The 124,367-nt window shown below is 28.8% G+C and overlaps 4 protein-coding genes and 1 long non-coding RNA gene across 5 annotated transcripts; 2 read left to right on the forward strand and 3 right to left on the reverse strand.

Moving 5' to 3' along the window:
• Positions 1 to 4,298: 4,298 nt before the first annotated feature.
• LOC105844042 (uncharacterized) lies at positions 4,299 to 6,297 on the reverse strand. Its single transcript, XM_065801287.1, has 2 exons — positions 6,224 to 6,297; positions 4,299 to 5,180 (listed from the first exon to the last, which is right to left on the reverse strand). The coding sequence occupies exon 2, from the start codon at positions 5,166 to 5,168 to the stop codon at positions 4,395 to 4,397; it is 774 nt and encodes a 257-aa protein (XP_065657359.1). The 5' UTR covers positions 5,169 to 5,180; positions 6,224 to 6,297; the 3' UTR covers positions 4,299 to 4,394.
• A 3,106-nt stretch (positions 6,298 to 9,403) lies between these two features.
• Positions 9,404 to 9,721, reverse strand: LOC136082608 (uncharacterized). Its single transcript, XM_065802023.1, has one exon. The coding sequence runs from the start codon at positions 9,719 to 9,721 to the stop codon at positions 9,404 to 9,406; it is 318 nt and encodes a 105-aa protein (XP_065658095.1).
• Positions 9,722 to 21,497: 11,776 nt separating this feature from the next.
• On the forward strand, positions 21,498 to 25,221 carry LOC136082609 (uncharacterized). Its single transcript, XM_065802024.1, has 3 exons — positions 21,498 to 22,559; positions 22,646 to 23,201; positions 25,130 to 25,221. The coding sequence occupies exons 1-3, from the start codon at positions 21,498 to 21,500 to the stop codon at positions 25,219 to 25,221; spliced, it is 1,710 nt and encodes a 569-aa protein (XP_065658096.1).
• Positions 25,222 to 57,287: 32,066 nt separating this feature from the next.
• On the forward strand, positions 57,288 to 96,614 carry LOC100192294 (uncharacterized). The gene is made up of 20 exons (XM_065801288.1): positions 57,288 to 58,091; positions 66,217 to 66,305; positions 69,744 to 69,860; positions 71,449 to 71,533; positions 72,910 to 72,998; positions 78,587 to 78,730; positions 80,730 to 80,844; positions 82,982 to 83,070; positions 83,485 to 83,702; positions 84,308 to 84,394; positions 85,037 to 85,227; positions 87,895 to 88,020; positions 88,193 to 88,483; positions 89,176 to 89,222; positions 89,317 to 89,579; positions 89,988 to 90,087; positions 90,202 to 90,293; positions 95,272 to 95,450; positions 95,529 to 95,658; positions 96,163 to 96,614. The coding sequence occupies exons 1-20, from the start codon at positions 57,939 to 57,941 to the stop codon at positions 96,228 to 96,230; spliced, it is 2,673 nt and encodes an 890-aa protein (XP_065657360.1). The 5' UTR covers positions 57,288 to 57,938; the 3' UTR covers positions 96,231 to 96,614.
• On the reverse strand, positions 82,146 to 111,567 carry LOC136082336 (uncharacterized). Its single transcript, XR_010639606.1, has 3 exons — positions 111,437 to 111,567; positions 84,864 to 84,923; positions 82,146 to 82,261 (listed from the first exon to the last, which is right to left on the reverse strand). It is a non-coding gene; the product is annotated as an uncharacterized LOC136082336 (long non-coding RNA).
• Between the last annotated feature and the right edge of the window lie 12,800 nt (positions 111,568 to 124,367).

A 124,367-nucleotide genomic window follows, 5' to 3' on the forward strand; every position in this document is an offset into this window, starting at 1 on the left:
AAAGACTAATCAAACCAAGACTATTAAAATCACTAAGAGTATAGTTGATTACAACAGCAAAAAAAAACTAAATCGTTAACTGCAAAAACATATCATATCAAAGAATTGTCAAAATTTGTAATTAAAAATGTTTTAAAGTATTTCATATTGTCCATATCATAGTTATGGTTTCATTTCTACACCCTTTAAAGTTGTAATTAAGAAAAGTAAGATGCAATTGAGAAAGTGAAAGTTGTAATTAAGAAACGTTACATGTAGTTGAGAAGATAAATGTTGTAATTAAGAAAGGTAAAATGTAATTGAGAAGATAAAAGTTGCGATTAAGAAACGTCAGATGTAATTGAGAAAATGAAAGTTGTAAATAAGAAATCGTAAAATGTAATTGAGATGATGGTTGCAGTTAAGAAAAGTATAAAGAATACAAAGTTCTTTGTATTTTGAATTTTGTAGTTCTAAAATACTTTGTAATTTAAGGCTGGAAATAATAGTATAATATCAATAAAATATAAAAAGTCATGAAAAAGGCATTTGAGGTTTAGGCGGTAACTGGAAAAATCCTATTGGGTGTCAATTAAAACTTTCTTGAGATTTCAGATGAATAATAATTAAAACACAAATAGTTTATTTACATAAAAATATAGAACTTAAAGAAGGTCATTAAAAATCATTGCAATTTTCAATTAAGCACTGACTTAGATGTCTTCTATATTTAAAATCGTTGCGTAATGCGTGGTTGTATGTTGTATAGCGCGTGTATCACCTCCCATTACTGTATTTTTGGCCGCAATAACAATTCTTTCTAAATACTGCATTCGTTGTTTCATAATCCCAGCACCGAATACAGGTGGAATGCAAATCACATTTTAAGCATTAACTTTTATTTTGGACCAGATAGTTTCCACTGTATTTAACATTGGACTTTAGGGTCCTAATCGTAACAACTGAACCGGTAAATTTTCAAACACCCTTTCCAAACGAGCGTGACATGGAGCATTGTATGTAATGACGACCAATTCCTCTAAAAGATTCCCGCATGTAGCCCACTGGTTAAACATAGCCAACATCCACTTGTCACAAGAATCTGCTTTAAATGATCCTCTGAGAGTTTCCATAATGAGACACTTGTTGTTGATATAGCTGCAATCAAATGTATGTTTGCACCTTTTGAAGAAGGTATTTTCATTATTGATCTTTTTTTCTGTTTGGCACGTCCTTGCGTTTTTCTACAAAAAGGATAAAATTTTGTTTCATCCGACCAAACTATCGTATGACCATTTGTGATGTGTTCGTTGATGTTCCTAACATATACAGCTCTATTTTGTTTGTTCTCATCACTATTCATTGTAGTAAGCTCCTTGCGCACTTTTTAAATGAAAATAGGCTGCCTTCGAGGCAATTGGTAATTGTGGTTGTGCTGACGCTAATATTAAATTGTCTTAATATCCTTGTTTTAATAGCCACCAATGTCAACTAACAGTTACTTTCAATCCATGTTAGTGTTTCTTCGATTTGATTATCAGGTAATTTTTTTGGTTTAAAGCCACCTCTTCCAATGAAATTTAAATTTCTGCTGCGAACTCAATTGTATGCTGTCTTATATTTGACACCTAAAGTTTGCGCCAGAGTCACCCGACAATCGTCGTTTTGCTCAGCACATTCAATAACTCTTCTTCTATAATTCGATGAAGATAAAACGTAATGTTTTCTTTCAACTTGTTCAGTTGTATGTATTTCATATGTAAAAATTAGACAAAATGTTTCTGGTTGTTCCAGAAGTGGATGTAAGTTTGGTTAAATAAACGCTTACACGGATTCAATTTAATAGCAGACTTTCCGTTCATAGTGTATTGACAAATAACACAACGATCTTTCAATTCCATTACTGTATTACAGTATTGCAGGTGCATACAAATGCTAAATTTGATATTATTAACTTATTAAAATACATGTCCAAGAAGATTTTTTATAAGGACCTTTAAGCTTACATTATGAATTCGCAATTACAAATAATGTAATCTCATTTATATATTACGATTTCTTAATTACAACTTTTGTTTTTCTAGTTACATATTGCGATTTCTTATTTACAAGTTGGGTTGGTGTAGCGGAATAGTGTCGCAAAATTTTTAATTGTCGCAAATTTTTATTGTTGAAAATGTGAAAAAGGAATAGTGGTGCAAATTGTCGCATGATTAATTGTCGAATAACAGAATAAGAAATAGTATCGCAAAAAAAAAAAAACGGAATAGTGTCGCAAATGAGTTTAAGGAATAGTGTCGAAAACAAAAAAACAGAATCAAAGTTACCTTTATATATATATATATATATATATATATATATATATATATATATATATATATATATATATATATATATATATATATATATGCTTTTATTTGCTTCATATATATATATATGAAGCAAAAATGTTGACAATGTTTTGACAACATCATGCTCAACGCCGTTAATGCATGTACTGGAAAATACAAGAATTTTGCGTTTTTTATAAAAAGGTTATGTTTCACTGCATTTTTTTATCCCGAATAATTTATTTTTTTTAATCTTTTTTATCTCCTAGCGCTTTAGCTTGTCTAAAATCAAACAAGTTAAATTTTTTTTAAATTACTTAAGTTTAAAATTTTGCTTTATAGTTAATAAACCATATTTTGGTATAAAATGGTGCTGCTCTCAATGAAGATAAAACATTAAATTGAAAAAACAACTTTTTCAAAAAAGTTTTTAGTTATATGTTTAATTTCTAACCAGTCATATGTCTGCAAACATATTAAAGGTCGAAAAAAATTAGTTAGTTCAAGTTTAAAATCTGTTTTTTCCATTTTATATGAAAGTTTTCATTAATATGAGTGAGAAGAACACATAAATTGACATACGACTAGTTAGACTTTTAAAGTTAAATCTCTTGAGGTTTATTTAAAAGTCTAAGCTCAAAATTTAATTATTACTGTGATGTGAACCACCCCTATTTTATAATGCCATAAAACTATTCAATTAAAATTCCGGTTTTTAAATTACCATAGATTAATATATATATTTTATTTGAATATATACATATATTTTTTTTTTTTTTGTAGAAAATATGTATACATATTTTCTTATTCCATCGCAAAAGATATGTTGAGTTTTAAACAATATATATAGATATTGTTTAAACTTAACATATCTTTTAAAACTTAACATATCATTTTGTTTATAAACAAATGGTCCAGACCGGAAAAAAAAATACGTTTGCTATCACCGAGAACAAACAAGACAAAAAAGTTTGAGAACTTACATTAACGGCGTTGAGTGACAAAACGTTTATCGCAGCAAAAACGTCAAATGGAACTTTTACACTTTTAAACGTGGATAATTTTTCAATTAACTGCTTATAAGTCATAGTTCTTATATAAATATTGATCAAGATAAAATTTTCTATCCAACCGTATAAAGTTTATAGAACTTTAGAGGTGTAAAAATGGACCCTTTTTTGCCCCTAAAATTGCCCCAAAAGAGATACTACTGTAGCGCAATCAATTGGGTTTTTTTTACGCCCACTGAAAGACTGTGCACTTTCTCTCTGCCAAATTTCAGCATTATACTATTTTTGTCTGGGTTTGACCCTTTTTTTTGTTGCTAATTCTCTCCGACCACAATTCCGTTTTTACTATTTGCGACACTATTCTGTTTACAGTGTTTGCAACACCATTCTGTTTTTACTATTTGCGACACTATTCCTTTTTTTTGTTTTCGACACTATTCATTAAATTCATTTGCGACACTATTCCTTTTTTTTTTGCGACATATTATATCGATATTATTCCGAAATTCATTTTTCGACATTATTCCTGTCACCCGTTGGGTTTCTCGATTACATTTTAAAATTTTCTAACTACATTGTGTTTCTTAATTACATATTGCGATTTCTAAATTGCATGTTGCATTTCTCAGTTACATCTCACTTTTCTTAATTACAACTTTCAAGTTCTCAATTTCATCTTGAAAACGAAGGAGTTGAATTTTTGCCATTGTTGGACGCAGCTTTTTTTTTATTAATAGTAAAAATTTGAATCTTTTTTAATAAAACTTTAATTTTATTTAAAAAAAACATAATAGCGTAAAAATAATATTGCAAACGCATTTAAATACATATAAATACATTCGAGTTTTAAAAAACGCAAACTTTTCCCTCCATTTTTCCACTCTAGAATTTCATTACATCATTCTGCTATCTTAAGTTCTTAGCGGTTTATTATTTTATAGAAAAATCATTTGTTTAAGCAAAAAGATCTTTTAAAATTAAGTTATATAAGTACATAAACTCGAAAATAAAATTAAAAAAAGAAAAAGCTTTGTTTCGTACATTTTGTTATACTAAATTGTAAATAGAAAGTTATTTACTCTCCATAAAAAATAAGATCGGAGCGATCATTTTCGTTTTTTTTTAAGAGATATTCATTCATGGCGTTGAATAAAACCCTGTTCAGTCTTTCTAAGAATAATTCATTTCTTTCTTCAGAATCTTTCATTGACATTTTTAATGTCGTAAAATCACAAAGGTACACATTTTTAAGTTTATTGCATTGTTTTTTTATGGAAGTGCCTTTATCTGAAACAACAACAATTGGAATTTCATTACTTTTTCGCAGATATACAATTTCCTTGATCCATTTTTTCACCTTTTGTGAACCTTTCTTTTCTTGCGCAAAATAGAGGATAAAGTCTGCGTTTGTCACTGTTGCCTTGTAAGTAATAGATGCGTTTTTTCTGTAACCAGCATCAATATCAAAAACCTTAAATGAAATAATGTTTGAAACCAGTGAAGGCTTTCGGAAAAAGGATTTAAAGCGTGAAACTCTTTTAGTTGAAAGTAGTTCTCCCGCCGCTCGTTGTATACACTGCGACACTCTTATTTGAGGTTTTGTGGGTCCCGAAATTTTTTCGTTAACATTTTGTTCAATGAAAGCATTATATTCTGGTATCAGATTTCGACGAGGTAACAATTCTTTTTTAACAACTTGTTCTATAAATAAACTTTTTAAACTCTCTGAATCACCAATAACAGTCATGTTTCCAATATCAGAGCTCGTCGGAGTAATCTCACTAACAAATGGGCGTTTAATTGAGTCCGTAAAACTGCGCCATTTTTGTCTTCCTGCATTAGTAGTCATTTTACCTAGTATCTAAAATAAAATTTAAAGTTAGACAAAACATTTTTTTATAACCATGCAAAAATGACCAGTAATAAATCAACTGTTTTGAAATGCTCATAAATAAATACTCGGTAACTTCCGTAAATGAAACTCGGTTTGTCAATTTATTTGCTCTATTAAAAAAAGACCACTTAATTAGCAAACAACACTTCCTCATGACTCGATGAATGAATAAATTGACATGAAGTTGGTAAGTAAAAATATTTTTATACAGTTTTTTTTATAAATTTTGTTATATCATGAATTTTTAAATGTTAAAATTTTTAAATTTTTAAATGTTCAAGTGTTAAAAACCTCTTACTTAGATATTTTTAACACTCTTTTTTTTTAGAGTCTTTTAACTCAAAAGTCAAAGTGTTAAAACGTTTTCAAAATAAACTCCGAATTGAATTTCAGACAAAACTTATTAAATTCACTTTATTTTAAAATATATAAGTTCTAGTGGTAACACAAATCGCAACCAACTTATTAACAATTACTACAAATGCTTTTCACAAAAATAAATGTTATAAATTTGTAACAAACAAAAAATGTTCAAAACAACTCTTTATACTTGGAATTTATATGTGGATATTAAACAATTATAAAAAGGATTAAAACTTACCAAAATTAACGATGTTATGATGTAACAGCAATAAATATATACACAAATGTTGTTTGACAATAACTTACGTTTGAAAGAGTCTAATAGTGCGCTAAAATTATTCAACAAAATAGTTTAATTTTAAAAGCAAAGTTTTGAGGTTGTCGCTTCAAATGCAAAATTGTAAATTACCCACGTGATGCATGTTTGTCTTAAAATTATCATTTTTAATTTATTACATACGTAATTTTCAAACGTAACTGAAAATCGTCGTATTTAAATGTTTTTAGTTGGAATTTGTAAAAAACGTAATTCCATAATACATGACGTAGCTCATGTAATATGGAATTACGCTCGCAAATTTGAAATTAAAATATTTTTGAAATAAAATAAAAAGATTTTGAATAAAAAAAGAGTTACTTTTTCTTACACTCCAACAGACTTGAACTCCAACAGACTTGAACGCCGGTCTCTTTTGACAATAGTGGCGGGAAATCAAACAACCACTAAAGATAAAAACTCTTTAGAAATAAAAAAACAACTATTTGCACAATTTTTCGCGCAACTAATTGCACAATTAATTTATTTAAAATAAAGTGATATAAAATATAATATAAGTTGTGAAAATTTTTGATGTTTTACAACGACTTACATAGCATCTAATTTTAAACGTCTTTTTTATACCCAAGTTCCCTTAAAATTTAGCTTTAATTTTAAGAAATTTCCGTTAATTAAAATTTCTGATTTTTAAAGGAAGTTTAATTATGTAGAGTAAAATGGGATAATTTTGCCACTTTGGAAATTTTGCCACCAATTGGTGTATATCTACTTTTATAACTATAACTTTACTCAGGAATAAGATTTTTTTATAATTCAAATTTCTATTAGAAGAAAAACAAATTTCTTATCGAATTATGTAAAAAAAAATCTTCTTTTTGTGAAAACTTGATAAGAAAATTAATTGACAAAAAGAATCTAAAACAGAAATTTTAAAATTCTCATAAAAATCAAATTATTTATTTCCATTAAAAAAATTTTTCTTTCTAATTTTGTTTGGTTTCAAAATTATTACGGAAATACTAAATGGGGGAATTTCGCCACCTCTTTATATTAAATATAAATGCGCTTTGATTGGATAATTAATATTATTTTCCTTCCTCTTGTTTTGGTAATTAATTTATCAGTTTATGTTGGTCTTATGTGCTTTTGATTAGATAATTTAATTAATATGTCTAATTAAAAAAATTTAGGTAAGCAATTAATAAATAAAGTAAAGAAATAGTTAGTATGCACTTTGATTGGATATTTAATATCATCTTCATCTTCTTGCTTTGATAATTAATATCTCAGGTCATGTCGGTCTTATAATCAATTTAAATTAACTGAAAAAAATCGCATAAAACAAAACGCACAAATAAAGTATCGCATAAAAAAAGACCGCATAAAAAGAGGTTTGAGTGTATATATATATAAATACTGGAAAGTTCAATATTTTAAAGGTTTGAGTTATCAGGAGTTTACTCTGTGTGTGTTTATATATATATATATATATATATATATATATATATATATATATATATATATATATATATATATATATATATATATATATATATATATATATATATATATATATATATATATATATATATATATATATATATATATATAGGAGAACATAGGGCAAGATGACGAACGTTTCGGAAAACGCCTGTATCTTAGTCAATATCTGTCCCAAAAATTAAAACTTGATTTAAAAGTGATAAAAAATCATTCCGCGTCACTTATGTATCAAAAAACCACTCTAAAAGTAGAAAATAGCTAAGGAAAAACTCATTAAACGATGTTAACTCAAATCGTCATCTTGCCCGCATACGGGGCAAGATGACGATTTGAGTTAACAAAGTTTAAAACTTTAAGGAAAGAAAACTCTATGAAGCTAAAAACGCCTCAAAAACCATCATCACAAATTCTTTTTTATTAAAAAAGTAATACAAATAAAGGTGTAACTTTTAAAACTAATAAATTATACATTTATATCGGTCAATGCAAAAAAAAACAGTAACAACCTAGTAATCTGTTTGTAGCAAACTCCAACGCAACAAAATAAAACTATTGTCAAACAAATATTGTATTTCGTAATAAAATAATTACTGAACAATACAAGAATAGCAAACAGTACAAGTAAACTTCCGTTTAGTATAGATTACGGACAAGCCATCTTGCCCCGGTCATCTTGCCCCAGGCTAATACAATCTTTACGATGAATCAGAATCAGTACATAATCAAATTATCATAGCCTAATACTTCTTGTATGGCTTCCAGTTTCATCAAATTAAATAAAAATTTCTCGCTTACCTTTAGCTGGTGATGTAGCGATGTAATAAATCAAGTAAAACGAGGATAAAAAGTTTTTTTCTCAATGTCGGAAAAACTTTTTAATACTTAACTTTCGTCACAAAAATAATGTTTAAAAAGAAACCATTGATAAATCTAGTAAAACTAATCTACTTCCCTTTCAATTAAAGTCAACTGTTATATTTAGTTTTGCTTAAGAGATAACTGTATGTTGTCATCTTGCCCCATTCGTCATCTTACCCCATGTTCCCCTATATATATATATATATATATATATATATATATATATATATATATATATATATATATATATATATATATATATATATATATATATATATATATATATATATATATATATATATATATATATATATATATGGTATAATAAAATAAGTGTTTTTATTGATTTTTGAATAAGACAAGTTTAGTCAACTGCTTCCTAAACTTTTTTCCAGTCAATTTGTTAGTTACTCCTTTGCCTTGGTGATGATAACTTATCTTGGATTAATTTTCTGAAATAACTTTAATTAGTGAAAATAAATGATTATCAGTTATAGCTGAATCAAACATATGATGAGTTAGTTCTGTGAATACTTTTGATAAATCAACTGATATTAAAAAACTTGAAATTGCATTTTTCAACATCTTTTTTCAACATTTTGGAAACATCTTTCAGTTTCTTCGCATGCCAAAACAACATTTTTGCTTGGTTTAACCAAACCTCCCCTGTCTTTAAATTTCAAAAAGCAAGTTTCTTCCAAATGATTAGTTATCAATGCATTCTGACATGTAATACAGATTATTTTATTGGCAGTCATCTTAGCTACATATCTAGAATTACCGCCTTTTTATATTCCAAAATATTACCGCCTTTTTATATTCCAAAAGATTACAAAAATTTGAAATATCTGCATAATCATGATTTATACGCTTGAGTTCTCTCTCTAACAAATCATATTTTTTGATCAACCCAATTTCAGTCATTGATATTTTAGTATCAGCAGCAGTAAAAGAATCATCTAAAATACTTAAAATTTCAGTTTTATCTCTAATGCTATTGTTTCCTTTCCCGCACTGAATGTTACTTCGCAATAAAATGAGTTTATAAGTGGCTGTGAATTGTTGTGCATTTGGATTATTGTTAAACATTTCAGCAGATCCAACTGCACCAAAAAAAAGCTCTAGATGGTCTTGACTGAGCTTATATGTCAGTAGATATTTTAATAGTGAATCTTCTTTTTCCATCCAATCAAGAAAATATGCCTTGTACAGATTTTGTTGCAATCAAAAATCCAATAAAAACAGTCTTTCGACTGGAAGAGATTATTCGATTACCAGTTGCATCTTTAAGAAAAAGAATATAGTTGTTTGCCATATAAAGAAATGGAAACCACATCGGTTTATAACAAACACGTAATGCTGAATGAAATAAATGATCTATTGTTCTAATAAACTTAACAGTAGTATTGCATCCTTTAAACTGTGGCAACTTGAGATTTTGTGAACAATTATGTAAGACATCAGCATCACTTGAACTAAAAATTTGTGATGCTAAGTTTACTTTCATTTTTTATTACCAAAATTCTTTATGTGCTAACTTTAATCTGTTCCCTAATTTAAGTCCTTCTTGTGATTGTTTTATTAAAGTCGGTGAATTAAAATTATTACGTTTAAGTGGTAAAAGTCACGTAGATAAACGTGACTATTGTATTTTTATAGTTATCATGGGAATTATAACTTTGTATTTATATACAAATTTATGTAATAGAAGGAAGGTTGAAAAACGCTCAAATAGTTGTTTTTAATATATATATATAAACCAATGCAAGAAAGCAACAAGCTATTTCGGCTATTATGCCACCAGTATTTGATGGCAACCATCAACAGTTTATCCGTCAATTGCGAACATATATTGCGGCAATATATGTTCGTAGTTGACGGATAAACCGCAGAACATATATTATAAAGCTTTTTAAACCAAAGTCATCTTTAATACTACGCTTTGAATTTGCAACAATTAAGAAAGCAAGTAACGAAAGTGTGACGAAATTTTCACGACGGGTTGCAAGAGCTGCTGAAGGATACAAATTTACGGATAGAGGTGACAGGATGCGCAACCAATTTATTATTGGCTTTAACGATGGAGCTACGATCAAACGGCTATTACTGGAACCTGATGAACCTACATTTGCAAAGGCTGTTGAGGTTGCTATTACTTTAAAACGAGTGACTCAAGAAGCCCGGCGATTGAATGGTTCCGATAATGTGATGGTTGCAGCAATATCGCTACATCCCCAAACAAATGGTTTTGCTGGAACAAATAAAATAACAAGTTTTAATTATGGGAAATTTGGACTTTATGCATGGGACTGCGAGGCAAAATGCAAGAACTGTTCACACAATTATTGAACCAAAGACTGCACCAAATGATAGCAAGGTTTAAAAGGAAAAGGAAGAATTTGGAAATAATGGCATCCAGTATTCTCCCGGAAACGGCGTTGCCATCATTAAAAGTTAAAATAAACGGAATGTTCCGAACAGCATTAATTGATTCTGGATGCTCAATTACCGTGGTTCATGCTGAATCTACACGTGAGCTTGTTTCAAAAAGTCAAAAACTCATCACAACTTTGGGAGGAACTGTACATGTACTACTTGAAATGGTAATCAAATTGGAAATTGATAGATTATACCGGATAGTTAATTCGTTAATTGTTTAAGACAAACCATTCGGGTTTGATTTGATTTTTGGAATGGATGCTATTGAAAAATTCGGATGAGCTGTAATCTATGGTGATAAAAACCGTACTGTCCGAATGCTAGCATGTGACACGGCAAAATATGGTGCAAATAAAATAAGAAGTAAAGAGAACGAAATAAACGAAAAAAACGAAATAAACGAAGAGAAAGAAATAAACGAAGAGAACGAAGTAAAACATCAGGACTTTACGGCAAAGTTCCACGGAAAAAAGTGGACGGCATCGTGGAACTGGAATAAAAAGCCCGCAATTAATATTACGATCCGCGAATACAAGATAAGCGAAGAGCATGAACGTAGTTACTGAAAAGAAATAAATGAATGGATCAATTCTGACATTCTTGTGCCGTATAACGAGCAAGAATAGAGACCACCTAAAGTATTGATACCGCTCATGTGTGTTGTGCAAGAAAATAAAGGTAGAAAGATACGCCCAGTGGGAGACTTCCGAGCTCTCAACGAATTTGTAAATTGTCACAGCAAATGCCGACGTTTGTCAAAAAAAACTGCGTCGTTGGAGGAAAATTAAAAATGCAAAAACTCTTGATCTTAAGAAAGCCTACCTTCAAATTCACATTGACAAAAAACTGTGGCCATATCAAACTGTGATTATAAATGGGGAACGGTATTGTTTCACCAGAATGTGTTTTTGCATCAACGTGGCTCCAACAACAATGACTACAATTCTTCGTCACGTGCTCAATATGAATTCTACCGTAAAGAAAGCATGTGATAATTACATTGATGATATATTCGTCGATGAAAGTGTTGAAACGGCTAAAAATATAGCAAAGCATCTTGATAAATTTGGGTTGCAGTGTAAATATCCAGAAGACCTAGAAAATGGACGTGTTTGTGATGGAGAGTCGAACGAAATAAAAATGGGGAACAGATATGGAAGCGGGAAAATGTAGTACAATTCAAATCTTCAAATGCATTCACACAATCACAGCTTTTTAGCAATTTAGGTAAACTTATTGGACATTACCCGGTGGCAGGAAGTTTGCGTTTACAAGCTTCATACTTCAAACGATTAGCTGGAAATATTCCACCGAATGAGTATGTTTCTGAAAATTGCAAAGAAAAAATGAATGAGTTGCTTCACCGTTTGGAAAAAGAGGACTTGGTTGGTGGGAAATGGCTGGTACCAGTGAATGGAAAAGCTGAGCTTTACTGTGATGCATCATCCATAGGACTTGGTGTAGTTCTTCTAATTGGAGGAGTAGTTATTGAAGATGCAGCATGGCTACGACCGACGAGTGATACGCACCATATTACAGGGTTTATGCAAAATATAAAACATTTTTTAAGAAAATATAAGACATTTTTTAAGAAAATATAAAACATTTAATTAATTAGTTAAATATTTTACATTTAAAATATAAAACATTTAGTTACGTTATTACTGCACAACTTTGGAATTTATGAGGTTTATTCATTGCAAAGAAAAGAACTATAAAAATAAAAAAAAGATGGCGGTATTTAGTTTGTTGACAGTTGTAAGTACCTTAAGAGGAGTCTATAATCAAATTTTTTATCATAATTTAAAGTTTGGAATCAGACTTTTAAATTCCGAATAAAAGTTTTATATTTATAAAATATTTAGATTTAATATAGTGAATAATGCTCGTTATAATTCTATCTTCTAAGTTTATATTAAGTAAAATGAAAAATAGAAAAGTTGCTATATCCATAATAAAAAAATGTTGTTTTTTTATCCAGAGAAAACATTTTAAATGCTTATAATTAAAATATATTATTTAGGCTTTATTTTTGTTGTATTATTTGATAAATAGAAAATAAGAGTGAGAAAAAAAAAACAAAAAAAAAATGCTCATTACAAAGGATATTGTAAGAACCATAGAAAGTCAGTTCTTAAAGAAATGAAGTTAAAAGAAATTGCGGAAGCAGGTAAAATATCAGTTTCTGCAACACGTTCTATTTCTGCTAAAATCAGTTAAGAACTTAGTGATGATGAAATCGCATCAGAAAAAAAATGAAGGCGCAGCTCTTATGACGAGTCACTTAAATCTGAAATTCGATTTTTAATTGAGGATGATTCATCTTACACTTTTGCATCGTTGTAAAACATTCTCGTTGAAAGGAATATTAATGCATATATACCAACGATATCTAAGCATTTAAAGTCAATAGAGCTCACTAGAAAACGGCATACATTAGTACCGAAAGAGAGGAACTCACTGCAAAACGTTGTTTTAAGATAAATTTTTTGCAGGACTATTAATTCGATTCCTGACAATAACTTAGTGTTTCTAGATGAAACAGTCTTTAACTTACATGGTTCTAAGTAATATGGCTATTCTATAAAAAATACAAAATATTTTGTTACAGTGCCAGCAAATTGTGGAAAGAATGGAAGTATAATGGCCGCTATAATAGCTAATGGTATTCTAAGCTTTAAGATCATTTTTGCGATTTTATCACCAACAATTTAAGACTGTATTTCCTAACGAATCCCCATTCTGTACTAGTATTGGATAATTGTTTCATCGTCGAAGAGATGTAATTGATTTGCTCGGCCAATCGAATGTTTGAGTTTACTTTTTGCCACCGTATTCACTGCAATTGAACCCGATCGAGGAATCCTTTAGTTGTCTTAAAGCTAATTATACTTCTATAAGGCCGTTTCTAAAAACTAGTAATGAAGCTAAGGCTACCTTAAATTTGCTTATACCGACATTTGGCGCTGAATTTTGTGGTTGGTATCGTAAAATGAGAATATGGGTTTTGAAAGGTTTAGCAAGGCAAGAGATAATATAACTTGAAATATATTAGTTATACTTACATAAAAAAATACACTTTATTCTTTAGATATTTATAAATAACTTAATATATATCATAAATGCACTATTAAATCAACTAAAATCTTTTATATTTTCTTAAAAACTGTTTTATATATATTTTTAAAAGGTTTTATAATTTTTTAAAATTTGTTTTATATTTTCTCAAAAAATGTTTTATATTTTCTTAAAAAACGTTTTATATTTTCTTAAAAAATGTTTTATATTTCGCATAAACCCTGTAATATAAGTGATCTAGATTTGATACTTCGAGGGCTAAATTTAGCCAGTTAATGTGATATAAAAGAACTCACAGTATACAGCAATAGCAAGAGCACCCTGGGATGGTTAAACGCAGTTTTAAAAGAAGAATATCGCGTAAAGACTCGGGGGAATTTCTCAATTGTTAGCACAAAGATGGCTGAATACGATAAAGGAAATAGTAAATGATATTAAGATTATTGTACAATGGATTCCATCTGAACTAAATTTGACCGATCGACTTTCACGAATCTCTCAAAAATGGTGCAGAACAGTGTGTGCAACCGGATTAACTCAACAGATAAACATATGGAAAATTCATTCAATTGGTCATTTTGGTGTCGCTCGAACATTGCAACTTTGTTTACGAAACAACCAGAATGTATCATGTAAGGAGGTTTCAGCAGCAATTGCAAGTTGTAATCAGTGCAACTCCATCAATCCTTATTCCGTTAAATGAAAGCATGGTCAGTTGAGTGTAAAATAAAATTGGAATCGGGTTGCCCTCGATGTAACGCATGTAAGTGTAGAACTGTACTTATCAATGATTGACTGCGACCCATCACGGTATACGGTGTAGAGTAAACTGGTAACCAAAACAGCGGCTGAAGTTGTCGGAAAGCTTGAAGAAATATTCTCCTTATTTGGCCCGCCAGTTTGCCTTCTAATGGACAATGAATTTCGTTCACACGCATTAACAAGGTTTGCTGAAGAATGGTACGTTAGTTTAGAATATCGAGCAGCCCATCGAGCTCAAGGTAATGGTATAGTTGAACGCATACACAGAACAATTAAAAGAGCAGTCACCCGCTCACGTTGTTTGATCGCTCTGGTAGTCTTTCTATACAATGAGACAATATCATCTAACTGCAGTGAAAGTCCATCGCAGCAATTTAAGCGAAAACCAACTTCTTTTATCTCAGGTGTTGATACACGTAAGAAAGCTGAAAAATATGAAGTAGACAACATATTCAAGGAGGGTGATAATGTTTGGGTAAAACAGGCTCAAGTAACAAAATGTGATCAGTAGTGGATACCAGGTATAGTACGGAAGCAAAATACCTTGTTGTTTGACGTCAAAACCGCAAATAGGGTGTTCCCACGACATATCTCACATTTGCGTCGCCGTATTCCAGACTCTTAGAATATAAATGACTCATCTAACGATGGTCTTGATATACCAAAAGATGAAGTTGAAAACGGTAAAGGAAGATATAACGAAGATGCCGTTCAAGTTCGAAATGATTCTCAAGAATGCAACGAACAAAAGATAACGCGCTCCGGACGAATAATAAGAGCCCCACAACAATTAGACTTATGAGTTAATTCACCAAGAGTTTAAAATTCTATTAAAGTTGATGAATTAAAGTTATTACGTATACGTGGTAAAAGTCACGTAGATAAACGTGATGAAAGTCACGCATTCATATATAATTATTATTTTAATGACTATTGTAGTTTTATAATTGTCATGGGAATTATAACTTTGTATTTGTATACAACTATTGTAAACAATAGTTGTTTTTAATATATATATATATATGTATTTGTATACAACTATTGTAAACAATAGTTGTTTTTAATATATATATATATATATATATATATATATAAAACCCAATGCAAGAATGCAACATTGACAGCAGTTTTTCTAGCACTACAAAGTATTGCCATCTAATTGTATTATTATCACTGTCCAAAATAACGCCAAGATCTGCAAAAGTATTTCTAATCAGTTTCTGCATATGGCATACATCAAAAAATACATGCCTTTTTTCAGTCAAATTACTTGGATGGAGAAACCAGGGCATTAAATTACTTGGCTTTAAACATGCACCAAGCTCCAAAAGTATGGAAAAGTTGTAAGACGGTCCATAACAAGTTAGTGAAATTACTTTTATGCCAACATCAAAAAGTTTTTTTTAAACGATTCCTAACCAAATTTGCTCGCTCCACACCACTTAATCTGTCTATAAAGAAATAACCGCAAGGTACTTTCTAGGTACTGTTTATCGAAACTACCATTAGAACAAGAGCATCTCTTGCTAATTATAAAGAGTCATCATTGTCAATACCATTTCCTAAATCAACAAATCCTCTAAACTTTTTCCCGTCGCATTGTACTTGTTTTCGTAATGTCATCTTATCAAGCATGAGGGAACAGAACATCTGATGACCTGTTTTGTTTGAAGCGCAAACTGCAGCTTGAAGAGCAATAAAAGCATGTTTTGTAAATTCAGGTTCTGTAAATTCAGGTTCTGTTAGTACCTGGATGTACCGATTTTTTATTTGAGATTGATGAGGTAGCGCCAAATGAAATGTCTTACGAACAAACTCATAAGCTTTTAAAGAATAAAATTGCAAAGTCAATGCAAATGAACGTAGTTTATAGGGAAATTTATTTCTGTATAAATGTTGTTTTTTGATGTTAAGAACTCGTTTCATAATTTCAAGAGGGACTCCTGAAAGAGTTGTTTCAAGAATTTCTTCATATCCAGATGAAATTAAGCTTTTATTTTTGAGCAATTGAACTACTGTCTTTAAAGATTTTACTTTAGATTTCAAACGATGATTTTTTTGCTGCTCATTCTTTAATTTTGATTTTAAATTAGATATCTTTTTTTCTTGTGCTTCTAAATATGGTGAAAAGTCTAATTGTCTATCAATTTCTCATTGAATATCTTTATTTTTAAGCAAACTAAATACTAATAGTGGTGGTGGTGGTGCTTTTCTGTTAACCTAGAAGCAACTATAGCAGTTTTGATAAATGATTATAAAATAATGCTAATAATTATTAAGTAAATAATAATACAATTTATAAGAAGCAAAAGTTTAGATTTAAATGCTGTGAACTTGAATGAACCTTTAATTGATCTTTTTGATTTATAAATAGAGTTGGAATAACATCATGCTTCAAACGAATTTTTCGCCCAGTCTTATCAAAATAATATTCTTCAAAATGCTGTGAAAAAATTGTAGTATTTGTAGATGGTTCATAGTTTTCTGCCCAATTTTTCTTTAACCAGTTTTTTTTTATTTTGTTCATCTTTTGGAAATCTTTAATTATGAATAATAACATGTTAATTTTATACGACAAATATTTTTAGATTTTATTTATAATAAAATGTAATAAATTTCACCCACCTGTAAAATAAAAACTTTTCTTTAGAATTGTGATCACTGTTTTTTGATCCAGCTCTATCTTTGCATCCAAAGATGTTGCAACTTAGCATAGTGATAATATAGTATAAACACCTGAATATTTAATAGTGCTGTAATACACACTGGTCTGAAAATGTTATTAGATGTTTTGAGATCAGTGGTTGTAATATAACTGTGTTAAAGAAATTTTTTATTGTAATATTGATTGAGTTAAGTTTGACAGTGACTTTGAGTCTAAGTCATTGAGAGATTATTTTTTACTTTAGAATATAACTATTGCTTTATATTTTCACTAATTAATGAATCTAGAAAGTTCGTGTGTTAAATAATAAAATGACTTTTATAATCCTAGAAGGAACCTCTGAGTTGTGCGTACTGACAGTTAGGGTTGCCAACATATGTATTTTGACCAGAAGAATCCGGGTTTAGCGACGTTTGGCCGGGCTCCAGATTTTCAATAATTTATTCCGGGTTTTTTCAAAATTCAAAATTTATTTTCCGTTAGAATACAATTTGCCATATTTTTAAGATTAATGAATATGTTACTGAATTACGGAACGTATCTAACTGCGCGAGTACCGAAAAAATCTGGATTGCTATTTTTAATGCGGTTGATAATCTAAACGAAATAAGAAAAATAGTCTCCAAGACTATTGTCTGTTTGGAGAAGTGATAGGAACAGAATGCGATTGAATCTTGTAAAAGGCGAACTTGCCATTAGAATTAATTTCGATATGATTTGCGAAGAATTTTTCTTATATTTAAAAGCTCCAGAGCAGAAGTCTTTGGTGCAAGGTGCACAAAGTAATAAAAAGGACAATTTTAGAAAGTAATATAAAACATGTTCATCGTTCTTTATAATTTAATTTGATATCTACTCATTATTTAAGCCAGAATTTTTTTTTTTTATGTTAATTTTTCTTGGGGGACGCCGCATTTTATTTTGAGTAACTTTGAAAAAAAAATTTCATGAGCAATAAAGCATTGCTTTTTGTTAGGGATGTCGAACCCAATTATTTGTTATTCGGGTATTTGGTGTTTTTAGCACTATTTGGGTTAACCCAAATATTTGTATTTTTACTCAAATATTTGTATACAAATAGTGCAAAAATTAAATTATTTTTCAGCATTTTTTAAACAAATAACCGTCATATTTTTAAAAATCTAATTTGTTACGAACCCTTTATTTCAATTTCCAAGTTACGCAATTTCCGTGAATTTTATATCATAATTAATTCACTACTACTGAAATTTTTTAAAATTTATCTTTGTTTAATTGTGAATTTAATCAAGTAACTATTGAAATTATACAAAGAAGTACTATAAATACTACTATCAGGTATGAGTTTCATGCTTTTTTAGGTTACGTTGACTAAACTAAAATTTTATTTAGAAAATGACGAGTGAAGTGTGGAAACATTTCGTAAAAATCAGGCAAAATATCAAGTTGGCAACTGTAATAAAATTTGTACGATTGTTAAATATGGAACAACGAATTTGATGAATCATTTAAAATTGAAACATGGCATGGATATATCTCTTAAAAGAAAGAATACATCAGAATCAACAGAAGGTCCAAGTAATCAAAAAATTCAACGTCCAATAACAAGTTTTACAGTTTGAGAGTCTAGAGAGTTGTTAATATCAAAATGTGCAGCCAAAGATGGATTTTCAATTAATCAAGTAATAAATTCGGATGCTACTAAATCATATTTGTCATCACGCGGTCATAAAATGCCTAAATCAAGATCAACAGTTTGGGAAGACATTAAAAAATGCTACGAAGAAGTTTTTCATGAATTTGTGTTAAAAAGTCAAGAGTCTAAAGTCATGGAAAGAAATTTAGTACAATAATTGATGAGTGTACTGATAATACATTTAAGAGATATTTAAATATCAAAATTCACAACGGCACTGAATCTAAGCAATTTGCATTAACTTTTGTTGGATCAGCTAGTTGTAATGTTGAAAAATTTAAAACAATTGTCAGAAAAAAACTCCAGGTCATCAAACTTGACATTTCAGACTGTCAAGTTTGATTGTCTCAACTACAAACGATGGAGCTTCCGTAATGAAAAAATATGCCACCTTGATGCCATTTGAAAGTCAACTTTGTTACAATCATGGAATAAATTTAGATATTGTTGACTGTTTATATTAAAAAGATCGTGAAGAGATGGATGAATATAATGATAATGTTGAACTTGATGATGAAGATGAAGATTTTGATGAAAATCTAGATTTTGATGAACAAGAAACCTCTTTACCAATGGAAAAATCCTACTTTGATGTTATATCAGTTGTTCGAGGATATGTGAAAAAATTTCGAAAATCTCCATTGAAAATTGCTCGTTTTAAAGACAATGTTCAAGAAACAACAGGAAAAGAGTTAACTCTATTAATTGACTGCAAGACAAGATGGAATTGTGTACTTCCTATGTTGCAGAGATTTTATGAACTGAAAGAAATTGTAAAATCTACAATAATTGAATTTGAAGGTTCTTATGATGCATTGAAACTAAAGTTAAAGACATAATAGGTTGTTTGATTCCCGTTAAAGAAGTTATTAAAAAAATAAACTCTAAATGCTGCAATTTGATGGTGGCAGAAGGATCATTTATCTATTTATTCAACACACTCAACGCACAGGAAAGTGATATTTCGCAAAAAATGCTCGAAAATTTAAAAACTCGAGTTGATTCACGAAGAAATATTGATTTAATATCAACATTGATTTTTCTTCACACTGGTGATCCAAAGGAAAATGATTATTTTAAATATTCGTCAAAATTAACTATTAGAAAAGAAATTAAGGAACTCAATACAAGACTATTTGCAGAATCATTGTTGGAGGAAAATGGTGATAAAAATGATTCAAATACAACATCCAAGCTTGATGACACTATCAACCACTTTGTAAACCATCAAAAAACGGTTAAAACTTCGATCGAAAATGAAATTAAGGCGTTTGAAGGAACAAAAGAACGTACAGATAAACTTCAGATGATCTGTTCAGATGAGCCTTATTAACTGTGCAAGCAATATGAACAGACGTTGAAAGAGTCTTTTCTGTTGCTGGAAACTTCAAGACTAAACTTTGTAATAGAATGAAAGAAGAAAAATTGAATATGGTTGTATTGTTAAAGTATCACTTCTTAAATAAAAGCTAAAGTTTGAATTGAAATCAATTGATTTTTTTCATACATTTTGCTATTTGGTATTTGTACAAATATTTGGGGGGTCACTAATTGGGGTATTTGGTATTTGTACAAATATTGAAAACTTAAATATTTGGCATCCCTATTTTCTGTCTAGTAAAAAATTTTTGAACCAGTTTTGTGCAACACCTTTTATCCCATATTTTTCCATTTTCCTAATTAAGATAGCGTGATCTACTGTGTCAAACGCCTTAGATAAATCAACAAAGACTCCATGGACATGTTTTTTGTTTTCAAGGGAGTCATTTATATTACTTATAAGATCAAAAATTGCGTGTTCGGTTTAATGTTGCTTTTGGAAGCTAAACTGTTTTTAATTTAGGATTTTGTTATTTGTTAGATATTTATACAGTACTGTAAAAATATCTAACAAATATATATTGTATATTACTCTCTCCAAAAGTTTTGATAATACAGGAAGAACTGAGATAGATTTGTAGTTATTTAGTGTAAATAAATCCCCGGTTTTTAATATTGGTATTACCTTAGCTATTTTTAATTTATTCGGTACAGATCCTGTAATAATTAAAGATTTAAATATTTCATAGATTGGTTGTTTTATCACCGGAAACACATTTACAACTATATAAGCTACAAATGTGGTCTACCCCAGGGGCCTTATTTATCTTAAGCGAGTTTTTTGCAATTTCTAGTTCTTCTTGGTTTAGTCCAGAGAAAACATTTAACACTAGAAGCCCCAGGTTTTTTATATACCTAGAAACCCCAAAGTGGATCAATTGATCCAACTTAATATTTATATGCATTTAGACTTATTTTCTTGTTAAAGTTCATGAAACTAACAGTTAAAACTGTTAATTTTGATGTAAATTATATAAAATATATAAATTTCTTTCACCGTACATATATATACATAAGATTTATGCCCAAATTACGGCGCATTTTACTCTAAGTAGAATTTTTGTAGCATGGTTTGCCTAAATCTGGATTACCAGCATATTTATACAGATAATTTAAACCGAACAAAAAAAATGAAAATGTTAGTGAATAAAATAAGATATTGTTTCCACATATTTGGTATAAATATGCTGCCACCACAAGTACACTAGTATTACTGATTTACTGTATGAAACTTACTACTATACTGACTTGTGGTAAAGTATAATAATAGATATTTGTATTATAATGAAACGCTTAAGCTCAGCAAACGCTGAAGGTGCTTCATCATCAAAAACTTCTGTTGCAGCACATCCTCTTTCAATTGACCAATCAGTTACACATCAACGTCCAAAACGTGTGTCGGCGCAACAGTGTTTGTTCATATTACAAGATCTCTCGGAAATTGACAGTGGTGATGAATCAGATTCAACAAAAAAAAGTGACGAAGCAGATGTTGTTGAAGATAATCTTTCTGATGACGATGAAAGTAATACTTTTATTTACAATTCAGAAAGTAGTAGCGATGAAAACGAAGATGAAAATTCATGCGGTGGGAGTAATGATTTAACTGTTAAAACTCGTAGAGATGATGTAAAATGGACTGTTGTGTCAAAAGTTGAGGTAACTGGAAGATTTCAAACTCAGAATGTGTTTACTGCCAAAAGCGGAACAACTTCTTATTGTCGTAATGTTTTGACTCCTATTGATGCATTTAGACTAATTATGGATGAAGGGTTTACAGGCTTTATCAAAAAATGTACTGTTTTATCTGCCAATTTATCAAATGAAGGATGGAATATAAGCGTCATTGAACTTGATGCTTTTATAGGCTTAATATATCTTCGCGGATGCATGAACGCAAGAAATTTTCCGGTTAAATTCCTATGGTCTGAAAAATATGGCAACAAAGCTTTTATAGAAACTATGCCGCGTTCTCGATTTGAAGACATCATGAAAAACATTAGATTTGATATACGTTCAAAACGTAGAGAGCTTATCCAAAGTGATAAATTTGCTTTTATGTCATGGGTGCTGACAAGATTTGTAGAAAACAGTCAAAAATGTTATATACCTGAGGAACCTTTAATAATTGATGAACAGTTGTTCCCAACTAAAGCTCGGTGTCGCTTTACACAGTATATGCCTAATAAACCGGACAAGTTTGGAACCAAATTCTGGATTTTAGCTGATCTAAAGACTAAATATTGTCTCAGTATTAAACCGTATCTAGGTAAAGATGAAAGCCGTGTAGAAAGTTTTGGGTACTCATGTGGTCATGTCACTAATGGAACCTTATTTAGGCCACGGGTATAATGTTACTACAGATAACTTTTTTACAAGTGTTGATCTTGCAACAAAACTTTTGAAAAAGAAAACGTCAATTGTTGGAGCAGTTAAACATAGTAGAAAAAATAGAAATTCCAGCATTTGATCCACTTCCACTTTACGATTTGAGTTTCTACATAAATGGACCGTTGAACTTGATTGTCTATCAAGCAAAGAAGAAGAAAACTGTAATTTTATTATCAACACTTCATAGAGGGGCGATTAAGCAAAGTGATGGGAAGAAGAAACCTGAGGGAATACTTTATTACAATGCAAATAAATGTGGAGTTGATATGTTAGATTCAATGTGTCGACAAATGTCAACAAAATCTGGGTGCCGACGTTGGCCGCTAGCTGTTTTCTTCAATATTTTGGATTTGACTGGTGTAAATGCGTGGATCATTTTTAAAAAAGTTACACAACAAAAAATTTCGAGACGAAAGTTTCTTTACACTTTATCTGAACAGTTAAGAGAAGCTAGTATTACTCACCGAAAATCCCTAGTTGCTGCCAACAGTAATACCACAACAGCTACCAACAGTAGTACACAATTATCAACTCGTTTGAGATGTCAGATAAAAACAAACTGCAAACGTAATCTGACATCAACAGTATGTGAAAATTGTAAGAAACCTGTTTGTGGAAAGTGCATGTCAAATATATGCAAATATTGCAAATAACATTATTTATTTGACTAAAATTGTTATGTATATGCACGTTTTCTATAAGGTGGATCAATTGATCCAGCTTAGGGTTATTAGGTATAAACATTTATAGCCGCATCTCTGAATGTGTTTTTGATTTAGTTTTTTCGCTTTTTAGTAAATAATATCAAAATAATAAAAGTCATAAAATATCATTTTGTCAACATTAAAACTTTAGCTTCAGCAAAGTGTCAAAGTCGTGTTTGGATCAATTGATCCACCTTGGGGCTTCTAGTGTTAAACAGAAAAGTTGGTTTGCGATATAGGTTTCGAAGAAGATATCATGGCATTGAATTTTTGAAGCAATGTTACGGTCTATGCTTGCAAAAAAGACTATTGAAGTTTTCAACGATAGAAATTTTGTCGATATATTCAGTTTCGTTAACGATAATTTTATCGGATAAATTATTTTATTTTGTATGGTTTTTACCTACTATTTCTTTCAATATGTTTCCGGTTTTTTAATATCACTTTTGCTTTTTTGTAGATGTTTTGAATAATATTTTTTTTTTGAATTCTTTCTAATTTTTTAAAATAGGATTTTCTATTCCTTGTATGTAGTTAAGTTAGTTTCGTTTCTGTTTTTTAAATACTTGATATAGAGTTTTTGCTTTGTTTTTGATGATTTTCTGATCCCGTTAGTAAAATATTTATAAATAAATTGTATGCGGAGTTTGTGTGTCCAAGGTTACATTCTTGATACACTTCATCCCAATTTACTATCGATAGCGAGTCTTTAAAATTTTTAATAGAAGTCTGATTGATTTTTCTTTTATAAATTTTGGCTTTAGGATTGTTATAGGTTCTTAAATCTTGAGATAATGAAAAATAAATAGGAAAATGATCTGATATATCGGTTTTGATAATTCCTGCTTTTAAAGAGGTTTCTAGAAATGTACTTGTTAATATATAGTCCTTAGCAGAGACGGAGGTTGGGGTTACCCGGGTAGGTTTTTTAATGATTGGGAGGATACACAATTGAAATGGATTATCAAAAAAGAGTTTAATAATCGCATTTTCTTTGTTGTTTAGACTGTTAATATTTAAATCCCCTATTAAAAAAATATTTTTTCCCTCATTTATTTTGAGAAAGATTTCATTTAAAAAATTTGAAAATTTAATTATATCACCATCTGGAGGTCTATGGAGGTAGTGGAAATTATAATATTTTTTGATTTATAGCCCGTTATCTCAATAGTAAAGACTTCACTATCAGTGTCAGAGATGGAGAGGTCTTGTCTTACTTGATTATTTCGGATAAACGTTGCAATCCCTCCTCCCCTTTTGTTTGTTTTTCTTTCAAAAGATATAAGTTTATAATTTGGAATTTGAAAATTTGAGTTCGTTTGAAATGATTCATCAGAACGCCACGTTTCGGTTATGCAAATCATACTAAATGAGTAATTGCAATCTATTAGAAAGTGTTTTAGTTTATCAAAATTTTTATTAATACTTCTTTTATTTATGTGTATTGCAGTAAAATTATTTTTTAAAGTTTCACGTTCAATTTTAAAAGTTTCTGTTTCAACGTATTTCGAATCAAAATTATTTCTGTGTAGTAAAAATCATTGAGTAAAATATTATTACTATTTTCGAAGACGTTGCAACGCAGCGTTTTAAATTCTTTTGTTTTGTTTTTGTTTTCGTTTGTCATTGGGTAAATTAAAACGTGCTAGCGTAATAAAAAATGTACAGAACTATTTCACAAATCTCGATTAAGTACTTTGTTAAAATTAAAATTATATCTTTAAATCTATGTGATTTTTTTTATGTTACGATTGTTCAAGCGTACAAAATTTTGATTTAATAAAGTTAATTTTTCACATCAATTTTTTGTGTTACCATCAGTTCTTAATGCAAAATGGTGGACAGTGTGCAACTTCGATACAACTCTTTGGTTATATGAAGACTCGCTATATGACTATTATATTGCTATATGACTGTGGTTTAACCATAGAGTTGCACATAGTGCGCTATTTTGCTTTCAGAACTGATGGTACTAGCACAATATTTTTTCCTCTGGGTCAGCAATGTCTTAATGTTGGCAACTCTTCTCACAGTCTTCAGCTAATAGTTCATACAGCATTTGTACAATATTGTTTCTACCTACAAAACTAATGATTGTAAAATTCTTTAAATATTGTAAGTAGACACCATTGCTGCTTACCATACAGTTGTGTTATTAACCTTCTAGCACACAGCATTGGGTAATCAGGAACTAAAAGGTACATTTTAAATGCAGTTTACAAATTGTAAACTGCATTTAAAAAGTGTATACTAGCTAAATATTTTAATAATTAGGAATCAAATAACCTAATTTCGCAATCTTATTTTCCTTAAAATTAGTTTAAAACTACTTTTCTCATTTGGTCAGAATTTATGCACCGCTAACAGTTTTAAACGGCGCCATCTTGGTAAGCCAAAATTGGCTTCAACTTTTTTTACGAAAAACAATAGAATAGGGTACTTACGCTAATTACTGGCCACATTTTTACAATAAACACCTGTTACAGAAAAATACTCAAGTATATGTTACATACCATTTATAAAATTTTAGAGAGTTAAAAGCTTTGGCATTTTAAGTAAAAATTATTGTGATTATAAATAACATAAAATTATATATAATCCAGATATTAAAGGTAAACAATTTTACCAAATACTGTCCATCTTAACCATTTATTGGCCGTTGGCTGTATTTGATTGAATAGGGCATTGTAATTGATTTATTATTATAAAATAAAAATAAAAAGCACACCATAAAATCAAGATAACTTGTTCAATTAAACTATTTATACATTCATTAAGATGAATTAACATGAACAAAAATACCTAAAAAAATGTTTCTTATAAAATATCATTTTTTGTCATTCACCTTAATCACCTTAATCAATTTCTTCAAGTTTGGTATATGATCTAGCATCTTTTTTGCAGAGTTTTCTTATTTTTCTTTCAAAATCTTTTGTTTTTCAACTTTTCTATTTTCACTAGCTACCTTTGAAGCCCTATCTTCAAGCTTTGCATTATAAGCCTCCTCTGAGGTCAGAACAAAAAACTTTAAATTAGAGTTTTTTGAATGTTTTTTTGTTTGTTTAATTTGTGGAGAAGGATATGTAAGAACATCTGAATCTTTGTCTGATGGACAAGATAAATTAGCAAATGGAAATGGAAGATCTGTAAATGTTTTGCAAAAAACTTTTTTTTATCATTTGAATCTAATGTTGATTCAATTACTTCTACTTCTTCAAGACGTATATCAGTATCAATTTTCAAACCCAGAGTATTGTCTTGAACAGAAAAATCAATAAACTCATTGTCCTATACCGGTTTGATTCTTGCATAGCTGTGTCGGCGTCCTATAATTTAACCGAAACGTAAATTTCAATTTAGAACCAAATATGAGAAATTTATTACACAACCAAAAATATTTACGAAAAAAATTAGAACGGAAATAATTTCAATCGAAATTTCGAAAGTCATTATTGTATTTAGAACCGAAAAAATTTCGATCGAATTATCAATCGAAACGTCAAAAATAATTTTAGAACCGAAAAAAGTTTTTAAATTAAGTTAAAATAAAAAAAGAAGGGATTTTGTAATTCGATCAAATTTTTTTGGTTGTAAAATTCGGTCCTAAAACTTTCGGCGCAAGAAAGGATTTTGTAATTCGATCCTGCAATGAAAGTATACTTTTCGGTTCTATACTTTTCGATTGTGAAACATTTCGGTGATATTTTCAATGATAAATATTTTCGGCTCTATCATCACGGCTGTGTCCTGTAACAATATTTGAATATTGCACAGCATTGTCTTGAATTAAAAAATCAATAAACTCATTTTCTTCTACTGGTTTGGTAGAAGACAACAAGTTAACTGCAAAACCGTTTTCTTATAGATCAGACAATAATGGAAGGTTATTTATTATTGAAATGTTGCATACATTTTGACCTGGGACAGCATCTAAAATTTTACTATATAAAATGTTTGGGATGTATGCCTCTTTAGGAATAGCATCTGGATCAAAGGGATTTTCCATAAGCTCTAAATCCTGAGCGTATATTTGTGTCAGTCATAGCATATTTCCACGCTTTTGAAAATAAACCGCAAAAGTTAGAATGCGAAACTACTACACCTGGGTCATTCATCATTGTTTGGCATTCCTTAGAATAGGCAGTTTTCAGTGACTTAAAAACTGTTTTGTCACATGGCTGCAACCAGTTGCTGGTGTGAGCTGGAAGCTCGACAATTTCAATTTGTTTTACGATAGCCAGCTTAATCATTTCAACAAAATTGTGCGACTCATGTCCATCTAGGATTAAAATATGTGGTCTTGCTGAGCCAATATTTAGAAATGTTTTCTCAAACCATAACTCCACATTACCTCGTTTTGCCCAGCCCTTTTCAGACACACTCCATTTGCTCCTTTTGGAGCATTTTCGGTATCAAAACCATAAAGAATTCGTACAGTTTTTCCTTTCCCTATTATATGAGGTGGTATGACTTGACCACCTGCATTTATGCAACATATAGCAGTAATTGTTTTCTTGTTGCCACTTTTTCGACTCTAAATAAATTTTGAGCCTTTCCTGGCAACAACACGTCTAGGTTTATGCTCTAGTTGCATCCCTGTTTCATCTATGTTCCACATACATTCTGGTTTGTCCTGTAAATTCTTACTGTATATCAGAACTTTTAAAGAAGTAAAATATTTGGAAATTTTTATCCTATCCATGCACATGTGTCGTATAGAAGCTGTAGCTTCTGGACAACAAAGACTTACACAACCGTGTCTCTTTTTAAGTAGTTACCACCACTTTTTACTAGGTCGACCATTTTTAAAACTTATGTCATGTTTTTTAGCAAGCTTAGCATCATAAATGATGAAAGTTTTTTTCCAAAAACCGATTCCCATTTGGGCACGATTGCCAGCATAATCAATTAATTTTTCTTCAAGGTCACCTAGTGGTGACTTCCATGGTTTTGCTCCTATTTTAAACTTTCCAGAGATTATGGTTTGCAGAGTCAATCGCGGAACTTTATATGATACACTTGCTTTCCGTTGAGACATATCTTATGCAACTGCATGTACTGCTAGTTTCATGATATTCTCAGTCCACAGTATGCATTTTTTTATTATCCTTGTTGAAATAACTGGTTTCATGGTTTCATATAATATTATTATCTATTAAAAATAAAAAAATTAAAATAAAAAATCATAAAATACTTTTTGGAAAATCATATATTTACTTTAATGGTGTATTTTTATTAAATCATTAAATTATTACATTCATGTCCTGCTGCCTTGTAGGATACGCCTTTTTAGGCAAAGGCTAGGAGATGCCAACTCCGATTTAAAACACCCCCTGCCTTGGGGCTCTTGGTTGAGTAAAGGCTAGAGATGGTGTCTCGATAAAAATACTCATCTTGGGCAGATGTTAAATGCACCCAGCTACTGTCTTGTAGAAGGCCTCCTAGGCAAAGACTTAAGGGGTAAACAGATTCTATCTGTTGACCAGCCTCGCACCCCTTCTTCATCTATTAGGCTGGCGCAGATGTATTTTTAATACATTGTTTCCAGTTTAGGATGTTGAATGCTGGATCTTCTTGACTCAATGCATGGGTTTGCTTGTGTCACTGTTTTTATGACTAGGCAACTCATTCTATTATCTCCTAATGAGGGTACAGCTCTAAAACTCAGTTTTATGGTTCTGAGGCCGGCTGGTAGTCAGGTTTCCCGAACTCTGTGGTAGCTCTCAGAGAGGCTGATTCCATCAACAGCTGAAAAATATCAAAGTATTAACAGTGCCATGTTGCGCATGGATGGTGTCCCTGTTTGTACTTTTGGTGTGCATTGCGGAGGCCACATTTGGAGCCCTTTGTTACGGCTTAGGGTTTATTAGTAGTAATGAGGCAATTGCTTGGGCTATTAAACGGTGTTCTGAGTACTATCTATGCTTTGAGTCAAGTTCTTCAATCTAATTTAAAAATGAATAAAGTACCAAAAACTATAAAACACAAAAAACCATCATCATCACCAAGTTCTCTAAACCTATCATTCACTAATATTCGTGGTCTTCGAAGTAACTTTTCTTCTGTTGAGTCTTATCTCTTGCAAAGTTCACCAGACCTACTTGCTCTTTGTGAGACTAATTTGAGTTCGGCTGTCTCATCTTGTGATCTTAGTGTTGATGGTTATCTTCCTCTGATTCGTAAAGACTCCAATAGTCACATGCTTGGCCTGGGCATTTACATTCGTAAGAATTCACCTGTTTGTCGTGAAACTAGGTTTGAATCCACAGACTATTCTTTCATGTGCTTTCGTTTAGCACCACTTCACTCTATTGCCTTTCTCTTTGTTCTATATCGATCTCCTTCATCTCAAGACTGTACACTTTTTGATGTTATTTCTGATCATATTGACCAAACCCTCTCTCTTTATCCATCAGCTAATATAGTTGTTGTCGGTGACTTTAATGCTCACCACTCTGAATGGCTTGGCTCTAGTGTCAGTGACTCTGCAGGCATTAAAGCCCACAACTTTTGTCTTTCTCAATCCCTAACTCAAATAGTCAACTTTCCAACTCGCTTTCCTGACAACCCGAATCATTTACCTTCTCTACTGGACTTATGTCTTGTTTCTGATCCTAGTCAGTGCTCAGTTTCTCCACATTCACCCTTAGGTGCTTCTGATCACAATTTGATCTCTTTAAAACTAATATCTCATTCTTCTTCATCACCTGAATACCCCTACTATCGAACCTCTTACAACTACAGTAAAGCTGACTGGGATTCTTTCCGTGATTTTCTTCGTGATGGCCCTTGGGTAGAAATCTTTCAACTTCCTGTCGACAAATGTGCTTCTTATATAACTTTGTGGATTCAGGCTGGCATGGAATCTTTTATTCCCTCTCGACGATTCCAGGTCAAGCCTCACTCTCCTCCATGGTTTTCCTCACACTGTGCTGCTGCGATTGCCAATCGAAACCGTTACTTCCATATTTATCAGCAAAACAATTCTCCAGAAAACAGACGTCTGTTCATTACTGCTAGAAACAACTGTAAAAAGGTTTTGTCTAACGCCAAAACCCGCTATTCTCAGGTCATGAAATCTCGTATCTCATCTCAAAAATTAGGCTCTCGTGACTTCTGGAGAATCTTTAATAATATCAATAATAAGGGCAAATCTATAATTCCACCTCTCTTGTATGGTTCAGACTTTGTCACCTCACCTAAAGACAAAGCCGAACTGTTTGCTAAAAACTTTTCATCAATATCATCTCTTGATTCCACTAATTGCATTCTACCTGATATTGCCAACAAACAGGTTGATTCATTGCTTGACATTCATATCACTTCAGCATCTGAATCTAAAGTGATTTCCTGTCTAGACTCTTCTACAGCTTGTGGCCCAGACAACATACCTGTTATTGTCTTGCAGAAGTGTTCTCCAGAGCTGTCATCTATACTCTCAAAACTATTCAACAAGTGCTTATCAGAGTCTTGTTTTCCAGCCTGCTGGAAAGCCGCATCTGTTATCCCTATCTTCAAAAATTCTGGGGAGCAATCTGATTCGTCTAACTACCGTCCCATAAGTCTTCTTCCTATCATAAGCAAGGTTTTTGAATCTTTAATTAACAAACAATTTCTCATCTTGAATCTAATAACTTACTTTCTGACCATCAATATGGATTTCAATCTTCTCGTTCTACAGCTGATTTGCTAACAGTAATAACTGACAGGTTTTATCGTGCATTAGATGAAGGTGGAGAGGTTAAGGCCATCGCTCTTGACATTTCAAAAGCGTTTGATAAAGTTTGGCATGCTGGTCTTCTCCATAAGCTTTCTTCTTATGGTGTATCCGGCAACATCTTTAAGATCATTGAATCCTTCCTTTCCAATCGTAGCATAAAAGTTGTCCTCGATGGACAACACTCTTCTTCTTATTCTGTAACTTCAGGGGTTCCTCAAGGTTCTATCCTTGGCCCTATACTCTTTTTAATTTACATTAACAATCTTCCAGATATTCTCACATCTATGGTGGCATTGTTTGCTGATGATACTACCATTTATTCTTGTCGTGATAAGAAACCAACACCCTCTGATTGCCTGGAGGGGGCATTTGAGCTTGAAAAGGTTCTCACTTATGCTACAGCATGGGGCTCACAGTGGCTGGTGAACTTTAATTCAGATAAAACCCAATTTTTTTCAGCCAATCGTTATCGTAATAATTTAGATCTTCCTATATTTATGAACGGTGATGTACTTGATGAGTCACCTACTCTTCATCTTCTAGGATTAACTCTTACTTCCAATCTTTCTTGGAAACCATATATCAAATCGGTTGCAAAATTAGCATCTGCTAAGGTTGCATCTCTTTATCGAGCTCGCCACTTTCTTACTCTGGATTCTATTCTCTACCTCTATAAATCTCAAATCCGGCCTTGTATGGAATACTGTTGCCATATCTGGGGCGGATCTTCTAATGATGCTCTTTCTCTTTTAGACAAGGTGCAAAAACGCATTGTAAACATAGTTGGACCTGCTCTTGCAGCCAACCTTCAACCATTATCACATCGTCGTAATGTTGCTTCTCTTTCTCTTTTCTACAAATACTATAATGGGCACTGCTCTAAAGAGCTAGCGTCTCTTGTGCCATCTACTAAAATTCATTCTCGTGTTACTCGTCATTCAATTAAGTGTCATCCTTTTTCTGTGACTGTTCCTAAGTGCTCCAAAAACGCTTATTCGTCTAGTTTTTTTCCTCGAACATCAGTTCTTTGGAATTCGCTTCCTTCATCTTGCTTTCCTGATTCATATAATTTGCAATCTTTTAAATCGTCCGTCAATCGTTATCTTGCTCTACAATCTTCATCTTTTCTCTTACAGTAACTTCCAACTTTAATTAGTGGCTGCTTGCAGCCTTGTTGGAAGCGAAGATGTTTAAAAAAAAAAAAATCAACGTTATCATAACATAATTTACTATAACTAACTAAAATTTTCTGAGTTCATTCTACTTTTAAAGTAACTTTAAAAGTAGAATTAACTCAGAAAGTAACTTTTAAAGTAGAATGATCTCAGAAAATCAGAAATTATTTTAAAATGTGGGTGTTGTTAATATCTTAACTTAACTTTTCTCACACATGAATAATAACTTAGTGTGAGAAAATCCTATATTTAAATGTGAAACTAAAAAATTTTATACCTGATACCATTTATTGGCCATGGCCAGTAAATGGATTAATTAAATGGCCAGTAAATGGTTTATTAGAAAAGGATTAATCTAGTTCAGTTAAAACATTATATGTGAAACATCAACCAAATACTTTTGTTTCAAAGTGTACATAAGATATTTATCGTTTTTTTCCTTTCTGAATGGACTGGCACAAATACTTGCAACGCACAAAAAAAAAGACTATAAAGTATGAATTTAAGAAAACAAAGCGTAAAATTGTTACATTTATTAAAATGTTTTTGACATTTAGATTTAGCGACTAAAACCTTCTAGAACTTTCCTGAAATTGCGATATTTACAAAGTTTTAATGAAGTCATTGAGTTTAAATAATAATATAGGACAATTTGTGCCATAGATTTTTATGAGAAAAGCTTTTAAAAGTGACCGAACCGGAACAAACCGGTGTCGCGTTAAATAACGTCGGGGATAGTGCAAATCGTGCGAATCTACTACAGGTAGGGAGCGCGTATCTGCATTGCAGATGGTTTTACAGTAGAAGGTTAAAACTGTATATTTTTTTATTTAAACAGATTTTGGGCTCATTTTGACATAAAGAGTTTAGTTAATTTTCTTTGTAATATCAATAATAGCCATTAGGTGTTTTAGTTAACAATTTAGTCGCTAGAACACTTACGCGGATTTGATTTAAACACAAACTTATCACAATGGTACTCCAGAGAGTAAGTTATGCGGTATTGAAGTCAAACTAGTAATATTATTACGAAATAATAAATATATAATAATCAAATGATAACATGAATTGTGATATCTGTTAAAAGCCTTACATTATACATGTTTAATTAAAAAAGAAAATATATATATATTCCGAAATCTCTTCAAAATATAAACATTGATAGTATAACAATATTTCAATAACAGTTTGCTTTAATCTTACATTTTACTCAGCCTGTACAGCCTTTTTAATTACCTTATTAGGTACAGTAGAGCAAGTTTTAGGAATAATATCTCGAAATAAACTCGTAACAATAAAATAACATCTTCAGCTATCTAACAAAAATATACCTTTATGACTTTAAAAAGAAATCTTTATGATTATAAATTAAGAAAAATGTTACTCATTAACACTAAAATTACAAAAAAACATCAAAAAAGTATAAGAACTATTTCAACTACTCGAAAAAATAACAACTGCCATCGTAGTTATAGTTGAACAGAATAAAAAAAAATTAATCATATTTGTAAGGTAAGTTGTCATAAAAATCATGGCAATCCTTGGGTATAACACTTTTTAACTGTTGTAAATGATCATATTCTGATTTTGAGATTGGCAATCTTTCAGTAAAGAGTTGTGGTGGAGTCACTGATTGAACTCTTTTTGGTCTTTGCGGTAATTGTTTAAATTGTTCATCGTAACTTAGTTTGAAATCTATTGTACCATTGGGATTGTATTTTAGAACTCTGATATCAACCACACATTTTTCTCCAGTACCTCTTCCAGGACGGATTGTATCATAAATAAGGTAGCTTTTAATGTAATCTTTAAAAAATGTATGGTCTACCATTGCAACCTCATATGGAAATAGCTTCTTTGGTAACTAAAGAATATTGACTAGGTAAAAATATTTCAAGGTGTTTTAACTTTCTTTCTATTACCGAATGAACAGAATCTACCTCCATTTGAGTATGACCCTTTTTTAAAAATTTTTGTGTGATGACTACTTTTTTTTGCATTGCCAATTGCAGTAGTGCGTTTGAAACAATGGCATTTCTATTTTGTGATGTACATTCATCAGTAAACATTTTGTCATCTTTTGGGGATTCATCAATGATTTTATTTAAATAATCAACAAAAAATGAAGCGTAAGTTGATGCCTTTAAATCAGTTGTTGTTTCATCAAACCAATAACACTTTACTTTATTAGTGCCAAGATTGTATATTGTAAAATTATGAACCATCAGTTTGGTTTTGAAATACAATGCACTGGCTGTCAAGTATGGACATAATTTCACTGCTTGTAAATCAGCAGTGATATCATGAATTGTTCCATTTTTTGCAGCAATTTTGTCTAAAGCTTTTTCCTTTCTAGCTAAATCTTTCCGTGATACATGTTGTTGATACTCTTGCTCTGTAATATTTCCTGTTTTATATGAACAACATAGATCGCATGCATCTTTCTTTGGTTAAAACAAAGCTATGTTTTCATCTTTCAAGACATCTTCAAATAGTTTTCTGGAAGCCACTTTCTGTCTATTTTTTGTAGCATTTTTAACATAGGTACGATAGAGCTTACGCTTAGACTGTATTATGGGTTCTAGATATAATTTTTTACTTTCCTTTCTGCAGTAGTGAGAAGGCAATTTAGGCATGGCTCTTAAAAATATTTGTACCAACTCTTTCAATGAATGGTATGACCATGCAGTATCATTATGTCTTGTTGTTGTATCCCTATTAAACTTTTCTCCAAGCCAGTACCTAACTGTCCATTCTTTAATACCCAAAGTTCCTAAAAACGTCTTTAAACATATTCTCATTTTGTTGTTATTTAATTTTAAATAATAGACTTTTGTTATACTTCGCCGTGTATTAGCCCTTTCAGTAGTTTTTCTTTTAGTCAATTTTTTATCAACTAAAGATAAAACAAAGATTTTCTTGGCTATCCAGCTCATCTGCCAAAATTTTTTAAAAATATTTAGTCTTACACTTTCTGTAAATTTTTTTAAGTTAATCACATTACTTTTCAAGCATTTGTTTGATTTACAAGCCTCTCCAAGTTTTCGCGCAGGTCTTACAGCGTCTTGTAAAAATTTTTCCTCACCAGTCTTTCTAAAACCTATGTATTCATGACCTAGCATTCTCAAATTCTTATTCCTAAATCTTTTTAAAGACATTTGTTCTGCTTTTTGCTTCCTTTTCCTAAATTCAACTGCTACTTCAGGTTCCAAATTTCTTTCATGAAAAAAATCGTTTTGCTGTCTATTGATTAAATGAAAGCTATCTGTTCAACATTTGTTATTTCAGAGATTGGATTGTTAATTGGATCAGCAACAGAATCATCTTTTTAAAAGTCATAAGTTGGTAATTCATTTGGTGAACTATTGTTTTCAGTATGTACAAACTCTGCAAAAACATATGGTAAATTATCAGTCAATTTCTTAAAAACTTTCAATGTCATAACTTGATGTATTTTATCTTCTCGACAAGAGTTTTTTGTTATTCGCCATTTTAATCTTTAATCTAATAAAAATTAGCAATATAAATACAGAAAAAATATTCATAATGATTTATATACTTAGGTGATACTTTTAAATAAAAAATGCATTTATATAAATTGGCTAACATACAAAATGTTCACCTTACAATATTCAGTCATTACTAATGACTGAATATTGTAATATTTTTTTTAATATTTTTTTGTGCAATACAAATATTATTATTCACTATGACATAAACTGCAATACGGGAATCCATTATTTGCTGAATCTGTGATTCAGTTGCATTACTTTCTGCAATGTAAATATTGTTATCATTAAAATCAGGATCATTATCATTAAGAGCTAAAGATGAAAAAAGTTGTGCCTCCCTGCCAAACATCAAAGAAAATGGAGTAAACTTAGTTGAAGATTGTACGCATGTACGGAGACAATAATACTGGTTCTAATAAAGTATCCCAATGATCTTGGGATCTAATGATCATTAGCTACTTTTAGAAAGAGATTGCTTAATAATCTGATTTGTTCCCTAATCATGTCCATTTGTTTGCGGATGATAAGCAGATGTTATTAAATGCCTAATATTGAAAGTAGAAAATAAAAATTTATTCAAACTATTTACAAATTCTCTACCTTGGTCTGATAGTACTTTTTTTGGGCCAAATTGATAAAACAAAGTAACAAGACACTTAATAAAAAATAGATTTTTCTGGTATTGAAAAGGCTTCAACATACTTACTCCAAAGGTCAGTAACAGTTAAAATGTATTTATTACCTTGTGTTGTAAGCGGAAGGGGACCAATGAGGTCTATACCTAAAAAATTTCACAATCTGTTGACCTTAATTGGTTTAAGTTCCGGAGCACAAGTTTTATTCTTCTCCATGCGCTGGCACTTTTCGTATTCTTTCACCCATTTTGTAATATCACTAACCATACCTAGATAACATTATGCAAACAATATGATAGGCTTTTGTACTGGAAAAATTTACTATTATAATTACAATTACATTAAGTTGGAAAATGAACCATGTTGAAAATCATTTTTAATGCAAAGAAGACAATTATTATATGAGAAAATTTGATAAAAAATATATTCAGTCATTAGTAATGACTGAATATTGTAAGGTGAACATTTTAGTTAATAGCTACTGTTATTAAACTCAGTTCTTTACTTTCAAGCGTTTGTTTTTGTAGCAGTTAACTATAAGTACTTCTACTACGACAAGAGTAATATTTAAAAATATAGTTATGTTATTTTTAATTTTAATGAGATATTTGATGAATTTATTATAGTATATTGTGATAGTTTAGACTATTCTGGCTTGTAAATGGCGTGATTGTTTTAGCATTTTTAACATTCATACATTTCAAAGATTCAAATTTTTCTGGCACAAATTTAGAGTTTATTTTTTAAATAAATTCATTAACATATATTGATCAATGCAGTTGTTAAGTACTTTTCTGGCACAAAAGCAGGTATTTATTATTTAATTTTTTTTTTCACTGTATTTTTATTATACTATTTATGTTATACTATATTCTATATTATATAGACTTGTAATTCCATGTGGAAAAATCGAATTTCTTCCGAAAATGCCCAAGTTTCAACCAAGTTAAATTTTTTCAAAAGGACATAGAAACCATGTTATTTTATTTTGTTATTTATATTGTGTAAGGATTTTTTGATCTTATTTTCAAAAAAAGTTTTAGCATGAAATGTGTCGTTTCTTTAATGTCTTTTTAATTTAAAACATCACATAGTAAGAAATAGTAAATTATTGTGCTATATACTTAACACCGCTAAAATCGTCGAATAACAACCGTCTAGGTTGTTATTCAACAGTAGTTCAATAGTGGTGTAGTGGTAGAACGCTCGCCTCATAATCGAGAAGTTCCGAGTTTGATCACCAGCACGCCTCTAGTAGTACCGCGCTCAACTTGTTTCTCCGCGAAACAGCCCTGTCTGTCATGGCTTGTGTTTCGGTGTTATAGAGTTGAGAGAGGATTGTAACCTCAACTAAAATAGCCTCTTCGACTGTAGTAACTTTCTCGGCCTTGGGAAGGTAAATTAACACACACAAAAAAGCTAGACACTAATTAATAAATCCTCTTCTTTTCTTCTTGCTATGAAAATATCAGAATACTTTCCTTACTATTTATGTGCGTGCGATCAAGTAACAATTACTGTGTGCGATCAAGTAACAATTACTGCGTGCGACCAAGTAACAATTACTGTGTTCGATCAAGTAACAATTACTGCGTGGGACCAAGTAACAATTACTGCGTGCGACCAAGTAACAATTACTTTTAATCGAAAAGCTTAGTTGTTAGTGAGAACTTTTCTTTAATTAAATATTAAATTTGAAATAAATACAGTTGTTAGATAAATAATTTAACGTGAAACATTTTGCTAAAATGCGCAGTTTTTAGTAATTACAGTAAATTTGCTCGTAAGATGACTATTTTATAACTATTTTATTTGATATCATTAAAGTATGTCTTTTACTTTAGTATACTTATCCAGTAAGTGTCCTAAGAAAAGAAAAAAGCTTTTCTTAAAAATATGTTTCTTGCCATACTATACTAAAAAGATATAAATTTCGACTAGAATATACTTCGTGAGTTAAATATTATTAAAAGTAGTAAATTATTACTATAAAAATACATTGAAATAACAATTCGCTTGACTTAAATTCGTTTAACGTAAGTTTTTTTTTAATTTGTTTGTCTGGGTTAACAAAAAAATGGATCGACTGTTCAATTTGTCTACTTATTTAACGGTCTACTTATTTAACGGGACTTGATATGTTAAATAAGTATCCGTGAGCTAACGCATGCGCAGAATATCATTTTGTCTACTTAACGATCTACTTTAACGTGACACCGGTTTCAGTCGTGTTCTCTCTTGCGTCAGTTAAAGACCTGTTTCTGTGGCATTATGCGCTTTTTTATATCGTAGTTTTTATAGCACACAGTTATTTTTATTTTGCGTTAAGTGTTTAAATATTTCATCGCGCGCACCAGGTTAAAACTCACCAAAAGTTAGCAAAATAGAAAACATTTAAGATGTAGTCATTTCCGACATCGAAACTGAGTTTTGACCACTATGATATGGCGCCCTTTATGGTTTGTAGGGTCAACTTACAATATTTTCGCGCCCTATATATCAAAGTATCGGCAAAATACAGACTATATAATCATTTATAATTAATTAATAAATTTAAAAAATCATTTAAATATGGCAATTATAAAAATAACTATTTTAATAGTTGCCATATTTCCGGGTTTAGTAGCATGGTTAGGGAGGGGGAGGACAAAACAAAAAAAAAATCGATGCAGAAATTTTTTATTTTTTGATTATCTTTAATAATATGAGTAATAGGAGTACTAAACTGCTTTTGTAAAAAGTTAAATAAAATGTATGAATAAAAAGAAATTTAATTTATTTCTTACTCTAAAACATCTTTTTTTTTAATTATAACGCTACTTTAAAAACCTAATTTGAACTAAACTTAAGTTTATTGTAATGTCAAAATAAATAAATTTTATGAATAGTCCAGTCTCCGAGTCATGTGACCTTGAAATAGGGTATAATTATATATAATTAATGATTCGATTTCCATTTTATTTACTGAATATCACTTGTCCTTGTTGCAAACTCTATACAGCTCTATAAAATTGAGTTTGATCTGACCTTTACTTCCTTTACTGCTGGGAATAGACATGTATACATGATCAATTACTACCATTTCTTCCACTGAGTTATTTGCTTTTACACTAGGCACCTATCCAATTGCTTTGATGATTACTCAAGTATAACACTAATATAACTTAGTCATTAGTTTCCCTAAGGCTTTTATGTTTTGTATGTGTTCCATAAAATAACTGGACTTATATGTTTAGCTGCAAAGTTATACAAGAATTTTGTTACATAAATCAAGAACAATATTTATTTGGTATTCTAAACTGCCTCATTTTTTAAAAATGACCACCCTACAAAATTTAACAATACGGTCTGATAGGTAATGAGTAATCAAAAAATGTAGAAAAATTGTTGCAAAATAAAAGTTGTTCACATGTTTAAACCATCTAATATGTTACCCAGGTCAATGGTTCCCGATTCCATAATGCTGTAATTTGTTACTCGTTGGCGGTTAAATTATAATAATAACACAGGCCTGCAATGGTTTTCCTCTTTAAAATCTGAGTAACGTTTTTTATAGTTTCTGATGTGCGATGATTACGAGAAAAATAATAAAAAAAATCCATCACGTCAGGATTTTTTGATATGGAATATTTAAGATTTTGCTTTAAAATGTTTGAGCGCCTACCTTTTGAAATGTCTAAAACGTTATTAATTTACTTCAGCTCAATTTTTATTTCATATAATTAGTGTAAGGGAACATAGAAATTAACGCCAATTAGTAATTTGTTAATGACTACATAATAGTTATTAGTAATTCGCATTAAACATGTCAAAAACGGGTCATTTTGGCTTAATTTAGTAATGAGCTCATTATTACATAATGATTTGGTAATATTAACTAATTGTTGTGAATATTATTAGAAAAGGGTGTAATTAAGATAAACCAAAGGATTTTTGTATAAGTACCCGCACTGATTTAGAAATTTAACAGTTGAAGTGCGCATCTTGCAACATAAACTTTAAAATGGCATCGCGAAGTTGTTTAAACTCTCCTAATTGTTTCTGTTATATTTGCGGGAAATTTATGGTGATAAAACAACGAAACAGTATTACAGGCTTTGTAAAAAATATTTATAAAAGTTATTTTGGACTCGTTTTAAGTAACCAAGACAAAACTTGGGCACCTCATAAAATTTGTACGACTTGTTTATTAGAACTTCGCAAGTGGTCAAAAGGACAGAAAAATAGCTTCAAAATCGTTTCGCCTGTGCTATGGAGAGAGCCTAACGACCATGTTAAAGATTGCTATTTTTGTTGTTGTGACATAACTGGATACAATTCAAAAAATAAAAGGGACATAAACTATCCAAACGTGTCATCAGTTACGCCTGCAATATTTGGCGATTCAAAAATGGTGCAGCCCCCGGTTCCAGCTCTACAAATTGAAAATTCTGACTGTGATATAGAGGAAGAGGATGTACACCAATCTGATCCTGAATTTCATGGAGATTCTGACGCTTGTCAGCTCTTTTCACAGTCACATTTAAACGACTTGACAAGAGATTTGAATCTTCCCAAAGATGCAGCGGAACTCCTCGGATCACGATTAAAAGAAAGAAATATGCTGGCACCTGGTACTTCATTTTCATGGTACCGTCACAGAGAAAAAGATTTTCTTCCATTCTTCGCTGAAGATGAAGATTTAGTGTTCTGTAAAGATATTCCAGGCTTGACGAAAATGTACGACATTGAATACGATCCTAACGAGTGGAGATTGTTTATTGACTCCTCAAAAAGAAGTTTGAAAGCAGTTCTTCTGCATAATGGGAATACATATGCCTCGTTACCTGTTGCACATTCTGTCCATTTAAAGGAATGTTATGAAAATTTGGAAAAGCTTTTGACTAATATAGCTTATGAGCAACACGGTTGGATGTTGTGTGGAGATTTGAAAATCATAAGTATGCTACTAGGCCAACAAGGTGGTTATACAAAATACCCGTGCTTTCTTTGTGAGTGGGATAGCCGGGATAAACAACATCATTGAACCAAAAAGGAATGGACTCCAAGAACTGAACTAACCCCAGGATTCAAAAACGTACTTAAACAGAGTTTGGTTCCCAGAGAAAAAGTTTTACTGCCACCATTGCACATCAAATTGGGTATAATGAAGCAATTTGTAAAGGCTTTAAATAAAGAGGGGGAAGGCTTCAAATATCTGCATTCAGTTTTTCCATCTTTATTAGAAGCTAAGATAAAAGAAGGAATTTTCGTCGGCCCTGATATTAGAAAATTAATGTCGGATGAAAAGTTTGATGAAAAACTTAATGATATCGAGTTCCAAGCATGGCAGTCATTTAAGGAAGTGGTGACAAAATTTTTGGGAAACAATAAAAGCTCCGACTATAAAGAAATAGTGGCCAAAATGATTTCCAATTTGGGTGTAATGGGTTGTAATATGAGCATTAAACTTCATTTCTTAAATTCTCATATTGATTACTTCCCAGAAAATCTAGGAGTCGTTAGCGAAGAACAAGGCGAAAGATTTCACCAAGATTTGAAAGAGCTTGAAGTCCGGTATCAAGGAAGATGGAATACCGACATGATGGCGGACTATTGTTGGTTATTGAAGCGCGACGATCCAAACCGGAAATTTAAGCGAAAATCGCACAACCGAAGCTTCCAGGAGAAAAGGACCAGGTTCCACAAATGAAACTTAAATGTTATTTAGACTAGTTTTAAGTTGTTATTATATTTTAGTAGTTTTTTAAGTTAAAAATAAAGTTCTGTTTTAAATATATATTTTTTTATGTGAAATCTTCTGTTTTTTTGCTATTTTCTATCTGTGCCTTTTTTGAAAAATCTGGAGGTGATAGAGAAAAACTAAGTACATATTCGTAATCGGCGCACCAAAATACCCTAGAATCAGCTATCGAATTCCAGAGAGGAAGTTATGACTCTCATTTTGCAGGCCTGTGTAATAAAAAAAATATTTTCACGCGCTTTATGTAGTTAATCAATTAGCTTAAACGTCATCATCTGGTAAAACATTTCAATACCAGTTTAGACAAAGTTTTAAAAAAATCAAAATTTTTACTTTACATAATAAATAATTATTTAATTACAAACATATAATAAATTTTATATCTTAATATTAATACTGTAATTTAATACTAGTAGTGTTGTTTCACTTTCGTTTTTAAAGTAGTTTTAATTAGTTACTTGGCTTCTCTGAACTTGAAAGAGCGCGTTCTCAATATACACGCGGTCATACAAGAACTTTTTACTTTTTGGAATTTAATTACTATTTATCATTTTAGAAATATTAGATAAATTATAATAGCAATATTAAGACCGTTTTATAACAGAGGTAAGTATACAACAGCTTAGAGAATTATATATTACATTTAATATAATCATTTATTAGATAAAAAGTAGAAAGGATCAGCCCTTCTCATTTTTTAAATCGTTTATATTTTGTTTCTTTTCGTTTTATTCTTGGTTTTTTTTTTAGCAGTTTTGTTTTTATTGAGCTTATATTTTATTTTTTTAGAAAGAAACTAGGGTTAAGGTTAAGGCCTAACTATTTTTTATGCACTTTTTTGCACTAAAAGAGTTACTAAAGCTTTATCATAATATTGTTTATTACTACTTTTAAATTTATTTATTTAAAAAAAAAAGTTTTAAGAAGTCCTAAATTGATATAATTCAAATATACATTGAATCTTATCATTTCATACCTTGATTATTTTATTATGTTGGTTATTATTTTATTGATATTTTTGTGATGCTATTACCTTTTTTTTTTCTCTGTTTTAGAAAATTTAGAAAAATAGATTAAAATTTCGAGCCAACACTGACATTTAATTGTTTTTAAAGGTTAAATTTTGTTATAAAATTGCAGTTCTTCTATCTTCTTTTTTGTTCTTTATCAAGTTTTATATGTTTATAGTTTGCATATATGTCTATATTAACTTCAAAGTTAAAAAGTTTTTGATAAACATGTGTATGTGGTAATATGTGTTATATAATTGTTTTATAAATGTGTTTTTATTATAGAACAAAATGTATTTTATATACTGTGTATATAGTTGTTACATGAAATGTTTATATATGTTATATAAAGTTAAATAAATATACTGTGTTTTGTAGTTAGTATATATGTTTATATTATGTTATTTGGGGTCGTCCATAAATTACGTCACGCTTAGGAGGGGGGGGGGGATAGGAGGGGTAGGCGATTTTGTGACGACTTGTTATGAGGGGAAGGGGTCTTAATTTTATGACGCAACATTTTTTTTTTTAGAGAAGACTTTCTTTTAATTAAAAGAGTATCTGACCAAACCAAAACCCTCAGTTGATATATCTAGATGTAACCTGGAACCCTCGGTTTACTAGCCGGAGGCAGAATCCACTCGACCACGCTTACGTTGCTAGATGAAAGAAAATTGTATTCATAAAATCATATTTTTGCATGGATAATATATTATTATTTATTATATATTATATATATAATATTTTGCATGTATTATATATTGGAAGAATAAATTTTTAAAATTGGTATCATGTTTAGGATAGCAATGTTAATTTATATAAATTTACACGGAACTATTGGGGTGAAAAAAAAACACTAAACAGACTGAAAAGTACAAATTAACTCAAAGTTTTACAAAATTGTTGTAAAAGTTTTTTGTTTTTTTTTTGGGGGGGGGGGGGGGTCAATAAAGTGTTGTGGATACGTTATGAGGAGGGAGGGGGGGGGAGAGGGGGAGTAATGTTAAACTGCGTGACGTAATTTATGGACGACCCCTTTCCTTCTTTTTAAAGTGTGTGACTTGGCAAACGTGTAGAGCAAGATTTTTCGTAATGTTGTTACTTATGTTACTAATGTTGTTATGTTTGGCTTACCTGTATGTTGGTGTTTATTGTTAAAAATGATTAATAGGTGGTTTTATTATTGGAACTCACTGCTTTTAATCATTCACTAAAAGCCATTCAAGAAAAATCATTTTACCATATATACATTTTGTTTATATCTCAATTTGAATTTTTAGAACCATGTCGTACCAACATTTATTGTTTTCTAAAAGCTATTATGAAATAACAATATTTAACAACTACTACTCACTTATCATGACATCTTATCTCTATCAGATACATTGATTTTCAATTTAGATATGATGTTTTTCTTTGTATTTACTTATTCGTTACATTTTTTCATTTCAGATTTACCATATGATGGGTTTATGCGATATCGAAGAACAAATAATTGTAAATTTCTATGCATTTTTTAAAAACATTTACTAATAATTAGTATAGTCAACGTCCAAACTTCAATGTTGCATATGTCATTTTTAAGTAGTTTCTAGGCTTTTCTAAATGTGTTTCTTATTCACATGGTTTTACAAGCAAAGACTGTAAGCAAATTAGAGCTAAAAAAATTTTCTTAGCCTTTAAGGAGAATTGATGTTGTTCTTTGTTTAATTTAATTTGTTTAAGTATAGTAGTTTTAATAAATAAATGTTTGTTTGTTCTAGGTTTTTTACTTATCTGTTTTCAGATTCTTAAAAACTAGGCAACTTAGCTAAGCAAGTTTTATTTTTTATTGCAGTTGGAAAGAGCCGGAAGCTATCTTTTAGTGCAATTGGAAAGAACTGAAGTGTTTTTAAGTTACTTCACTCAGTATAACTGGTACTGTTTTGAGGAAGTTTACTATTTTGTTTTGTTTTATATTGGATTTATTTTATATTAGATATATTAGGTATATATTTTATGTATTTAACATGGAAAACTGACTGTAATTTGTTGATCAAATAATTTTACTCAAATAATTTTGTGTATTGTAGTCGAAATTCTTTGTTAAATTAAAAATAATTGATGTAAATCAACTTATGTATGTAAACATATAAAAATGACAAAAGACTTATGTATATAAACATATAAAAAGATATGGTTTTCAATAAATCTTAAGTTTAAATATAGTCTTTGATTAGAAAAAATCACAATTTGTAAGATTCTTTTACGCTCATTTATTCAGTTTTTTTTTCTTTTGTTATTCACCTCCTCAAAGCCGTGAAGGCTACTACAAATGAGGAGGCTTCTTAATAGTGGTTTGACCCTCTTTCAACTCTATAACTCCGAAACACGAACCTTGACCATGGACAGTTGTAACAATAGTAAGATTACTGGTAAACGGTTTAAGTTGTAACAATAATAAGATTACTGGTAAGTATTCTTAATATTGTTGTACAAGTAATAAGTAATATTATTACAGCTAAGTATAAGTAATCTTATTCTAGTATAAGTAATCTTATTACAGTTAAGTATAAGTAATCTTATTACAGTTGTAACAATAATAAGATTACTGGTAATATGTTTAATGATAATAGTGAAATTGAAATGGATAGTATTACGCTCAATGAAGTTATTAATATAAATGCTAATAGAGAACTTGAAAATATTTGTTGTCTAGTGAAAGAGATAGATCTAGGCAAGATGAAATTAATCGTCGTTGAAATGTAAGAAATGCTGCTTGACGAGCAGAAAACTTACTTGCCAGAATTCAGTGTCAAGCAATGTTAATTTCTGTTAATTTGATTTTACTTAAGACACTTTAGAACAAAGCAAAGTATGAATTTTACTATTTATAGTAACAATAATAACAGTTTTAAATTTAATTTAAATTTGAATTTTCTTTTAGTTGCCTTTGTCTTCGCTTGATTAGTTTGTTTACTGTTGTAACATGGTTTTAATTTTGTAAATTTAATATGATGGGAAACTTACTCGATTAATCATTAGTCAACAGTTAGAGAGAAGCTGGAATTTAATTAAGAAATGCTGGAAATTAACTTTTAATCAAGGTAAAAATAATTTTGGTAACTGGTAACATAATAAAACTAGTTACTACTATTTATTGCATGTTTTTTTACTTTTTTTAACATGCTGCTTTGGAAACACTTTCTTTCTATCCATCTCTAGATGAGAGAGAGTATTAATAAAACTTATGTAATTACTGAGCTCTTACGTATTTCTTTATACCTCAATTGGTAATGATCATTTATAAGAAATATTTTACGAGTTGCTTGCTATTTTAAGATATAATTGTTCAAATTATTTAACTATAATTGTCCCTCGATTGTTCAAATATTGTAATAAATACAATCTTTTTAGTTCAAGTATTTTAGTTGATGAAGTATCTTATTAAGTTGTGGTGTTATTTGCCAGTGTTACTACATTGTGTTGTCTAGCCTTTTTATAATCTTTTCATTTTTAATTACTCTGGAGACATAGTAGTGTGTGCTTACAAATATTTTATGCTATATGCTATTGTTACTGTGTTTTGTGTTGATAGACCTAGGCTGTTATAGCTATTTTTTTATTCTTTATATTTTCTGTTATTGTTATCCTAATTCTACTAAAAATAAAATGCAAATAATACTTTTGTAATTAGAAATTGTAATCTTTTTTTTCATTTCTTTTTTTTTTTAGGCATTTGCAGGCTTTACTTGCTTTCCTTTTCTGGTATCTGTGTTGTAACAGATTTCAAAAAGAACTCAACTGATGTTAATGCGGTCTTTATGTCGTTAATTATAAGCAATGACATTGCTGATAGGGAGTTAAAGTTAAAATATTATTTATAAACAAATTTGTATTTAATTTGTTTAGATTTATCATGTTATTAATGTGCTTCTATTATATTAATGATTTAATTACACATAACTAGGCCTGTAAATCGAGCCGAACGAGCCAAGTTTGCCAGGGCTCGGCTTGGCTTGTTTACATATTAAGAGTGTTCAGGCTCGGCTTGAGCTCGTTTCGAATATGAGATTCTTTGTTCGAGCTCGGCTCGTTAAGGATTAGTATTGTTTCGGCTCGGCTCGTTTTACATGTTGCTCGAGCTCGACTGGTTTAAAACTCGAAATAATTATTGTAACCTGTTAGTTTAAAGCTCGTTTAGTAAAAAAAAATTGTTCGTTAAAGGCTCGTCTGTAGATAATGCAAGTCCAAATCAACAAACAAGCTAAAAAATCCTGCAGTCTATTAATCATGCAAATAAACAAAATAATGAAATAAGATCCCACAAATCTAATAGTTCAAAATAAAAGTTAAATCTAATAGTTCAATGTTCAAACTTAATGTTCAAAGTTCAAATATAATGTAAAATCTCACAAACATAATAATTCCTATTAAACACTGCACTCTAATAGTTCAAATTACATTTTCACAAAAATAAATGTTGTGCTCTCATTGCATTGGATGAAACAAGATAAAAAGCCTTCCTCTAATTCTCTTGAAGTTGAACCTCAAAAGTGCGCTGAAAATCTGAAATTTTACAACAAACTTGCATGAGAATGAATCTAGATAATTAAATATAAAAAATAATTGGAATTTGAAAGGAGATATCATGCTACATAAAAACATAATTAGAACCTTAATTGTTTACCTTTTCATATAGTAGAATTAAGAACCGTTGAAATAACAACATTCAATTTTCCTTCTTCAAGATCAACCTACAAAATTAGTTGATATTAAAACTTGAATTAAAAAAGATATCATAAAAATGACTAAGAGAATAACATTACCTTTTTCTCTTGACTATCATCTTTCAACCAACTTGCACAACAAACCAAAGCTTCCACTGTTTCAGGTGATAATGAACTTCTAAATGATTTCTATATATTTACTTTTCTGTTTTGCATAATTTGTGCACTCTTAAATCCATTAAAAATGGTCTAAAACATATTGGGCCTGATGGCAAATGACAATAGTCAATAGCAGCCTCACGTAATTAAATTGTTTATATTAATCAATTATTTAGTGTAATAAGAGTTATATGGGTCATATCTCATATGGTTACTCTAACACTATATTTTTATTATATACTAATATATATAATATCACAATTTTATTTATTACATATATATTATTATAATCTAAATAAATATATATATATATATATATACATACATATATATATATATATATATATATATATATATATATATATATATATATATATATATATATATATACATATATATATATATATATATATATATATATATATATATATATATATATATATATATATATGTATATATATATATATATATATATATATATATATATATATATATATATATATATATATATATATATATATATATTTGAGCTTTAATCGAGCCTATATGAGCCTTTAATGAACCTATATGAATTATATATATATATACAGTATTGGACAAAACATTTGCAACCAACATCGAACAATGCTAAAAAGTGTTCCTAATTTTACATGTCTTAAAAACGAAACGAACTATACTACCACAGCAAACAGTTCAGGAGTCTGGAGTCATAGCATGCCATGACATGAGCAATCAGCTGACAGGTGACAGCACACAGGCAGAATTGCGTTGATAAGTGTCATTTTGCAGCGGACAAAACAAGTGCAACTTTTTTGGTTTGTTTCATTTTCTTAAGTCTGGTCCGTGTCAACGTCACGGAAGTTTTTTAATAATTAAAGGAAGTACCCAGAAGTTTCCAGAAGCATGCAGAAGCTTCCAGAAGTTTCCAGAAGAAGCATCCAGTAGCATCCAGAAATATCCAGAAACATTCAGAATCATCGAAAAGAAACATCTCGAATCTTACAGAACAGGTTCACACAGGTTCATTTTACTATACAGGAGACATGTAAATCGACATATAATTCAGTCAGTATATGGAAGTCAATCAGTCAGTATTATCAAGACAGTTTATCGAAGTGAGTTTTATCAAAGTGTTTTATCGAAAAACATCAATACAAGAAGTGAAATACAACAAGTGTTTCATTACATCAATACAGTCCACATCCAACCAAGACGTTGTGTTCCACAAATGTAACACGGTATGCCTTGAGAAGCGTGATTATTTATTTTTATTATGTTTATGACTTCAAGTGCATAAATGGCTCCCGACAGTCTTGGATTAGAACTAAGAAAGAAAATTATTGGCGATTACGTAAGTGGAATGTCACAAAAAAGTATTTGTGATAAATATCGCGTGAAAAAATGGACTGTATCAAGACTATGTTCCAAATATCGTTCTACGGGGAAGTTGGCAGCAGATAACAAAGGTGGAAGACCGCGTTCCACCACTTCTAGAGAGGATTCTATGATCGTCAGATCTGTCAAGAAGGATCCCTGGATATCATCAGTCGAGATACAAAAGCAATTAGAGCTGCCTGTATCGGACCCAACAATCAGACAACGTGCTGTTGAAGCTGGATTGTTTTCTCAACGCCCTGCAAAGAAACCGCTGATTTCACTAAAAAACCAGAAGAAAAGACTCCTGTTTGCTACATCTCATATTGACTGGAATGTGCAGAAATGGCGAACTGTCCTGTTCAGTGATGAATCGAAGTTCAACATCATTGGGAGCGATGGCATTTGCCGTGTACGTCGACCGGCCGGGAAACGCCTCGATTTACGTTACTGCCATAAGACCGTGAACCATGGTGGAGGCAATGTAATGGTCTGGGGATGTTTTTCTGCTAACGGTCTAGGTCCAATACATCGAAACGATGGAATAATGGACCGTTTCATGTATAAAAATATCCTGAAAGATGTTATGTGACCTCGTGCTGAATGGAATATGCAAATAAAATGGGTTTTTCAGCAATACAACGATCCGAAACACACTGCGAAAGTATTCAAGCAATGGTTTCAAGACAACCACCTATCGGTGATGAATTGGCCGCCTCAATCTCCGGATCTCAAGCCTATCGAGAACCTGTGGGAGATCGTCAACCGCAGAATTGATCGTGAAGGTGTTCGTAATAAGGATCAACTGTTGGAACAAATCCAAAAGGCCTGGGCAGCGATTCCACAAAATTTCATTGATCACTTGATCGAATCTATGCCTCGAAGATGCAAGGCTGTGATCGACAACAAAGGATTCGCCACGAAATATTGATAGCGAAATACAGCTTGGTCAACATTTTGTCGAATTGCACTTGTTTTGTCCAGAAGGAAATCAACTTTTTTTAATACTTTTGATTAATTTATTAATTTTTGTGTACAAATAATGAACTTTGTGATGAATAAAACTTGAAGAACTTTGTCTCTAAACAGTTACATAGTTATTTCTCTAAATTGAAAAAATGCAGCACTTTTATATAAAGAAACTAAATTAGCATTATTTGGTTGCACTCGTTTTGTCCGATACTGTATATATATTATATATATATATATATATATATATATATATATATATATATATATATATATATATATATATATATATATATATATATATATATATATATATTTGAGCTTTAATCGAGCCTATATGAACGATCCTATGATGTTCAAGCCCGGCTCGTTTACCATTCGAGCCGAACATGAACGAGCTCTTGTCGAGCCGATCACCGAGCCGTTCACGAACACGAGCTAGGATTTACAGCCCTACGCATAACTAGTAATTGTAACTGTTTTTTGTCACAGCAATACAATAACAATAAATGATGTTTTAGTTAGATCTCTGGTATTACAATACAATATTATTGTATTGTAATGTGTTATTGTATTGTATTGAATTTTTACAATTACAATTACAACAGTCCGAACCCTAGCTACAGCCAAAATTTCAATAGAAATAATGCTACTCTACTTGACGCAGTAGGTGAATTGATATTCACGATTTGGCGTAAACAAATAATTTTGTTGCTAACAAACGCTTCAATCTGTGCCGCAAAGAATTGAAAAAGCAGAAATATCAATTTAATTGGCATACTAAAATTTTTAGTCAACCTGTTCACTTATAATCACAAAATAAATTTCAATTCAAAATTAGTCTTATCCCCCAAACATGCATTAAAAACAGAAGCGAAAAAAATCTATACCATGTTATACATTGCGGATGCTAGTATCAATTTAGCAAATAATGTAATAGTCAACAAGAGTCATCATAATATCTCAACCAGTTGACGCTACGTTGTTAGACAAAACGAGTAAAAAGAAAACTTATAAAAGAAATAATATTTTTAAGGAAACTAGAAAGCGTAACGAAAGTTTAGACATATACATATTATAAAATATACTCAGCATTAATTGCCATCAATCTGCCATCATATATGAGGAAGTTTCTTTCTTGATTTAGTGATTAGTAGATTTAGTCTCGATTTACCAATTGGTTGTTTATGCTTTTTAAGACAATTTTTATTTCAAAAAAAATTAGATTTGTGTTCTAATACAAGTATATGCTGGAAAGGCCCGTCTTTAGCTTATCTTAGCCCCGTAGCGAAACGATTGTGGGCTCTTAATCCACTCTCAATCCTTCCCCCCTCCGAAAAAAAGTACTTCAATACGATTTTTTTATATATCTTACTTAAAAAATATTTTATACTGCATTATCATTACTTAATAAATAGTACATACTGCATTATTATTATTATTAATAAATATTTCAATACTCCATTAGACCAAAAACTGACAAGTAAATGTGATTATAATAAATTAATCCAAAGACAAAGCAAGGGACAATCAGATCTTTGTATTTTACATATATTTAAAACGATTCAGTGGTGTAAAACGAAACATAGACATTTATAAATATTACATCATTTTCATCTAGATTTCATTATTACATTATTACGTAAATGAATTTTTTTTAAATCTTATGGCGGCTTTTTAAAGAAAAATGATCCGTCACACCTTTAACGGTTATTTCTTTTAGAAAAGCATTTTCAATTTGAATGGCAAGAACTTACAGGCTTTTCTGTCCACTTCTAGACATATAGCCTTTTTTAAAGTTGAAAAATTTAGAAAATTGTAGATCCAAGTTTTATTAATTGAATAACCAATAGTCAATCCAGATGGTTTGGCTTGTACCAATTGTAATCAAAGTGGGAACGAAGAAGTTGAAATGCAGGCATTCAATTTTAAAATAAATGCAAACTTATAAAAGTGTTTGGGCGTGCAATGTGATTGCAACAAAATCTATTATTAGAAGACGGACGAGGAATTTAAAACGAGAGAGAAGTAAAACTTAAACTTGCCTTCGCTTTTCAAGTTTAGCTAAAAGTCCTCCAACAGTGAAGCCTGATTCCTCAATAAACGACAATTATTCTTGTTGGCGTTTGCGCACTCTTTTTTGTTGTTAGTCAACAGAGTACTTTTGGGTTCCCACTAATATCACAGCTTTTTTTTCAATTTTTTCAAAATTTAATATATCCTTCTGTCCAAAAATAGATAAAGAACTATACAGCTCATTTGCCACTTTAAAATCAACGGCTTGAAGCGGCTTGTTCACTTTGTTTAACTGTGCTTCAGATGACTATCATGTCAGATGTTTCCAGCTAACCCATTTTTTGAGAAGTCTACTGGCTTCTACAATCATGTTCCGTTCGTGCGTTCCCTCATTATTCAGCTATTTCAAGACTATCTTGAAATTAACCTCATAGGTCATATATACAAATATATAAACACTATTGACAACAAGGAACTTAGAAAAACATATTTCTTAAACAATGCAGCAGACGAATTTTATTTCTTCGACATGCATACAAAAAAAGTTTATTGTAATGCTTTTGTATTTTTTTTATTCTAAAAAAATAGATTCAAGATATAAAAATTGAATATTCTGCTTTTTTTAAAATTTTTATAATTTATTTAAAAAATTATTTTCATTTAATTAAAAAAACCTTAGCGCCACAGCGGCTGTCTATGTTGGATATGCGTAAAAACGGGGCGGTGCACTGTGGAAAATAGTACTGCAAAAACGTACCATAAATGTTTTTGCTCAAATTTCAATTTCACGGCAGAAATTATACTTTAGTTTTTTAAATAGTTTAATAGTTAATATTTACTACAATGAAGAGAATTCAGCTAATTTTATGTAAAAAGATAATTTTTGAAGCCCTACTGTTTCATATTTTTGTAAATGTTCAATTGAGACTTATTTGCTTCATCGCTTTAAAAGTTATTTTCTATATAACTTTTTATGAATAAGTATAGTGTCATACATTTTTGAAAGCATCATGTTATGAAGATTTTAGAGCAAATTCATATTTTTGATTATACGGCTTTGTTTACTAATAATTAACTGCACTATAAAATGAGATAAAAAATTAAAAATCTTAAAGTTCACCGATGTTTTTAGTAGTCAGCCACGCTTCCCCGTTCTTCATTTTTGTAATTGATTTTTAGCTTCGGTGTCTATAAAATTGATTTATTAAAAATCAGGTGCGGATACGTGCGGTTTCCAAAATTATAGATAAAAAAGTGTTAAAAGCCAGAAATCAAAAAACCCTTTTTATCATGGTTTCAGACTATATCTGTTTATAACAATAGTTTTGCGTAAGTTATTTTGCCAATTTTTTACTGAGAATTAATTTTGATGGACATGCATTCTATTATTGGTATTATTATTGATTATTTTAGATAAAATAAATAGCCAAATATACTCTTCACGGCCATCTAAGTTAACAAATTTTGTAAAGGAATACGAGTGAAACATAAACTTTTTTTAACCATGACAGATGGAAAAGTGGCTCAGGTATTTACGGATACGCCTTATGCGTTTACATGTACAATATGTGGAGCTACTCCACGACAAATGAACGATTTGACTAAAGTATCTGCTCGACCTGAAAATGAAAGTTCGTATTAATATGGACTGTCCGCATTACATGCCTGGATTCGGTGTATGAAAATCATATTATATATTTCCTTCAACCTGTCTTTCCAAACATGGTCAGCTAAAAGTAAAGAAAAAAAATGATAAAAGAAAAAAAGAAGACCTCGATATAGAAACGTTTTTGTGAGCAGTTAGGGTTAATCATCGACAAACCGAAACAAGTAAGTGGTAATACCAATGATGGTAATAATACTTGGAGATTTTTTTTACAATCCAAGCTGCTCTTCAGAAATCACTGGAATAAATGAAAATTTGATTGAGCGACTTTACATAATTCTACAAGCTCTCTCCTAAGGTGTTATGATAAATGCTGAAAGTTCTGGTACATATGCTACAGAAACTGCCTACATTTATGTGAGTAATTAAAGCTGGTACTATATGCCGTCTTCAGTACACAAAATTTTACTTCACTGAGAAAATATTATAAAACATTTTACAGTACTGCCTATTGTTCGACTTTCAAAAGATGCGCAAGAATCCCGTAATTAATATTATAAAAAATTTCGCCTTCATCATGCCAGAAAATGTTCAAGATTAGCTACAAATGAGGACGTATTTCATACTCTTCTGTACACTTCCGATCCATACATCACCAACATTGGAAAACCGTACAGAAAAAATTTCTATGAACTTGATGAAGATACTATGCAGCTTTTGAAAGTTGACCTATAATTTATTCCATTAAATTTCACTGTTTAAAGATTGTTGTTAATAAACAATCCTGAATATTTCTATAATAAGCATTTTATAAACTTTTGAAAATATTCATGTAAGAGTTGAAATATATGCAAATTAATTAATTTCACGCAACAATTAAAAAATCAAGTTAATAAAGCAATTATAATTTTAACCGTTTGTGTCAATGATATTTTATAAAATATCTTTGACGCAAAGCCTGTTAAAATTTATTCTTAAATTTAAGAATAACTTATTAATATAATTAAGTTATTCTTAATATATGACTGGTTAACGAAAGCAAAAAAAAAAATAAAAAAAATTACAATTTTTGTCTTTATAAAAAGTTATTAGAAAATAATAATATATAGCTCAACAATGCTAAGTTTCTATATTTTTTATGTTATTGCCGATTTTCATTGTAACTTTTCTCATGTTTTTTTTATTTAATGTTGTTTGAGCCTAATATAATAATAGCCTAATATAAGGAAAGTTAAAAAGTTTAGGAAAGATTTTTGGTCAAGAGTTTAGCCGAAAGCTCGTATAAATGTTTTTTTATAAAAATAAATTTAATATGAATATATTTTTCAATTAAATAAGCATTTTATGCATTTTTTGCTGTTCCGAATACTTCCAAAGTTTTTTCATATAGTCAAAAAGAACATGTTTAGTTAAAAATAAAATGAAAAATGACTAATTTGAATTTTTTGATTTTTATTTACAAATTTTATATTAAAATTTTTTTTTATAAAAAATTACGTCCTAAGAAGCGTCATATACTACAAGGCCGAAGACAACTTTTTTTGATGTTTGAGCTAAGCAACTTTGAAACATAAATAAAACTCCATATTTAAGTATGTTGATATATATGGGGAATGAGGATGCTATCCAAAAAGTTGCGGTGATTGAAGACTGGGAACAACAAAATCCAAAAACGTAGCCCCCCAGCCCCAAATAGGAAGGCAATGAGCCAAGTTTTTTTTTTTTTTCAATTTTAAACTTAATTTAAAATCAACGACGAATTTCAAATTTGATTCAATAATCTCTTGTTGTTCGGCTTTATGACCTTATAAAGTTTACACCCCCTCAAATTGAGGGGGCTGTAAACTTTATGAGGTCATAAAAGCCGATTAGCAAAAGATTATTGAATCAAATTTGAAATTTGTCGATGAATATAAATTAAGTTTAAGATTTAAAAAAAAAATTACAAATTTGACTAATTGCCCTCTTTTTGGAGCTGGGCGATAACGTTGTGGGGTTTTTGTTGTTCCCAGTCTCCAATCACCGCAATTTTTTGCATAGCACCCTCATTCCTCTTATGCAAAATTTCAACACCTAATCTTTAGTAACAAAAAAGTTATTTACTTTTGATCCAAAACAGACCTTTATTTTCCACAGTGCGGTGCTGGAATTCTTGAAAAGCGTGTTTTTAATGCAATTCTAAAAACCAAGAAAACACCGCAGAATATTCTGTGGTGTTCCGTAAAGTTCCGATTTGTTTATGATTTATATAAGATTTATTATAAAATGACTCATATTAGGTTTATATAATTTATTATAAAATAACTTATATAATTTATTATAAAATGACTTATATAAGGTTTTAAATTTATTAATAATTATGCCTGCAAGTATTACCAAATTATATTCTAATAATGTTATTTACCAGTTCTTTTTAACTATAAATGTCAAAAAGTATCCGATTGGTTCAAATTCAAAAAGCTAACTTTATATAAATACAAAAAACAATGATCTTTTTTGTTTACTTGCCAAAAGCCGTTCAAAATTGAAAGTGGTTGGGTGTATTGGTAAAGTTAAAATAGAAAGTGGTTTGGTGACGAAGTATTTTTTTGTACTAAAGTTTCTAAAAGCATTAAAATCTTATATAAAGCCAGAATTTATTAAAATAAAATAACAATTAACGCAGCTCTACTCCTTATTTATCCACAATTATACATTTTGTAGTTATGGAAAAATGTAAAAGAATACCTTTTCTAAACTATTATTACTTAATAAAAACTTTTACAACTTTTATATATTGAAAAAGTTCTTCTTAATAAAAACAATAACAACAACAAAACAAACTTTCAGTTTCCACTCGGCTTCTTGTTTTTATATAGAGCTTTTTAAATTTCAAGCGTGGGTAACTTAATTTGCAAAGCATGGCAATTTGCGTAGGGTATGAATTCTGAACTGCGTTGCAATATTATCTTCGTTATTTGATTAAATTTTTTCTTAAAATAAAATTTATTTGCTTGGTAATTGCGTTGTAAAGAAAATAAAATATGCAATTTAAAGTCAATATTGTTTTAGTTTAATTGAATAAAAATTTTCTCGATTTCGATAATTGGCAATGTGTTATGTTTGTATTTTATTTTTATTAATACTTTGATTTAAATTGTTAAAAATCCTAAATTTCCAAACTTGTAAGGTCTTGAAACTGTGTAAATAAAAACGTTTGTAATACATACAGTAAAAAGAGAATCTGGTATGTTTAAAATAAGTATGTTTACAAATAAAATCTTAATCTTAGTTTGTATAAATATATATAAATATATACACGCTAATATTTATACAAATAAAGTCTTAAAAAAAAACAGATTAAAATATCACAGTCTTTATTTTAGAAAATGGCCGCTAGACATTTAAATTAGGGAGGTTTCTGCTTAAGCAGAGTCATACAAGAGCTTTGGTAAGCAATTTTAATCGCAAAACTTTATTAGTTGATTGGTGAAGAAATATAAATACACAAGTAAAACTGCAAAATCTGTTGGGTTAAAGAGAAAGCTTACAATTTCAAAAAGGAAGAAAACTTCAGTCTCGACAGTAAAAAAGGCTTGCAAAATCATATTTTGTTTAATACTAAATCTAGAGTCGTCAAAATATCTAATATTAGACAATACATTGTTGTATAAAAACATCAAATGAATTTTTTACTGGATAGCAAATAAAAAAATCTTTATCAGTGAAAGATTTTGCACAAAGTGTTGCATTGAGCATAAGGCTAGGAAATGTGAACATTAAACTGTGATAATGGGGAGATAATTTAAAATAAGGCAGAGGTGTACTCGAATCACAGGTAATTTAACAATGATTTATATTAGCCAATTTTTAAATAAACTCAGACCCCTTTGAATCAAGTACAGCTCTGCCAAGTGTGTGTGTGTGTGTTTATATAGTATACATCTTTTTCAATTATATTTTTAATTCAGTTTATAATTCTTATAAATTTTATTGCTATTATAGCTTATTAGCATAGATAAAATGTTTGCAGCCTTAAAAGCAGGAGCTGCTATTTCAAAACTGCCACAATCAGTAGAGAAGCCTGTATATGAAAAAAATGAAATTAATAATAACACAGGAAATAGAAGAGGACCACAAGTTAAAGTGTTTAATATTCCAGATGGATCTGATTCAGTAAGTTTTTCAATAGGGCAAAAGTTTCTGTTATTTATTACAATTAATAATGATAGTTTTTTTTGTTGCTTTTATTATGATTTATAATAGTTTGAATTTCCACAAAAAGTTTTACTAAAATAAAATAGTAAAAACTAAAAAATATAAATTTTTTAAAGCAAAAGACATTAGTTTTTTAAAGCAAAATAAATACCATGTAAATTAAATCACATCATACTCTTGCAGGAAGCAGCAACAAACTATTGAATATAATTTTTTTTATTTATTTTATTTGTACAACATCTTAGAAGCAATGTCTAAAAGACAGATATAAGTTTAGTCAGTAGGCTACTTGATTGGATAAAAATTCTGAAAAAACATGTCAACAAACAAACCATATTTTGGAAAATAAAAAAAAATAATTAAAATATGTTTTTAATTTCAATGACTATGGCTTGAACTAGAGTTTAATGGGTTAATTTTGTTTCAGTTTAATGAAATTAAAAATTACCCAAGTTTTGTAAACACACTTTTTCTTGGATTTTTTATTTTGATTACAAAGTTTATGTAAAATGTGCTTATGTTGAGTGCTTTTGAATAATTATAATTATTATTATTAATTGTGATATCTGGAAATATTTCTGGTCATCAAATTCTCAGTTTATTAAAAACCATGAACACTATTATTTAAGAAACAGTCAATTTATCGTATTGTAAAATTAATGAAACACAAAACAATAAATTTACTACTGAAAAATAATAAATAACAGTTAAAACATACATATTTTAAATTATTTTTTTGTTTTAACACCAGGTAATTTAAGGATTATAAATAAATAAAAATTTTAAAGGAAAAAAAAAATTTGCTAAAAGTCTAAAAAATTTGCGCAGTAATTTAAAAATCAACCAATAAAAAATTATACTTTTTTATTGGTTGATTTTTTATTGATATATAATTTTTATTTTGTTTTAAAATAACTATAAAAAGTTTAAATTATTTTTAAATATATTTTAAAACTCCTGTGTATTTAATTTTGTATACATATCTGCTAAAGAGTTTTTAATTTATAAGAAAATGCTAAACAAGATTTAAATGAGATATAAAAGTGTTTTATTTTTTGTTTGACGATTTCTTTTATTTAAAATATTTAAAGGGATCCCAAAGTGCCAAGACACGTTGTGTTCTTATCAAAGAGAATGATAAAAAAATGTTTGGGTTGAATTTTTTTTAGTAAAACAAAATAATAAATGTATACTAAGAAAAACTAACTTTGTTGTTTTACTTGAAGCTTGCTGTCTCCATGTTAGCCAGTTGCTTTAAGTCTTTAAAATATACGTTGCAATCTACAGACTATAATTTATCAAGGGTTGAATTACGTGATTGCGATTTGCAATATCGGAAAAATATCTGGTCTTCAAAATTTAAATTTATGCAAAACCGTGTACTTTTTTTCTTAGGTGCAAATTTGGTTAGCGAAAAAGTTGTAAAAAAAAAAGACAAACTTACAACTACAAAAGTAATAGTACTTTAGTCACTAACTGCATTTTAAAAGTAATAACACTATAATAGTGTTATTACTTTTATAATGCACTTATAACTTCTATGATTCATTCTTTGTTCAAACAACATAAGTAATCCCAAATTTTAACTGAAGTAGAAAAGCATCTAGAAAAAATAGAGTAGATACTCAAATAATATTAAAAACTTTACTAACTTAAACTAATATGTACTTTATAAGAAGTTTATCATTTCAAAAAGTGTTACTAATGGTCCTAAAAATGCATCTAAATTTTAAAATCAACCAATCAAAATTTTTTATTTGTTGATTTTAAAATTAACGCGTGTTTTTATGGACCATTAGTAACATTTGTTTAAGCTCTCAAGGTATTTAGTATTATTTAAATATCCACTCTATTTCTAGATGCTTTTCTACTTTAATTAAAATTTGGGATTACTTTGTTGCTTAAACAAACAATAAATTATAAAAGTTATAAGTGTGTTATAAAAGAAATAACACTATTATAGTGTTATTACTTTTATACTGCAGTTAGTGAGTGTTAGTATAAAGTATAAGTTAGTGAGTGTTGGTATAGAGTATAATGCAGAGTGTTCTTACTTCCAGATTTTTCAAATCGCGATTGCTTAATTCAACCCTTATTTATTCAAGCACATTTAATTCCAAAGAGTTTTAGTATGACATTGAAGAATTTCGATAAGAAATCTAAAAAAAATTTTTTTTTTCTATCAAATTATAGAACATTTTGTTTCATTACTAAAGAATATTTAGTAATATTTTTAAATAAATTAGACAGTTATGTTAAAATATTGCTTGAGCATTAGCTTTAATTTTAATAAAATTAAGAATATTTATTATTCAGAATTAAATTATATATATTTTAAATCAAAATTAAATTATATATATTTTTATCAGAATAAAATTAAATATTTTTATCAAATTAGTATTGAATTATATATTTTTATCAGTATTATAAATTATTATTATGATCTTTGCTTTGAGTTTAAAATATTAGCATTTTTCAAGTGAAAAAATCAATCATTCAAATTAACTTTTTTTAAGTATTAATTTATTTTTTTATTATTGAATAGAAATATGAATTCTATTTAATAATAAAAAAATACATTAATGATAGATATGAAGATAATTAATGTTAAATTTATTTTAATTTAATAATGTTAAATTTAATAATGTTAATTTAATAATGTTAAATTTAAATTAATTAAATAATTAAATACATTAATGATAGATATGAAAATAAGTAAAAAACTTTTATAGCAATCAAAAGTTGTATAAATATTCTTATGCTCGCTGGTATTACCAGGTAAAAGGTAACTGGTAAGTAACAAGGGTAAGCAGAATAGTATAAAAAAAAGTTGCTAGAAAAATGGATTAATATCAAAAGATTTTTGATCAAATTGTTTTTTTTTGGCATTAATATTGAAAATTAATTTTAAGGGATCCTAAAGTGCAGAGACAAGTTGTGTTCATTTTAAAGAGAATGATAAAAAAATGTTTGGGCAGAATTTTTAAAGTAAAACAAAATAATAAATGTATACCAAGAAAAAAAAACTTTATTGTTTTACTCAAAGCTCACCGTCTCCATGTTAGCCAATCTCTCAAAGTCTTTAAAATATGCGCCACAATCTACAGACTTTATTCAAGCGCGTTTAATTCCAAAGTGTTTTTTTAAAATTTTTTAGTAAATTTAAGTTTTTATTTAAATTTAAATTTAATTTAAAGTTTTAGTAAATGACTTTTTATTAATTAAAACAATAATTAATGATTTATGGCAATAATTCAAGACAGATCGCGATTAAAATTGTCGACGTGTTGCAGCGCGCATTGAAAAACATATTATATTTAATACTTCCCAATTTATGTCGTCTCTTAAAATTACTAATCAAAAGACTACCAAAATTGACAATAAAAAGTTTTTCATTAAACAATTTCAATTTTAAAATTTACTTGATAATGCTACATTTTTTTGCAATCTTGACCAATAATTGTTCAATCTGAAAAATAATATAAAATAAGCAAAACTTGTTTTGCTTATTTTATATTATTTTTTATTTATTATTAATTTCGAAAATACTTGTACCCGATGAAAAGTTTAGCAAATAAATGCTGTTAATTAAACTTTCTTAAGGTTAACTCTTTTGCTACCAGCCGTTTTTACAAAAATCTTTATGCTGCGACCACACATTTTTTTGAATAAAATTTGGATGGCATATTATTGACAACTAATTAAAATTCGAATAGTAAATCTCTTTAAAAGCATAACAGACTATATATCAATAAAAAGCTAAATAAATGAACTTTTTAATTAAATAAGTTTTAAACACGCATCATTAAACAATAAGATATGCAAAGTGCTTAAAACCATTGTTTTATAATTAGTAATTAAAATATTAAGTCCAAAACAAAACTCATTTAATAAATAAAAAGATTTTTCGAGATAAAAAAATGGCATTTTTAATTACTTAGCTATATACTTATACACTTCTACAAGTTAAATTTTACAGTGTTAATGCTGCTTTATTTTGGAACTAGATTTAAAGTTTTTTTATAAAGGATTTCAAGGGTTTTTGTCAAGTGATAATTTTTATAATAACACAATATGGCTCTTATTTGTTCTTGATTATGTAGAGAATTAATTAAATCTTTAGAACAAACAGATTATATGTGTCTAGAGTGAAAATTTATCTACAAAACAAGATAAATTGTTAAGCATACTTGACCGGAGGCTTGCGATCAAAATTTGAAAAAATCAAAAGCTGTTGTCAGCAGCTTGCGGTAGTGTTAAATAATATAAAATAGTTTTTTTAACAGAATCTTAATTAGAATAATAATCATTTAATAACAATAAACACAAAAAATAGTTTATAGCTATAGACAAGCTTAAAATATCTGAAATATTTTATTTATATTTTTAATGCGAACTTTGCAAAATTTAGAAAATAAAATAACTACAGTCGAAGAAATTCTACAGTAATTTATGATGAAAAAAAAACTTTTATATAAAAAAGTAACTAAACAAATTCTTTAGTAATCTATAATAATGAATAAAAAAAATTCTATAATTTGATTAAAAAAAAAAAGAATTTTCAGATTTCTTATCCAAATTCAACAATGATGTAATTTACTGAAACTCTTTGGAATTAAACGCACTTGAATAAATTATAAAGTCTGTAGATTGCGACCTATATTTTAAAGACTTTGAGAGATTGGCTAACATGGAGACAGCAAGCTTTGAGTAAAACAACAACATTTGTTTTTCTTGGTTTTGAAAAGGATCTCACTTCTGCTACAGCATGGGGCTCACAGTGGCTGGTGAACTTAAATTCAGATAAAACCCAATTTTTTCAGCCAATTGTTATCGCAATAATTTAGATCTTCCTGTATTTATGAACAGTAATGTACACAATAAGTCATCTAGCCTTCATCTTCTAGAATTAACTCTTATTTCCAATCTTTCTTGGAACCCATATATCAAATCTGTTACAAAATTACCATCTGGTAATGTTTCTTTCCTGATTCATATAATATGCAATCTTTTAAGTTGTCTGTCAATCGTTATCTTGCTCTGTGATCTTCATCTTTTCTCTTCCAGTAACTTCCAACTATAATTAGTTGTTACTTGCAGCCTTGTTGGAAGCAAAGATGTTTAAAAAAAAAGTTCAGAGTGGTTTTTATTTTCGGCAACAAAATTGGATAAGGTAAAGCAAAAAAAAAGAAATAGTTTTGAGTCAACATTAAAAAGAATAAGTTTTCCTATTTTTATTGCACTTTTATGCATAACTTTTTTAATTGTATAAATATATTTATTTGCTCTGATGTATACGCACGTTTAGCTTATTTGGATAAGGTGTTTACTTCATATACGGAATATCTTTGGTTTGAAACCCACTACTGTCTGTCTTTTTTTAATTGTTTTACTATTAAACACTGCTGTTCATATATTTGCTTTGTAACCATTTATCTTTTCTTTTTCGTATATAAAAAATCTTTTTGCTGTTTGTTTATAAATGATACGCACCTCTTCACATTCAGATTTTTTATACCATTTAAACCTTTCAGCGTACTTTCTAAGTAAGGCTCGCATATGTATATATAGTATATATAGTCAATTAGGCCATGCTGTCTACACATTTTCCACATGGCCTTAATTGTTTTGTATTACCTTTCTGTTCCTGTATGTTCTTTATCCTCAATCTTTTAGCGCTTTGTAATTTTGGATACTTTTTGCTTTTTAACATTCGGCTCTGTGTGCTCAGTTCTACCTACCCCTTCTATTTGGTCTACTATGTTTATTGGTGAACAATTAATAATAATAATTAGTAATAATTGTTAATAATTGTTTACGTATATTTCACCAATAACATAATAGACTAAAAGGGATGGGAAATTAAAAGCAAAAATAATTTTAGAAGAGGTAGTGTTCGAATTGCAGATATTCTGTATATGAAGTAAACGCCTCATCCAAATAAGCTAAATGTGTGTATAATTCTGAACAAATAAATATAATTATATAATAAAAAAAGTTATTCATAAAAGTGTAATGCGTATGCATTACTTAGACGTTTTCATATAGGGACAATATATACTTGTTACTTGTTAAAGCAATATAACTCATGCAATGTCTTTGTTTATATTAAAAATAGTTTGATTTTAAAAAAAAAAAAAAATTATAAAAATAATATTTTATAATAGTTACATCAGCTTTATATAATTAGCAGATTGTGCGATATCAAAAAAGTGAAAACAGAAATTTCTTTATAACTTATAACAAATTTTGATTAAAAAAGTTATTTAAATTCCTTGTAAACATGTTATAACACTGCATCAAAAATGTTTATAAAGCGTACTTATAACTTTTTTGTTGTAAGACAAGTGAAAGTGCAACAGTATATATTTTATGGAAACTTAAATCTTTGTTTGTCACAAAAAAAAGTGCTGGTAAAGTTATTAACTTGAGTTTTTTTTTTTGTTGCAACAAGTAATATTTTTTGTTTGTAATATTTTTTATTTTTGTTCAACTTTTTAAAAGTGAAAAATTATTATTTGCAAAGCCACAATTTTAAGTTTTTTAATATTTGCATAGTTTATATAACTATGTATAAGATAAAAATATACGTTTTTTAAGCAGTTTTGATTGAAGCCAAAAAATTTTATTTTTTATTGTACTTATGTGATCTGCAAATAGAACTGAGTTTAAAATGTTTAAAAACTTATGGAAATTGTTTACATAAATAAGAAATTATAATTTAAGTATTTTTATTGTAGTGCAATAAATTCCTACTAGTGTTTTGATGTTTTTAGAAATTTAAGGCTTTTTTTAAAAATTCTCTCCCTTTTGTTTGTTATAGTATATAATATCTTTATATATGTTATATATATAATATTTATAAAACTTCAAAAGTGTTTTATTTTGTATTTTCATAGGTGTTTTTATATTTGCATTTTGTATTAAAGGTGTATTGTCTGATAAAAGTTTTAACACTATTTTATAGACAGAAGACTTTATAAAATGGCAAATAAGCTTTTTAAAAAATTTTCTCCCTTTCATTGTGTCATCTTTATTTATGGTTATGTATATAATAACTACAGAACTTAAAAAAGTTGATATCTTAACAAATTGAAAAAGTTTGAAAAAAATATTTTTGCAAGCCTGAGGAGGATTTAAATCACATTGAATCAGTTCAGAAATTTGACAAACTAACCATTTTGCCTACTATGGCGTATTGTCCAATAAAAGTTTTAACACTATTTAATAAAGAAAAAAATTGGCAAATAAATGCTATAAATCAAAATTAAGGATGTTGCTGCAATGCAAGTTTCAAGTAAAAGTAAGTAGCAGCAACACTGTAAAACTTGACATAATTTTTAATATTACATAATTTTAAGTTTACATAAGTTAGACATTTGCATCATTGTTCACATTTTCTTCAAAAAAAAGCGCTGGGACTCTCTCTTTTATTAACTTGGGTGTAATGGCTACCATGTCTTGTGTCAAACACTCACAATTGGGTAACCACAGCATTATATTCATTATTAATATATTATAGGATAAAGAGAAAAGAAAGAAACTAATTTATGTTTAATGATAATAAAAAATGTAATATTAAATTTATTTAATATAAAAAAAAATTCATACAAAATAGACATTCCACAGTATGTATATTTACAAAATAACACTTTTGTTTTTCTTTGTTAGTAAATTAAACTTATTTTATAATAATTTATTTTATTTCGGTAGTTTAAAAAAAGGTAATGCCCGCATATAAATAAAAAATAATAATTTTATGACAACAAAATTACAGCTAATGTGATAAATGTTTTTTAATTAATGATAATTTTAAGCTAATGTGCATAAATGTTTTTATATAAAACGAGGCCTGAAGTATATTCTAAGTATTTGGTCAGTATTGGGCTTGTGGTATCAAATATCATATTTACAATTTTATCAGTGGATGTTTATATAGTTTTTTCTCTTAGTTTTTCCCTTTTTTTTAATTACTTTTATGTTGCTTTAAAATAAATATAAACATTTAGTTTAATTACAGTTGTTTTATAGTTTATTTATTATTATTAATTATTGTTTGTGATAAATTTTTATTTCAATTTAGAGTGATTTGAAAGCTTTTTTTTCATCTGCTGGAGACGTAAGAAATGTAAAAATTTTACCAGTTCGTGATGGAAAGACAACAACTCTTGGGTAAGGTTATAACTCTTTGGTAAGGGTAAAGTTTGACCAGTTTGTAATAAAAAGAAAACAATTTTTGAGTAATTTATTAATAATTAGAAGTAACTTACAATTTTTAAAAATATTTCATTTCATTTGTATAGTTAAAAACCAAAAATAATCATATTATCATTAGCAAAAAGAATTAAACTTTGATTAATTATGATTTAAGTATTATGGGCTGATGTCTTTTCCCTTTCAGCTGAAAAATGCGCCTCATGTACCCTTCTGGATTCAGGCAGGAATGGATGCTTTTATTCCTTCTCAACGGTTCCAAGTCAAGCCTCTTTCTATTTAATGGTTTTCACCCGCTTGTGCAGCTGCTATATCTAATTGTAATCATTTTTTTGATCTTTTTCAAAAGAACAACTCTCTTGAGAACAAACAGCTATTTATTATTGCAAGAAATTGATATATAAAGGTACTTTCAGATCCCAAGCTCCATTATTCTCAGTTCACTATATCGTATCTTATTTCAGAAGTTAAGCTCTAGAGACTTTTAGAAAATTTTCAACACTGTTGTTAACAAAGGAAGGTCTAACATTCCATCTCTCATTCATGGGACTGATCTTATTACCTCTCCCAATGATAAGGCTGAGCTATTTGCAAAGAACTTTTTTTCTAATTCGACTCTTGAATCTTATGGCCATTTTCTTCCTTCCATTCCAATTAAACAGGTTAACCCATTGTTAGACATTCAAATCACTCCAGCTTCCGTTGCTAAAGGCATATTTCGATTAAACTCTTCTATGGCTTGTGGTCCAGACAACATTCCTGTCACATTTTTACAAAATTGTTCTCCAGAACTCTCTTTAATTTTCTCTGAACTATTTAATAAGTGCTTGACTGAGTCTTGTTTTACTGCCTGCTGAAAAATGGCATTTATGGTTCCAATTTTCAAAAACTCTTGTTAACATTCTGACCCCTCAAATTATCGTCCAATCAGTTTTCTTTCTGTTATTAGCAAATATAAACACTCAAACAAAAACATATACACTATTAAGTTTAAAGCCAAAACAAGCATTAGAGTCAATTAAATATCAAGGTCTAGTTAAATCATTGAATTAGTAGAGTAGTCAATTTTGTTAATGAGTAGTACTGTTATATAACCATCACTATAAAAAGTTTGATTCAAATCTATTCATTAATCAGTCTTTAAAATTAGGGTCAGAATTTGCAGACCTCGGTTCTTTGTTTTATGGTAACCCCTTTTGGTCAATTTTTTTTTTTGCCAATCTCTAACAGTTTAAGGTCAGCAAATTATTGCTGACCTCATTTTTTCCTAATTCCGAGATTAATTGAAATCTTTTCCGTTTCACTGAAGTAGTTTTAATAATTGAATTAAGTTTAACTGTTGAATCTTCATTCTTTTCTGTTTTATACTTGACAGGGCTCAAATCAAGCGTATCGAGCTAGCTTTTCAGACTTTCGCAATTAGTTGCTTTTTTTTTAAAAAAAAATATTTTAGCGGTTCGATTTTTTTTCCTTTTTTTTTTTAAATTTTATTTTTGTCTAAGTTTTTTATTAGGGGTCATTTTTTTCTTTTATCTTTTGAATATAAGTATGATCATTTGCTCTCTTGCACATAGGTTTCTATTCAACATAAAGTGTTTTTGAATTTAAAGTACTTTAATTCTCTGCGTGGAAGCTAATAATATTTCAAAGTTATATTTAGTTTGACTGAATGGATAAAGTACGTTGCAGTAAATTTACCTTTAAACTAAGTCAAAACAACCAGTTAAGTTACTACCGTAACTTACTGTTACTCGACTATTAAATTTATCTAATATACTCAAAGACTCGCTAAAGTTAGCCATACAAATGTTACTATTTGCATTTTATATGTTGTTTACACATAATATAAGGTTCTAACTAAAAATTATTATAACAAGAAATCTTGAATAGAATATGAAAAACACAATACCTTTTTTTTGAATTTTCATTTTAAAACGCAATCAAGATTAAACATTTTCTATGAATATGTTGTTTTTAGGAATTTTCTTTTAAAAAGAAGTTTATTCAAACAAAACATTTCAGTCTGCTAAAATTCAAATAATTTTGTGATTGAAATTTGAAATTAAAAAAAATTGGAAAAATTTAAAATATTTTTAATGCTCAATAATTTAATTGCAATGGCTTCCGTAATACACAATGGCATAGCAAGGATCATTCCTGAAAGTTAACAGTATCTCTAGCTACAGTAGCAATAACAGATTTAAAACAGTGCAAGTGAGGAAGAAAGTTTTATTTAAATTTTAAACATTTTAAATTGTTAATTATTTTTTGTTTCTTGAAAATATTTTTTAAAGTGGAATTCTATTGCAAACATAAAGCCAGTAATTATTGCAAACTTTAAACCAAAAATTAAACTATAAAAAATTAAAGTTTAAAAAAAAATTCATTATTTAACTTTTGTTTAAAAGATTTTTTTCTAAAAAAAAATGATTTAAGCATGTATTTAAACTTAAGGAAATATAATTCGATTTATTAGACCAAAATATTTTCTTTCAATTTGATTGCAAAACAATTTGAATGAAAAAATTGAATGAAAACATCAACTTAAAAACCATTTGAATGAAAAAATTAATTATATTTAAACTTTTAATGGTTCGCTAGATCAAGAAACGATAAATTACAAAAAATGTGGTATTTAATGCCTTTTTTTGTTTGATCTTACTCATTTCAAATGTGTGAATGAAAAAAAAGTGATTTTAATATTTCTATTTATTAATTCTATTTATTTACTTTGTTTTATTTTAATTGTGTTTTATTTATGTTATAAAACTGTATAAAACAGCGTCACAAAGTCGTTTAACATTAACACAAGCTCCTTTTCAAAATTGTCAAAACTTTGCAGTTAGTTTTTTGTTTTGGTTTTACAGTTTTTTACAACAACACGTGTTTTCAAATAGTTTTCTAAAACTAATTAAAGTGGTTTAAATATTGTAATATTTGCGTTTTTACTTTTATTTTTTTAAGTATCATGTTAAGTGAGAACAATTATTAAAAATAATATCATAATAAATACGTTACTTGCTCATTACAATTAACATTTTTTTAACTGATTTTTAATTATAACAAAAGCTGTAAATTATAAAAGTATAACATAACTTCTTTCTCAAATAGCGTAAATACTTACGCTACTCAAGAAAATTGTAAGAAAATATTTAAATATGAAAGAAGTTATGTTAAAAAAATAACAATTATGAACTAATATAAAAATTATATAAAAAAGAGAAAAGTTTTTTTAAACAAAAACTTAAAGCAAAAAAAATTATAGCATCTAAGCTCTTGTTTGGACATTTTATGCTAACAAAATCATGCTAATTCCAAATAAAAGAATTCCAATAATTTATAAACTGCCTTAACTACACCAAATAAGAAGTGTTTAAAATAATAATTTTTTTTAAGCTTTGTTGAGTTTGCCTCAGAAGGTGAATGTCAAAATGCTATTCAACAGAAAAATGAACAAGACTTCAATGGAAGCATACTTCGCGTTGTATCAAATAATGAAACGGCACCAAAAAGGTTAGAGATAAAATTTTCTAGTTATTTTGTTGAAAAATTATTGTTCTAGTTTGTTTGTGATTTACATTTATTTTTTCAAAAGGGTAGTGTTTTTGTCAGTTTGTTCATGCGATTTCAAGAGATAGTGTTTTTATTCATGCCATTTTAAGGATGATGTTTTTGTCAGTTTGTGGTTTATGTCATTTTAAGAAAAATAATGTCAGGAATGATTAAATTTAACAAATTTTTTACAAATTTAAGTTTTTATCTCAAAAACAAGTGTCGTCATATAACGGGTCCGCCAAATAACTTTTTTTTTTTGAAAATGCTATAAAAAAAACTACTGAATATTTTCTCAAATGTCTTTATTTATTTGAAAGTACAATCCTTCCGGTTAATAGTGGAAAATAATTTCATTCAAATGGCTGCCTCAGCTGGCCATGCAGTAGCTTACACGATCGGTCCAATTTTACAGCACATTATCGATTGTGTGCAGCTGTATTTCACCAATGGCTTCACGAATATTGTCCTTTAAAGCGTCAATTGTCTCTGGCTTGTCGGCGTAACACTTATCTTTGAGGGCACCCCACAAATAATAGTCCAACGGTGTCAAATCGCAGCACCGAGGTGGCCAAACGACATCAGCTCTGCGGCTGATAATGTGATCTTCAAAAACAGGGCGCAAAACATCAAGTGTAGCTTCGGCTGTGTGGCAGGTAGCGCCGTCCTGTTGAAACCAAATGTTGCCAATATCCTCCTCTTTAATTTTTGTGAACAAAAATTCGGTCAACATGGCTGATAAGGATCGCCATTGACTGTAACGGCCACTCCTTGCTCATTTTCGGAAAAAAAATGGCCCAATTATGCCTCTATACCAAAATCCGCACCAAACAGTGACTCGTTTTGGGTGCATCGGCTTTTCAATGTATGCGTGCGGGTTTTCTGTGCCCCAAATGCGACAATTTTGCTTGTTTACATACCCGTCAAGATCAAAATGAGCTTCATCTGAAAAGATGATTTTTTGGCAAAGCGAAAACCCATTGGATGGTCAGTTGGCTTCAACTCCTGAACCAATTGGACTTTGTATGGCATCATACCAAGGTCTTTATGTAAAATTTGTCTCAATGATGTATCCGAAATGTTCAATTGTTGAGAACGACGGTGAATTGATGTTGATGGCGCTTCAAGCACACTTTCTGCCACAGCAGCAATATTCTCGGGTATACGCACTGTTTTTGGCTTTTCACGCTTTGGTTTATCGATGAGGATGCCAGTTTCTTTCACTTTTTTCACAAGATAACGAACATACGGAGCTGACGGTGCTTCTCTTCTTCCAAAATCCGTACGCAATTTTCGCACACATTCTGCAACATTACCATGATTTTCAAAGTAATGTTGCAATATTTCCCAGCGTTGTTCAAGCGTATACACAACCATATTCGTTCAGCAGAAGGATAAAACTAATTATCTGTCAAATCAGACATGAGCTAAGTGTTACCATTCACGAAATAAGCACTAGTTGAAAAAAAAAAAGTTAGATGGCGGACCCGTTATTTGTTATAAGTTTTGTTATAACATTTGTTATAGTTTTAATTTTTACTGTTTTCAGTGATTTCAGTCAGTCAAGCAGTGGCTCTAAATATGGCAATCGATTTCAAGTAAAAGTTTACAATATTCCAAGTGGAACCGATAGTGTTAGTTGCTTATTATACTATTTTTTCAAATATATATAAAAATACAAAGGTTGAATTAGGCGATCACAAAACGCGATCTCTGGAAAAATATCTGGTCTTCAAAAATTTTGTTTATGCAAAACTGCGTACTTTGTTTTTATAGAGCAAATTAGCTTATATTAGCAAATAAATTATAAAAACAAAACAATGCAATAAACTCATGACTACCAAAGTAATAATACTCTAGTCACTAACAGCATTATAAAAGTAATATCGCTATAAAAGTGTTATTACTTTTATAACGCACTTATAACTTTTATAATTCATTGTTTGTTCAAACAACATAAGTAATCCCAAATTTTATTTGCAGTATAAAAGCATTTAGAAAAAATAAAGTGGATATTTAAATATTATTAAAAACTTCAAGAACTTATACAAATATATACTTTATAAGAAATGGTTTGAATTTCTAAAACGTTACTAATGGTTCGTAAAAGCACTCGTTAATTTTAAAATTGACCAATAAGAAGTTTTTATGAGTTAATTTTAAAATTAACGCGCATTTTTACAGGCCATTAGTAATGCTTTTCGAGATGCAAAACTTTTTATAAAGTTTGAATTAGTTTAAGTTTCTAAAGTTTTTAATATTATTTGAATATCTACTCAATTTTTTCCAGATGCTTTTCTACTTTAATTAAAATTTGGGATAACTTATGTTGTTTAAACCAAGAATGAAGTATAAGTGTAATAAGTGCATTATAAAAGTAATGACATATTTCCAGATATCACATTTTGCGATTGCTTCTTTAAGTCTTAAAAATATCAAAAAAGTTAATAAAAGTTTAATAAATTATCAGCTAAATTAAAAAACTGTTTTTGAACAATTTTCTTGTTTTCAATAAAAAAAAAACATTATTTTATTTAAAAATTTAATATATAATTTTTTTTTTAATTTTTTTTTTTTTTTTTTTGCAAATATATTTTTTGTATTTTAATAATAATTATTGTTTCAATTGTTTATAACATTTGTTTATTTTTACATATTATATTACAACATTTATGTATTTATACTTTAATATTAAATTTTGCCAAAAAATAAAAAAGCATATAGTTTTTAGTTTTGCAAGGTTAAAATATTTTGGTATTTATGTTTTTGGAATTACAAAATGTTTTTTTTTTTAAAAAGAATTGTTTTAAAATTGTTTCAAAAAAGAATTGTTTAATGTCCATGATTTCTGGATAATCCTATTTTTCATATTAGGACTGAATGTTTTATTACTTGAGGATTACAATCTGAGGTTTAAAAACTTATTTTTAGCCACAACCACTGCATCACGGCTGCTATGTTTGTGTTTTATCTGGTCACTATGTAAACTTATATTTATTTTTAATTTTAGAGTGATATTCAAAATTTGTTTGGTAGCGCTGGCACTGTAAAAGAAGTGAAAATCTTACCATGTCAAGAGGGCAAAAATGTAACTCTTGGGTATATTATTTAAATCTTTGACTCAAGCTCTAATTAGTTTTTTAAAGAAAAAAAAATTTTTTTCTTAAAAAAATTATATATTTTTGGTCAAAGAACCCTTGCTAATACTTAAATCAAATTTGTTGGCATAGGTTCAGTCTGAAGGCAGGTTTCTAAGCAAAATTCAATTATAATTTTAAAAAATTATATCTCAATGAAATTTAATAATACCATACATACTTTTTTAAATATATATTTATTTGATTCAGACAACAAGTACATTACAAGATTAAGATAAAATAAAAAGAAAAATTAAGAATAATTAAAAGTTCTGTTTAATCTATACACAGCTGCATTGCTGCTGGCACAGGTAACTAACTGATTTATAAAGCTAAGTCTGTAGTTACGCAATCAAGTATCTAGATTAGGCGAGCCATAAGCATATATGTAAACCATAAACATATATGTAGCGCTTGAGTACTTGTTATATGCAAAAAAACATTTTAGTACATTTCTAAATTTCACATCAGAAAACAGAGGCTGTAGGTCTTAAATAGTTGCTTTTTTACCTTCTTTTTTTTTTTACACTTTTAATCGAGCATTTCTAGAATTGTCTGAATAATATGTTTGTACTTGTATAAAGACATTTAATCTCTCGATTTATATTAGCATTATCAAACAAACCATTTTCTATTATGTGACCCAGATACTTGAATTTGTTAATATAAACTAATTTATATCCAGCTAAGGTAAACAGTGGAAAACTTTGGACACAATCTTACATTTCTGTTTTGGGTTAAATGCCATACACACAATTTTTTCTTATGTATATTAAATGACGTTAATGGCAGTGACTTCGACCTTTAATGCAGTTAATAATTTTTGCAATTCAAACCAAGTCAAAGCAGTTAGTACAATATCGTCAACATATGCCAAAAGATTTAAAAAAGTTCCACCTATGTTACATCCAATAAGCATATTCGTAATATTGAAAATCAGTTTTCTTATATAAAATATGAACAAGAACAGTGAAAGAATTCAACCTTGCCATACACCATTCCTTATGTTTAAACTATCAGAGTTTACTTTCTGCCATCTGACAAACATAGTTTGATTCTTGTACCAAGACGCAAGTAGACAAAAAACATTCTTGGCAATGCCCTAATCAATTAATTTAGAAAACAATTTCCAATAATTAAAGCTATCACGCTTTGTTGAAATCTCTAAAGCATGTAAATACATGGCTTCCTCTTAGAAATATAGTATTCAACTGTCTTTTTTAAATAATATCTACAAGACATTGTGAAATAATTTTTCTTGCAACCAAACTGAAAATCATCAACAGTCTCATGATATTCAATTCTTTCTAATAAAATACCTTCAAGTATTTTAGAATAAGCAGGAGAGGATGCGATTGCTCTGTAATTATTTACATCTCTTAAGTCTCCAATTTTAGATTTTACTAGAGGTATTATCGTGGCTTCACAAAATGATGATGGCAAATGTCCACACAACAAGCATAAATTTAAAAAAAAAAACCTAAATAGAGAGACAGTCTATGTCCTCTATTTATAAATGATTTAATAAACAAGTCATCTGGTCTAGCAGATTTTCTCTTTTTTGCTTATGCAAAGCATTAGTATCATCTATAATAGTAACTCTAACAGATATGTTTAGCAATGAAGAATGCACTTTCTGTTCAAACTGTGTTCTATGCTGATTATCAAGTGAATTATATAGTGCTTGAAAATGTGTCTTCCACATAGTGACAATGTCCTTGTTACCAGTAACTCCACCAATACTAGAAAAATGATTGGTTGCCTTTACATAACTAATTTCATACACTCTGTTCCAAAACTTTTAAGGATCGACATTATTGATATTCTCTGTAAGCTTTAATTTGCTCAGTATGATTTTAACAGTGCCTAAAAGCAAGTTTAAATAATGCCTGAGTTTTCCTTTCAAGGATAATTCCATTTTTAGGTTTTCTATCAATTACCTATTGTTTGAATGCATCCCTGGGAAACTCATGTTTATATATAACTTAGGCATTCCATTTGGGAACATTAATTTCAGAATTTACTTTTAAACCCCTATAAGGTATCATGTCAGCCACAACAGATTGCAAACATTTTATAATATTATTGTAAAAAAGAAGAATTTCAGAAGCATTACATTGATGAAATACAGAACAATTAAAAATACTAAAAAGTACTTTTACTCTTTGAAGTAAATAATCTACTCTTTGTTCATATTGCGTTAAAATGGAATAGTCACAAGCTTGCCAATCTGGCTTACTACGCAACATTTTGAAAGTAGAACTACTATCTATTGTAGCAGCTTTGCTATTTACTGAGCATAAAAATGAAAAAACTAATGGTCTATGGTCTGATAATAAATAATCATGCTCTAATAAGTCAATTTATTTAGACATTGTTGAGACATTTAGACTTATTTAGACATTATTTAGACAAGTTGAGAGAATATATTCTTTATACATATTTGTTTTTAGCTTGATATAATTTTTTTTAATTTAATATTGCCTTACTTTATTCTTTTCTTTTTTTTTTTAATTTATCTTTTAAAAAAAAGCTATAAATAGGATTGGTCGGAAATGCAATTGCATGCTTTTCCTGACTACGCATATAATATTTTGGTGCAACAACTTGACCACAGCTTTTAAGTTGTTTCAAGAATATTTCAAAAAAAGCTAAACTTGACAAGCAAAAGACAATTACAAAAAAAAAATTTATAAAAGCAAAAAACAATTACAAAAGAATTACAATTACAAAAATAATTGCAAAAAAAAAGAGAAAGAATTCTTAGCAAAAAAAGCTTAAAAAAATAAAACTCAACTAAAACATAACAAAGCTCAAAAATTATAACTGTATCAAAAAGTTTAACAAGTTATGTTTACAGTTATGTTTAGAATTAATAACTTCGATACTTTGATCCTTTGTAATGCTTTTATAAAATTAGCTGACAATATTTATTTAAAGTAATAATTTAATGATAATTTAAGGAAACAAATGTTATTCAATTTATTATAGTGTATTATATAATTTATTTTATTTACATATATGTTTTATTTTAACAAGGTTTCTATAGTTAGTTGAACTATTTAATAAATGAAAAAGTCTTTTTAAATTTACAATAAACAAAAGGAAAAAACAATAAACCATTCAGTTGCAATATTAAAATGTATGGAATTGTACTTTTATTTTAGCAATCCCTTTAAAATGTTTAAGTAATTGCTGAATTGTTTTTAACATTTTTCAAGACAATAAGATAAAAAAAAAGATTTTTTTTGTTGAGATTTCGGCAGCTGAGAACTAATAGGCTATATGTGTACGTTTAGTGGAGTGTGTGATTAACTAGATTTAGTCTTAAAAGTAATAAATCTTAAATTACAAGCAAGTATTTAAATAATCACTACGACTTTCTAGCTGAAAGTCTTTACATAATAAAACCTAAAACTCAACATTCTCAGTAACACAAAAATGGATATACTGCCTCCTGGCTCATAACTGACAATTTGCAGACTAAAGGTCCAAATTTGCAGACCAATTTTAAAATAAATTTTTTATTAAGCTAACTTCCTATAATCTTTCCACCCCCCCCCCCCCCCATCAGGTACAGCCATAGTCAGGCCCCTAAAATAGCTGTCTAAAGTGATCAGTATCCAAACTGCAAGTCAAGTACTAAAGTCTCTCAATTAATTATACCATAATATATAAGTGAATTTTCAAAAAAAACCTTAATCCAACTAAATTGGTTTAGAGATTTCAACAAAAATTGGACTGTGAAACAACAGAAATAGATATCTTTAACTATTATTAAGACCAAGAGTCTTCTGTTATATCTAATATTTAATAGATGATAGATTTCACTATATAAAGTGACAAAAGACTATTATTAATATGTAAACATCATATTACATTCTAAGTGATCTATAATTTTATTTTTTAACTAAAAGCGAGTTTAATTGTATCAAAATAATTGAATGCAAACTTTATGGTTAAACTAAAAAATTAAAAATAATCTATGATGAAGAAGCATATGTATATACATATGTCACTATGTATATACGTATGTTTGTGTTCTGTTTGAACCTCTGGTGTAGTACTTGGTTTCCTGTAAGTTTCTGTGTGTTTATTTGATCATTAATTTTGTTAACTTGAATCATTGTTAAAATATTTCATTTCAAAAACAATTGTTGTTTAAAGTTTTGTTTATAAAATCAATTATTCATATTGTTTACAGAAGATTTACATAAAAAACATACTTTGTTTTAATAAAAAAAATTTAATACATATTTACAAATAAACTTTGTATAATTTATTCAATATATAAATTTAACTTTTTATAATTTACTAAACTTTTTATAATTTACTAAAATAATTTATTATATATAATAAAATTTAAAATCATTGATAACTTTAAAAAAGAAGATTTAAAATATTTATTTTTGTGAACAATTGCAGTGAATTGTTTAACTGCAAGCCGCTGGCAATGGCTTTTGTTTTTTTAATTTTTTCAGCGAGCTGCTGGTAGTGGCTTTCTAGTATGCTTCACAATTTATCCTTTTTTGTACATAAATTTTCATTCCAGGCACATAATTTGTTTCTTCTTAAAGTTTATTTAATTCTCTACCTAATCAAGAGCAAATAAAAGCCATATTGTGTAATTATAGAAATTCATCACTTGACAAATTTTTAAAATTTTGAGAAAATCCCAAAATTTTGAGAAAATCCCAAAATTTCAAGAAAATCACAAAATTTCAATTATGACTCCATACCCGGTCAGGTTGTAGTTTCGCACGCAAGAAATACTCCAATTACAATAACAATCTCTTTATTCTCAAAAGTCCCTCCTTATACAAAATTAACACTTTTTTATATACATATTTTATTTTCCCAGAAAACCCTCAAAAACTCTACAGTGAAAACGGCTAAGTGTATAAATAATTGTCATTGGTTAAGAAATTATCACACGATGCATTAGAAGTTTCTAGCGATTTCGCCGCGTAAACATAACAGGGAGGTGTGATAATAGAATCAGATTGTAGATGATCTAATTGGGTAAAAATCAAAAATGAATTTAAAGACTATTTAGTAGGAGGAATAAAATTTCATGACTCAGGAATAGGGATATAATTCACAATATATTCATCCTAAGCAACTTATAAAACAATGGATAATAAAAGTCTATATAAAAACATATGATAAAAGTCTACAAAAGATAATTCTTATAGCGTGTATTTAAATTTCATTTTTATTTGAACATACATGAAAACATGCTTAAACTCAAATGTTCTCAAAACAACTAAAAAGCTGTGGCCAAGTTATCGCAACAAAGTATTATTACCGTGGTCAACAAATAAACCCTGTTAGCTCCTGTTAGAGACAAATAAATGGTTGAGATTTTTTTTGTTAATTTACAGTGTTCTTGTTGACTTGAATGAAGTCATGCAATTGAATAATAATATTCAATAAATAATAAGTTATAATATAATATAGTTATAGTATAATATAAATAATATTTAATAAATAATATCTAATAAATAATAAGTTAGTGTTCTATTAATATGTTTAAAAATTTATTTTTAGGTTTGTGCATTTTGATAGTGCTGAAGAGGTTAGCAATGCAGCTTCTATGTTTAACAATTTTGAGTTTAATGGTTCAAAACTACGTGTGTTAGATGCTGATAATAACTCTAGCTCTTCTACGCAATTTTCTAATGGCTTTAAAAGGTATATTTCACTTAATCACAACTCCTTTGACTTTTTTTAATGACTTCAAAAGATATATTTCTATTTATTGTTGAACTATGAAGTTTATCTTTTATAACTGCTATACTCTTCATATGAGGCCGGGTGAATTAAAAAAGGGAATTGCTTTTTTTTATTCGCTCGGCTCAGTACTTGGTCAGCTTTATGTGAATAAAAACTTCAGCAATTTTGCTCATATTTTTATTCACGTAAAGCTGAGCAATTACTCAATGTTTTTTGAGTTAGCTTAGCTTCAAGTGAATGAAAATTATAGCGAGTTTGCTTAAATTTTATTAATGTAAAGTTGAACAATTACTCCAAAAACACTGAGTAAAAGCAATTCTTTTTTTTATTCACCTGGTCTATAATATACTTTTCATATGATACTAGATTACACAAAAGATTTCTTTTGTGTTTTTGATAATTTTTTCAATTAAAAATGCAAATAAAACATTTGTATAATGTTCTCAAAGGGTTTTTTTCATAAGGAAAGCTAAAGGTTTTGGGTAAAAGAGGAGTAAGCTCTAGGTAGGGGACTTAACAGGGGTAAGTCTTATCTAGGGGTAGTTCTAGGATTTGGGTAAAGCTGCAGGTAAAAGAAATACAATGGATAATGGGCTCAGGCCCAATATGTTTTCTAAAATCAATTTACTCTTGTTCTTTTTTTTTTTTTTTTCTTCTGCATAAATATTTTTAAACTTTTTATAGTTTTTAATTTTTCGAATTTTTTAATGTTTAACTAATTGTTTATTTTTAAAAGCATTTTTTTAACTTTACTAAATGTTATATCCAATGATCAAATTAAGCGATTGAGAATTGCAATATTTGTTAATATTTCTGGTCAAATTCTCAATTAATAAACTTAAAATATTATATATATTAAATATATATTATTATTATATATTAAAATTATATACATATTAAAAACCGTTAGCACTGTTTTAATGAAACGGTCAATTTATCATTTTGCAGAAAATTAGTGTAAAAACAAAAAAATTTTACTATGGCAAAAATAATGGCAGTCAAAACTTGCTTATTTTAAATTTTTGTTTGTTTACACACCAGGTAATTTAAGCATTATAAATAAATAAAATTTTGAGAAGAAAAAAAAATTTCTAAAGGCCTGACAAGTTTGCACTTTAATTTAAAAATCAAGCAATAAACAATTATACTAAAGCTATATGCGCATTGTTTGAAACATTAAAATTGATTTTTGTTTAAGGGGAAACTTTGAGGAATTATTCAAAAATTTAAATGTTTTAAATTAGTTATTAATTAATTAAAAATTAAAATAATAATAAAAAAGATATATTGAAAATAAATTATTAGAGTTTTTTAGTTTTAAAACAACTTTAAGTAGTTGAATTTAATTTTCTAAACTCCTCTGACTTTTATTTTGAATACATATCTGTGTTTATTTTTATATGCATATAAATATACTGCGTTATAATTTTATATACATATCTGCGTAAGTGAGTTACGATCATTTAGCTATACTTGATTTATGAGAGAATATTGAATAAGATTTAAAAAAGATATAAAAGTATTTTATATCATATTATTTAAAATATTTGATCACCAATAAATTGCTTTAAGCTGTTGTGATTAGCTATTGTTTTTTAATATTAAATTGTTCTGTATGCTTTATCATAATTTCAAGATCAATATTAATATTTTTTATTGAATAACAACTATTCAGTTTAGTGGTAAAAACAAAGTTTACTTTTTTTTTTTCAAAAAACCAGACACTTTTCCAGGTATTACAATTCACGATCACTTAATTCAAGCCTTGAAATATTTGATTTTAGTTGAATTCTAATGTTTTAATGGGATTCTTTTTATTTAGAAATATTATTTATCAGATATGAATTTGTTTTCTAATCTAACTTGAACTATGAGCATAAAAAAATAGTATTATTTAGTTGTTTTTTTTATTTATTGAAAATTCATTTGGTTGAGATATAAATTATTTTTCCTTTAGTAACCAAAATGAATCACCTAGTAAACCAATGGGAAGAGGTGCACAACTTATTTCACAAATAAAATCTCAAAGAGCTCAAGCAAAGGTTTTTGGCATTCCAAGTGGAACCTCTGAAGTAAATATATTTTTTTACCTATTTTATGTAATATTTTTTACCTATTTTATGTAATATTTTTGATATTAATATCTGTGACTTAATGATATAAAAAGCCTCCTGGCTGAAATAACTGGCAGTTGATTTTTTTAAAATTTGCCTTATTTTACATTAATTTTTGTAGTCAGGGGCTCAAAAATATAAAATTATTTTAAATATAGTTCCTAATAAAATAAACCATTATTTTAATATTGTTTTAATAATTTAATGCTAAAAGTTAAAGATAATGATTGATTAAATTTTGCGTGATCGATAGCCCTAGGAAGAGTCAACATTATGCAATGTTGAAAGTTTTTTCCGAAATTGTTCCAATGTTGTTATGGTGAAACCTTTGCATTTTAGATTATGTAGCAGCCAAAAATAGTTTAAGGTTGGCAATTTATTTTTTCTAATTTTGAGAATTGGTGTTTACGCTTTATTTTAGCCAAACCAAATAAGTTTTTTTTGGATTTAAATAAAAACAGTAATTGTATTGAATAATAATTAATAATGGCTTTAAATTTATTTGAAATAAATTTTTTTATTGTAATTAAAGCTAATTTTTTTTGCATTTATTTTACAGACTTTATATTGAATAACATTTTTAACCTTTTATCTATAATAACTCTTCTAAATTTCTCTTTAAATATGAAATAAAAATTAAAAAATGATAAAAAATGATTTAAAAATTTACTTATATAAAAAGTTTTACTATTAAATCGAAAGAAAACAAAAAAGATTTTATCTATTAATTATGAAAAAAAAGTCATGCTATTTAAGTAAATAAAAATATATTTCCTTATACAAAGAAATTAATAGAAATTTATTATTTAACTAATAAAACTAATAGAAAGTTAATTAATAGAAAGTTATGTAAAAAGTTTATAAAAAAGAGATGAAAGCATAAAAGTTATTTTAAATGACGAAGAAAAAAATAAGAATCTGATTTTTGAAATGTTTAGTATGAACGCAAATACCATTTTAACTATCAAGTAATAGACTTTCTTGTTTTATTTAAAATAGTAAAAGATAATAAATCTCCAAAAAAAGTTTTACAAGTTATTAGGTAAACTTTTATTTCAAATAAAACTTGGTATATATTATAATATCAATATTATAAAAGTATTTACAATTCTTATCTATTAACATTATAAAAATATTTTATAACACAAAATATTGTTTTAGCAATTAACAATTGAGCGATACAACTTAAAAATTATCTTTCTATCATCTATCAGGGTACTATTTAGACGTAGGAAAAGTTCCTCCTTAGTTTTTTAAACATTTATTTACTAGTAATTTTGAGTAAAGTTTTTTAAAAGGCTGTCAAGTGATAAAAAAGAAAAAATTCAAAAGCTTGCACAAATAAGCAATATTGAAACGTTTTCTAATCGATTCTCTAAAATAAATTACAGTAATTCAAATTTAATGTAAAAAGTCACTCAAAAAAAATAGTCAAAAACTCATTAAATTTAAATTTGCTTAAAACAAATCTTACACAAAAAAAATGAACATCATTATTTCAAACGTTCAAGACCTGGTTTCTACTGATGTAATTGACAGTAATACACACAAATGGTGCAAATGAGTGCAAAAAAAAAAAAAGTTTTACAATCTATAATCAACAGCAATTTCATTAAAAAAAATTTGAAACTGTGAGGACGTAAACAAGCATTTAAAAATAAAAAATAAAAATAAAATATTTTAAATGTACTTTTTTTAAAGACCTAATGTATATATTAAGCATTTTAAGATTACTTTTTCATTACCAAAAAATAGTGGCAAACCTAAAATTGAAGAATCCCTGAAAAAAATTAGGAACTTTTAACTAACTTCAGCTTAAACACTATAAAAACAAAGTAGTACTTTGTTTTTATCCAAAAGAATTAATTAAAAATAAAAAGAATATTTTTAAACAAAAGAATTGAGCTAGATTATGGGTTCTACAGGGTTAAAGGTCTGTCTTTATCTTTAGTCTTACCAATATCTTCAGGAATATGGTTGTGAATATTTTAAATTTTAATTTAAATTTTAAAAGGTTTTAAATTTTTTTAAATTGATATTTGTAAAAAAAAAAAGGTGCTAGTTAAAATTAGATTTTTTTTTTCACATATAATAGGACGACGTCAAGGAGTATTTTTCATCAGCTGGATTAGTGAAGAATGTAAAGTTGTTGCCTATAAGAGAGGGTAAAGACACACATCTTTGGTATGTCTAATTTAGTTTTTATATATTTGTATATACAAATATATATATATATATATATATATATATATATATATACATATATATATATATATATATATATATATATGTGTGTGTGTGTGTGTGTGTGTGTGTGTGTGTGTGTGTGTGTGTGTGTGTGTGTGTGTGTGTGTGTGTGTGTGTGTTATTTATATGTTTGTATATACAAATATTTTGATTTTTTATATCTGTCTATAGTATCATCATCAAAGTCATCATCGTCTTTTTTTTAATGTCCTTGTTTTTGCTTATATACATAGGTTGGGTAATTCTCATAATGCTGTTTCCCAGATGCACTTATTATTTCCAATCTCTAAGATTCTTTTTATATTTTCTTATTACCACATATCCGACATATTTTCATTATCTTTAATTTAGCTTTATTGAGTATGAGTGCAATAGTGAAGTTGAGCAAGCAGTGCAGACACTAAATGGAACAGAATTTAATGGTTCACAGCTTAAAGTAATGAATGGAGAAAATCAAGTAGGCACAGGTAATAACATGCAGAATGGAAAAGAGAGTTCATGGGGAAGTAAAGGCTCTGCACCAATTAATAGAATCCCAAAAGAAGATAGAGCATTCTCTGACCAATTTGGTAAGTTTTTATTTAAATAAAATAATAATAACAAATTTCATAAAATAGTTAAATAATTAGGTGGTATTTTTTTTCTCTCCATGTTTTCTGTCCAATAAACTGTAAAAAAAAATGTGATTATTTCTTAACTCCCCAAGATCCAGAGAAAAAATTCATTTATACAATAAGCTCTTGATATTGAACCTTCAAGCAACAAAGAAAACGATTTGTGGTCATTTGAGTTATCGAATGATTTTTATGAGAAGTTGTGTTAAGCAATAAAATTTGTAAACACTTCAAGTTATTGGAAATTAGAGTTATTGAGGGTTAAGTTATTCAGAGTTTATTATATATGTATTAAACCCCATGACGAAATAGTAAGTATTCAACCAAAATAAAGATGGAATGAGTTGAAAAATTATGTACCTAACAAAAATGTTATAGGCAAACTAAGTTTGTTGAATTTTATTGGCAGTATTCATTTACACTTACTTTTATTTTCAAATAATTGATGCTGTAGAACTTAAGTACCAAGTTTTCAATATTTTTGGTATTTTTTTCAAGTATTTATTTAAATTCATTTTTATAATATATATTTTTGAAGTATATTTTATTACATTTATAAGGTGACATGGTGATTGGAGAATTTAAATCAGATGCATGCAGGCGGTGTGGTGAAGTTGGTCATTATGCCAAGGAATGTCTTAATGCAGGTATTTTTTTGATGTTAATTACAAAAATAAAAATAAAATAAACTTTAATCAACAATTTCTTCACTATGTAACAATTTAAAATATTTTCCGGGTCTGGGCACTAAGTATGTTTTTTTGGTTAGGTAAAAATAAAAGTTTCACTTATTGTTTAAAAGATTTGTTTAGTAGTCTAAACATTGTATTTAAATATTTTTGCATTTTATAATGGTTTAAAAGGTAGTATAACTCATTACTAGCATAAAAAGTTTACATAAGTTAATATTATTTATTTTTTTAGGTTATTTTTATATTTTATATATTATACAAATTACAACCAAATATCTAATTTTCCACTTTTTTTAAGTATTTATTTAATTTATTCAAAGATATATCAAACTTTTTTTTTTTTTTTACAAGAATTTCACACCAATATTTCCAAATAATCTGATTTACTTTATTTTAAAATTAATAAAAACCTGCTAAATCATACCATAGAAAAATTTGATTTTTTACTATCTTTGTTGATTAGTACCATCTTTTGCAATTTTTTCTAAATACAATATATAAGTAACATATAATATAATATTGTATAGTAATGCATAAATATATAAAAAATAACTGATAGTTCATAATAAATGATTATTTTGAATATTTAAAAAATAGCAGGTCCGAATGGATCAGCTCAAGCTGTTACTTATATTCCACCACCACCACCAGAAACTGAAAGTGAAATTTTTGAAATGGGTTCAAGTCAAGGCATAAACTTTGAAAAATACAAACATATTCCCATTGAACTGACCGGTACCAATCGCCCTAAACCTATACAAAACTTTTCTGAAGCAAATTTGCATCCCGTGAGTTTTTTTAATTTAAGTTTGTTAATGTTGATGTTAATATACTATTAGAGAATTTTACTTGCATAATATAATAATGCATAACTAATGAATAAATGTTTTTACAAATGTTTTTACATCACATACACATATAGGGCACATACAGAATTGAATAATATTATTTCTCTTTAATAATATCGGGTAATATAATATTTCAAGTTGCATTTTAATTTTTTTTATCAGCAGTGGCTTGTAAAACAAGTCATATTAAAAAAATAAGTAAAAAATGAAAATGTAAAAAATTTTCAAATGTATTTTACAATTTTAGAATTTTAATAAATTTTTAGTTTATGCAAAACCATGTACTTTGTTTTCATAGGGTGAATTAATTTAAATTTATTAGCAAAAAAGTTATAAAAAAACCAAACAATAAACTTACGAATAAAAAGTAATAACACTATAGTCACTAAATGTTTTATAAAAGTATTAACGCTATAATAGTATTGTTACTTTTTTAACGCGCTTTATAACATTTATAATTTATTGTTTGTTCAAACTTAATCAAGATATTATAAAAAATGATTTAAATAATCCCAAGTTTTAATTGAACTAGAAATGGATGTAGAAAGAATAAAATGGACATTTAAATAATATTTAATGGGTACTTTATAAACAGTTTAGCATTTCTAAGCTTTTACTGTTGCTTTGAAATCAACCAAATTTTATAAAAGGTTATAATATTTTCATTTGTGCTTTTAGTCTATAGTTTGTGAAAACCTATTCACAGGTCAGCAGGTAAAATCTTAAGCTCCTGCAGTCAACTCGGAACTTGTAGCCTGCAAGCATTTTATCTTTTTCACAGTGAGTTTTTACAGTGCTTCAAGGCGTCTTTTAAATGAAAGAAATAGTTATGGTAAACTTAATGATTAAAAAAATATTGCATACATAAATAAATTTTATTTACTATAGATGTTTTTAAAAATTAAAGTTAAAAAACCTTATAAAACTAAAAGTTATTGTAATCATTATTTTTATTATTATTTATAATTTTTATATTTATATATTAACTTAAATATTATTATTTATATTATTTATTATCATTATTAAGTCATAAAAGAATATAAGAATATAAAGAGAAAGAAAAAATGGAACAAAAATGTTTCGAAACCAGTGCAATTGATAAACGAGTTAAATAATCGACAAAAGAATCAAAATAACAACGCATGTTTTTAAAATATCAAATTATTAGTATCAATTTTTATATATACAAAATAATGATTTTTTTTTTTTAATTTTATATTTTAAAAACTAAATAAAAAATCTAATTTTTAAATATTTCTATTCACAAATAATTAAAAATTAAACTAAATAAAACTTAAATCTTTTTTTTTTTTCTTTTTTTTTTTTTTTTTAGGTGGTGATTATTATTAGATTAATTGTACATTAAGTTTTATCATTTTTTAAAAACTACAATAATAATTTAAAAATTTATTTATTATTATTGTAGTTCTATTCTAGACTGTTTTCGACAGTGACAACCATATTTGTGCTCCATCTAAATTCAAAATTGAGTTGTTTTTTTGCAAAAAAAACATCTGCATTTGGCAATATTTCTGCTAAATATTACCAGGACAGGGGGTACTGCAGCCCAAATAAATTTCCTAGAATAGCTGATATATATATTTTTGTATATATATGTATTTATACATACATACAAATGCTAATTGCTTTTTTATTCAAAAACTAAAATATATATACATACATGCCTACAATATAGATGCAATAAAGTGTATTTATATTGACTGATAGTTTTAATTATAGCAAGTAATAATTAAAGAACATTTTTCTAAAAGGAACCTATTCACATGTTTTGAGAAATATAAAAAACTAAATATTTTTGCCAAGTATTTTTGAATCTTAATAATTTTGTAAATAAAATAGTAAATAGAATAGTTTTTATATTTATTTGTTAAATTTGTACCTTTTTCAATAAAAAATCTGAATGTTTAAAAAATTTTGGAAAAAATAAACTTAGCTCTTTTTGAGAAAATACTCTTCAGTTGTATAAAAAATGTGTAATGTGTACCAAGACTTCATAATTTCAAAACTTTTGAACTCTGACTAATATCCGTATTCTTTGCTGATATATCTATTTATTAATATTTTTATTTACATAATATTTGTTATTATAAGTTAAATTGAATTATAATATTATTATTTTAATATTATAATATTATAATAATATTAAATTATAATATACTATTCTTTTTTTCTTTTCTTTTTTTTTTGTTATTCACCTTCAAGAAAGCTACTACAGATGAGGAGGCTACTTAATAGTGGTTATAACCCTCTTTCAAATCCAACTTCAACTCCAAAACACAAACCTTGACAAACAAGGTCGCTGCACAAAGAAACAAGTTGAGCGCGGTACTACCAGGGATGTGGTGGAGATCAAACTCAGAACCTCTCGCTTATGAAGGGAGTGCTTCACCACTGCACCACTACCGCATTCACACAATGTAAACAAAAAGTTTACATTGTGTGAATAGTACATGTTTTATATACATATTATAGTATGTATAGAAGTATAATTCTGTGATAAAATGTCAGACCTTGAAAATACATGTAATTATCCAATAACTTCCTTGAAAAAAACTCAGTTTACTCGTTTAATTTATTTCAATTTAGGTCTGTCTAAAAAACCTCGAACTAGCTAAATACAAAGAACCAACTCCTATTCAGAGATATGCAATACCTGCTATTCTTGCCAAAAGAGATGTAATGGCATGTGCCCAAACTGGATCAGGAAAAACCGTAAATAATTTTTTATAACTGTTTCCAACCCATATTGTTTGTAAATTCATTAATTTTTTACTTTATTTTAACTCTCTTTTTTTAAAGTTTTATAGAGAGATTTTTAGGATTTGTATTTTTTGATTTTTTTTTTTTTTTTTAATATGTTTTATGAGTTTATACTTTTATTTAGGCTTCTTTTTTGCTTCCTATTATTACAAATCTTATGAATGAAGGTCTTGATAATATTGACAATAATATTGATGGAGTTGCACTTCCATTAGCTGCAATTTTAGCTCCAACACGTGAACTTGTTGTTCAATTGTTTACTGAAGCAAGAAAGTTTTCTTATAACAGTTCACTGAAGCCTGTTGTTTTATATGGTGGGGTAGCTGTTGCTCATCAAGCTGATCGCTTGCGAATGGGCTGTCATCTTCTTGTTGCAACACCTGGTCGACTTGAAGATTTTATAAAAAGAGGAAAGGTAACAATTACTGTTTGTTGCAGTAAACTTGAAGTCTACAGTTTATTCATATTTAGTCCTTTGCATAACACAATGCAATTTTTGTAATATAACAACATTTTTTTTTTTTTTTTTTTTTGCTTTTTTGAAATAGAAATTTACAACATTTTCATTAGGTCGATAGTCTATACTTCCTGATATTGATATTAACTTTATGAGTTTATTAAAAAATAAAAGAAGAACAAATAAATTTGTTGTTGTTGTTTTTGTCCTTAGTATTTTAAGTTTTCAATAACATAATCTATTTATTTATAATTTTTTTTTTTTGCATCTTATAATAATTATTATTATTTACTATAAAATAATATTTAATTACTTTAAAAAAAATTTAATTAACCTTCAAACCAACATCAAAAAGAAGAATACTGAAGTAATCAAAGGGTTTTAGCTGTATTTTTTTCTTAGATATTACATACTGCCTGCCTAATTCCAAACCGTATTTTGAATAGTTAACTCAAATAATAGCTAACTTTAGTTTTCTTAATTTGCTATCATTCATAAAGTGTTGATATCATACAAAAATACTTATAAATGGAGCTTTGGTGTATCAACTGATGGTTTGGGTTGAGCAAGCAGTATCTACATATGAAACATAAGACACCAATCAAAACAAGGATTATTAATTATTATTATTATGTTAATTATTATGTTAGGTGAATTTTCAAAATCTGAAATACTTGATCCTTGATGAAGCAGACAAGTAAGAATTTTTTTTTAAATAAGTTTTACAGATTTTCTTTTCTTTTAAATGATCTTATAACTAAAAATAATGATAAGTTTTAACGTTTTATTAGGATGATTGATATGGGATTTGGGCCACAAATTGAACATATTATTGAATTCTCTGGAATGCCTCCAAGAGGAATCCGCAATACACTTATGTTCAGTGCAACTTTTCCAGATCAAATTCAGCATCTTGCTGCCCAATTTTTGAATGATTATTTATTTTTAACTGTCGGGCGTGTTGGTGGAACATGCACAGATGTTACTCAATCAGTAATTAAAGTTTCTGGATCAGAAAAAAGAATTACATTGGAGAATCTTTTGCAAACTTCAGGTATTTAAATTTCTTAAAACTAGTTAATTAATTGTTTAAATAAAATTGTTTTTATCACTCTAATTGATTCTTGCACTGCCTAAGATATAAGATCGTGTCTAAGATATAAAATCATAGATTAAATAAGAATAAGAAAAAAATTGTATGTGAGATAGAAGAGATGCTTAACAATAAAAGAAAGATATTGGAAATGCTTCCTTAACCTTTTCATTTCACTTACATTTCCATATTATATTAACAATTATGTTTTTTAAGGTTTTCATTTTCACTAGAGCACTTTTTTTAACCAAAAAAAAAAAAATTAAATTTTATTATGGTTTTATTAGTAAAATATTGATTTTTTGTTTTTCAACAACTTATAAATGTCATTATTTATATTTAAATTTTTGAAAATGCTTCTCTACTCAGGAACCGATCGAACACTTGTGTTTGTAGAGAAGAAAAGGGATGCAGACTTTTTAGCAAACTTTCTTTCACAAAAGAACTTCCCAGCCACTAGTTTAAATGCGTATGAATATAATTAACTTTTTTGACTTTTAAAATTTGTTAGAATATATTGTTATATTTGTTTGTTATATTATGTCAACAAATATAAATTTTATTATGTTATTAAATTTTCTAGAGATCGTACACAAGAAGAGCGTGAGTCTGCTCTCAAAGATTTCAGAAATGGAATTGCACCGATTCTTGTGGCTACTGCTGTAGCAGCAAGAGGTTTTTTTTGTTTTGTTTATTATTAGTTTTTTAAAATACTTCAATAACATGAAACTAATTCATTCACTAATTATTTTAACTTGAATAAAAATTGAATTAAAAAAACAAAAACAGAAAAGTGTTGCAACTTTAAGTTACTCTTTTACCTTTTTTTTTTCTTCAATTCTTAAACAATTCTTGACAGGCAAGGTAGCAAGGTTCACAGAATCAAGGTAAGCGCTGATTTTTAAAAGAGTAGTAGGTTTATTTTTGAGATCTCTTAAACAGAAGACAAGGGTTTTAACTGCTGTATCGCATTAGTATAAGTGTGTAAAAAGTACCCATACAGATAGTAAAGGACAGATGTCCTATTGTAGTGGTTGCATGTACAAGCTGGCATGCGTGCAAATATTTTTTATTTTAGGTTCCTCTTTTAACACGAAACACATGAAATACTATAATTAAAATTCAAAAATTTCGGGTTTATCTTTTTGTTGATAAGGCTACCATGTTCACAATACAATGCATTTTTTCTGTAAATTATATGCTTGAGTAAATTCACCAAAAGCTACTATAATAATTTTTAATTATTCTAAAAGAATTATATTTAAATTAGTTAAGATGAAGTTTTTTTAAATGCTATTAAAAAGTTTAATGTACTACTATTGTTATATCCATATCACTGGTATTTTAAAAATTACTGTTGTTTTATACAATTACTATTAATGAAAAAAGTTAATTTAACTTTAACTACAATTTTGTAATGCTTAAATGATAGATAAAAACTTTTTATAAAATTTATGTGTGTGTGTATATAAATATATACATTACCGTTCATAATTATTCAAATGGCATTAACTTTTTTTTTTAAATGCTGTTTTTTATTTAACTATTTTTTTATGTTTATTTTTGCACTATTAGATAATTTAAAATTTTGGTTTTAATGCTTTAGTAAAAATTATAAGATTAATAAAAAAGCTAAAGTGGGCAAAACTACATAAAAAATTGACCATCAAGAACTGTAAATGTGGACTGACATGTCGAAGTCTTAAATCTTTGGTTTCAAAATAAGATGCTGCACCTTCGGAAAAAGGTTAATGAGAAGATTCATTTTTTCAGAAGAAAATGACTTAAAGCTAATATCTAAAACATATTTAAAAAAAAATTATTTAAGTTAATTTGACTGAGTTTAAGAACAATCAAATATTAAATAGAATGATTTAGCATCCCTAATCACAAGATCTCTCTCCTATCAGATTTTTATGGGAGGAATTAAAAGTAATGTCAAAAACTAAAGCCTAATGATGCATAAGATGTGGAAAAAACTTATTAGTGGTATAAAATTGATATAGATCATTTGGATAAGTCATTAAGTAGAATGCCAACGATATGTATTAACAGTTATTGTCGCTAAGGGTGATTAAAAGGCAAGTAAATTATAAACTAATCTAATCGGACTATATATTGATGTTTTTGTAAACCTAATAAAAGAAAGAGAACATAATTTGGGTAGACTTTGCTTACAGTTTTTCTCCCAATAATAAAAGTAAAACTATGACATCTTATGTCGAAAAGTATGACTGCTCGAATAATTATGGACGGTGTGTGTGTTTATATATATATGTGTGTGTGTGTGTATTTAAATGTATATATATGTGTGTGTGTATATATATATGTGTGTGTGTGTGTGTGTATTTACATCCTTTACATTCGTAAGAATTCACCCATTTGTCGTGAAACTAGGTTTGAATCCACAGACTATTTTTTCATGTGTTTTCTTTTAGCACCACTTCACTCTATCGTCTTTCTCTTTGTTCCATATCGCTCTCCTTTATCTCAAAACTGCACTCTTTTTGATGTTATTTCTGATCATATTGACCAAGCCCTCTATCTTTATCAATCAGCCTACCTTGTTATTGTCGGTGACTTTAATGCTCATCACATTGAATGGCTTGGCTCTAGTGTCATTGATTCTGCAGGAATTAAAGCCCAAAACTTTTGCCTTTCTTAATCTCTAACTCAAATAGTCAACTTTCCAACTCGCTTTCTAGACAACCTGATTCATTTACCTTCTCTACTCGACTTATGTTTTGTTTTTGATCCTAGTCAGTGCTCAGTTTCTCCACATTTACCCTTAGGTGCTTCTGATCACAGTTTGATCTCTCTAAAACTAATATCTCATTCTTCTTCATCACCTGAATCCCCCTATCATTGTATCTCTTACAACTACAGTAAAGCTGACTGGGACTCTTTCCGTGATTTTCTTCGTGATGGCCCTTGGATAGAAATCTTTCGTCTTTCTGTTGACAAATGTGCTTCTTACATTACTTCGTGGATTCAGGCTGGCATGGAATCTTTTGTTCCCTCTCCACAATTCCAGGTCAAGCCTCACTCTCCTCCATGGTTTTCCTCACACTGTGCTGCTGCGATTGCCAATCGAAACCGTTACTTCCATATTTATCAGCAAAACAATTCTCCAGAAAACAGACGTCTGTTCATTACTGCTAGAAACAACTGTAAAAAGGTTTTGTCTAACGCCAAAACCCGCTATTCTCAGGTCATGAAATCTCGTATCTCATCTCAAAAATTAGGCTCTCGTGACTTCTGGAGAATCTTTAATAATATCAATAATAAGGGCAAATCTATAATTCCACCTCTCTTGTATGGTTCAGACTTTGTCACCTCACCTAAAGACAAAGCCGAACTGTTTGCTAAAAACTTTTCATCAATATCATCTCTTGATTCCACTAATTGCGTTCTACCTGATATTGCCAACAAACAGGTTGATCCATTGCTTGACATTCATATCACTCCAGCTTCTGTATCTAAAGTGATTTCCTGCCTAGACTCTTCTACAGCTTGTGGCCCGAACAACATACCTGTTATTGTCTTGCAGAAATGTTCTCCGGAGCTGTTGTCTATACTCTCAAAACTATTCAACAAGTGCTTATCAGAGTCTTGTTTTCCAGCCTGCTGGAAAGCGGCATTTGTTATCCCTATCTTTAAAAATTCTGGAGAGCGATCTGATTCATCTAACTACCGTCCCATTAGTCTTCTTCCTATCATAAGTAAGGTTTTTGAATCTTTAATTAACAAGCACTTAATTTCTCATCTTGAATCTAATAACTTACTCTGACCATCAATATGGATTTCGATCTTCTCGTTCTACAGCTGATTTGCTAACAGTAATAACTGATAGGTTTTATCGTGCATTAGATAAAACCTATCAGTTTTTGACATTTCAAAAGCTTTTGATAATGTTTGGCATGCTGGTCTTCTCCATAAGCTTTCTTCTTATGGTGTATCTGGTAGCATCTTTAAGATTATTGAATCCTTCCTTTCCAATCGTAGTATAAAAGTTGTCCTTGATGGACAGCACTCTTATTCTTATTCTGTAACTTTAGGGTTCCTCAAGGTTCTATCCTTGGCCCTATACTTTTTTTAATTTACATAAACGATCTTCCAGATGTTCACATCTAAGGTGGCATTGTTTGCTGATGATACTACCATTTATTCTTGTCGTGATAAGAAACCAACACTCTCTGATTGCTTGGGGGGGGGGCGTTTGAGCTTGAAAAGGATCTCACTTCTGCTACAGCATGGGACCCACAGTGGCTGGTGAACTACAATACAGATAAAACTCAATTTTTTCAGCCAATCGTTATCGCAATAATTTAGATCTTCCTATATTTATGAACGGTGATGTACTCGAGGAGTCATCTACTCTTCATCTTCTAGGATTAACTCTTACTTTCAAGTCATCCGTTAATTGTTATCTTGCTCTACAATCTTTATCTTTTCTCTTTCAGTAACTTCCAACTTTGATTGTTGGAAACGAAGATGTTTAAAAATATATATAGATGTATTTGTATATATATAATTTTGATATGTAAAGAATAATTTTTATAAATTATTTTCACAAGTTTTAAAATCTAATATATATTTAATATTATATTTAAGCAAAGATAGCATTTTATGAAGGAGCATGTTATTGAAAATATAATATTCACATTTGACAAGTGCTAAGCCACAAGTAATATACCGAATCAACTAGGTTTTTCAAGCCTTAAATAAGTTTTAAACTATAGAAATAAGTTAAAAAATTAATGATTCCATTTTCTCAAAATCATTAGCTTTGGTTATTATGAAACCGTCAATGTGATCACCTGGACATCAACAAAATGTTATTGTTAATGTATATTTGTCTCCCAAAATGCTCATTATTTGACTCTATTTACTCTTATTATAAATTTTTCAAATATTCAAAACATGGACTTTCACAAAAATGGTTAATACATTTAGAATTAAATGCATTATATGTTCTGAGGTGTTTGGGAACTTTTTACCTTTCATCAAAGAAGACCATTAGTTTTTAAGAGTCGTGCGACATTTAAACCTGCGAAGCCTTTAATGGTCACCATTTGATCCTCAAGACATTTTTTGGCTATATAAAAGTTTTAAATCACCCAATTATGAAAAACAATATTAATGCAGTTCAATAATGGGTAGGGACGTAAGTTTACTAATTGAGTCCTGTTGAACAAAAGGTAATGGGTGTCTCTAGACGGTTTTAATTTAGGTGGTTTTATTATTAGGTATTATTTTAAAATTAGGTGATTCCTCTAGATGGTTTTAAATTAGGTGAACATTTTGCCTTTTTGTTTGAACATTTTGCCTTTTTTTTTGTTATTTAACTAAATAACAACTAAACTAAACTACAACTCCCACAAACTAACTAAAGTTAGTTTGTGGGAAAAGCTTACATTTGGTAAAAAATAAACGAATGCTGTTTTGCCTTATACCCAACGAAATATGGCTCTTCTGTACTATAGAACGTTTTAATTTTTTTTTTTTTCTAGAATCTTTTGATAACAATTTGCAGTCTAACCCATTGAGATATTTTGGCAAAATATTATATAAATGAGCTTATACTTTTTTTCTCAAATATTTTCACTATGAACAAAATTATTAAACAAAGATAATATATTCTCCTATTAAGGTTTGGATATTAACGATGTAAAACATGTTATCAATTATGATTTGCCGAAAGATGCCAATGAATACGTTCATAGAATTGGGCGAACTGGTCGAATTGGAAATAAAGGAAAAGCAACATCCTTTTTTGATCTTGATCGAGACGGAAGTTTAGCACGAAGCCTTGTCAAACTATTATCAGATGTAAGTCAAAAAATAATATACTAATGTGTTGAATGGTTTATTTATTAATTTAAAATAGTATTTTATGTTTTGTAAAAGGCCGAGCAAGATGTACCCGATTGGTTGGAAAATTGTGCATTAGGTGCTGTTGGAACTGGTTATGGTCCTGATAACAGCCAATTTCGCGATCAACGCATAAAAACTGGGCAAAACGGAAATTCAAATAAAAGTATTCAAATATAAATATTTTTGCTCTTATTTTTATATGTTTTATTTTCATCTGTACTTATTTTCTGTCATCTGTACTTATTTTCTGTCATCTGTACTTATTTTCTGTCATCTGTACTTATTTTCTGTCATCTGTACTTATTTTCTGTCATCTGTACTTATTTTCTGTCATCTGTACTTATTTTCTGTCATCTGTACTTATTTTCTGTCATCTGTACTTATTTTCTGTCATCTGTACTTATTTTCTGTCATCTGTACTTATTTTCTGTCATCTGTACTTATTTTCTGTCATCTGTACTTATTTTCTGTCATCTGTACTTATTTTCTGTCATCTGTATTGTTATTTCTGAATTCTATATACTGTATTTTTTATCAAATCGAACATTTTGCTTTCTTTTATCGCTAATATGATTTATGTATTATTAGTATGATTGAAGTATGAATGAAATTTGATTATAGTATGTCAACACTATCACTTTTATGATGAATCGTATTATCTTTATAGAATTTCCAAATACAACTGCTGCAACTAAACCCACCTCTGTGTTATGTGACGATGAAGAGGAATGGTAACTTTGAAAAAGTATAACGACGAAGAAGTAGATTTTATATATATTACTTAAACCTTTAAGATCTTAACAAGGCTTTCTGAGTTTCACATTTTGTAAAAGTTTCCCTATATTGAAAGACTTTGTTTTGAAAATGATTGTCATACAGTTGTGGAGTTCATTTAAAGGACGTCATAAAGCGATATTTTTTTTAACTCCTTTATATATTTGTATATACAAAAAGATTAGTACTATGTTTAGATTTGAATATAATACCGTTTTTTTCTTCCAGTATATACAAAAGTGTAAATAAGGTTTTCTTATATTATGATGGTTGTACGAAAAATTGTGTTTATATTTGTGGGCATATTTTTGTACACATTTTATACTAAAAGTTTGTTTAATTTTATTGTGTTTAGTTTTTTTCCAGTAGCGAGAGTTGCTTAGCTCGCATGGCCGAAAATAAGTTTTGCGACCATTTCTTTTTTTTCTTTTTTCCCCCTTCTATTTTTACACCACATAGAAAACGATGATAGATTGTAAAAATGATTAGTGCACTATAAAGCTCTTTAACTGACAGTGACAGTGAGTCGTTTTTCATACATATATGCATGTTTTTCATGCATATATCTATGAAAAATTATTTTATATGTATAAAATAATAAAATTGTAATTATTTGAAATTGACAATTATTCGTAAAATGAACTCCACGTCGACCGGCGAAGCCACGTTTACACCGGCCGCTGCAGCCGTTCTCGACCGAACTTGCGTATCGATAGTCGACGCAGCGATAAGAGACACCATGGCAACAACATTCGCAAGCAAACATTCAACGAAAAATACAAAAACCTCGTCGCTGAAATGCTTAAAGTAGCATTAATCTCTGCGCTCACACCGATAATTACATTGAACAAAGAAACCGAGGCGTAACTCGCTGCCAAAATTGACGATCTCAACAAGATTACCTACGCCACGAAACTCAATGGAAACAGTCAAACAATCAGCGATATTTGACATAATAGTTAGTCAGGTCAAAAAATTCAAAAACGAGATTGTTTTTTTTTTTTTATAGTTTTATCATAATACAATACATAGGAGTTTTTTTTGTGAAAAAAAATTTTTTGGTAGTTGCAAAAAAGGATTTTTTTAAATGTGGGAAAGGTACCGACTCTTCATCAGTACTGTTTTGATAATGTTTTCTCCTCTAGAAGTAAAGAACTCCTCGTTAATTATTTTTTTATGCTGTATTATTAACGTTTTAGCGTGCCAGCATATAATACTTTTTATTTTTGATCAATAATCGTTGAAAATCCTAAGAAGTTATTGAAAATATAACTTATTTGTATGTTATTTATTAACCCGAGTACGGTGACCAAATATTTTATTAAATTTTTTGTTATGTTTTTAATCGTAGTACCAATAATTATTGATTGATAAAACAATTATTAGATTAAATGAAGAAATAATTTTAAATATGCTTTTCTTTGTTGAATTCCTTTTAACATGTGCTACTTTAGAAACAAATTGATTTCAAATGCTGACGTAATAAGCCCGCTTGATTCAGAAATGTAACTAAGTATTGCGGTTTTTATGTATTTAAATTGAAGTGCATGACAGTAATGCTCATACACACCAAATTAATTATAACTAATAAACAACTATTTGTTGCGAAATTTCTGCTAGTATTTCAAACCAGTTAATTGAACTTTTACGGCAATTGAACTTTTATAGCGAGAAAAGAGGGCGGCCAAATTCAGCACGTTGTCAGATTACTTTTATTTTTTCAAATCTACTATTATCAAGTCAATTATTATTATTATTTACTAAAATAAAATGGCTAAAAATTTTACTCCATCTCAAGTAAAAGAATTATTGGATATGCACGAAAACACTTTACTTAAAATATTCAATGAACGCTTTCAAAAGCTAGAAAATGACTTTTTAATTATAAAAAATGAGAACAAACAGTTAAAAAAAGAACTAGATCAAACTAATTCTACTATTCAATTCCTAAGCGATATATATATGAAACAATGAAAGAAACATTAAACAACAATAAAAATGAAATATCATCTCAAGACAATTTTAAACAAAAAGCAACAAATCTTGAAAACGAATATCTTAAAGACAAATTGGCAGAGTTGGATGATAGGAGTCGTCGTAACAACCTTCGGTTTGAAATAATAGAGGAAATTGGAGGGGAAACGTGGAAAAACAGCGAGGAGAAAGTGAGAAAACTAATAAAAGAAAAACTAAATATAAACGAAGAAAATCATATAAAACGCGCACACAGAACGGGGAAGAAAGAAAACGATGACGGCAAAATAATGAAGAAGAACTGTTGTGGTGTGCCATGTTAGACAAGAATAAAATGAGGATAGAAAACTAGGAAAGAATAATTTCAGAATAGAATGTTTTATGATAGAAATAAAGAAACCTTACTAGAAAAGAATTTTTACAAAAGAATATTTTTTGGCAGAAATTTTGAAAAGAAACTTGAAATACTTTCTAAGAATGAATATTTTTTAATAAACGTAAACAACTTGCTTGGAAAGAATTTTATTTAATAAATGCGAAAAACTTGCTAGGAAAGAATTTTAATTAATAAATCTAAAAAACTTGCTACGACAGAATTTTATTTCATTAATCCAAAAAAACTTGCAATGACAGAATTACCATTTATAGTGCAGCTGGCTATCATAAAAACATTTCACTTCTGGACACCAGCGTGTAACTTTGCATAGTGATAGTGGACGGTATGAGCAACAAAAAAATAGCGAGACACAAACTTGTTATGCATCTGGAATCGTTTTACAGATGAATTATTCAAAATGGCCAATGGCGGCCATTTTGAATGTATTTAAATGGTCATAACTGTAGAACTAGTAGTGATATCCACTTCAAATAAACATCGATTTGTTCTAAGAGAAAAGTTACATAAAACTGACTGAAATCAATGTTTTGAAATTTCAAGATGGCTGCCATCGGCCATCTTGAAAGTTTTTAAATGGTCATAACTTTAGAACTAGTAGTGACATCCACTTAAAATAAACGCCGTCTTGTTCGATGATGTAACAAGAAACTCATATTTACATATTTACATACATTTACGTATTTACATAATTACAATACACTTTTGGATTACAATTCGTCATGGAAGGAGATCTGGAGAACATGGTCGAATTCCGGGTCTTCTTCAACTTCTAGTTCTTCATATGAATCACCATTTGTTTCTTTGTAACAATAGCCGTTACATGCACACAGCTTAGTGCATGGTAAACCATGTCGTTTACATGAACAGTTTTTACACTCAGTTTTGCACGAACAACGAATCAGTTCCTGGCAATGTCGAGAAATCTCCGGCAGAGTGCACCAAAGTGGTGTATAGCACTCATCAGCAGTATCTTTCTATCCCCATTCAGTGGGTAAATATCCTGGAGTAACAGCAGACAAGCATTGTTTCCATAAGTGTGCCTGCAGTGCTGCTCTCTTTGTGTGCTGCAGAAGAGCGTCTGCAGTCGGCGGAATGTTTTCAATTGCTCTATTCTTTATGGTGTAGAGTATACGGCGGCATTCGTTTACGCCAGCAGCGGTTGATGATCGATCGTACATCAATACTACAAATCGCTCAATGGCCTTCATTGCCGTATCAGTTAAGACATCATTTTTTAAGTCTGACGTGGAAAGATTGTGAAATGCAGCATCAACTACTCGGTAGTTCATCCACGCTTTCCATGCCGTTCGTTTTCCAATCCCACAGAATGTTGATACTGTGTCACATCCGGTGAAGGCATGGAAGAATGGTAAATTTGACGATACACCATCTGGAATGTGTTGATGTAGATGGTGAACTCCTATCATTCGTCTTCCTTTTCCAACTCCAAAATCAATCCACAACTCTTTCACTCCAATCATCTGGCTAAACACAGAGAGAGCTATAACGACCACATCGGAGTCCACAGTGCGTATAGTTATAGTTAAGTTGCCATTTTTCAGTGCATGATTAGCATGGAGCAAAAGACGGTCATCTGCCTCTTCAGCACTACAAGGAGATATGGACGATACATCTAAATCTTGTTGACTGGCACATGCAGTTTCTTCAATGGTACAAACAATAACTTTTCCAACTACGGATTGCGTTAAAACGAATCTGGAAATAAGGCCGAACAGTTGCGTCTTATTGAAGTCCACAGATAGGAATTTGTCAAACTTTTTTGGAATAAGTGTACCCATTGTGACGTTTATGCGTTGCCCTGATCCACGATCTTCCCGTGTTTCGGACTTTAAGCTTTTTGGGACATACCGATCAAAAACAATGTCAAGGCGCTGCACGGATCTCTGAAGTCTGTCCACGAATGGTCCAATCACATTTTCGCAGTAGTCAGAGAATGTCTTTGACGATCTCGGGTGAAGCATGTGTACGAGTGCTGCACCATCAACAATCAGAGCAGAAACCTTATAGTCAAGGTTGAAGTTTTGTTGTTTCTCGCTACCATACTGTTCCAAACAAATGAGGACATCTGATTTGCTGGTGGCCTTACGCTTCCTTCCGAATTCAGAAATTGACGGCGGATAACGGTTGTTTTCGTGTGTAAAGAAATCCTCTATATCACTAACACGATTTTGACTTGCTACATACATTTTATAAAAGTAGTTGGAGTCATGTTTAAGATCAGCGATTTTAGTTTTATGTTTGGAACCTGGAATTTTCAAACTGTGGAACAATTCAAATTTGTTTCTTTTCAAAGGCTCGTGAATTGACTTTTGTCTGGACACAAGACGGTCAGCTACGTACTCGTTGTATTGCTGTTGCCCTGTGATCTTGGCTTCTTGAACAGTTTTTTCGGCTGAATTGGACATTATAATCTTATGGTTGTCTGCTGTCTGCAGTAACTGCTCCGCAAAAGGATTCCCATCATCGCGCATAGATTTCACCACTTCAGACACGTGATGAAGATAACGAGTCTGAAAACTATTTCTGTCTTCATGATGGCGACGGTGTTGATAACCCAAAGAAGTGGAACTGCGAACTTCATTCTCAAACTCATTAATCATTCGAGAAATTTCTGGACCAGCCACCATCCACTTAAGAAGAGCAGTTTCGTTATGAAGTACATTGATTGCTCCTCCGTCACTCTTGATCAATTTGTTGTTCTGTTCATGAAGCTGGTCATCAGACATGGCAGAGAAGTCCGCGTTAGTTTTCCTACTTGTGAAGTGGCCCTTTTTGAATTCCTCAAACACATAAGGGTGTCGGACAGGTAGCTCTTCCAAGGTTTTGATGAAAACCGGCAACCAGCGAGAGTAATTAGTTAGATCAAGTGCGAAGAACCACGGAGCAATCTGCTTTAGCATTCGCACGTACTCCTCGAAGTTTGATTCGCGAATACTGCGCACAAAACTCAGTAGCAGGCTCTCCAACTCCATAACGGTTTGCCAATAAAGAAACTGATTAGATTCGTTGCTTTTCCTGGAAATCCACTCTTCCAATGACTCAACAAAGTCCTTACAATCTAGCTTATACGCCTCATCACGAAGAATGAAAAGAGATGCCAGGCTCACTTCGTGCGCATATCTTGTTCTCTTTATGTGCGACGATTTAAGCAGCGACTCACTCCTTCCAATGCTAGCAACCTCTGCTTTTATGAACATTTCAGTCCAACCACTGCCCTTCAACCACTTTCCAATCATGTTTTGAATGGCCATTTCAATATGGAGTCCACCCATCATAATGACTATTTTATCCTCTCCATAAACATCCGGAAACTTCCATTGTATATACTTTGCAACTGCGTACACGGGCTGATCACCAGTTATAACAGCACCTTGTTTGTTATTGACAGCACTCGTTATTTTTATTATTACATCCATCAAATGGCGTACTGTTGCTGGAGACTGAATGTGATCTGTTAGCAATGGCAATAGTATGTTATGACATGGAAAGGTTGCTGGATGCATATTTCTTTCCGCATGGAAAGCAGCGAATGAAGTTTTATTTGTTGATGTGTTATACACAGACTCCTGCACAGAATTTAGCCAAGGTGTCAACTGCTCAATGGTTATTGGATCACTAGCAATAGGTGATGCATTCACGGTGGTCATTAGTGGTTCGGAAACAACATTATTCGTTGCAGGGAGAGTGGTGTATGTATCCGGCAATTTGCTATTGATTTTCCTAGACCAAAGGAGTCCATCTGAAGTGGATTTTGAATTTGAATGGGGAGTATCCGGATGCTGAATAATTGTGACGCTAGAGCCGTGGAATGAATCGTTAGATGTAGTTGAAGATGGATTGTGATCAATATTGTCTATCGCAGCTGTTGTAAAAACACCTTCAGACAGGCAACTTAGTATCACATGACCTATTTGCTCATAAAATTTGCACTTTTCATTAGTCAAACTTGATTCAATTTCTTGAACTCGGTCATATGAAATACTTAAACCTAGAGAATTTAATTTGTCGACAACTGATCTTTTCCGAGTGCAGTTATGGATCATCAAACCAAGGTACACGGCCAATGGAGTTTCTTGGTTTGCTTGATGACGTATTTGTTGAGGTCTGTTGGCTCTGCTACGCTTTACACTATTAAATCGAATTAACTGTGCAATGGAATAAGCAGCTTCCTGCTCGGGTGCGGAAGCAGGTGAACCATTGTCGATATTGTAGCCTCCTAAAAGAGTATTAACAAAATTTACAAGGGAAGGTGGCACACAATCACGAGATCCAAAGTCGCCTATAAGCGAGCCGCTGAATTTGGGAAACTCTCTAAACATATCTCTACGGAGAATACCAGCTGCCTGAGCAATGCAAATACCGTCCGACATATCGTTGAAGTTGCAAGCATCACGTATGGCATTACCCACATCTGGCTCAAAGCTTAAGATGACTTCTTTACCACACTTGTCTTCCCTCAAACCAGGAACTAAGGAAATTAAATCGTCCTTCAGTCTAGTTCGGTTGATAGACTCAGACTGAACTCCGAGACTCGACATACGATCTGCACAAAGTTTATTGATGTCAGACAGCTTAAAAACAGGGGATGATGTACCATATATAAACATCTCTTCCATGTAACTAACCAATTCCGCAATGACAGAGCCATAAGTCAATCGATAGAGATTGTGTTCATCATTGCTAAAGGAGCGCTCATGACTGCGGGCTCTGTTGAGAAATCCCCTGTAACAGTCTTTATGATATTTGACTTCGAGTGCTATGAAATCTTGGTTTGCTATTTTGTTAAGCAGATTTGTGTCCTGCATTTCAATGGCTAGAGCATACACTTTTGGGCCAATTTCTTTTGTGCTTGCCTGTACTAAGGGGTTGCCTGTCACAGATTCACCATCACAAAACAAACAACAACTTTTTATGTCAACTGCTTTACATGAGGATCGCATGCACCTAGCAGAGCTCTGGGCGTTTTCAGAATCATCTTGCACATTTTGGTTTCTCTCAATGATTCTCTGCAGTTTCTGAGAGTCGTACTTGTTTCGGCAAAGCTTGTGGTACTTTGCCTTATTAACAATTAATGCGTGCAATAACTCCTTTCCATCACTTATTTTATCCAAGCGAATAGTTGGTGGCAAAGCTTCATGATTATCGAACTCGATCAAGTTTTCACTTAGAGTTTTATAACCTGCCTCTTTGGGAATTATAAGAGGTTCCGGTGAAACACGCTGACACAAAATGCACAATTCCCAATTGATATCACGCACAGGAACAAGTACCTCAGGAAATTGTGTGACATCAACAAGCTCTATTTTTCTTCTTTAACTGGTAGACATGATTGTTATTAAAACTGAAAGAAATGAAAAGCGCATCACGAAATAAGCATACAGAGTAATACAACATACAGAGCATACAAGTAAATACCTTAAAAAAATAATTTACATATATACAAATAATCTTGGTAATATTAATAATTATATTATTAATAGTAATAATAATAATAATAGTAATACAGTAATTACAATAAATAAAATAAATCAATATTACGTTTTATACAATAATCATTTATACATACATAGCTACAGTTACAAACAGTAAAAAATTGACAAAACGTAACAATTAACGATGACATAAAAACGACTACTACTAAAAAAATTATATAGATTTAGTAAATATGTTAATCATAATTGTTAAAATATGAAAACCATAATATATTGTACAATAACACAATAACACAATAAACAAAAAAAACAAAAACAGAAAAACACTGTGAAAAACAAAAACCAAAAAAAGGGATAAACATTACAAACAAAGCTACCGCTAAAAAAGTACAAAGCATAATAATGTAATCAAGCAAACTAGTAACAATAAATAATTCATAAAACATAGAAAGAAAAAAAGAAACACTTTATAAAACTAACATGATGGAGTAAATAACTAGCAAATGATTTTATTGATTAGCAACAAATAATAAGTAAAGCTATATGCACTACATATACTAAAAACTAAAGAAAAGAAAATATCATTACATAACGGAAAACATCATTGCATAGCTAAATAAAACTACCTTAAAATAAATCATAATATGAAATGAATAACTAACGAAATATGAAAAAAGTAAAAACAATATAAAATCTTGTTATGCCGAGTTTTCCCAAATTTTCGAATGTTTTCTTTCCTTTTTCATTCATTTTTAAACTTTTTTTTGTTTATTATTATTTTCGTTACTTTTGTAGTTTATTTTATATCCTTTCAAATAGTTCGTTCTTTTTTCTTCTTTTTAGATATTTCGTTTTTTCTTTATAATTGATTATATTTTTGAAAAACTAAAGCAAAATATCTCCTGATTTATTGATTTTTCTTTTTCTTTTTTCACTCTTTAAAAAATTATTTATAGTTGTTAATAAAAAGTGTCCACCGTTTGCGATGTCATTGCAAAGTTCAATCATTAACAACGTGCCATGTTTTTATTTATTCGTCCGTTATTCGTCCGAATTTGGTTATTACTACGACCGTGACGTAATATAATGGCGTCAACAAGACACAAATCTTTCTTATCTTTAAAGACCAATTTAACCAATTTTATTCGCTTAACGGTTTGTGTCTCGATTGTTTTACATACAGGAATATATAAACTTAAGTTGTGCAAAAGGATTTGTTGGTGTCCGGCAGTGAAATATTGTTACGTAAAAAAGCATCAACCGACTGCACTATTATAATAAAAGTGAATCACTGATGAATGATTCAGAAATTCAATTAAAAATCATAACTGTAATTACCAAATTGCGCGCAAATTCTTTCTTAAAATTTCTTTGCTAGCACGTTTTTAAAATTTCTTTTCTAAAATTTCTTTGCTAGTACGTTTTTCCAATTTTCTTTGCTAGAAAGAAAATTACTTTTACTTGTGCGATTTCTATCCTAAAAAAGTCTTTGCTAGCAAGTTTTTCATTTTTCTTTGCCAGAAAGGATATATGTACTTCTTTCTTCTTTTCTATCCTTCAATTATTCTATCCTAAAAAGTAATCATGTTTTTTTCTATCATAGCAAGAATTTTCATGTTTCTTTCCTAGAAAGGCTTTCCTGAATTCTTGTCTAGAACCGGCCACCACTGTTGTAGTTAAATTTCTAGATTATAAAGATCGTGAAAATATACTAGAAAATTATAAAAAGCTAAAACTATGGAGCGAAAAGATTTACATCAATGAAGATTTTAGTGAACGAACAACCATCATTCGTAAGCAATTATTTATTAAAGCCAACGAAATACGTTCGTCAGGTAACTTTGCCAAAGTGGTATATAATAAATTATTCGCCAAGTCTTTCGAAAAGACTATCTAATTATCAAAAAAAATTAAAATTTTACGTTTTTATGTATAAGAGTATATATGTATGTAATATGTACACATTTATGTGTGCATATACTGATGCATATAAAAACTTTTGAATATTTTCGAAATAACAAAAACATACAAAATGGATTCAACTTATCAGAATGATTTTGAAAAAATATCGAATTTATTTCAAACCAATACTTTTAATTTAGACTATGAATCTTTTTTTTTTTTGTAATTATTTATTTTGCCGTGTAAAAATGTTTACATTGCAAATACATTTATATAAACTATTGGCTGGAGCAAGAAGAAGGTGTATTCAGCCTTATCGCCGAGCCCCATTTAAAAAAAAAATAATAGCAATAAATTCTACATTACCATAACGTAAAAATATATATAAAATAACAAATAGAAATGAAAACCGAAAATAACTAATATAATTAGAAATAAAAAATAGTTTGTTTTTTTTGTTTGTTTTTTTCTAATCTGATCCAGATATTAATTATTTTAATGAGATTAATGGATCAAAATTCGAATGATCTTACTTTTATCCAGATAAAATTAAAAGCATATTAAAAAATGATAATCGAGGTTATTTTAATATAATCCACCTTAATATCAGAAATTTAAAAAAGAACTTTGATATCTTTTTAAATATGATTTGTCAAACTTTAATCTCTATCTTACAGGTTTTAATACAGTGTTTTTAGAGCATAATATTAATAAGCGTGGAGGAGGAGTTCTTTTTTACATAAAAGAAAACATTGGGCATAATATTAGAACCGAAATGAGTGACTCTGATGAAAATATTGAGATTTTAACGGTTGAAATATTAAACAAAAAATTTAAAAATATTTTACTAAACTGCTGCTATCGGCCACCAACTGGAAGAACTGAGTACCTAATCAATTATCTTGTTCATAATATAATAGAAAAGGCTAGTCAAGAAAAGAAAAAAAATTATATACTAGGGGATTTCAACCTAGACTGTTTCCAGTACAATGAAAAACAAAACATTACAAAGTTTTATAACCATTTATTTGAAACGGGAGCAGTACCTATTATAAATAAACCTACCAGAATTACAGAGTTCTTACCAATGACTGTTTCAATATAACGCTCAAAAAAGGTATTGTAAAAACGGATGTTACGGACATTTTCCAATTTTTTTCTGCTTAAGCGCTGACCTCAAAACAAATACGCACGGAAAAGTAACAATAAAAAACGTATTTATAACAACAATAACCAAAATTTATTTAAACATAATTCAAGGCGGGTTTGGTAAATAATGAAAGAAATTACTGGCAAACATAAAACAAGCGCAAATTCGATGCCGAATGCTATAAAAGTAGAAAATAAATTAGTTACCGATTCAAATAAAATTGCTGCCGAATTCAATAAGTTTTTTTCAACAATAGGACATAACCTATCAAATAAGATTCCTTATGTAGACAACAACTCTGTTGACGAATTTATATCGTCACCAAATTCAACTATAAATTTTTCAAATCTAAGTTATTATGAATTTGAAATAACATTTAAATCATTAAAAAGGAATAAAGCAATTGGGCCTGATGATATAAATGGAAATATTATAATTGACTCTTTTAATGTGATCAAAGATATCTTCTACAAAGTCTTTGAAGCTTCTATTACTCAAGGATCTTTTCCAGATAGTTTGAAAATAACAAAAATAACTCCAATCTTAAAAATAGGTGATCATACCAATATAACAAACTATCGTCCTATCTCAGTTTTACCAGTCTTTTCAAAAATATTAGGAAGAATAATGTATAACAGAATAAACACTTATCTTATTGATACTAAACTCCTCTATAAAAATCAATTTGGTTTTTAAAAAAATAATTCAACTGAACACGCTATTCTCCAAGTAACGCGCAGTATTGCCGACTCATTTAAGAATTCTCAATTCACACTAGGCATATTCATTGACTTCTCAAAGGTTTTTGATACTGTTAATCATCATATTTTAATTAAAAAGCTGGAGAGCTATAGTGTAAAAGATAAAACCCTAAATTGGTTTAAAAGCTACCTAAGTAATCGCAAACAATTTGTTTATAATAAAGAATCTTCATCGCAAATAATAACGAATGCAACATGTGGTGTCCCCCATGGGTCCATACTTGGGCCACTGTTATTTTTATTATACATAAATGATCTTAACAAAGCTTCTAACTTAACGACCGTAAATTTTGCGGATGATACGAATTTATTTCAGTCGCACAAAGACATAGATATACTTTTTAATAGTTATATTTATATTTAGTTTAATAAAATGAATAATGAACTAAAATGAATATCATATTGGTTTAGAAAAAATAAATTGTCTTTGAATACGGATAAAACAAAATTTTTACTTTTTTACCCAACCTCTAAAAAAAAAGAGAATCCAAAATATCTTGCCTGACTTATTAATTGACAATACAATCATAAAAAGAGAAAAAGTTACAAAATTCTTAGGAGTCTTGATAGACGAAAACTTATCTTGGAATCAACAAATTGAAAATATTTCCATGAAAGTTGCTAAAAGCATTGGAATTCTATATAAAGCTAGATATATACTAAATAAACGCTAAAATAAACTCAACTATATTATTCATTTATTCATTGCCATATAAACTATGCTAGCATTATATAGGGAAACGCTCACAAAACTAAACTTAAATCTCTCTATCGGCATCAGAAACACTCAGTTCGCATAATTAATTTTGCAAATCGTTTTTCAAGCTCAACACCACTTCTTATAGAAATGAAAGTTTTAAATATATACGAACTAAATATTTTTAATGTTTTATGTTTTATGTTTAAATGTAAAGAAAATGTATCTCCTAGTGTATTTATAAATCTCTATAATTTGAAACCCAAAAACAAATATGAACTTTGTTGTAGTAAAAATATTCAAGAGCCATTTTGCAAAACAAAAATTGACCAGTTTTGTATTTCTTATCGTGGTCCATTTCTCTGGAATAAAATAGTATTACCTAACTTTGATTTTTCTTTCAAGTGGTCTTTTTCTTCTTTTTTAAAGAAATTAAAAGAAATAATATTTTCAGCACAAAATATATTCATCTATTTTTAGTATTTCAAGTTAATATGATTTAATACATTTTCAATATGATTTAATAAATATTTTTGTTTGCTGTATAAAAAATATAATTTATACAACATATATTGAATGCTTTATATTATAATATTATTCAATATTGAGAATGTTACATACCTATGTTATAAAATATTATGTTAAAACTTGCTTAACATCTGAAGATTGTAAAGGGCTTCATGATAAGATCATGTGATCTTCTGGAAGTCCTACCGGTAATATATTCATTGTAAATTTACCTTGTTCATATTATTCTGGAAAATAAATTACAAAAAAAAAAAAAAAAACCCCAACGATGAGTATGATTCATCACTACCATGCTGAACATAAATGTTCTTCCAAAGATACCCTGTATTGCCATGCTGACAACTGCGTAGAGCAAAATAAAAACAATATTGTAATTCAGTATTTCTCTTGGAGAGTAGCTGTTGGGTTAAACCAAAAATTAGCTATTACGTTTTTGCCTGTCGGTCACAATTCTCTCTAGATGCAGGATTTGGGATTCTGAAATCCAAGTTTCGGCGAAGAGAAGTAGCTTTGGTCAAAGAGTTTGCTGCATGCTAAGAAGCTAGTACTTCAATTTCAAAATAACACTAACTAAAATGTTATAAATTCATCAAACTGAATTTATAACATTTTTAAATTATGCGAGCTTTCAACTTTAATTTTCTCAAAAACGCTATTCCGGTCGTTGTCCCGCACAAACAGCTATAACTTGGTCAAAAATAAAGATATTAAGTTAAATTTTTTTTCTTTTCGATCATTTTTCTTTCTACTATACAGTAGTACTAATAACTCCATTTCTAAGACTTGGTCCTTTATCCTGTGAGGTGATATATTGGTTCATATTTTTTATAACCTCATATTGGTTAATTTTTTAAAGCTTTAGTTATACAAATTTCAAAATTACTAGAGTCTTAAGTTGTACGATTAGTCTTGTGGTACCTCCTTATATGGGTCATCACGGTGGCTAGCGATCGAGTCTTCAAATTGGAATTATTTTAAACTTTTTTTGTTTTTTACTATTTTTTATTGAAAGTTATTATTGTTGTACATTGAAAGTTACATGACTTTTTATTATTATACATACATCGACTTATATAGGGATAGGCGCAGTGAGTGTACATACATCGATGGATTTAAGGATAGGCGCAGTGGAGCGCACATACATCGATATATCAAAGGGTTTTGGTTTTAAAAAAATCATCTAATCAGAAATAACTACCTTGACTTCAAGAAGAAAAAAAAGAAGCTACGGTACCGTTGCGCGAGCAACAGCGAATCCAAAGAGTACAACTAATTGACTTTTTGATTTTCATTTCTTAACTTAAATCAAGATATATTCAGGGATTATCCTTTTTCGGAATTCTGGATATCTTTTACAATTTTTAGTTTTTCCGGATATCCAATATTTTCTGCACATACAAGTTTAGTCACATTTAGAAAAATAAAGAACAATTTTGACAAATAAAATTAGAGATAACTTAGCAGAAAGCAAAATTAATAGGAAAATGCGGGAAAATATTTTCCGGACATTTTACCTAAAGAATTTTGCGGATTTTTTAAAGATGACCTGGATGATCTATGGGTATTTCATGGGATTTTGGTATTAGTCATGGTTATTAATATTTATGGAGCTTAAATATTTTTCAATATTATTTATATATTAAGTATACTTTAGTTTGGTTCTCAGTTTCTATCCCTCTGTCTTTAGCTTCATGGTATAACTCCGTAACTTGATGAAATTCTTAACTTGTTTTTTGTTCGAATTGAGCGATTTGTACCATGAACTCTAAGGTGTCAACAAATGAAATATAAATATTATGTAAATAAATATATTTATAAATCAGCAAAAATTTGTTTAAAAAATGTATGAAACATGCAAATCTTTTTTTTTTGTGTATTCAAATTTCAAAACTAGTAGTTTTTTATTGTTTTTCAATTTTAGATATTTGTATATATGTTTTGTCAATAAAAATTTTTTTACAATTTACTTGTAAAAAAAGTATATATATATATATATATATATATATATATATATATATATATATATATATATATATATATATATATATATATATATATATATATATATATTTATATATATATATATATTCTATAAACTCTGACAGAAGAAAGCAGAAGACAATACCTCTTATCACCTTGCTCCTTAGGTAGCGAAATAGTTTACATACACGTTTAAATTCATAAAATATTTAAGCATAAAATTAGTTCTTACATATTTAAGATTTAAACATACATATTAGTAAATATATAACATAATAAATAAATACATAACAAAACAAGTTAAAATACCAAAAATCGTTTTTACCGTTAGATTTAACAAATATTGTTTCATTCTTTATTTAAATGCTTTAATTGTGGCAATAGATTTTATATCATTATTCAGGATCGAGTTCCACTGACGTGGACCACGACGAGTAATTGATTTTTTAAGTGTTGTTGACGGAATGTAAATATTGTTAATAAAATGTCTTTAAGTATCTGTGATTTATTAAAATGAAATGTGGCTGAAAATATGAAGAAAGCATGTTGTTGTGAAGTTTAAACATAAACAATAAATTTTAATAAATATTTAATTCAAATATATTTAAAGCATTACTTTCTTTAAATAAAAGTTTGGCGTATGAATATCTGTTTGTATTAAAAATTAACCGAGTCGCTTGTTTTTGTTTGCTATAAAATTTTTTAATGAAGATGACTGATTACTTGCCCAAGCTACAGTAACTAATATAGCTATGGATTAATGGAAAAAAAAACAAAAAAAAACAAAAAAAAAATAAACAAAAAAAAAAAGGCACCACAATGTATTTTAATAAAACTAATAAAAAGGTATTATAGTAAACAAATGAGAAATTCAAAGTTTGCTGTTAAAAAAACATAGTCATTATTTAATGACATAATGGGCCGAAGTCAAATAAAATGCTCAGTATTACCTCAAAGATGTAATATTAGCAAATCAGATATATTTTGTCCTAATAAAATATCTAACGAGTTTAATAAATACTTTACAAATGTTGGGATTAGTCTCGCAAACAAAATTATATCAACTTCTACGTCATTTAAGACATATCTCAAAAAACCAATAGATGAAGTTTTCTTGAATTTAACGCAACTTATTTTTCTTAAAAAAAAAAAATCTCCAGCGTTTAATAAAATTCTCAGTAATATCCTTATATCTAATAAAAAAAGCATTACAAAAACTTTGTTTCACATAGTCAACCTATCTTTAGATCAATGAGTATTTCCTAATATACTTAAACTTGCAAGTATAATACCCAATTTATAAAAAATAATGATCGCGCCGACTTATCGAACTATAGACCAATATCAGTACTTTCTGATTTCTCAAAAATCTTTGAACGTGTTGTTTTGTAATAGAACCTTTGATTATGTTACAAGAAATAAATATTTAATCCAAAACAATAAGGATTTCAAAAAAAATACTCAACATGCCATTATTAAATAAGTTGACCAAATAACTAATGGTTTTGAAAATGATAAGTTTACTCTCGGAGTATTCATCCAAGCATTCGACACCGTTGATCACTTTATTCTGTTAGAAAAACTAAAATGATACGGGGTATGAAATAAATATTATCATTGGATAAAAAGTTATCTACCTAATATAAAACAATATGTTTTCTATTAGGTAGATAACTTTTATCCAATGATAAAACAAAGAAAAGAAATACGGAATACTAAATATCCTATGTGGAGTGCCTCAAGGGTCGATCCTAGGACCGCTCTTATTTTTTAATTTATTTTAATGATTTTAATAATGCATCAGTAAAATTAAATGCTATAATGTTTGCAGACGATACAAATCTATTTTTATCTAACTTCAATATTAATCAACTATATGCTGACATGAACATTGAATAAGGAAAAGTAAATGATTGGTTCAGGTCGAACAAACTTTATATTAACATTGAAAAAACACAATGTACCTTGTTTCATAAAAAAACACAAGAATATATATTATTATAGTATATGTATTTTTAAATATTATATCTTCTTTTTTGACTAATAAAGGGTATTTGTACTTTTAATTGATATCTTTTTTTACTCTCTATTTTCATTTTTAAATACTATATCTGCTTTTTTCCTATTTTTTTTTTTCCTATATTTTCTACTTGATTTATGACCATATTTTACTAATATTGTTATGATCTGTAAGGGCTCCATGAAAAGACTAGATTGATATTTTGCCATCCATATCTTCTTTAAGCCCCTGTTTTTTTATTATTTATACATTTGTAATTATATTTTATTTTTTTGTGAAAGGGAACTGTATTTTATATAAACAGCAAAATACAATAAAATTAAAAAATATATATTTATAAACTTTTTAGGCACATATTATTCAAAAAGTGCCTCGTTTTGAACATGACCCCCAAAGTTAAAGAAATCTTATTTTCTATTAATTTAATATGATTTTTCCAATTTAAATGTTCGTCAAAAAATATGCTTAAAATTTTCATTGAATGGATGTTTTTTATTTCAAAATTGTTTAAAAATAAATCTGGAAGTTTAAGGGGTAAGATATCAGATTTAGAGGGTTTTGTGAACAAAATATATTTTATTTTATCATTATTTAAAGAAAGCTTATTAGCATTAAACCAGTCGTTGGGATTTATTAGTTCAGTGTTAACAGTAGAAAAAATGAACTTTAAATTGTTATTTGAAAAGAATTTAGAAGATAAATGGATATCATTTATATATATAAGAAATAGCAGAGGACGAAGTATTGAGCCTTGGGGGACACCATAATTAATAACTTCTAACTGTGTACTGGTTAAGTAATACGTTATACATTGTTAACGATTCAGAAGATAAGATTGAAGCCATTTTAAATTCGAATTCAAAATTCCATAGTAATTCATAGAGAAGGACTTCACGATCGACAGTGTCAAATGCCTTTGATAGGTCTACAAAAACTCCCAGTGTAAAGTTGTTGTCATCAAACCCTTTTCAATTACTGTTAGTCAAATCAACTATTGCATGCTCAGTGCAATAATTTTTTCTAAATCCAAATTGTTTATGATTTAAAATATTATTTTTTTCAAGGTAATTGCATATTCTATTGTACAATACACGCTCAAGAAGCTTTGAAAAACAAGAAAGTATTGAGATAGGCCCATAGTTTGTTACGATTGATTCGTCACCGTTTTCATAAATTAAAATTATTTTCGCAAATTTTATTTAATCACTCCATTTTTTAAGGAAAGATTAAATATAACGAAATGTAGTGATTCTATAATATCATAAACTGCTTTTACAACATTTGCACTAACAACGTCAAGACATGCGCTTTTATTCGTTTGAAGCGTGTTAAAAGGTAATTGAAGCTCGTCGAAAGTTCATAATCTTCCATTACAAAATCAGTTTTTTTCAAAAAAAAACTTTGATTTTGTAATGGAAGATTATGTACTTTCGATGAGCTTCGTTTAGCTTTTATAATTGCACTTTTGAAATACGCAGCTCGCGCAATAAATTTTAAAAATCGGTTTTTTCATACGAAACAACTTTTTAAAGAAATGAATATTTTAAATGTTTATCATTTTATGTTTCATGTTTAAATGGAAAGAAAACTTGTCACCAAATGTATTACAAAATCTTTATTGTATGAAACCTAAAAACAAATATAATCTTCGAATTAATAACAATCTTATTGCCCCTTTTTCCCCTAAAAGCAAAGACCAGTTTTTTGTTTCTTATCGAGGTCCTTATCTCTGGATTAAATAGTCTTACCAAATTTTAATTTTTCTACTCAACTGACTTTTGCTTCATTCAAACAAAAACTTAAAAAAATTACATTTTTAATTGAAAATATCGTTTCAATTAAATATACTAAATATTTATTTTCAATTTTTTTTTGTTGATGTTGTTTTATTTTGTTTATTATTTGGTTTAACATTTTATCTTGGCTTTTTAACATTCTTGGTTTTTAAATATTTTTGCATAAAGGTGTATTATTATTTCACTGCAGACATTGTATTTTTATTAAAAACTAACTACATATTGTAAAGGGCTTCATGACAAGATCCTCATAATCTTTTAGAAGTCCTGTCGTTACTAATGTAAAAACTGTAAAATATATTTGGTTATTGTAATATTTTTAAAAGCAAAATATTAAAAAAAAAAAAAAACTTTTTATTCTTAGTTTCCATGCTTGTTTAATTTCTGATGACTTTGCATATCCATTTTCCAGGAGATCAGCATGTGTTTAAAAAAAATGATGTTTCAAATGTTTTATTAAATTCTACATTCAACTTTTTAATTTTATTTTTTGATAAATCAAATAATGCCTCGTTTCTTTTTTGCAGGAGACCCACTCGTTATTGAAATTTAGAAACTGCAAAAGATTTAACTTTAATTCAATATCCTTTTTTGACAACGGCCCTGCAAATATGCAGGGCCGTTGTCAAAACAATGCTCTCATTGTAACTGGAAAGTTTGTCCGACCTTATTTTTTCGACAATACATTAAGAACTTCTGCTTTGATAAGCTTACTTTATTTTTCACCGTACCGAACAATTTTGATTATTTCTTTTGACTTATCAAATTTGATAAAAAAACTTATACTGGAAAATAAAATCAGTATTTGTATCAATAAACTGCTGATTATATAAGTCATATCTATGCATATTATTTCGCACAACAAATCTCTGTTAATTATCATCGAGGGTTGTTTTAAAATTTCTCAAATTTGGCTGTGTGTTCCCCAGTTTTTTAAAAATAAGTTAAAGAACATTGTTTTTTCAATCGTAAATATTTTAATATTTTTGAGGTATAGTTTTTAATCATTTTTTAATTTTTAACAATTTTAGGTTTTGTTTTGATTTAAAATACTTGTATTATATTTTTGATTATGGATTTTTTTATATGGTTCTTGCGATAAGATCATTATGATCTTCTTCCAGGTTCCAAGTATATATTCCACGACATGAAACCAATGTAAACTAAAAGATAAAAAAAAGTAAAAAAATAAAAATAGCGGAGAGTGGGGAGAAGTGGGACAGCCTGAAATTTCTAATTAGGAGTTGTGCCAAATTACTGTTATTTAATGTAAACAATTTCTTCCCCTCTATTTAGCAGTTATTGCTTTAGTTATCTGCGTGCCCTAGAAGCCATAATTTTGAAATGTACCTTAAAACAGTGTTTACATCGGGGTGAAGTGAGACAGAAAAAAGAAATATTTATGCCCCGCTTCTTCCCGTCGCCATTTGATTATTTCGATTGGTGAAAGCTCTTGAACATTTTTATGTCGATTAGGTGATTTTATGATTTCATCAGTTTCTATTTAATATTTGTGTCAAAATGTTGTTTTAAATTTATTCTTAAAGACTTATTTTGTTCAGTTTATACATCAAATACAAAAGATATTGCAAATACCCTAAAAAAAATTTATGTGTCCCACTTCTCCTCACTCTCCTCTAAATAAGACCTTTTAATGACGTCTTTGACACTATGAAAGAAAACTATTTGATTTTTTATTTAGAAATTTTTATTAATAATTAATACCTTTAGCTGTTGTATTTAATAGAAATAATTATAAATATATATTCTTTAGATTTTTTTAATTGCATAATAATTATAATTTCTCAATTTTTAAATTGGCGCGAAACAGAATAAAAATGTTAGCGGTAAAAAGACCCAGATCGAAGATTCTTTTTTTTTTAAACCTAAAAATCACTATTGCTTTTTTTATTTTTGTTATGTATATTTGCTGTTCATATAATAAGAAAATATAATTACAATGAAACGTTTACATAAAAAAAGTAGATTTATAAAAAACAGGCAATTGCTAACAAAAGCCACCACAATCTTTTCATAAAGCCACTTTGTGCCTTTAAAATGTTAAAAATGTAATATTAAAAATGATTTTTAAATATAAATAATAAGAGACAATCAAACAAATAAAAAAAACTAAGAACAATGGAATTCGATGTTCATTTAGAAAAAATAAACAGTTATTTATCTAGTTTAAAATTTTTTAATTAGAATTTATTTTTTATTAGAAACTTAAATGAGTTAAAGGGTATTTAAACATTTTGCTTTTTGAAAAGAGTTCCATAGTTTTGGTCCACGGTACGCTATTCCATATTCAGAATACTCGCTACTAATTCTTGGCAGTTTATAAGTATTCCATTGGTTTATTGTTAGAGAATACTTCTTGTTCACATTATTTGTAAATTTATCATTAAAGCTCTTTTGTAAATAATAATTTCATTATTTGCATGTCTTTTATTATTGGTTTTGCATGTTTATATTTTTTATTCTTATATATAAGTCTACATGGAAGTTTTTATAGAGAAAAAATATTTTTTTAGAGTTGCTAAAAGGTTGCTTGTCCACATTTTAATAAGATTTTATATGAATACGTTGTTTAGGTGAAATAAACATCACGGTTTATTAATATAATTGTGCAGGATATTCTCCAACTAAATTTAGCGAATGTCCTGCACAAGGAGTAAATTCAATGTTTGGGTTCTCATTTCTCAGTAGTGCTTGCTTTTGTATTTTCCTGAGATGTTAGATGCATTGTCGTATGATTGACCACGAGCATTGTTAATGTTTATGCCAAGCTTATCTAATTTTTTCTTGAAAACATCTGACATACCCTTTCCGCTATGTCTACATGAAGATTCAAACCCAATAAATCTTTTTTCCACAACAGCTTTCTTGCTCACATATAGAATGATTATTGTAAGTTGATCACAGTGTGCAGTGTCAGTTGATGAGTCAACAATCAGTGAAAAGTATTTAGCACTGGTAATTTCGCTATCAATGGAAGTCGGAGCTTTTTTTGCCATTAAGAAGATGCAGTTGGGTTGATTCAATTGACACACATTGATTCTATTCCCATGCTTTATTAGGATATCGGAAAAAAGTAGTCAATTTTGGGATTTTTTTTAAATGTTGCTTGCTGTCTGTCACTTCTTTTTTTTTTGTTGCACTTTGCGTTTTAAATTTCCGCTCAGATATTTTCTGTCCATTATTATCCAATATTTGCAAAAATAACATTATAATCTTAATTTATAATTCATTAGTGGTAAAAAAAAAGAAGTAAAAAAACTAATATTTAAAAAAATATATAAAATATTTCAACACATATTTATTAATAAAAATAAGTAAAAAAAAAAAAAAGCTATTAATTTAAGTGATATTATTTGTTCTTAAAAAAAAAAAATCCAATCAAAATCTAATCAATTCACATTTCTTTATAAATAATTAATAAGTTTTGTATTTAACTTGTATCTGCTTATTTCACTTTTTCAATTAAGTAAAAAAAGATAAAAATTGTTCGAACTTTTTTCTGATATATTTCGAACGTGTTCAAGTTCGAACTTTTTTTAAAAAAGTTTTGAGTTTTAATTTTTTAACTACATGAGAAATTAATAAAATTAATTTGATTAGAAATTATCAAAATTAATTTCATTAAAAATCAATGTAAATAATTTAAAATGTCACATATAATATAGAAAACAACATGTACGTTAAAAAGCGGTGGCTCCGATGGTACCCTAATTTTTGAAGGCAGAGCGCCTAGGCTCTCAGGAACCTGGGTTGATCCGATATTGATGCTAACAAAAACAAACATAAGCTACAGACAAAGCAGCAATTGTTTATCTAAAAGTTACTTTGTTATGCTGTCTTTGAAAGCAATGATTGGTTGAGCGTTCTGTGCTGCTTGGGAAAGAGCATTCCATGGGACAACAACTCTATATAAAAAAATTATCGTTCTTCACAATTTCGTACAAGCTGATGTTTCAGTTTTTGATTATGCCATCTAAAAATATACTTGGCTTTACTGTTTGAAAATTTTTGCGGGACGAAAAAACTGACTAGTTTGAGTCGACACGTGATTTTAAATTCTACATTAGGTCTACTCTTTTACGGCTTTCTTCAAGTGTTGCTAGACCGAGCTGTTTGAGTTAATTTTCATAGAACAGGTATTTAATAGACAATCTTGTTTTTGTTGCTCGATGTTGAACTTGCTTGAGGAAAGCAATGTTGGACTTTAAATGCGGCGACTAATGCAAAAGCTTTAAATCCTCTTGCACAGCAAACTCAAGGTAGGGACGAATGTAAATAAGATGAATGTAAATAAAAACTGCAACTCCAAAATTTTTTTTGAAGTTAATCATTGCATTCTATTTGCAATTGATGCGGCTGACTCTACTTGTGGTCTGACGTTAAGGTCTTTAGAGACAATTACACAAAGGTCTTGTTCAACTACAGTCTTTTCGAGTAGATAACGCGTGCCGTCAACGTTGGCTATTGAGTAATTGCGCGTCGGCTTGTTACATGCGCGGCCAACATGCATTACTTTGCATTTCTCAATTTTGAAATGCATGAGCCAAATATGTGACCATTCTACTGCTCCGTCAATTTTGATAAACTCAGAAAAACCAAAACGTCTTGATTGATTATGATACAAAGAAAATTTACTACACATCAAAAACAGCATACTTTTAAAAACTAGTTTTGTTTTTTGGTGTTTTTCACATTTTTAAGTTGATTTCATTGAAGTTTCTTTTTCTCTGTTACCATTTCTTCTTTTATTTATCATCATTTACCTAGCAACTTGCTATAACTAATAGTGTTGTTATCGACTAAATCGATTTAAAGTCGACTAGTCAAAAATCGAAATTTGTAGACTTTGAAAAATCGAATAGTCGGCAATGGACTTCCTACTAATCGACTTAAAGTCGATTTAGTCGAATAAAAATCTTAAAATCCTTATATCTTTTCATTCAATTTAACTTTTTAATCTTTATATTTTGTTTTTTCATTTAATAACAATAGTATGTACTGTTATAAATATCATCTAGTTTTTTGTTTAAAGTTTTATCTCATTCAAAGCATATTAACATTATTAAACCTAATTAAATACAATGCGAACCTCTCTTACGTCAGCTTGGAGCTTTAAATATTTATAAGCTTAATATTCATCAAGTAATGTTATTTATGTTTAAAGCAAAACTCGGGTTTTCTCCAGTAACATTTCAATCCTACTTTAATGAAATCTCCCATAAATATCCAACCAAATTTTCAGTGAATAACTTTGTGGTTCCCATAAACCTTCTTAAATTAAGTTCGTACCAAATTCAATATCGGGGACCTTTAGTTTGGAAAAAATTTCTTCCAATCTTTAGTAAAAAACAAAACTTCGTTTTAAACTGCACTTTGCAAAGTTTTAAGGATGATTCAAAACGGTATTTACTGAACATGGAATTCGATATATTAGATTTCAAATACCTTTTTTGAAACAATTTAAAGGTTTGGACTGAATCGCTTGAAAATAAATTAAATCTTTATCACTTTCTTTAGCTTTTATTAAAATGGTTTCTAACCATTAGTATAAAAGATAACGAAAATAAAATTGTCTTTTTCGTTCATATTTTTGATGATATTAAATAATCAGCCCAAATACTTATGTTTACATATATTGCTTTTTTTTTTTAATTAAACAACGCATTTTTTTTGTGTTTTTATAACTTTCATGATTTTCTGTCGTTTTTACTTTTTTATTTTTAAAATTATTCTGCTGGAAGATTGTTAGCAACAAATTATTTTATTGCTGAAGTATTTGATTTGTTTTTGTTTTTGTATTTATACTGTCTTTTTGTCTTTTATCATTTATTGTGCATGTAAATTTTTGTGTGACGGGGCTCTGTGATAAGACAACCTGTCTTCTTCTTGCTCCGGCCAGGATTTTTCTTTTATTGTAATTTCTTTTTTGTAATATTTATCAACGGCAAAATAAATAAATAATAAAAATTAAAAAAAAAATTAAAAAAAAAAATTAAACTTTCGATTATGTATTTCATTAACTTTTTTTTCTTTTGTCTACTCTATGCTTATGATTTTCGTAAACACTATCATACAGGGTTGCTCCCAGCTGGGGAGCGACACTGGGGAGCTCCCAGCTGGGGAGCAACTCTGGGGAGCTCCCAGCTGGGGAGCAACCCTGTATGAAAGTATTTATGAAAAAAAACTAAATCAACTTTTAGTCGATATAGTCAATTTCAAAAGTGTATTAGTCGATTTTAATAATATATCAGTCGATTTATTTAATACATTTATTTATATATTTATTTATTTATTATATTTAATTATTTATTTAATACATTTATTTATACAGTCGAATTATTTAATAGTCGTAACAACACTAATAATTAACATCATTTGTTAAACACAGAAAGAGAAAGTGAAAAACACTTTTACAACTAAATTTAAAACAACAACACCAATTCGAATCAAAACAGTAACACAATGTTGATCTAATGTTATTCAAAACGATTAGACTAATTTCTTAATAGTGACATTAAAAATGAGCATTTCTTTAGCTTCCCCCTTTTCCCTCTTTCTTTAGCTTCCCCTTTTTTTTCCCTTTTTTTAGCTTCCCCTGCTCCATTTGGATATAGTTTCATAATAATAACAAAATAATAATTGTAATAATAATGATATTTAGTATATATGTAAATGGTTGCTAAAAACGGGCGCCGCTTAATTTACTAAATAATAACGCATAATAACTAAATAAATAAATAAAGCAGAAAAGTATAACAGATAAAATTCATCATTTGAATATATAACGCCAATATAACGAGTAACGTTAACCTAATTCTAAGTTATCCGGTATATTGGCTAAAGTTAAATATTTAATTGTTTTTTGTTTTTTTTCCATTCAAAATAAAATTTTTTTTTAAAAAAGTACGACTCATTGTAAAAACTACTAGAAAGTACTAAAAGTAAAAAAGCAACTAAAGTGCTAAAAATAGTTTGTTTAGAAATATGTTTGTGTGAAAAAACTTTATAAAACTAATAAACTAAAAAATAATGATTTTTCTCATTTTAAATTTCATCTAAAAATAAAATCTTTGCTATGATTTTTATTATTTTTGATAAATACGACCAAATAAAAAATAGTTTATTGTTAAAAAAATTCAAAGTTGGCTGTTTTACAAAATAAAGTAATTAGATGGCTATTAACGTTGTTGAGTAAAATTTATGAAAAGTTATGAAAAATTCATAAAAATCATTAGTTTTTTTTTGTGTGTGTTTTGAAAAAAAGCCGCTGAATTTTCTCTAAGAAATTTTTAAGTTGGAATTTTATCTAATATCAATCTTAATAGTGCAAGCGTTTGTTAGACAAAAGTAATCCCAGTAAAACTTTAATTGGTTTAGCTTCCTATAATAAAACGATGTTTGCATGTTCTTAAATATATTCTAAAAATCTTACTTAAAGTAACTCTGGATGGATGAGTAAATGGCGGCATACTTTATGACAAGCGCATCATGCGTGATGAATAACCATTTTTATTACTTGTTTCAACTTTTTAACATCTTTTAGCTTGACTCTTTCAACTGAGTAAATTTAAAGTTCGTTGCAATATCTTGGAAGTTACATTAAAAAGCAAAAAAGTTCTTAGCTTTTTAATGTAAATCAAATATCTTTTTAAAAAAATATTTAACACCAAAAAAAAAAAAAAAAAAAAAGAACAACAGACGCAATGGAAACCAGTATAAATGTTTTAGCAACATTGTCAAAATTCGGACGTGAAAAAAACCATTAGCAATAATAAATGCAATTATATTTTTAAGTCAAAGTTAATTCTCTTTAATTGCTCATTTTGAAAAATGGAATGATTTTTAGGATATTACTAAAGAAATAAATAAGAAAGATATTGCTTTAGTAAACATTGATGCTGTATTAGTAAATACTGAAGGCATTTTAAAACCTCTTGGTATTTGAACATCTCATCATATTGAATCAACTGTTAATTTAAAAACAATAAGAAGTTAAAGAATAAAACTTGCCAGCTCATTCATTTCAAAATTCATTCATTTCAAAAGATAATTGCAAAGGACTAGTGACTAGTTTACACTCATTTATGTCCAGGAATAAACTTTGGTGTTTATGCTGCGAAGCATAAAACGTTTTATACCAAAGCCTTTATGTTGTCTGAAAATGCAAATTTAAGTAGTTGTTGCCAATTGAATCTATTTAATCCACCAAAGGAAATCATTCAATTTTCTTTGAAGAGAACTTATTAGACAGAATTTATTTCTATATTTTATACTATGTGGTTTCTGCGATCCTTCGTAGTTTATTTTGTGTGTCTTTTTAAGATATAAAGACATACTGTCTCGTGGTCCAGTATAAAATGTAGTGGATAGAATAGACAGAGTCTATATATTATTAAAGGAACATTAAAGTCGTTGATGAGGCATAAGTGGTAATCAAAACTTAGTTTCGTTATGTCTCGCAGATCAAAAACTCGTAGATGTAAAATCATCAACAGAACTCGTAGATGTAAAAAGAAAACTCGTAGGAAGTAAAAAATGAAAGTTTAAAAACTCAAACATATAGTAAATAAAAAGAAACAACTGATCCCTGGCTCACCTCGTCCTACTTCTTAATGAGATTTAGAGAAAAATAAGTTTAAAAAAAGACTAAAATTGTTAAAATTAAATTAAAGACCAATAACAAGTTTTGTGAAATTATGAAAGACCGGGACTATGTATATGCATCTAATAATTTCCCTAACCAGAAAATAGAAAAAAATCACAATGAGAGTTTAAATGGCAAGAAAGTATTCTTTTCTAATAAATGTTATGATATATAATAATACATTACGGTATATATTAATAAACTATTTTCCTGATATTACTGATTCAAGTTTTCTTTTCCAGTTTAAAAATACTGATTAGAACAAGAGCGGATCCAGTATTTTTTTGGTATTTGAGATTATTAGGATTTTTTAGGGTGTTTAGGTGTTTGAGCTAATTTCCAGACATGGAGCAAACTCTAAACATTTATATGTTTTTACTTATGTCCAGTAAGGATGCTTTTCATAAAATTGCGAGGATTAGAGCCTAAGAACAAAAAAACCCCGAATTATTTGCGACGCCCCACAGTGGGGCAGAGTGCCAAAATACCAAAAAATCAATGTCAGCATTGCACGGTGAAAACTTGTCATAATGGTTAAGACATTTTAAATTATAGAAAATATCTTTTAAAAAAAATATTAAATATTAATTTAAGCGTAACTTTATGCGGTTATTTACTCGTTAATTTGACATGTGTTCCAAAACGCTACTTTGCACTTTTTATTTATCAACTTTTTTACGCTACTATTGTTTTAAATTAACTTTATTGACTTTCATTTTAAAATATATTATTTTAACTAACAATTTTTTTTTTCGCTCAGACTTTTAAAAACAAT

This window comes from Hydra vulgaris, chromosome 07 (assembly GCF_038396675.1).
Source record: "Hydra vulgaris chromosome 07, alternate assembly HydraT2T_AEP".
NCBI classification, from domain to species: Eukaryota; Metazoa; Cnidaria; class Hydrozoa; order Anthoathecata; family Hydridae; genus Hydra; species Hydra vulgaris.

Bases quoted from the DNA above. Each gene is read 5' to 3' on its own strand.
- LOC105844042 (XM_065801287.1), bottom strand. From the start codon at position 5,168: ATGACTACTAATGCAGGAAGACAAAAATGGCGCAGTTTTACGGACTCA.
- LOC100192294 (XM_065801288.1), top strand. From the start codon at position 57,939: ATGTTTGCAGCCTTAAAAGCAGGAGCTGCTATTTCAAAACTGCCACAA. The intron at 66,306-69,743 runs GTAAGGTTATAA...ATTTTTTTTAAG, and splicing joins GGAAAGACAACAACTCTTGG to CTTTGTTGAGTTTGCCTCAG. The intron at 78,731-80,729 runs GTATATTTCACT...TTTTTCCTTTAG, and splicing joins TTTTCTAATGGCTTTAAAAG to TAACCAAAATGAATCACCTA.
- LOC136082608 (XM_065802023.1), bottom strand. From the start codon at position 9,721: ATGAAAGTAAACTTAGCATCACAAATTTTTAGTTCAAGTGATGCTGAT.
- LOC136082609 (XM_065802024.1), top strand. From the start codon at position 21,498: ATGAAACGCTTAAGCTCAGCAAACGCTGAAGGTGCTTCATCATCAAAA. The intron at 22,560-22,645 runs GTATAATGTTAC...TTGTTGGAGCAG, and splicing joins GAACCTTATTTAGGCCACGG to TTAAACATAGTAGAAAAAAT. The intron at 23,202-25,129 runs GTAAGAAACCTG...TGTTACCATCAG, and splicing joins ATCAACAGTATGTGAAAATT to TTCTTAATGCAAAATGGTGG.